Here is a 121,896-nt window from a genome sequence, read left to right as displayed (position 1 = left end):
ATGCAACTTGCCGGCGGTGATCCAGACTTTGGAGTTTACTACGAATCAATGAGGGATCGGCAATAATTCTGCAAGCTGGCCTTTCAATGGAGTCCAAAGCTCCAAGGTGAGATTTGGCGGAACCCGCCCAAAGATGGCTACAGTTAGTGTTAGTTAGTATATTCAACTAACTTAAAAAAGTGTGAGTGTTTTACAAAACCAATTTTTGGATTTGTATGCAATATCTAAGCTTTTTAAGAAATGTTATATATTATATATTAATTAATTTCTTTTTTAGGAAGTTAGGAATTTATTCGCAATTGCAAAACATTATTTCAAATCTCTCAACTACTTTGAAGACAACAATAGTAATAAAATTATAAATAATTTGAAATATAGGTAAAACTGCATGAATGTGAAAATAAAACTCTTAAATATATTGCATCATTTTATTTTAATAGAAAACTTATATTTACAATCTAGTCTATAAGAGAACATGAATATTTACAAATGAGAAAATTATTACAATTACATGGTATTATTTTTAAATAAATTACAATACATATGTAATCTAGATACATATTAGTATCCTGTTTTTATGAATAAGTTGTCGCAAGTAGGCAGCAATTTGTTACACTATTAAAGAAACAAGCTTATTTGAATATTTACCATATAGGTTAATTCGGCCTAATCATGTGTCATATCAATTTACAACTTGGTAACGTTGACACAAATTTCATTTCGTTATTACAAACATCAAGAGAATATAAGCAATTAATTTTCAAGGAAAATTAGTCCTTTTTCCCGGACGGAGCAGGCCGCTTCATGCCTCCATACAATTTATAGGCAATACAGAAAATATACTATTTACAAACGATACAAAATATAAAAAGAAAAATGTCACTGAACACAGAAAAACGATCAAATGTTTTTCTTATTGTTATCTTATTGTTTTTTTTATTATTTCCACAAATGAAAAAAAAAAAGATCGCTGAAGGATTTACATAGAACAAGGAAAAACATTGTGCGTACGATGTCAACGGTGTGTGCATAAAACATAACGTATAACTTTAAATTAACAGTAGGAGAACATTTAGATTTAAAATTCTGTCTGCGTAGATTACAATTAATTTTAATCCTTAAGTATAAAGCATTTAGGTCACTAATTGCTTGGACGCGATGGTCTGTTTCGCGTATTCGGTGTCAACGAGCCCGCGACACACGAGCGAGAATTCGTGCACCGACTCCAGTAATTTACGCTTGCTGGTTTTTTCCCTGCAATGAGAAAAGATTAATTTAACAAATAAACAAAAGGTATTATTACAGTAAAGTTATATTTATATTTTTATTGTTAATATAAAATGTACCACAATTAACCGTAACAAAAAGTGCCTGAACCCAAATTCCTGTTATAAGGAGGAATTTAAATTCCAACACGTTATAATTAGTTTAAGTTATGTTTTGTAGACCATTAATAAAAAAAGTATTGATTAGTTTCCTTCAAATGATCTATTAAATTTAGGGCTAATTTTTCAATTCGTGGTTAAAATTTATTCGTCGAATAACGTATTAAACTGCCATTTAAGGGCCGATTTTTCAATGCTTGGATAAAACTTATTCGTCGAATAATGTATAAAACTACCATTTTAAAAACGTATTCTAATTGCCCGTATTTGGCAGTTTACATGACATTTTAATATTATCGTGTAATACTTTATTGGACGGATAAGTTTTATCCAAGCATTGAAAAATCGGTCCTAAAAAATGTATTCTTATTGCCCGTATTTGACAGTTTACAGGTGACATTTTAATATTATCGTAATACTTTATTGGACGGGTAAGTTTTATCCAAGGATTGAAAAATCGGCCCTTAAGTAAAAAAAAATATCAAATGAAAGTATGTATGCACTTTTTATCTTGATGAGATATCCGACATCGATACGACAGGTATCCGACACCGCCACGACAGGTACACGACACCGATACGACAGGTAGACGACACCGATACGACAGGTACACGACACCGATACGACAGGTAGACGACACCGCCACGACAGGTACACGACACCGCCACGACAGGTAGACGACACTGATACGACAGGTACACGACACCGACACGACAGGTACACGACACCGCCACGACAGGTAGACGACACTGATACGACAGGTACACGACACCGATACGACAGGTAGACGACACCGCCACGACAGGTACAGGACCGGGCCGAGCTGGGGCTGTCGCCGACTTTTCGCGGGGGTTGTGCGATCACAAGCACTGTATGGGTGTCCAATATGGGCAGATAAGCTGCTGACGCGCAATACAGTCGTACTGCGGCGGTCACAACGAGTGGTGGCCATAAGAGTGGCTAGGGCGTATCGCACCGTCTCCTATGATGCGGTTTGCGTCATTGCCGGGACTGCACCTTGGCATCTTGAAGCCGCTGCCCTCTCACAAGTTTACTGGCGAAGAGCGGAGGCAAGAGCGAAGGACGAGGGCCTCACCTCCGAAATGCTGTTGGAATGGAAACGAGAAGCTCGCGACGCGGTGTTTCGCCGATGGCGTCGGGAACTGGACTCGTCTTGCGTGGGGGCATGGACATTGAACGCTGTCAGCCCGGTACTCAGGGAATGGGTGGACAGGCAGTGGGGTCCGCTCAGCTACCGACTGGTGCAGGTGTTGTCTGGCCACGGGTGCTTCGGCAACTACCTGCACAGGATAGGCCGTGAGCCGGCTCCCGCCTGCCATCATTGCAGCAGCCTACAAGATTCGGCTTCACACACCCTTGCAGACTGTCCAGCTTGGACAGACGAACGTGAGTCCCTCCGGAGCCTGCTGGGAGCAGACACCCAGCTGTCTCTGCAGACTCTTGTGGAGACCATGGTCTCCTCCGACGATGACCGCGCATGGAAGATCGTCGCCACTTTCTGTGCGACGGTAATGAAGAGAAAGGAGGACGCAGAGAGGGCCCGGGAAAACGACCCAGGGGCGGATCCTCTGCGTCGACGCAGACCCGGCAGGCGCAGGCGTCTATATGACCAGCGCCAGCCATAAAACAACCTAGAGAAAAAAACGCGCGGGAGGTTTCCGTAGATACGCGCATACTGTAGCTATGCCCGCGGCAAGGAAACCGGATCCCCCGCGACGTAAGGTGGATAGGCCCGGAATGGAACGGCGATATTGTTTAATATCGGCGCCCATTACACGCTCCCGGGCCTCGGAGGGTCGCCATGACGCGGCAGCCGCCACACAGACGGCGGGGGTACAAGGCCTGGCTGTTAACCCCCGTCGCTCAGGGTGATAGACGGCCACCGTTGGGTTTTAGTGGGTATGGCTTCGCAGCGAGTCCCACATACCCCCTTGGACAGTACAACTGCCGAGGGGGATGCGTAAAGGCATTTCCCAACGTTAAAAAAAAAAAAAAAAAAAAAAAAAGGTATCCGATACCGCCACAGTATTTACACACGTATGCGTCTTTTAAAATTTTCACCTATACGCTTTGCGTTAAGGCTTTTACAAAGTGTACAAATAGTTCACACACATTCCTGAGTAGTGGTAGTTTCATTCAGTGTACTGTCAAATGTCAATAAACTTTGCTTCAAGTGGGCCGCAATAGCTTCAAGAAAGTATCTAGAACATTCCCCACCTGAGCACGGCATCAATGAAGCGGTGCTTGTGCGCCGGCGTGGCGTGGTGCGTGGGGAAGTCGGGCGCCGTGAGCGCCGCGCGCAGCCACGTGCCCAGCTCGCCGGAGCCCCACGCGGCGCGGTTCAGTGCGAGCAGTAGTTCCGCTAGGGGCTCCATCTGGTTGCGGGGACTCGCACCGCCTGGGAAAAAATAATTTAGTTTATTTTAAAACACAATTCTGAAGAAATAAAGTAGAAAAAAACTGTATCTAAAACCTAATAAGACGCGATGTGGTGATTTAAACTGGCAATGTTTATTGAAGCAGTGTAACATACCGATACACCGCAGCGCAGCATACGTGAGCTCTGGGGCTGCGTCTCGTAACGCACGCGGTTTTCGCGCAGCCAGCGCGCTGAGAAACAGGCACGATGAGCGCGCTGCGTGTACTTCCCACACACGCACGCACCCGCAAGCTACGGACACATAAAATTTTAAGTGTAGTGTATACCAGAGGCGGCTCGTGACAACATTGTATGGGTGTTCACTTGAAATAAAACAACGAAAATACAATAGCGTTAGCAGGATAATTTATTACAAAAAAATGAGCACCATTACACCACCATTATAAATCCATACTAATATTATAAATGCGAAAGTAACTCTGTCTGTCTGTCTGTTACTCTACTGCGCCTAAACTACTGAACCAATTTGTTTTTTTTTATGTCAGAGCAAGCAAAGGAGCAGGTGAGCCACCTGATGTTAAGTGGTCACCACCGCCCATAAACACTTGTAACACTAGAAGTGTAACAGGTGCTTTGCCGGCCTTTTATGGACAAATAAAGGCCCCAATGTCGTAGTTGTTCGGGAACACCGCAGGTGGCAGATCGTTCCACAGTTTCACGGTACGCGGAAGGAAGTTGCGGGTTTACTTTAATCAGTCGTAAAAATTTCCAATTTTAGGAAGATAATGATTTTAACAATAGTTAGGGAAATTTCGATTGACAGAAAAATTATGATGTCAGGAAAAATTTCTATAAGTCAGGAAAATTTCCATAAGTCGGGAAAATTTCTATAAGCTGGGAAATTTCCATAAGAAAGGAAAATTCTATACGCCTGGAAATTTTCTATAAACAAGGAAAATTTCTATACGTCAGGAAAATTTCTATAAGTCAGGAAAATTTATATACATCGGGAAAATTTATATAGATGAGGAAAATTTGTATAAGTCAGGAAAATATTTATAAGCCACGAAAATTTCCATACGAAAGGAAAATTTATATACGTCAGAAAAAATTTATATAAGCCAGGAAAATTTCTATACGTTCGGAAAAACTCTATAAGCCTGGAAAATTTCTATACGTGAGGAAAATTTCTCTTTGTCGCAAAAATTTCAATAAGACAGGAAAAATCCATAAGTCCGGAAAATTTCTATACGCTAGGAAAATTTCTATACGTGAGGAAAATTTCTGTGCCGCAAAATTATATAGATATGGAAAATTTGTATAAGCCAGAAAGATAGTTTATAAGCCAGAAAAAATTCTATAAGCCAGGAAAATTTCCATAAGTCCGGAAAAATTTCTATACGTCAGGAAAATTTTTGTAAGCCAGGAAAATTTTTATAAGCCAGGAAAATTTCTATACGTCAGGAAAATACTACTGAAATTTCATATTAACACATAGGGTAGGTTTTTATCCCGGAAATCCCACGGGAACGGGATCTATGCGGGTTTTCCTTGGAAAACGCGGGCGAAGCCGCGGTCGGAAAACTTTTGTCTATATAAACACTAAAAATTATAAAGTATTTCAAGACGAATTCAATTATTATTTAGCAAAATTATATAGATATGAAAAATTTGTATAAGCCAGAAAAAATTCAATACGCCAGGAAAATTTCCATGAGAAAGGAAAATTTAAGACAGGAAAATTTCCATAAGTCCGGAAAATTTCTATACGTCAGGAAAATTTTTATAAGCCAGGAAAATTTCTATACGTCAGGAAAAATTCTATAAGCCAGGAAAATTTCTATACGTCAGGAAAATTTCTATGCGTCGGGAAAATTTCTATAAGCCAGCAACATTTCTTTAAGGCAGGAAAATTTCTATACGTCAGGTAAATTTCTATACGCCAGGAAAATTTCGATAAGATAGGAAAATTTCGATAAGCCACGAAAATTTCTATACGTCAGGAAAATACTACTGAACCGAATGAACACATATATTAAGTGTGCTAAATTTCATTGTAACAGGGTAGGTTTTATCCCGGAAATCCCACGGGAACGGGAACTATGCGGGTTTTCCTTTGAAAACGCGGGCGAAACCGCGGGCGGAAATCTAGTGTTTATTTATTTGGAGAATACACAGGTACAATTACAAAAATGATAGCATAGCATTATCGGAACATTAGGTAAAACGGTAGTGTCTATATAAACACTAAAAATTATAAAGTATTTCAAGACGAATTCAATTATTATTTAGCAAAATTAGAAAATCCCCGAATGAGAATTCGCGAGCGTATTCATAGTGTTTGTATATAATATAGGAGTGGCAACGTCGCGCGCAATGCTGCTGTCATGCGATGTGCAACGTCGCTTGAGAGCGGCGCTCCGAAAATGGCTATTTTTCCATAGTAAATCTTTTGTTGCACGCGCAGGACTGTGGCGAAATTTCTCATTCACTCTTATTGGATTTCGTATGTAGGGAGTGTACTGAATGTTGTTTCATAGGAGCGCAATCGAGAGCGCTCCGTAAGCTCCTTTTCGCGCGTTACTTATTAAATGATCAAGAGTGTAAGAGTGTAAGAGTATTTTATTTGTAATGTGTAAAGGTACTTATTTTATTGATATTAGTATTGGAGTTTTTTACGATAGATTTTAAATAATGAGCAGGTATAACTAAATTATTTATGGGAGTTCACTGCACCAGCGCTCCTGACGACGAGAACGACTCTGGTGTATACAAGGTAGAAGATTTAAATTTAAATATGTTATAAAAGTATTGCTAATGATTGTACCCAATTATATGATTGATACAATGTGCCACGTGTAACCCTCTTGTAAATATTTATCGTATTTAATCAAGTTTTATTGTAATAAATGAATACTTGAGATATCGTTATTTTATTTTGTCTTCTGATAATACAAATACAATTACTCTCACAGTAAATTCGCGTCTAATGCACTATAAAATAGATTCTATTACAACTGACGATATTCTCCATATAAAAAGAAAAGAATGAAAGTGAAAAATATCGAAATGAAAAACGTTGTAAAACAAGATGATGTAAAATAAGATGAGAGTGATGAGGCGAAGCCCAACTCACCAAGCTGAACGAGATCCGGCACAACAGTCTCTAACGCATCAATGAAATGCGGCTTCTTCCTCGTCATCATATGCAGCATTGTAAATAACGCTTCAACTAAATCCGGTTTCTGGAACTTGGGCGGTGTTGTGTTCGTCAATTGACTCTGTGCCAGTGAGCGAGCTGTCGCACAAACCGCGGATAGTAACACTTCCTTCACTTGCTCGCATTCCTCACCCACCATTAGAACTAGCTGGAAATAAAAAAAAATGTGTGCGTGTACTAGAGTACACACGTAAGAAGTGAAACTTCTCTATGACCTTAAAAATGTCGCGAGTATGGCGTAACGCAAAAATGTCACGCGTACGGCGTAACGCAAAAATGTCACGCGTACGGCGTAACGCAAAAATGTTTCACTTAAAAAATTTTTTTTTGTGTATTTATGCGTTTTTTTTTGTAATAAGTATTATTAATGCGAAAGTGTTGTTTGAGTGTCTTTATTTCATGTCGCAATGCGAATTAATAGTATTTTTTATTACTCTAGTACACGCATACATTTTTTTTTTGTATCTAGAGATAGTAATGAATTTAAAGGGAGTAAAAGGAAATTCATACATTCCCATGGTAACAATTTATTTTGTCAATACACATGTGTAGACATTTTTTTATAAGGACAATAATTTAAAAACAAAACAGACACCATTACATGATTACATATATAAAAGATACAAATAGATAGCCGAGTGTTGTTTTTATTACAAGTTGCCACGGCTTGTTATTTGTTTTGTATGCAGATGTAGTTTTTATTGTTATAAATTACATATAAAGAAATATTGAAATTGAAAACTTACAAGTTTTACAACATCCAAGCCAATAGGACAGGGCTTCGTGTTGAAGGCTGTGATAGTGAGCTGCGAGATCTGGTCTATAAAAGGCACACAGTCGCCCATCATTGTGGACACTGTTTGCTTCAGAACTAAAAACATCGGCTGAAAAAATAAAAACAAATAAATTTCAATGTATTGTACAATCCGCTTTTAGGTAAATCCTAGCAAGAGATATAGGTTCTTGACCTTGCCAAAAATTTATTCGTAATAACTGTCCAATTCGTTAACAGCTAACATATTTTTGTAACATTTTTGAACTAAGTTTGGCAAGAGACACACCATATTTTAATGGTATCATTGCATGTTCTTAAAACTCGCTATCTATTGCGTACGTTGTAGCGACATCTTCGCGCACGCAAAAAACGTGCAAAATCAGTAGATGACAGCGCAGTGGATGTAATTTTTTGTTCGAATCACACAGTTGCGCACACGTCTGTGTACACAAATGTAGTGTTATAATAAAGCAGGAAATTGGTCAATTTTTTGTGTAGAATTTTAAAGAGGGTTGTGTGTATGGTATCGAAAGTCCCACCATCTCCATTAGGTCGGCCGTACACGGCCTACTGGAGCAGTTAACGGCTGAACGACATACACGGACTGCTGGAGCGGTCGGTCGTTGACGGCTCGAAGCGGTCGCGACTGCTCGAGCAGGCCGTATACGGCAGTGAATGAATGTCTATAGTTCACCGCGCGGTCGCGGTCAAGCAGTCGACTGCTTGAAGCGGTCCGTGTACGGCCGCCCTTAATCACTAATAGTTGGACCGTATAGCTAGTGGCCCGCTCACCTCCACCAGGCGCGGCACGTGCGGCATGGCGGCGAGCGCGGGCAGCAGCGCGCGCAGCAGCTGCGCGGCGAGCGGCGGCTGGCAGCTCAGCCCCGCCATCAGCGCCGCGCCGCACTCCGCCGTATCTATACTACTAGTGGCCCGCTCACCTCCACCAGGCGCGGCACGTGCGGCATGGCGGCGAGCGCGGGCAGCAGCGCGCGCAGCAGCTGCGCGGCGAGCGGCGGCTGGCAGCTCAGCCCCGCCATCAGCGCCGCGCCGCACTCTGCCGCCACCGTGCCGCCGCTCTCCGTTTGGGACTGCAAATAAAGCATCGACGATTTTTTTTAATATTTTTTTTAATTTACCCATTTAACCTCGCTTTTAATAAAAAAAAATGCGTTTGTAATTTTGAAGGTTGCTGTCATTTTTGCTGTAATATTATGTACCTGCATGGCGATCTGCGTGGCGATGTGTTGCGCGAGGCGGGTGAGCAGCGGCAGGGCGGTGCGCGGGTCGCTGGCCGCCAGCGCCGCGCCGGCCGCGCTCGTCAGCTGCCGCCGCACCCACGCGTCCGACGTGCCCTCCGCGCTCTGACATACCATATTATTTTCATTTATTTAATGTTATTTAACGAAGGAAATATGTTACGATCGCACTGAGCATCGTTGTGTATTCTTGCGTTGTTAAAAATATTTTGTAATTATGCCTGTGATAGAAATATCCCACATATGACACAGAAAGATAGTAATAAATATAATTAATATAACAATCGAATTAATGCGTCCGTAACATATGCTCGCGCTAATGACATTATATTCCTCGCCTGCCTGTACCAAATAATATTTCTTTCTAATGTACAAAATTAACAAAGATGAATGATATTATAAATGCGAAAGTAACTCTGTCTGTCTGTTACTCAATCACGCCTTAACTACTGAACCAATTTGCATGAAATTTGGTATAGAGCACGTTCTAGCGAGATATACCTGAGAAAGGACATAGGCTACTTTTTACCCCGGGACATAGGATAGGTTTTATCCCGGTAATCCCCCGGGAACAGGAACTATGCGGGTTTTTCTTTGACTTTTCGGGCAAAGCCGCGAGTGGAAAGCTAGTTAATAATAATTCCATAATTCCAGGGCCCTGGTGAAAGCGCCCAACGACCGGGCGAGTTTATACGTTCGCTAGCTATGCAGATACTGAGCCATTCTGCGCACGCGCGGCCTGTGGATAGAGAGCATAGCGTACGGGATGTGGGTGGGAATAGGTGAGTGTTTTTTTTTTATGTCAGAGCAAGCAAAGGAGCAGTTGGGCCACCTGATGTTAAGTGGTCACCACCGCCCATAAACACTTGTAACACTAGAAGTGTTACAGGTGCTTTGCCGGCCTTTTATGGACAAATAAGCTCTTATCTTGAAGGCCCCAATGTCGCAGTTGTTCGGGAACACCGCAGGTTGCAGATCGTTCCACAGTTTCACCGTACGCGGAAGGAAGTTGCGGGTTTACTTTAATCAGTCGTAAAAATTTCCAATTTTAGGAAGATAATGATTTTAATAATAGTTAGGGAAATTTCGACTGACAGAAAAAATACGATGTCAGGAAAAATTTCTATAAGTCAGGAAAATTTCCATAAGTCGGGAAAATTTCTATAAGCTGGGAAATTTCCATAAGAAAGGAAAATTTCTATACGCCAGGAAATTTTCTATACACAAGGAAAATTTCTATACGTCAGGAAAATTTCTATAAGTCAGGAAAATTTCTATACGTCAGGAAAATGTCTATACGCCAGGAAAATTTCTATACGTCAAGAAAATTTATATAAGCCAGGAAAATTTCTATACGTGAGGAAAATTTCTCTTTGCCGCAAAAATTTCTATGTCAGGAAAAATCCATAAGTCCGAAAAATTTCTATACGCCAGGAAAATTTCTATAAACAAGGAAAATTTCTATACGTGAGGAAAATTTCTCTGCCGCAAAATTATATAGATATGGAAAATTTGTATAAGCCAGAAAAATGTTTATAAGCCATAAAAAATTCTATACGCCAGGAAAATTTCCATAAGTCCGGAAAATTTCTATACGTAAGGAAAATTTTTATAAGCCAGGAAAATTTCTATACGTCAGGAAAAACTCTATAAGCCAGGAAAATTTCTATACGTGAGGAAAAATTCTCTTTGCCGCAAAAATTTCTATAAGTCAGGAAAAATCCATAAGTCCGGAAAATTTCTATACGCCAGGAAAATTTCTATAAACAAGGAAAATTTCTATACGTGAGGAAAATTTCTCTGCCGCAAAATTATATAGATATGGAAAATTTGTATAAGCCCGAAAAATGTTTATAAGCCAGAAAAAATTCTATAGGCCAGGAAAATTTCCATTAATCCGGAAAATTTCTATACGTCAGGAAAATTTTTATAAGCCAGGAAAATTTCTATACGCCATGAAAAATTCTATAAGCCAGGAAAATTTCTATACGTCAGGAAAATTTCTATGCGTCGGGAAAATTTCTATAAGCCAGGAAAATTTCTATACGTTAGGAAAATACTACTGAAATTTCATTGTAACACATAGGTTTTATCCCGGAAATCCCACGGGAACGGGAACTATGCGGGTTTTGAAACACTAAAAATTATAAAGTATTTCAAAACGAATTCAATTATTATTTAGCAAAATTATACATATAGATATGAAAAATTTGTATAAGCCAGAAAAATGTTTATAAGCGAGGAAAAATTGTATACGCCAGGAAAATTTCAATGAGAAAGGAAAATTTAAGACAGGAAAATTTCCATAAGTCCGGAAAATTTCTATACGTCAGGAAAATTTTTATAAGGCAGGAAAATTTCTATACGTCAGGAAAAATTCTATAAGCCAGGAAAATTTCTATACGTCAGGAAAATTTCTATACGTCGGGAAAATTTCTATACGCCAGCAAAATTTTTATAAGGCAGGGAAATTTCTATACGTCAGGAAAATTTCTATACGCCAGGAAAATTTCGATAAGCCAGGAAAATTTTTATACGTCAGGAAAAATTCTATAAGCCAGGAAAATTTCTATACGTCAGGAAAATTTCTATGCGTCGGGAAAATTTCTATACGCCAGCAAAATTTCTATAAGGCAGGGAAATTTCCATACGTCAGGAAAATTTCTATACGCCAGGAAAATTTCGATAAGCCAGGAAAATTTCTATACGTCAGGAAAATACTACTGAACCGAATGAACACATATATTATGTGTGCTAAATTTCATTGTAACACATATAGGGTAGGTTTTATCTATATAGTTTTATCCCGGAAATCCCACGGGAACGGGAACTATGCGGGTTTTCCTTTGAAAACGCGGGCGAAGCCGCGGGCGGAAATCTAGTGTATAAAATAAAATGTCAACGCTTTTTAACACGTCTTTATTAGCTTCACTCGTATATTTCTAAGTTTGTATGTAACCGACATGTTTTTTTAACGATTTTCACTTATATTTTAAACGGACAGTTATTTCAAACTTTTTTATCAATATAATAATTTCTTGCGATTTTTTGAAGTCTTTGATTTTTTGAAGTGAAAACTTCTTTAGCGGCGTTGAGCACTTTTTCTGTAATGGGTATAAAATCTTAAACTCGCGTCAGGACACGTGACCTGATTGAAAGAGCGTAAGACGGATGGATATCAAACATGCTCAACGTTAATAATCAAGTTTTCACTTCTGCCGGCACTCCCGGAGTGCAACCCGTCTTTTTTAACTGCATTAATATTTATTACAGAATCTGATTAATATCTTCACATACAGTCATTATTATTACATAAATATAGATATTACAATCGCACATACCAGCGCGGCCTGCACGATATCATGCACGAGCGCCGCAGCGGGCGCGGCGCATTCGCACGCGAGGCGGCGCAGCGCGAGCGCGGCGGCCACCGGGCTGCGGGCCAGCGCCGCGCCCGCCGCGCGCACGCACTGCATGCCGAGCGGCTCCGAGCCCGCCACGCGATCCGCCGCTTCTGCTTCCAGCCAGCATATCCACGATGCGTATGTGCCTGTAGACAGATGTGGTGTGAACGGATTGAGACGTAAATAGCGCATTGTATAGTACGAATGGACAAATTATAGTGAGTGGCATATACAGGGTGTCCCAAAAAGTATGGATGAACTGAAGCCAGGAGGTAGAGGACCTAGAGGGCTATCCGAATCACCCCCATGTATGTTATGCGATTTTTCGTAGTTTCGGAGTTATGACTCTTTTTTCAATTTTTCACTTATCGCCGAGTACGATGAGATTTTGACTCATGGTGACGTCAATTATTGCGGTAGATGCTTGATTTTTTTGTGTGCTAAGCTGAAAGATAGGCCAATTCAGTATGGTAACATTTACTGTCGTAAGATCTTTGAATGGAATAAAAAAAAGAATTAAATGCCAAGAAAGATAAAATCACCCAGTAAGTTCACAACTTCAAGGGCCCGTAAAAAAATAAAATCACATAAAAAAAGTTTTCCGTTTGGCTTTTAAAAACTTGCTCTATCCATCAGGTAGCTATCCTAAAAATTTAATTTTATTATTCAGAAGGCTTCAATCGAAAAATTGAAATCTAAATGTGGTAAGTGCAAAAATTTAATTAACATGATGATTAATAAAAACAAATTAAAACCAATAACAAGGTGTTTAATTACCAGAAATTTTTAAAATAACCCCGCTGTTGGTCAATGCAAGTGCGACATCACCGTAAAAAGTGGTATTTTAAATGTCTGAATGCCCTTATATCATTTTTAATGGTTTCTTTTGCTACTATGAATTTCGGGGTTATTTCGTCCAAATTGTGGCTTTCTCTCGTTTTTGTAGTATTCCCTCGGAAAAAAATCAATGGGATTTATGTCTGGGGACCGTGTAGGCCAGGCTTTAAGGCAGGCGTCACCGACGCATGCGCAGGCTGCAACGACCAATCCATCTTTCAGGGTATCTTTGCTCTTTAGCCTGGCCTACACGGTCCCCAGACATAAATCCCATTGATTTTTTTCCGAGGGAATACTACCTACATAAACGAGAGAAAGCCACAATTTGGACGAAATAACCCCGAAATTCATAGTAGCAAAAGAAACCATTAAAAATGATAAAAGGGCATTCAGACATTTAAAATACCACTTTTTACGGTGATGTCGCACTTGCATTGACCAACAGCGGGGTTATTTTAAAAAATTCTGGTAATTAAACACCTTGTTATTGGTTTTAATTTGTTTTTATTAATCATCATGTTAATTAAATTTTTGCACTTACCACATTTAGATTTCAATTTTTCGATTGAAGCCTTCTGAATAATAAAATTAAATTTTTAGGGTAGCTACCTGATGGATAGAGCAAGTTTTTAAAAGCCAAACGGAAAACTTTTTTTATGTGATTTTATTTTTTTACGGGCCCTTGAAGTTGTGAACTTACTGGGTGATTTTATCTTTCTTGGCATTTAATTCTTTTTTTTATTCCATTCAAAGATCTTACGACAGTAAATGTTACCATACTGAATTGGCCTATCTTTCAGCTTAGCACACAAAAAAAATCAAGCATCTACCGCAATAATTGACGTCACCATGAGTCAAAATCTCATCGTACTCGGCGATAAGTGAAAAATTGAAAAAAGAATCATAACTCCGAAACTACGAAAAATCGCATAACATACATGGGGGTGATTTGGATAGCCCTCTAGGTCCTCTACCTCCTGGCTTCAGTTCATCCATACTTTTTGGGACACCCTGTATTATCCAGATTGGATAAGAACGTAAATGCCGCGTTATATAGACTGAATGGACAATTAAAAATGTAAGTAGTGGGGATCGAATGGGTATCTCGACAATTATTAAATTATTATTAATATCGAAACAAAAAATAAATTTAATAGACTACTATCAGCAAATTGTAGTAATTCTTTTAAACCTAATGACAAGTAGAAGAAAACGAAATGATGCAATAAAATTGGATAACTTACTCTAAAAACAATTCCATTGAAATCGTTCCAATTTTAACAAATTCCGTTCGATAGCACTGTTGATAAATAGTTAATACAGATAAATCATCTCTTCTCGTACGTACCGATACAATCCAACGCAGTATCGAGCGTGCGTTGGTCCGTCGTGTCGCCCACCAAGCGCACCGCATGCCGCAACATGGCGGGCAGCGAGGCGGGCGCGTTGACATGGCGCGCCACGTCAGCGAGCGCCGCGAAGGCGTGCAGCACGGCCTCGCGCCGCCCCTCCGTGTGCGCGCCCGTGAACGCGCGCTCCACCACCTCCCAGCACCACTCGCCGAGCACCGCGTAGCAGTACATCTAGTCACGAGATTCATACATTTTACTAAAAAAAGACGGGTTGCACTCCGGGAGTGCCGGCAGAAGTGAAAACTTGTTTATTAACGTTGAGCATGTTTGATATCCATCCGTCTTACGCTTTTTCGATCAGGTCACGTGTCCTGACGCGAGTTTAAGATTTTATACCCAACGCCGCTAAAAAAGTTTTCACTTCAAATTTTTTCTTTTTTTCATATTCGCTTATTAGCAAGCGAGATCGAGATAAAGCGTTTCCATATTTTTATAAAAAAGATGTAAAGTGTTTGATTGGTTGAAAACGCTAACAGGAAATGGTTCTTTGAATTGAAATATTATTTTTGTGTTGGCTAGTCCGTTTATGAAGGAGAGCTAAATAACAGCATACAACAGATAAGAGTAGAAAAGCCATGACAATTTTTCTTTTTAAACTATTGAGAGCAGAATAAATTGCATGAATTAGATAGTGCTAATTTATAAGTGTGCGGGTGAGAATTATCTATACTAATATTATAAAGCTGAAGAGTTTGTTTGTTTGTTTGTTTGAACGCGCTAATCTCGGGAACTACTGGTCCGATTTGAAAAAAAATTTCGGTGTTAGATAGCCCATTTATCGAGGAAGGCTATAGGCTGTATATCATCACGCTAAGACTAGCAGGAGTGGAGCCACGGGGGTGAAACCACGCGAAGCAGCTAGTAAGATCATAAATGTATTAATTAAAGGCATATCATACTTACAATTGCATCTCCAACATCCTGTCGATAGCACCTCATGAGTTCTAGATCATCCTGCGATAGGTCTGAGTCTGGTGGCATTTCAGACTTTGTTATTAAAGTCACAAGTAGCTGCGAAAAGACATCTCGCCATATCGGTTGCATTTTCTCTGTGCCATCTGTCACATTCAGTATTTCATCCTGTAAAAATTAATATGTACCTTTATGTATCAGAAGTATATTTTTATTAATAAATAAATCATTTTATCATAAATTTATCGCAAACGTGGTATAATAATAACTTTATAAGAAACAATATTATTTTTCATCAATCAATTTCTAAAACGGAACATAAAATGGTTTCTCCAAAAAAAATCGACTTTCAAATAAATCATAGTGGGACATCAACATTAATAAGTGCAATATTGAACCTGCAAAGTGTACCAGAAGCCAAACAGCAGGTTCGATCTTGTTTCATGCAGCGGGTAGTAGCCCGGCGACGCCTGCGCAGCGAGCAGCAGCTGCAGTAGGAGTTTGCCCCCCGCGCCGGCCTCCGCCCCCGCACTGCTGCCTTCGCCCCCAGCCTCGGTGCCCTCTTGCACCATTTGCACTAACGTCCCGGAGTGACATTCAGCTACGGCGACGCAACATGTGATCAAGGCGCACAGCAATTCCTATAAAAAAAAATATGCACTGAAAGAGACGAAAATATTATTGAAAATTTTTAATGCTGTTAAAATTATTTAGATCAAGTTACTTATTTTATATTCAATCACACCAGAGCGGCTATTCTATCATAAACTCATATTTAATTATTATTATCAATCAGTATGCAAATTCGAATATTAAACAAATATAAATCTACTAAATAAGAGCAGTGAGAGCGCGGCCTGCTGGTGGCGGTACGCGTCATCGAACATTCTAGAACGTTCCACACGCACCTCAATTACCGAAACAGCAATGCACGCGCGGCTCGTTGGTGGCGGTACGCGTCACTGAACCTTCTAGAACATTCCACACCCTCCACTCATAGAACCTTCTAGAACGCACACGTACCTCATTAACCGAGTCGGGCACGTTGTACTCCGCCATAACAGGCGCTACGAAGCTCGCTAGATCAGATAGCAATGCACGCGCAGCCCGCTGGTGGCGGTGCGCGTCTCCGTGCGTGCCCGCTACTCGTACCGCTGAAAGGCACGCTTCGCACGCTTCTAGAGCCGACCCGCTCACGACGCCGTTGCTCCTGTTGGTATAAAATAAAGCTATAACAAAGAAACTTAAAAAAAAACCTATCGAGTTTTGTTTTGGTAGTGTTTGGTAGAGTAAAGCGAACAACTTTTTTTAATCTAAATTCTATGAATACAATTTTTATATACTTGTAAAGTTGTAACAGTTTGATTTGTAAATTTTTGAATTCTAGTTTAAAACCTTCATAAGAATACTTGATAAATATTAATCTTAAGATTTTTTATTAAATCATCAAAATAAGTCTTTACATACATTATGAAATGTTACAAAATCTATACTTCCAAACTAATGCACATATAGATAACCCTTACACATAGGAAGTAATTAGGAAAGCCAATAACACCTGCGGTGTTCCCGAACAACTACGACATTGGGGCCTTCAAGAAAAGAGCTTATTTGTCCATAAAAGGCCGGCAAAGCACCTGTAACACTTAGAAGTGTTACAGGTGTTTATGGGTGGTGGTGACCACTTAACATCAGGTGGCCCACCTGCCCCTTTGCTTGCTCTGTCATAAAAAAAAAGAAAAAAAAAAGCCAATAACACTGAACAATTATGAAATTCAAAATGGTGACATGGAATAGACCAATAGACAGACATAGCATCACATTAAACCAAAGACATTACAGAAAGTTGAATAAATTGGGACACTATTCACTTACACATACAAAACATGAACAGCTGTTTGGAGAGCTCTTAACATAGGAGTTCTGTCTGTGAATGAGATTGGTGAATCCGTAGATTCATCGCTACCTAGCGAGAGCCAGCTAGCTGCACATGATGCTGCCAATGTCCATGAGTTTATAGTTTCTTCGCTCGGTGGACTGTTACTGTAATCACTGTAATTGAGAACATATAATAAATAAGCTGTTTTGATTGGTAGTCGTCACGTTTTATAAACACAAAAAGTTATATTTATTGAACATACAATTAAAATAAAAATAGGCAAATGTACCCCAATTCAATAAAAATCACATGTCAATGATAAGGCCTAAAATACGTATGATACCTGTGTACGGGGTTGTAGGTTATGTACGAAGATTTTACAACCTGTATACATTATAAAATTACTTTTGAACAAAAAAAAAACAGAATACTAACTTAAAGACTGTCTGCAGTATCCTCAACATATCATCCATCACCATAGAACAAGCTTGATGTAGTGCGGCACGATTTTTGCTCCTTAGTGATGTTCCCATTGTCATACTGTTGTACTAAAAACATTTAGATTATGTTTATTGTTTATACACTTTTATATAATACTATATTCATTTATGAAATATTTTTGAAGTGGCACGTGTTTTAGGCACGTTGAGAGTAAAATTTCAAGGTCACGTGATGGCAATACTGTCATGTCATGGAGTAAGGTGACGATTATGGTATCTTCGCATCTTACCAAAGAAGTTTCACTTCTGACACCTGCCCTTTTTATACTTTGACTGAATCAAATACACTATGTAATAAATTACATAATATTAATTAAATTATAAATCTAAAAGCAGCATTTTTATTCATTATTATAAAATATTATAAACTCACTTCTTCTGGTATTACAGTAAGAACTTCTAGAAGCAAGGAGGAATTCTGTGTGGATGATAACGGAACTAGTGTACTAGGAAGATCCTCCGAACCTCTCTGGAGAATGAAAGCTGCCAACTAAAATGGAAAATGTAACATTACAGATTAATAAATTGAAAAATAGCATACAGTCAATAGTCTACATTATGTCATATAGGTACTTACACTTATACATAAGCGATTTGTTACAATTTTTGGCCCATTAGCATAAGTAATAACAGATTGAAGTAATTTATTTTTCAACTCTTCATAGCTTTCAGATGGCAATTCATTCCAACAACGAAGAATCTTTGTATGCAATGTAGTAGCTGCAAAAAACTGAATCTCTGTTCCCTGTAATAAGCAGATGGAGTAGTTTTAGAATACTGGAAATAACTGTGGAAGTGGATAGACAGTTTAAGAACAGCCATAGCCTGAACTTAAACAGCCGTACAAATAAAAACTTGCTTATTCAAACCTTATGCAATGCATAGATATGATAAGAATAAATAAAGAATAAGGATGTCATAATTTCTTACAAATAAATTTGGAATAACGTCGATGTATCTATGCTCACGCTATGCAATAGGCGCGAAGCGGCAACGTCGCAATTCATTCACAAAATTATGAAAAACATTGAAATTGTCTACGGCTAAGTGACATATCACACTAGCGGATTGCGAGCGGTTTCAAAGCGGAGCGGGTGCGCAACGAATACGTTGCGGGCGCGCAACGAACACGCCGCGGTTGCGCAGCGAATTCGTTTCGGACGCGTGGCAGATGCGCAACGTTTACGTCGCAGTCATGTACACTCATTAACAAAATGGAATCCGTGCTGGTTGTTACTTAAAACTTGTGATAGTATAATGATTATGAGATCATTATTTTTTACGAGTTTCATAACATGTTAATGTTTAGGGTATTTTTTTATCCATTAAATCTTGGTCGAAATGCAATCAGATAACTTAATTGCTCATAAAGAAAGTTCATTAGTGAAATAAATGTTAAAGCTCCTTAACTAAAACAGGTCTATCTTATTATTAGGTAAATAGGTAGCAGTGAGTAGAAAATTTTATCAAGCAACCAGCAACTCACTAGTCCTAGTAATTCAATTTTATAGCACCTTTTTTAACAACTCCAGTTGTTACTATTACATCTTTAGTTAAGTAAGTGCATTTCCACAGTACGGTTAAAAAATTGAGTGCTACAGAAACGATGGAAATATTGAATGGAAGTTAGGCAAGGCGGAAGAGCTGGCTTTTGTGCGAGAGTATACAAAATGGCGTCGACGCTTCTATTCGCAGCGAAATCGTTGCGCGTCCGCGACGTGTTCGCTGCGCATCCGCGGCGTGTTCGTTGCGCGCCCGCAACGTATTCGTTGCGCACCCGCTCCGCTTTGAAACCGCTCGCAATCGATCGATATGTCACTAAGCCTTGGTGCTGTCATTTTGCTGACGCTCGTTTGACTTCGTCGAATTTGTTGTGAAGTTTCATCATACGATGTTCTGTTTATTTATTTTTTAAATATTTATTGGAAATAATTTAAATATATCATTAAATATGCAAGCAAATGATAGTTAACGCTATCCAATATCTGGAGAACAGAAGATAAACCCACCTTGAGATAGAGAGTTGCCAAATAACTGCTACTCAAAACATACAACTCCAGGCTTAGAAGATTTATATTTTCAACGAAAGTGTATATTATTGTGATAAGTTTAGAAATAAGTTTTATGTATGTATGGTTTGGCGCATGTTGTAAATAAATAAATCATTATAAATATCAAAAGGGTTTTTCATAATTTCGTATATTTTGACATTTCATACAAAATTTTCCATTTCAATAGGTACGTAATGAAATTATTAATTTGCTCAAGTTTTCCTACTTCTCGTATTACTCTCATTGCTATTATCTCAAATTGCTTCTTAACCCATTGACCACCGTAAGGCCCGATCGGGGCGCGACACAATAGATTTTCTATTGTGTCTGTGATTCCGAGGACTGATGGATTAAACTTGTAAAACACAGCACAATGTACTAAAAGATATGTTATAACTCGGTTATGTCAGACTTATACTAGGGTGGTAGCCGTAATAAGGACGGAATAGCATTAGTATGAATACTTATTACGAAGTTATACTAGGTTACATTTATTTCGTGTTTATTTGTATGATTTTTTCTTATTCTTAGTTTATTCTTTGCATAAAATGTTATAACTCGTTTATTTGTACGGCTGAAAGTGTTTAATCAAAAGAATTAAGTAGAAAAGATACATTAATAAAATAAGCAAGGAAACATCTCACTTTAATTATTGTCTTTGATGTAATCAATTACCTTGGTAGGTTGTAGGAGATCCCATACAAAATTCCAGGCTTCAGGAACCCTTTGCGCAGCAGTCAACCAAGTATGAGCTTTTGCTCGTTCTGCTTGCTCGCCGTTGTAAAATACGGACACCGCATATTCTAAATTCTGCGTTGTGTACTCCATCGCTACAACGACGAGTAAAATTTATCCACACAAGAACATAGCATTCAAGAATACAATTAATACCACCACGCTTTTGCTGTTCGGATAATCATGAATATATGGTGAACGGTGGTAAATAATTTAATAAATGATTTTAATTTTTTAAGTTGAAGAAATCTCAATATTATTGATAGGTAGGTACCCGCTGATTAACGTCAATTGTCAAAGACTTAAAAATGAAAATGACAGATAAATTAAATATGACAATGACGCGTGGTCGTGTTACCTTAATCCCATAATAATAAACCTAATTTCCTTGTTAATTTCTAAATATGTTATTAAAAAATATATATATTTAACTTTTATACGTACAAATATGGAGATTCATAATTGCATAAGATTATCCTTGTGGTGATTTTTATTAGAAGTGAACAAAATTAATTGAATAGATATACCGGTTTGTATACTGATATTTGATATTTCGGACGTATTATATTAATTAATGAAAGGGAAGAAGAGAAGTAATGCAGTACAAAGAGTAGTGAAATGCTACGTATGTAATTGTTACGCATTAATACTCGTAGACGAATGTTTTGCCAAATAAATCGTTGAGATGTGCGGTTTGTAAGTGGAGTGGCAACTCACAACTGGCAACTCGCTGCTCGGCGCTCGCATCTGGCAGCATTGTTATTTGATTTTTCGTTTCGCGTTGTTGTTGTAGCGGTGGTTTTTAAAAGTTTTCTCAGCTTAGATCATTAAATACTAACAATTTGGTAAAATGAAGATCGAAGAAGTGAAAAGCACTGCTAAAACTCAAAGAATATCAGCGCACAGCCATATAAAGGGACTTGGTTTAGATGAAAATGGTGTACCCATTCAGATGGCAGCCGGTCTCGTGGGCCAAGAATCAGCAAGAGAGGTATGAGGACGATGTTTTTAGTTAACTCTTATTCAATTTTACCAGAACATTATCCTGAATACCTAAGAATCTAGTATTATTTCTTTTTGAAATTAAATGTTATTGATCAAACTTTGAGGTTAGGTTATCGTTACTATGGTGCTGTTTATATCTATTTTTCTTTCATATCATTATCTTCGTCCATTTAAAAAAGAAAGCTACGGCGAGCAGCTAATGTATTGATATTTGGAACATAATATCCATGATCACCATATAAACATGAACATTGGTAACAACTGTCTTCGCCTTATTCCTTATTTTAAACAACTTCTAATTTTAATGGTTTTAGGCTGCTGGAATAGTAGTTGATATGATCAGGAGCAAGAAAATGGCTGGACGAGCATTACTGTTGGCTGGTCCACCGGGCACTGGTAAAACTGCTATAGCGCTAGCTATAGCACAGGAGCTAGGAAATAAGGTATATACATGAATGTATTTTATTCTGTTGAATATATTTAGCTGCTCAGGTATATAAAATGAAAATCAGTCTGAGTATGATTTTCATGCTTCAATCCATTGTAAATATTATAAAATTTTGACAAATAATGTTCTTTAGGTACCATTCTGTCCAATGGTTGGAAGTGAAGTATACAGCACAGAAATTAAAAAGACAGAGGTTCTGATGGAAAACTTCCGTAGAGCGATAGGTCTGCGTATCAGAGAAACTAAAGAAGTGTATGAAGGCGAAGTAACTGAACTTACACCTGTTGAAACAGAAAACCCTGCTGGAGGTATAATTCAAACATATTTATTACTAGCTTTCCGCCCGCGGCTTCGCCCGCTTTGTCTAAAACATAAATTATATACTAAAACCTTCCTCTTGAATCACTCTATCTATTAAAAAAAACCGCATCAAAATCCGTTGCGTAGTTTTAAAGATTTAAGCATACATAGGGACATAGGGGCAGAGAAAGCGACTTTGTTTTATACTATGTAGTGATTCTGTGAAGTTTTAGTAACCTTGCTATTTGGGGATATGATAAAATTATTGAATATTGTATCTGTAAATTATTGAGTATTGTATCTGTTAATTCTAATTAGCAAAAATCCTGAATTTATAACTTTTTTTGGACTTACACTTATTCCTTTATTTTTTTGTCTTGAAATATTGATATTGCACGCCTCATAAGCGAAGCGTTGAGGTGGGTACTACTGTCACTTTGCGCAAAACATCTGATTTTTCAAACTTAAAATGTTTATGTTTTATAGTAACTTGATCTTATAGTTATTATTTCTTTTTCCAGGTTATGGTAAAACAGTGTCCCATGTTATAATCGGTTTAAAAACTGCCAAAGGTACAAAACAGTTGAAACTGGATCCAACTATCTATGAATCGTTGCAAAAAGAAAAGGTTGAAGTAGGAGATGTTATCTATATAGAAGCAAACTCTGGGGCTGTGAAGCGACAAGGCAGGAGTGATACATTTGCTACTGAATTTGATTTGGAAGTAAGTTTTAAACATGATGGATCGAATTTGTGTTTTCTATTGTGTTCTGATAAAAGGGATTGAGATGTTGGGAAAAAATTGTGGACAATTTTACTTTTAATGAAAATATGAAAAAAGTCTGTAAGAATTCTGCAAATGTAATGTATTTCAAACAAAGATTTATTAATACAATTAGACTTCTTCTAAAAGCAATTTTGAATCAGAATTACAATGTCAACAAAACAATAACACACATGATTACCACTTTTTTTATATATTTATTTTGTATCTGAATATTTAGTATTGTACTTTTTAATATTTATAGGCAGAGGAATATGTGCCATTGCCTAAAGGTGATGTACACAAAAAGAAGGAAGTTGTACAAGATGTGACCTTACATGATTTGGATTGTGCCAATGCCAGGCCTCAAGGTGGACACGACATTATGTCTATGATGGGACAATTAATGAAACCGAAAAAGACAGAAATTACTGGTATGTATGAATTTAAGAAGGATAATGATTCGAATGTTTCATGCATCAACCCTTGAGACAAGTTATATAAATGAAAATATTTAAGATGAGAGCATGTTGAAGTGTTAAAGAATGATTTATATTTATCATATCATGTTATATTTTGGGTGAGGGAGCACGACTTTTAGCACTATAACCAAAACCTTCTCTTTTATAATCAACTTATTGACAGCAGAATTTAAAATATATTCTAATTTTATGTTTTCAGACAAGTTAAGAAAAGAAATAAATAAAGTAGTAAACAAATATATAGACCAAGGAATAGCAGAATTAGTACCTGGAGTGTTATTCATTGATGAGGTATGTATCAATTAGTTAGAACTTATAAACAATAATTTATCATTATAATTTTTTTTTCTAATCTTAAGACAACTAATTTATGATTCAATTTTCATTTTATTTATTTTTCTTGTCTAATATATGATTTAAATTATCTTCCAGGTCCATATGTTAGATATAGAAACATTCACCTACCTACATCGCGCGTTAGAATCCGCGATCGCACCTATAGTCATATTCGCTACTAATAGAGGGCGCTGCCAAATAAGGTTTGTTATTTTATGAAGACATATCCTATAATGAAGATTTTTGAAGTGAAACTTCTTTATCGGGGTTGGAAAAAAATTTAGTGAAACTTTTTTTCGTTACGCGTGATATTTTTCCGTTACGCGCCATCTTTTTCTTATCCCTACCACACGTGATTCGACGTATTTGTGTAAAGTTGCATATAGTAATTTTTTTTAAATCTAAGGTCATAAAGAAGTTTCACTTCTTACGTGTGTACACTAGTACACGCACACTTTTTTTGTATAACTTACTTTAAACTTTAAAGTTTAAACATTTAATAAAATAATATTTTATTTTGATTTTCAGAGGAACTGAAGATATAATCTCTCCACATGGAATACCATTAGATCTTTTAGATAGACTTCTAATTATTAGGACATTACCATACAATAAAGCTGAATTATTGCAGGTATGTGTGGCCGATATTAGTATGTCTAATTTATATATTTTTTCTATTTATATTGTATTAATTTTTATGTTCATTTCACAGATATTAAAACTAAGAGCAGCAACCGAAGGTATTGCAATTGATGATGACGCTCTAGCTGCATTATCAGAAATTGGCGCTAACAGCACGCTCAGGTAACACTGTCAAATTAATTACAGTTTCGCTTGTTTTTTTTATGAATGTTAATTCCTATTTATTTATTTATTTATTTATTTAGACATACCAACAGAGTACACATAAAAATTATAACAATTAGATCTTAACAACTAACGAATATTAATGTGATGTATACACCAATTACAGGTATGCACAAGAAAACTTATACATATAATTACGTTACTGTTATTTTAAGTGCTTAAATAAATTTAATTACAAAAATAAAAATAAATAAATCGTTAAACATTTTTTACTGAATTTTTGTACCAAACAAGAATTTAGTAATTTTTTTGCGAAAAACTACAAGTGAATCAAAATTTATGTCTAACCACCCAACGACTTACATAGGTCATTAAAAGTACTACATATACGAGTTATTGGAGAGTTTCTACCAACATTATTACGACAATTTGGAAGGTCAAAAACTTTAAAAACAGGATAACGTGGTAATTTATTTGGAACAGCAAACCTAACTAGACTTAAGATTTGCGGGCTATGATTTATATTTCTGAGGATTTTAAACAGGAACATAGTATCGCGCAACAATCTACGATTACGAAGTGAAATCATTTTGAAGAATGATAATCGATATTCATAAGGCGATCTGTGTGAAATTCCCGGTGAAAGGAAAGCTATATGTCTGGTAAATATACGCTGAATGTTTTCAATTCTTTGAGAGTGAACAGCATAGAACGGATTCCAAACTACACTTGCATATTCTAAATGGCTTCTAACTAATGAATTAAAGAGTAAAATTTTGGTCTTTGATTTAAAGCATTTCGTGTTTCTTTTAAGAAAACCTAACAATCTACTGGCCTTTTTAACGATAGCATCAATGTGTGAGCAAAAATTTAGTTTACTATCAACTAGGATTCCTAAATCGCGGATCTCATTACCAGTTTCTATATTCTGACCATTAATGACATAAGATGCTAGAATTGGTTTCTTTTTTCGGGAGAGTTGTAAGAAGAAACATTTTTTAGCATTAATTATCATACCGTTTTTATTACACCAATCTTCCAACCTATTAAGATCCATTTGTAAATCTGAGATATCATGTTGTGTTTTTATAGTTTTAAATAATTTTAAATCATCGGCAAAAACAGAATAATTACTTTTTTTGAAAACAGAACATAGATCATTAATAAAAATCGTAAATAATATTGGCCCCAGATGTGACCCTTGAGGTACACCTGAGTCAGATATGTAACAGTTGGACACATATCCTTTTACCGCCACACTCTGTATTCTATTTTTTAAGTAACTGGTTAGCCAAGCAAGCAATGATCCATGTATGCCGAGAGATTCAAGTTTCAATAGAAGGACATCATGCTGCACCACATCAAACGCACTAGAGAAGTCAGTATAAATTGTATGAACTTCATTGCCTTTGTCAACTTCGTTCGAAACAGTGGATATATAAGAAACCAGGTTTGTTTCAGTAGATCTACCTTTTTGAAAACCATGCTGGTTACTATCAATGAAACTGGAAGTATGACTTGCGATAACGGGACACAAAAGAGATTCAAATAATTTAGAAACACATGATAAAATTGAAATTGGACGGTAATTTTTAATGTTGGCTGAATCGCCTTTCTTATAGACGGGCACTATTCGGGCCTTCTTCCATTCAGAAGGGAAAGTACCACAATCCAAAGAGCGGTTGAAAATTAAATATAAGGGCAGCGTAATGACTGTACAACAGCGTTTAACAAATAACGGAGGAATTCCGTCTGGACCGCAACCCTTCGATATATCCAATTGTTTTATTTTTTTCATTACTTCACGTTCAGTAAAATACACCTTGCCTAAGGAGGGATGGTTACGATAGGTTATACTTGGTGTAGAAAACGTTTTGTTGGAACAATTATTATTTTTAAAGACGGATGAAAAGTTATTAGCGAATAGATTGGCAATATCAACACCATTTTCTGCATATTTATCACCGAGGTACATGCGAGAAGGTAATGAACATTCATTCCGACGCTTTGCGTTTATATATTTCCAAAAATGTTGAGGATTCTTATTGATACCGTCTTCCATATTTTGCTTATAACTGTTTAAGCATTTTTGGTGTAATTTATGACAACGATCCCTCAAAATGTCAAACTCAAGTTTATCGCGAGGATTTTTGAATTTACGAAATTTAATACGCAGCCGTTCTTTTTCTCTCAAGAGTCTAATGAGTGAATAGTTGTACCAGGGTGGGTATTTACCTTTTGTAGGGTTACGTTTAGGCACGAATTTACGTATAGCGTCGAATAATATATCATAAAATTTCAAAACCATTTCGTCTACATTATTGCACGCCTCGAGAACAGATGAAAAATTTATTAATTTTAAATAATTTATAATTTCTGAATAATTAGCCTTATGAAAATTAAATTCACAGCGGTTTTGACTACGCAAATATTTCGATTTAGCATTTGTAATTTCAATAAGCAGTTGGGGGTGATATGTATCCAATTTACTTAAAATGTCTAAAGGTTGCGATACGTGTACATTATTTAAATTAGTTAGGACAAGATCAAGAATTCTGCCGTCTTTATTTACAATATTATTGTACTGATTTAAATTATTCACCGCCATGAAGTCAACAAAACTGCTATCCAAAATACTATGGTAGTTAGATGGTTTGCAGAATATATCATCATTGTCCTTAATCCATTTAATTGAACCAAGATTAAAGTCACCTAATATGAGAATGTCATCAACATTATTCACAACAACATCATTTAAATTATCTAAAAATTTGTTGAGGGTTGATAGACTAACAGGTGGTGGTAAATACACGGAACATATACCTAGCAAGTTTTTTACTTATTTTGTGACCCTGATTCGAGTCATTACTAACATCAACCACAACCCACAAATCCTCTAAGGCACAGTTCTTGACCTCCCAATTACAAACGCGATAAGATTTCAATTTATTAGAAATGGCAATCATAACACCTCCTCCGTCCGTTTTATTACTATAGCTATTTCCGAAGGGGTCACGATCATTACGGTAAACATTATATCTATTGTCAATGAATTCACCATTACTTATTTTAGAGTTAAGCCACGTTTCTGTAAAAACAATAATGTCATACGAGCAAAGTAAAATATTATTAAACACATCATTCGTTTTTGTCCGTATACCTCTCACATTTTGATAATAAATATCAAGCATGGTCAACATTAAATTACTACATCACTCATATCGGTATCTGGTCGCAATTTATTCTAAAGACTGGAGTGCATCGTAATTTCGTACGGTCAAAACCGGACCAAACTCATTCTTACGAACAAAGATTTTAGCATTTCTGACCCAGACAAATTTAAATCCTCGTTCTTTTGCCTTGAGACGAGTGGCAGCATGGAGTTGCTTATTTGCAGAAGTCAAATGCTCGGAGACAAATACAGGCGATCTTCGGCCGCCGATTCCTAAATGATGTGACGAAAGTTTATCCTCAGGGTTGTTTTTATTATATTTAGCAACAGCGGCCAAGATTGTGTCGCGAATACGAGTACTTCGTAATTTTACAATAATCGATCGTGGACGGATGCTCTCCTTGTTAAATTTAGCAACTCTCGTAACATGCTGAACGTCACTTTCTTCAAGAGGAGCGCCTATAGTCTTCGAAAGCTGAATTATTGTATTAGACAATATTTCACCTTTATTTTCAGGAACTCCGTTAATCTCAAGGTTGTTCTCGCGGAGTTGTTGTTCAATTATGTGCAACCTAGATTCAAGATCCGAAACTGTCGATTTTAATTTTCCGTTTTCTGTTTTGAGTTCATCCACTATGTTATTCCGTTCTTCTAAGGAAGTCTTTAATGTTTCAAATTGAGTATTAAAAAAGCTCAGCGAATCATTAAAGCAGGATATTTCTTGATGTATATTTTTGAGTTGCTCTGATATAAGCTCCTTAATAGTATTCCGGAGACTTTTAGCTAATTCGTCTTTCAAAATATCCCTCAAGTTGGCAATCGTGACGGGCTCATTACAATCTCCCTCAGAAACAATAGTGTTAACGTGTTGGCTGCGCATACGCGTGTTAACATACGCATCACATAGATTGTCCTGTGTAGCCGTTTCGTTGCTCATAGAATCACTTTTCGTGCTTCTGAGAGGAGTATTACTATTATCGAGCTTCGGCTGTTTACAGATGCATTCTTGACATTTCCATTTATTTTTCTCATCAAGATTCATACTATTATGGAAGACTTTTGATGAAATATTCGCACAGTAAAGATCATATTTTTTCTTACATAATGAACAAGTTAGGTATTCTCTATTTGTAATTGCGTTACAACAACCGGTGCACTTGCCTCTTGCTGATGACATTATCAATTATTAGTATAAATAATAGTAAAAATAATGAGCCAGTAATAAATAATAATTAATTTGATAGACACGGCCGTGCGCAAAGCGTTAAAGCGCTGCAGCGGTGGTAGTGCAAGCGAGTTATCTATGCGTTGAAGCGACGACGCAACGTCTTTGCCGGTAGTCGTGTGTCAAGGTCACGGAGTGCAAAATAATATAGTTTCTTAATTACTCACGAGTACAAAGTTGCTTCGCCTTTATTTTATAACCACTTTTTCTGCTTAAATTACTCTTCCAAACAATGTGTAACACGTATCAAAATAGTGATTGTGATGGTGACAATTTAAAAAATAATACGGAGAACAAAACAGTACGTAATATCTATTTGACAGGGCAGTCACTTTTACGCAAGAATTCCTATACAAATGAACTTAGATCATTAAGTAATGGATGGAGCACGCTGGCAAATGTTCTAACTAAACTTTCTGCCGGTTTTGGTGCGGGGAGGGTAACTCACACTTTGAAACACAATCACACATTCACAAAAATAATTTGTGTCTTTACAAACTCAAACTATTACAAAATGGACAGACTAGCATGTTTTTGCACACATACATCGATTACACAGAAAAATCTCTGTACATATACGTAATAATACAATCGCTCTAAAGGGATGTAACCATATCGATATTACAAAAATAATAATTTTGTTGAAATTAGAAATAACATTAATATTATATTCATAAAAATACTACACAGGTCATTTGTAACGTTTTCATCATTATTATATGCATACGAAAAAACAATAAAACGACATTTTATTTGTATTTGAATATGTATTTATTCAACACATCACATATTATATTCAATAAAATAAATATCGGTCCAGAAATTTTTATTATTTCTGTACCGAGGTGTCCATTCTGATTTTCTCCCACAGCATTCAATCCACCTTAGCCTTAAAGCAGGATTTTTTGTAAATCTGAAATATACGCAATATTCGTACATACATATAAACAAAGTAGCTGCTCCGCGCGGTTTCACCCCCGTGGCTCCACTCCTGTTGGTCGTAGCGTGATGATATTATATACCTTCCTCGATAAATGGGCTATCTAACACCGAAAGAATTTTTCAAATCGGACCTGTAGTTCCCGTGAATAGCGCGTTCAAACAAAAAAACAAACAAACAAACTCTTCAGCTTTATAATATTAGTATAGATTACATAATAGAAAGGTTACAAGATTAACATTACAAAAAAACGGCTAAGTGCGAGTCGGACTCGCGCACGAAGGGTTCCGTATCATTAAAATGTTCTGCCAGTTAAAAGTAACCGAGCGTAAATTTTAATAAATATATACAAGACTTACAAAATAAACATTATACTCCTTTTTATGCAGTTGTGTAAAATTATAATATAATAAAGATTAATTCTCATCTCATTTCAAATTATACTTAGAAAAATATTTTTTTATCGACGTTCAAGTTAAAAGCAGTCCGTCACTAAGAAAGTCGTAAAAATTTACGACCTTTTAAGCGACGAGTTTTTAAATTCAACTCTATCACTAAGTTCATAAAGATTAAATTTGAATTTCTCTTCAAGATAGTCTCGCTACATCACTTTATAGTCTCGTGGGGAGTGCGGTTCAATATCGCGTTCTAAATTCAACTTTATCGCTTAGTTCATAAAGATTAAATTTGTATATTTTCTCTTCAAGATAGTCTCGCTACATCACTTTATAGTCTCGTGGGGAGTGCGGTTCAATATCGCGTTTTAAATTCAACTTTATCTCTTAGTTCATAAAGATTAAATTTGTATATTTTCTTTCCATGATAGTCTCGTGAGGCCGCATCAATGATCGAGTACACACATGACTCGATTATTTGTCTTGATCATATCGCTAAACGATACATCGACGATTATTAGAAATTGCATTTAATTAGAAATGTACGTTAAAAAAATAAAAAAAAATACACAAATGAAAGGTTATTCCATCTTTTTTAATATTCGACATGTTTGAATTGCTTCTGCAAGACTTGACAGTGCAAAACGGCATTTTTAGCGGAGCAATCGCAGACGTCCTTTCGATGTTTTACGAATACGCAGAGTGTTCGTAATCGATTACGCAAATAGTTTTTATGAAAGCATAAGATTTTTCGATTCGAATAATCTTATACCTCGGCAAAAGGGGAAACGCCTGCGTGTGTTATCCATTACTTAATGATCTAAGCAAATGAATCAGTGCTTGACTATCATAGTGGCTTTTTATCCGGTATTATAGAACAGACACTTGAGCACACCCCGGACACTCCATACAAAATTACCGTTTTGACAGTCATAAGACTGCAAATGTGTGTGTTATCGCTTTATGGTTGGCACATTTTTGACTAGCGTAAAAAAAAAATTCGCGTTTTTCTGATGAAATACATCCGTAAACAGCACAATACCTAACCATTTTCTACGAAAAACGATAATCACAAATCCAAAATAATAAAATTACCTTAAGTCAATTTGATTAATGTTGTCAATCTTCGTTACGTATCGTCCTTGCAGAAAAATGTAGACCATTTAAAGCCTGATCGTGCGGGGTGAGGTAAGTGTTTAATTTTGGCGGGAGGCGGAGAGTGTCCGTTCTGTAGCGTTTAGCTACTATTATGTATTCTATGACTTGAGCTTAAAGTCCAATTTAATTAAATAATTATTATATGTTCAGGTACGCGGCCCAACTGCTAACGCCAGCGGCTCTATCGTCCCGCGCGGACGGCTCCACGCGCATCACGCCCGCACACATCGAGGGCGTGCACACGCTGTTCCTCGACGCCAAGTCCTCCGCACGTATCCTCACGCAACATTCCGATAAATACATGAAGTAAACCGCTATAACAATTGTTAGGGTATAGGTCGCGTCATGTAAAAAGAACGCTGACGGTTAAGCTGCGCATTGGCGATTTATTGGTCTATTTGGTGTTATGAGGTGGTATAAGAATAACAAATATGTAGTTGCGAAGCCACGACTCGAGAGCCTACTTCAAAAATAAAATAAGCAGCAAATAACTTTCGTGCTAAACTCGATACATGCCAAAACACACCCCATCACTTTCATCCAGCGTTCTTTTTATATGATTCGCGTTATATTTTCACAGCGTGGAATCTTTAGTGCACAGCTTTGCGAAGCCGACTTTGCAAGGTAAGACAAATTGCCGGTGGAAAACAGATTTTATTTTGTACACATTTTTGTATCTAAGGCAATAAAATACTTTAACTGAAATAGCTTTATGTTCGAAAGCTTTATGCATAAGTGCAGTTTTGTTTACATTTAAGGAACTGTGATTTATTTTTATGTCATTTCATTTTATGTTAATCCAAATGTGTTATGTTAGACGACAATGAAACAGTTGTTTAATAAATAAGTTTAATTATATAAAAATTTCTCTTATTCTAATCTATGTACACATTCAATTCGGCTGATATATTGATCATTCTTTCCAATTCATACTTTTATACAAATAACTAACACATCTCGTTCAGCAAGTTGACGCAAACAAAATAATCTGTACAAGACTAAACTAAACTTCAATATACAGCTACTTATTCCTTTCGTCCGATTCATTAATGTTCAAGTTCTTAAGGAAAGGTATTGGTATGTATCGAGAATCCACCGATCTTTTAACCGGTGATACAGTACTTGGTGTTGTTGAAGTCGGTGGGGAGAACGTTGGTAGATCGACTCTCACTCCTGTCGGTTCCGCAGTATGTCGATATAAAGCTTCGAACTGCATCTCTTCCGGATATGAGTGGGATCGAATTTTCTTTTCCTCTCTTGCATTTGTCGGATATACTATAACGATCTTCTTGCCTTCGCTACGCAATGCTACCGGTGGTAACGCAGTGCTCGTCGATACTGACGGTCCTGCAACAACTTGCAACATTTCAGTTGGTGCTGCTCTTATTTTTTCTGTTGTGGTTGTGGTGGTTGTTGTTGTCGAAGAAGTCGTAGTTGTCGATATCACTACCGGTATGTCGGGATCTTCAGGCGTTTCAAATTCTCGTTTCTCTCCTGGTGGCCCCATCGAGTGTAGCATTTCAATTTTCATTTCTAACGTGGGTGTAGGTACAGGTACTGAACTGGTGACATTTATTTCTTCTGTAGGAATATACCGGGCGGTCGTCCTGGGTAATTCTCTAGAACCGAAAATTGGAAGTCGTGGCGCATAAGCCGATACTAAAGGCAGGAGAGTATCTCTGGCGTAGCGTTCTGCTCTTGATATAAAAGACGCCAGTCTCGCCGGAAGGAACTGTACTGCAAAGCCTTGTTCCTCCTTTTCGTCCTTAATGTCTATTTCATCATTTGTTGGAGTCGTGGAAACATCGTAATTTTTAGCTTTTCGCAGAGGAGGCGCGGTTGTCGATCTGGGGGCTTGTGTAGGCCTTAATAGCGGTTCAGATATTTCGTGAATTTCATCAGGGTTATCTGATCTTTGTCTTGGAGTTTTTCTGTTACGTGGTCTCAATACGGGTTCCGCTATTTCAACGAGACCACTAGGTGCTGTTTTAGTATTGGTCATACCGAAGGCTCGACCCGTGTCAGTTACTTCCTCCCATTCATAATTACTGTCAATAAGAGCAAATGGTTGCTGTGGAGATTCTTCTGGTAGTTCATTATCGTGGGGATCGTCGCCAATTATTTTCGTTACATTTTCCCTCAGAATCACGTCTTGTTCGATGTTTGTTTCGTTCGTTATTTCGTCAATCTGAAAAACCATTACATAATATTTTAGTATTACAATTAATCTGCCCCCCTAGTCAAGTGGCTTTCTGTTAGCGTAGCGTTCAATAGAATAGACTACGAATGTATGAGATTGACGTAACCTGTAGATACGTTTATCTACAGCCTACGTCAATCTCATACATTCGTAGTCTATTCCATTGAACGCTACGCTAACAGAAAGCCACTTGACTAGGGGGGCTGGTATTTATATTTAATTTTAGTAATTTTTTTATAACATAATGCATACCTCTTTTATTTCGCAATCTCCTGGATATAAGGGCAACTGAATCGATTCGTCCGTGACTAGCCAAAGTAGTTTACAAAATGAAGAACTGAAAAACAACAGAAAAAAAAAAATATAATTGAATCGCAAGGCTGATAAAAAATTTTAAATGTTACTATTGACACACTATTAATTCTTTCGATAAAAAAACTTGAAAAGCTTGTTGTGTTTTTAGCAATACTTATTAGTTTTTGATTGAAGGCTATCAACAATCATGCTTATCGTTAAAAGGTAGGTACTACATATTATTAATTTTTTATTCATATGTTAGTATGACTTTTAATGTACATAGCGAACACAGCAATGAGACTTTAACTTCCTGAAGAATCATTATAATTTAACATATAAGTACAGACATTATAGTTTTTATATATTTAACGAAACCTGATGCACCTCTCCATATGTAATAGTACCTACTACAAAGTATTTAAAAACGAAATCTTTCATCCATTCATCGTGTGTGCAAATTGAGAATTGAAATCAAACAAATTAACTCACGTCTTGCCAAAACTATCAGTAATGAGTAGCTTATCAAGGTGCACGCGTTTTGCGCCAGCGCTTAACCAGCCTCCATATGGTGCGTAGTGTAGTGTAGCGCGTAGGGGTACGCCGAGCGCGGGGTGTGGGACGAGCACGCGCGTCCAGCGGGATGCGCGCGAACCGGATTTTTCTTCGCGTCTGTTTGGAAAGTTATTATTATAACCAAATTATAACAAGTTTTAATAGGTGCGTTGCTGATTCTGGGCAGTGTATCTAACTACAAGAGTACATTGACCAAAATTCGATCGACTGCAGATTTCCGGTTAAAAAAAATCACTCGGAAATCTAACACAATGGAGCCATGATTTTATGATTGACAAGAAATAAAAGTAAATATAAAAATATTTATTGCTATATATACAAAAGTACATAGCTGACCTATTTAGGTGTTGGCAAGTAGGTAAACAACTTACGGATTAAATAGGGAAGGAAGGATAAAAAACGTTTCACAAACTTACTTTGTCATAGGGAAAGATTCATTCAATCCTGAATCACCATGTAGCGTCAGAGTGACTCGTCCGAAATTAGGTTTTTCATTTGCCTCTATTCCTCCCCATACTTCTACGTGATATTGGTGTGCTACAAAAATAAACATGTTTGAATTTCATGTATTTATTTTTGTTTTATGTATTTGTAGACTATCCAACTAGCGGACTTCTATGTGAAATAAATATTTTTATTTTAATGCATACCACAAAATGGTTCCTCTTCCCTCGTTAGTAAATATAATTGTCCTCTTCCAAGCGATCGGTCTGCATAATAGCCCATATTGCCACATCTTCGCTCGCTGTTACAGGGGAAACATCGACCCTGGAAACATTATTTACATTGCTAATAACAGCAACAAAAAAAAAAGCGAAAAATTCTAACAAGATCAATATAAACGTTGCTAAAAATAATGACTATGGTATTACCTCCAAAAATGTGTCGTAATTCGTACAAGGAAAAGCAGGGAAATGACATTTTGGTGAAACTGAATCCGTGAAGAATTTGTATGCTCTGCGATGGTTGCATAAAGATCTACCTTCAGCAGATGCAGCGGCCCAAGGCAGAACTAAGTCAGATACTGCACCAACAAACCTGGAATTAAAGAACGCTTTCAATTTATTTCCTGATAATGTTTTACAAATTTAAATGGCTTTTATAAGTCGTAAATGAGTCGACTGACCGGTAATATAAACATTTGCATTCAGAACTCGCAGAAAAAAAGTTTTCTGTGCCATGTTTCGGCGATAGAAAATTCTGTGAATTACACTGTGCATAAGAGCTCAAAAAAATGTAGCAGTATCTGTTATGTATTTTATTGTTAAGTATTAAACTTACAAATTAGAGCACCCATGTTGCACCCTTCCACCATTCGGATAGAAGTCGACATGACCCAACGGCTGAGCCGCTCCGAGACCTCCCAGGATTAAAGTTTCGCCATTAGAGTGTATAACATCTACGAACTTTGCGTCATTTTTGTCCAAACGTGCTCTAGGATCTTGGAACTCGAAGAGTGGACCGGCTGGGTCGAGGCCTTAAAGAAATAAAATAGTATGATTTATTTCCACTACCTATGTATAAAACAAGAACATAAATTTATTGAAAAAAAAATAATTTATTGTTTTGATAAGCATTGTTCAGACTAGTGTTGCCGCTCGATAGTCCACTATCGATAGTCTATCGATTAACTATCGATAGTTGGGGAAAAGCAATAGTATCGATAGCACTATCGATACTATCGATAGTGTCGATACTATCGATAGTATCGATAGTCCTATAAGCGTAAATACTATCGACACATAGCAATACCATCGATAGTATCGATACTATCGAAGCTCAATATCGAACGAACTATCGATACTATCGATAGTGTCGATACTATCGAAGCTCAATATCGAACGAACTATCGATACTATCGATAGTGTCGATACTATCGATAATATCGTCCCATCGATAGTGACCTTTTTCTCGATAGTATTGCTTTATCAATAATATTATAGTGGATGACAGAGAACTAGATGTTTGGTTATAATACTTTTCAAGTTATCTATTGGCGCTTTGTACAATCCATTTTTTTTAGTTCGTTAATTCGTAATCCAATAAGCCCATTGACTGACCCATTATACCAAGAAATCGTGAACAATACTATTGCACAATTTACTACTATCGATAGCTCAAAACTATCGATAGTATCAGTACTATCGATAGTATCGATTGTAGTTGCAATATTCAGTAGCAATAGTAGGTATCGATACTATCGACAGTATCGATAGTATAGCAACTATTGGCAATCAATACTATCGATTTTATCGATACTATTGCAGTTCATCAATAGTATTCCATGATTAACGCTATCGATAGTGCTATCGATATTCTGACTTATTTTCAAGGTCAACTATCGATAGTCAAACTATCGATAGTTCGGCAACACTAGTTCAGACACAACAAAAGCTTAAAAATAATATGATCTTACATAGAAGAGATACATTTTGGAAATCGTAGATCAGTTTTGTTTACCTGTAATTCTACTTATGTTCTTTAGCTCGGAACCAGCAAAACCCGCCACATGTGCTCCCAAACTAAAACCAATTAAATGGATGTCCTCGAATCTGACGTCTATATGTTCAGCTAAACCTGAAATATAACATACTTGTATTAAAGCATGTCGATTCGATAAATGTGGAATTAATAGGCGTAGATCAATAACGTCCCATATTTTTTTTGAAGTGAAAACTTCTTTAGCGGCGTTGAGCACTTTTTCTGTAATGGGTATAAAATCTTAAACTCGCGTCAGGACACGTGACCTGATCGAAAAAGCGTAAGAGCGAGCGCCCACGAGCAACTTAGTTGCCCGGCAACTATTTTGTCTCTGTCGCTGTCTCCTCGCAAAGTTTTGAACGATGCGCTCACGAAAGCGACAGCAACGCAAATTTTTCTTTAAAATTTTCTGCATTTATCAACATGGTTTTCGAAGAGACGGTTGTGGTCTGTGCTCTTGTCCCGCATAGTTCCCATTCCCGTGGGATTTCCGGGATAAAACCTATCCTATGTGTTAATCCAAGTTATCCTCTATATGTGTGCTAAATTTCATTGTAATCGGTTCAGTAGTTTATGCGTGAAAACTGAAAAACCTTTTTATAATATTAGTATAGATATGTAATTGTAATTGAAAAAAGTTCAGTAAATGTGCAGTTCCAACAAAACGAAATAACATATTTTTTATGGCGTCGTTACTAGATTACGTTGCTGAATTTTGTTGAACTGTCAATGTTGCCTATTAAAATGGCTCTACTATAGACAGAAAAACTAACTACTAATAATAACAATAACTTCATTAAAAACAATATTATTAATTATTATTAATTTATTACATAGGTTTGAAGTCGGTGCCAAGCACTAAGCACTTAGTAAAGCCCGTGCACCGACATCAAACCTTTGTAGTAAATAACACATCTAGGTAAATAATATGTAGTAATTAATAATATCAAATCTTTTTTATTTTTTACTTTTCCGTCTTTGAGGTCGGTTGTTTTTAACGAAGTTATTTTTATTTAATATTTTTTAGTCTATTTTTCAACACGAATCAAACGAGCCCAAACTCGATAAAGCTGAGACAATATATTATTACTAAGCCACCTTCCGATTCCATCATCATATCAGCTCTATGTCATAATAATGTTTCATCGCTATCCAATTTACATACGTATACAAAATTTCAGCTCAATCGGTTACTTGGAAATGAATCAAAGTTACTTGGTACATTTCAATTAAGTCATCGAGATCAGACAAAAATGCTCACAAAATAAAAACTACTGGGCTTATCCGAATAAAATTTATGGGACCAATTCCACACCATTCCGCATCAAACTAAAAAAGAATCACGTAAACCGGTTCAAAAACCTCCGAGTAATCGGTGTACATACATAAAAAAATATACCGGCAGAATTGATAACCTCCTCCTTTTTTTTGAAGTCGGTTAAAAACTACCGAGTATAAGAATAAATACGATGACACAAATACGTACTATCGCTACGCCGCGCCGGTTACGCGGCAACTGGCCGGCGGCCGCCGACAGGCAACATTTTTGTCGCCGTGCGCGCACTTGCATTGAAACCAATAGATAGGGCGACAGTTGCGTCGCGGGCTTGTCTCCGAACCCGCGGACAAAAAAGTCTCCCGGGAGTTGCGTCGCTACGTACGCGCACTTTCATACTAGCCCATGGGTGGAGAGACAAAATAGTTGCGGAGACAAAGTTGCTCGTGGGCGCTCGCTCTTAGACGGATACCATTCCAAAATATCAAACATTCTGCCGGCACTTCCGGAGTGCAACCCGTCTTTTTTTCTTTTATTCAAAGTTTATTTTGTAAGTTTTTGTGGATGTACCTTGCAGCAGCATTGCCAGCTGCTTTCCCACCAATCTAGTGTTAGCTGCAGCCCGTAAATAATTTGGCATTGAAGCTCCTCCTTCCCAATCTACGCAAATTACATTGCATTCTTCCTGTTGAAATAAAAACATGTTTCTGAAATAACAGTGAGTAGTTGAGTTGGGTTGATGTGTAGTAATAGTTTTGAGAAAACTTTCTGTATTTCTGACCTTAGTTTTTGTCACGGATCCTTTCCTTTTAGTTAACTATGCCTTGTCAGTTAGCACAATGATCGACGTTACAATAGTCTTAATCTACACTGACATTATCAGATAAATTTAAATAGCTACATGGTACTCACAACAGCCATCAAAGCAGATCGCATCTCGTACACCCATACATTATCGCAATTCGACCCAAAGCCGTGCACGATGACGCGCGTGGGGCGAGCCGCGTCGAACGCGCGGGTCGCCCAGCCCCACGCGGCGGACATGTTGCTGGCTGATACCGCAAGGAGTGGCTGGTCACCCCTAGAGTTTCAAGTTAATTAACTATAGAATTTATGTATTGCCTTGAACAGCAGGATGTCTGGAAGAGATGCTGCTGAAAGACATTTAATGTCTTTACGCTACATAAATGCTACATACACAGGGACATAAATGTTATGTCTATTAGTTATATCTTTATTCAGTTGGCCCCGCAATTTCATTAAACAGCGGTATTAAAACATAACCGTATATGTTCATTAAGTAAAAAGGAACAGTTTTGACGCTTAAGTTTTTACCAAAGGCCCCAAAGGGTAGTAAAGTAAATTAAAGTTCTGACCTCGATAAAAATTAATATTTACCGAATTTTGAAAAGTAAAATGATTACAGCATTCCGTGCGGTATGATTATTACTGATCATACCATGGAATTCTGTGTTGTCTTTAATAATGTTATTGCAGTCAAAATAAAATTCTTCTGATGTATGACTTATCTATTGTATGTTATGAATTATGATACATGTTACATAATCTTATGCTAATAATAAATATAATATGTACCTATTAAGAGTTGAGTATAAAAGAAATTGAGTCCCGACTTCTTGCGGCGGACTCGGCAGAGTCTCCAAGTACGCAAAAGGTCCGGCATCTTCGAAGCATCCAAATTCACCATAACAAACGCTGCCTTGAGATCGCTTTGTTCTGAAAAATTAATAACATTTTTCAAAACATGTTATTGCACATCTGCATTTGTATGTAATGGGAACGTTATAGGTAGGTATTCGAGTCTTAATAGGTAGATAATAAAATTTCTACTTCATAGAATTTTATAGTTACGATTAGAAATGAGCATTTGAGAGCACGCTATGAATAACAACTGATAAATATCACAACATTGATCAATGCGAGACATTTCGCGAGCTAATAATGCTTTCACATTATTAGTTTATCTGCACTCTTCTGTACCAAGGTTCGTGAGAATCGTGAGCTATTCATACAAAGGGAACTCGAATCACACTCCACTGCGAAATTAATTTTTCACAATAGAAAGTGGTGTGGGCGAAATTCAGTGAAAGCATGATTAACTTTTAGATAAAATGCATTCGTATGTCCCAAAGATGCTGTTGAAATATATACCACTTGCCTTTCTAATTACTGGGTTACGTAAGGTAACTAGAGGTTTCAGCACGTTACTTAGACTTTCAGTTAAATGTAGGCATAGCATGGTCTTACTCATACCGTAATTATTGAACAGCTTACAAGCACAGAAGGTTGAAATGTTTAACATCGTTTAACCATTTGGTAAAGTGTCGGTAGGTGCTTGTCTAAGAGAAAACACTTATAAGTTATAAAGTACTTTTGTAGACAACTGTTGTAGCTTTAACGATGTTTGCAATTACGACTATACGACAATAACAAAAAGGTGTCAGTTATGTGTATAGCCCATTGTTATTGTATTTATAAGTATGTGCTGAATTATTTTGTAATATTACCTAGTTCGCGACTTTTTTATTTCCCATTGCTTGATTGAGTTCCTGACAGCTGCCAGCATTTCCACATCACGTTTTTCATCTTCTGCCTCCTGGGCGGCCGACACCGGCGGCCCTGCTCCTCGCCATGCTTCTAATTCTGCATCTTTGTCCCGAATTTACAATAATTTGTTAATGAATATAGCGAGACCGCTTTGGATGTTTGTTACCTACTTCAAAGTTGTTAATAAAAATGCGTAAGAACCTTGTTAAATCCATTTATAGTATAAACTAAATCAAAGCATTCACTAAACTAATGGAATCGAGCTGTAGGTCAAGGATTTCGACTTCGAATAATAGAGCCACGTGTTGTGATCACAAGCAAGCGTCTGTCATTGAATTCAAATCAAGAACGGAGGACACTAGGTAACCTGAATTCCTTAAAGACTGTGACTTTTTGCCGGCCTTGATCCAATGTTGTAGGGCATTGTATGGTGTAAGTAACGTGTGGCCTACTCTGAACGAAAGTAAGCCACTCCCAGCCGGCGTAAATGGTGAGAAACTTTAGAGCTTTTTATTGCGATTTAGAAGTTGGTAACTACTTGGGTCTTGGATAGTTAATTTTTCTCGGTATTGTGGACGTAAACTAGATTGTAACCACTAACATACATTATTTGCTTGTAACATACTATTTGATAATTAGGTAATCCGGAAAATAATAGTATAGGACTAACTACTACACATTTTAATCTTCTCTTTTATATAAAAATGAATCGCAAAATGTGTTGGTAAGCGCATAACTCGAGAACGGCTGAACCGATTTCGATAATTCTTTTTTTATTATATTCCTTGAAGTACGAGGATGGTTCTTATGTAGAGAAAACGTAAACATGTACCACGGGCGAAGCCGGGGCGGACCGCTAGTGTACAATATTTATCTTACAAAGTATGTAATTGTTATCAACACAATAAAGTGTGAAATATACAAAAAAGTTACTTTCGTTTGTTTAAGAAATCAGCGAATTGGTAATTATTTGTTATTACAACAGTGGCACAATCATAAATAGCGTGAAAATATGTTATACAAATATTTGGAAACATATTACTTGTTTACATTTACATATTTTACGACTTCACATAGCTAATTTTGTTAGTAGGTATTTGATCAAGTTCCAGGTTCGAACATTCAACGCTGTAATTTCTATCCCTAAATAGTATATCTAGTAAGTAATATACTAATATTATTAGTCTGTGGTAGTAAGTACCTAATATTGTATCTTTAATTATACATCTCTAAAATATGGTATGTACTTGGTTTAAAATTGACGAAGACTTACATTTAGCTAATACTAGAGTTGTGAGAGCTAGTATTAAGGCGATCGAGCGCCATACGTGCGTCGCCATCCATGCGGCCCGGCATTCACGAACACCTATAATAAACAAATAATATGTATGATTATGTGAAATTCGTATGTACACATTTGGTCACAATTTAACACTAATCATTTTGAATTTGATTAAAACAGATTGAGTTGACTTCAACTTTCTCTATCTTGTTGCAAATTATGCTTTTTATTATAAGTCTGTGAAGAGCGAAATAACAATGTATGAAGATTGCTAGTTTGCCCATCTTTGGATATTCAATATTATTTAACGACAAAGACGCTTATTGTGATTTAATCAATTCGAAAACATCATTATATCTTCATTGAGGAAAGTAATTATTTTAAATACATATATCACACTCAAAAGATGTGTACCTACCTAAATAATCGAATTAAATATCAGTTATCTGTAATGTCATCACCAAAAATATTGTTATAATTTATAACTGAGATAACAAATGAAATAGTATAAGCATTGTGAAAATCTTGGAGAACTTTACAAGTATCTCTAATTAGGTTTTGTCAACCTTATTGGCACTTGTTAAATCTTGCCTAACAGTCATGTGACCAATTTTTTTCAATACACGCGAGAGGAAATGTGAACGTGGTCTACTTTTAATCCCTTTGTTAGAGTTTTTCACGTTTTCTATTGTGTCGGAAATATATTGTTGCTTAAATATTTTATTGCGTGAGACATGAGAGTATAGGTTTCGTTTGTACCTAATATCTCTTCTAGAGATTTTGAAACATTAACAGTTAATACAATCGCTTATAGGTTTTTGTTGAATTTCTCACGTGAACATACTATCTGTATATCTACCTATATAATGCTTGCACGTTCCATTACGTAGTTTTTAATTATAATTTGCAATTACGGAAACCTGACAAAGATTGCTGTAGATAAGTGAACTTAGTTTATTCAAAAATGGTGGGTCAAGCAGACTGCAGAATCTACAAATAACACAACTGTCGAAACTTTCTCTTTCCAAAATCTTAAGTGCATAAATGAGTTACACTTTTATAGAGAAATTTAAATGAATTGCACGCTAAATTGAATGGAAATGTCTCAAATTAATTAGTTTCTTATTATTTTTTCTTAGTCCAATCTTGTAAGATTTAAGGAATCGATTTGATTTTAACTGATATTCATAAAATTGTAATAACAGATTATAATAAATCTGTATAAACTACCCTTACTCTACATATCAGGGAAAATATACCCAAAATTAGTATAACCAAATTACCCATAGGTAATTACTCCATTATATTTAAATATATATATAACAAATTGATCTACCGAACACTAGCTGAATCATACATTTAAATGAATATGTGACAATAGGCTATTTTTAGATTATTTACGACAATTTAATAGATCTCCTTCTCCTTTATAGAGCCACTAAAATACTTGACACGTGCTTTGAATCACAGGATTATAAATATTTTACGTTACTTGAGACGAAGTAATTGTAGGTACATTACTCTGACTCAACAAGATAAGAAGGAAAATTAATTATTTTGCGACATTATAACTATTAAATTCTTTATTTGTTTTTGAATTTATTATGCAATTGAAAAACATTGACGACAATATAGTTTAGCAAAACGAAAGGCCGACGACGGTATTAAGGTTAACCTCGTCTGCAAGCAACCAGTCTGCTGCACTGCATAAGAATGTTAGCGAAAAAACTTGCACAATTATAACTAAGTATACAGTGCTGTAAAATTTATATTTTAGTGTGGAACTCTGTGTAGGAGTTTATCTTATTTTTATTCTTCTGAAAAGGCAAAAAATGAATGTTTTGTAATTTTAAATTCTTAATTTTATTTGTTAAAATGTCAATTGTCATTTAAAAATATAGTTATACCTACATTATTAATTATTTTGTAAAACGAATCTTTGTTTTTAATTCACGTCAATTATAAATTAATTAAATGTCACTCACCAGCAAGAACAAAAAACATATTATATTGCTCTACATCAGTACCAACTTATATGCAAACAGCATTTATAAGTTGGTAGGTACGATCAAAAAATTAACAGGTTTAACTGCTATTTTTTGTTTAATTGTATGTTTCTTGTGGCATTTCAATGGTCACACAATCAATTATTTATTGAAAGCGTTAGGTCTATATTTACAATCTTCCCTATTAATTAATTTAATAATTATTCACTAAACAGACGTCGTTTGAGTGGGAAATTACTGTGCGTAATGTCTAATTACCTGCAAGTAATTACTTACTCATTTACCTATATTGCTTAATAATTATAGCCTTAGATTCTTCTAATAATTGTAAATCGACTAACCGCTAAAGCATTAACTACATTAAGTATAGGCTGAACTAAACAGGAACAGAATCAATGGTAAATAAGAAATAATTTGGAAAATCCAAAAGTGCACGCCTCATAATTTTTTTTAATAAATATTTATTAATTATTATTTTTGTTTATTTAATAACAATTAAACCACATCGAATCAGACCCTGAAAAATGAAAGGGTTCTATTCCTGAGCATACTCAAGCGTAAGAGAAAAAAAAAAGACTCGATTAGTAAAGTATTTCGGTCGCTATTATATCGTGTTAACAAGAAAAAGGATCCGCACATACAGACACACGGACGTCCAAGACAGAACTTTTTTAAACTGTTTTTTAACTAGTTTAAATAACAAAAATGACATCAAAAATATCATGAACGTTAAAAATAGTGTTTTTTCTTAATATGTGTGTGTATGTATTATCTTACAAGTGCAATGTATGATACATAAAGACATTTTAAGTTTGAAAAATCAGATGTTTTGCGCGAAGTGACAGTAGTACCCACCTCAACGCTTCGCTTATGAGGCGTGCAATAGTCTGAAGTTGATACGAAACACAAAGTTTTATATCTATATCAATTCCCTTGTTAGATTAGATGATTGTTTCAATTACCTAGACTACCGTTTAATAATAAATAATCAGACCGACCATTGAAAGATAAACAAGTGTATAACAATTTTCAATTTGCATGGTTTTATTGTTATGTCATTATAACATGTTGCCAAAGTTTGTAAAACCACAATTATTACCTACTAGCACAGACTAATAATAATATACTACGTATACAACTACTAGCTTTCCACCCGCAGCTTCGCCCGCGCAGTCAAAGAAAAACCCGCATAGTTCCCGTTCCCGTGGGATTTCCGGGATAAAACCTATCCTATTTCCCGGGATAAAAAGTAGCCTATGTCCTTTCTCGGGTATCAAAATATCTCTATACCAAACTTCATGCAAATTGGTTCAGTAGTTAAGGCGTGATTGAGTAACAGACAGACAGACAGAGTTACTTTCGCATTTATAATATTAGTATGGAATTTACCTATAGGTCTTTTATAATAATTTATTTTAAATCAACGATGCAACATCGTGTAATTTCACAAAGAACGTAAACATTTTCTTAGAGCAGGCTCCAAGGAGATGTTCGTTTGCAAAAATCGCGGACCTAAATCTGACTTCTGATATATATTGTATAGATCCCAGACATCCTATAGACAGATGTTGCCAACCAGTTTTGTGGTCCCCCTGCCCGCACCCCGGTAATTAAATATGGCATACAAAGAAAAAAATAAAAATTTCCAAAACATGCCGTGTGGGGTATCAAATGAAAGAGCTTATTGAGTAGATCACGAATATATAGCATACTATATACATTTCTTACACTTTCTCTAAGATTTTTTAGAAAATTTACGAAAATGGTCCATTTTTGAGTTAACTTTAAACCACTATAGATTGAAAACTCATGAATATATTTTTTAAATTATTATTTTAAATAATTAACAACAGTCCATTGTTTATGATTCAATAGTTCGTAATATAATATAAGTGAGCTATGTGGTGGATTTGATGAAAATAACTATATACTATATGAACTTGAAAATATACTCGCCATCTTTGAATGCTCCCTCCACTCCCCCATGCAACTATTTCACTGTACGAAATATTGAATCGTAAACAATGGACTATTGTTAATTATTTAAAATAATAATTTAAAAAATATATTCATGAGTTTTCAATCTACAGTGGTTTAAAGTTAACTCAAAAATGGACCATTTTCGTAAATTTTCTAAAAAATCTTAGAGAAAGTGTAAGAAATGTATATAGTATGCTATATATTCGTGATCTACTCAATAAGCTCTTTCATTTGATACCCCACACGGCATGTTTTGGAAATTTTTATTTTTTTCTTTGTATGCCATATTTAATTACCGGGGTGCGGGCAGGGGGACCACAAAACTGGTTGGCAACATCTGTCTATAGGATGTCTGGGATCTATACAATATATATCAGAAGTCAGATTTAGGTCCGCGATTTTTGCAAACGAAACTCCACTGAGAGTCCGGTCTATCTCTCTAATCCGATTGTTACAGATAAAGTTTTCAATAACAATTAGTTTGGAGAGAGTCTGGTCGATAGAGAAAATAGTTTCTAATAACAATAAATTTTATATGAGGGTATTATTATGATTGGTTACGGATTATTTGCAATCCAACATGTCGGCCATGTCGATCGTATTCACTGACCCGAACAGCAGTGGAGGTAAAACGACCTTAATTTCATGGCTCGTCGGCTTTTCGGATTCTAACAATATTGAATTTGATATTATATCTAGTGAACTTCCTACGGAATAGATGGTTGACACAGAAACTGATATTTCGGGTCAACTGCAATATAATATTTTATGTCCGAGTATTGGTTACATTGAGTGCTAATTGTAAAAAATCGAATGTCTACGATTTTTTAAATTGCTATGAAGAAATATTAGGAGCATTACAAAATATGATGATTCCACATTATAAAATTTATTATGACTGTATTTCATTACAACAATAATGTTAATACCTAACATTACTTAACACGTTCACTGCGGCACCTAAAATGCCAAACTTACCGTTGTTGCGGCATGTCTTCCATACTTCACATCGGCAAGTTCACCACTGTGCGTCATGAGCCATTTTTATCACATCGCACCTTCTGACTTTGAAGGTTAATAATTTCATGAAATTTCAAGATATTTCAAAAAAATTTTTTTCAGATAATCTATACTATCTATACTAATATTATAAAGAGGAAAAGTTTGTAAGTATGTATGTATGTATGTATGTATGGTTTTCACGCATAAACTACTGGACCGATTTCAAAAATTCTTTCACCATTAGAAAGCTGCATCTTTACTGAGCAACATAGGCTATATTGCATTTTCAAAAAAATTAGAGATCCTTACCAAAAATGCAATAATGTAACCCAAGGTGTAAAAAAATCCTCAATAAAACTTCTGTCATCGCGTGCGCTGCGGAATCTATTGAAGATAGAACAAAAAAATGTTCTACGGTATTATAGAATGGATCAATATCTACAAGAAAGTCCGCGATACCATATGTCCATCTTCAGTAGTTATGTTACTACAACAACTTTTATACGTTTTCAAAGTAAATAGAAGTGCCGACAGTAATCAAACCATGTTATCCATACACATATATTAATCCTTATCCCATTAAATGATGTTTTATTGTAGACTGTTTCAATACCAGCAAAATACTTTTTAAATTAAAAAAATTGGATATTCCATTCAAAAGATATAACGAATTTTTAAAAGTGTCAATCTACAGAAAATAGTAGGTTTACTGTTTAATACAATGAGCAGGCGTAGTTCGGGACGGGGTGAAGGTGAGGAGGGAAGGGATATTGAGTTCTGCGAGATAGGTAGCCGCGCGGCTCACTCGCGCGGTCGGCTCCCTACGCAGTGGACGCAACCGAAATCGAATATTTTGAGTTTTCAAAGCGTTAAAAAGTTCTTTTCAGAACTACTTACAAATTATTTTAATCATCTTATTGTTTCTTCACAACACATATTATTTATTTTCATAGAAAGATAGTTATTTCGATAACATTCTTAGGTATTTATTTAGTATATTACAGTATTTATCAATTTCAAAGCGTTAAAAAGTTCTTTTCAGAACTACTTACAAATTATTTTAATCATCTTATTGTTTCTTCACAACACATATTATTTATTTTCATAGAAAGATAGTTATTTCGATAACATTCTTAGGTATTTATTTAGTATATTACAGTATTTATCAATTTCAAAGCGTTAAAAAGTTCTTTTCAGAACTACTTACAAATTATTTTATTCATCTTATTGTTTCTTCACAACACATTTTCCGGTTTCACTAACTTTTACTATTATTAACATTATTTATTTTTCATAGAAAGATAGTTATTTCGATAACATTCTTAGGTATTTATTTAGTATATTACAGTATTTTATCAAATTTATCCATTAGGTATTTATTAACTAGGTACGTTATTAACTTTGACACATAATACATCTTTTCCAAAATAATAATGCCACGAAAAAGAAATTCACAACTATCTGCACGTAGTTCTCAAGCGAGAATAGCTAAAATACGTCGTATTGGAGAGTCTTCTTCTGAAAATTCAGCTCGACTTACGAGTATGAGAGAGTACGCGTTGCAATCGCGTGCTCGCGAATCTAGCGCTGATCGTTCGCAGCGTCTTTCTGAAAATAGAGCTAGGGTTTCACAGACACGGGCTCGCGAATCTAGCGCTGATCGTTCGCAGCGTCTTTCTGAAAATAGAGCTAGGGTTTCACAGACACGGGCTCGCGAATCTAGCGCTGATCGTTCGCAGCGTCTTTCTGAAAATAGAGCTAGGGTTTCACAGACACGGGCTCGCGAATCTAGCGCTGAACGTTCTCAGCGTCTTGCTGAAAATAGAGCTATGGTTTCACAGACACGGGCTTGCGAATCTAGCGCTGAACGTTCGCAGCGTCTTGCTGAAAATAGAGATAGGGTTTCACAGTCACGAGCTCGCGAATCTAGCGCTGAACGTTCGCAGCGTCTTGCTGAAAATAGAGCTAGGATTTCACATTCACGGGCTCGCGATTCTAGCGCTGAACGTTCACAGCGTCTTGCTGAAAATAGCGCTAGGGTTTCACATACACGGGCTCGCGAATCTAGCGCTGAACGCTCACAACGGCTTATGGAACAGAGACAAAGGCAACGGTCCGTAAGAACAACGACGCGTTACAGAGTTTTGGCACACAGTAACAGATCGGCATTTAATTATGATCCCCAAATCGATTATGCTAACCAGAACTCTGTTCAAATAGGAGCAATGAATAAGATATGTCCTAAATGTTTTGCAAGAAAATGGTCCGATGAAACAAATGGTATGTGTTGCGCGTCTGGTAAAGTTATTCTTCCTGATATTGAAGAACCACCAGAACCAATAAAAAGCCTTTTAACAAATAATCATACATTGTCGGCGCATTTTTTGAATAACGTACGTAGATACAATAGCCTCTTTCAAATGACTTCGTTTGGGGCAAAAGAAATTCGCGAGGGTAGTTTTATGCCCACCTTTAAGGTTGAAGGACAAGTGTATCATCTGATAGGTAGTCTTTTACCGCCATCTGGCCAAAGCCCAAAATTTTTGCAGATATATTTTATTTCTGATGCTGACCAATTATCTCTGCGATCGAACATTGCCCCCACGCTAAAACCAGATTTGATAAACGAATTGCAGATCATGTTGAATAGTCACAATATATACATACAAAGTTTTAAACAAAACTTAGAACTCAACTCATCGGAAAATTTAAAACTCATTATTCATTCAGATCGCACACCACAGACAGCACACAGAGGTAGATTTAATGCTCCTAATGTAAACGAGGTAGCCGTTCTTTTGGTCGATGAAGAAAAGGGCCCCCGAGATATAGTTTTGCACAGTAAAGATGGACAGTTAAGAAGAGTTTCAGAATTACACCGCTCATATGACCCCCTACAATATCCTATAATGTTTATAAGAGGAGAAGATGGTTATTATCTAACCATCCCACAACAAGGTACAGCGCGGAACAAAAATGTTACATGTATGCAATTTTACGCATATAGATTGATGTTAAGAGAAAATTCTTTAAATATATTACATTATTATAGAGATTTATTTAGCCAATACTGTGTGGATATGATGGCCAAAATGATTTCCGAAAGATTAAATTTTATTTCTCGGAATCAACAACAACTCAGAGCTGACGATTACATCCATCTTAGAGATGCTTTAAACCAAGACGCGAATGTTGACCCATCAAATATTGGTCAACATATAATATTACCGTCATCTTTTACAGGTTCTCCCCGTTATTTACATGAAAAAACACAGGACGCTATGACCTACGTCAGAAATTACGGGAGACCTGACTTATTCGTCACATTTACTTGCAACCCGGAATGGGATGAAATTAAAGCGTTGCTGTTACCAGGTCAACGGTCCTTCGACCGACATGATATTATAGCGAGAGTGTTTCATTTAAAGATGAAAAAATTCATCAAACTTTTCACCAAAACCGAAATATTCGGTAAAGTAAGATGCCATATGGCAAGTGTAGAGTGGCAAAAGCGCGGCCTACCACATTGCCATTTGTTGTTCTGGCTGGAAAGAAAAATACAGCCAGACGAAATTGATAATATTATAGTTGCCGAGGTACCTGACCCACAAATTGATCCCGGATTGTTCGATGTTGTAACGAAAAATATGGTGCATGGACCGTGCGGAGAGCAGAACTTAACGGCTCCATGTATGAGGAACGGTATCTGCACTAAAAAATACCCACGACGTTTCGTTATGGATACCCAGACGGGAGAAGATGGTTATCCAGTATATCGTCGCCGTGACACGGAAAATGGAGGTCGGAGCGCTACATTGAACATTAGGGGAAGTAGGGTCACCATAGATAATAGGTGGATTGTCCCTTATTCCCCACTGTTATGTAAAAGTTTCAACGCTCATATCAATGTTGAATATTGCCATTCGGTCCAAGCTATAAAATATATTTGCAAATATATTAATAAAGGATCAGATCAAGCTACGTTCAGCGTTAGAAATCCAAACAATGAAGTAGAAAACTATTTAAATGGCCGCTATATTAGTACATCTGAAGCTGTATGGAGACTTTTAGAATTTCCAATTCACGACCGGTACCCTACTGTCGTGCATTTAGTTGTTCATCTAGAGAATGGTCAGAGGGTCTACTTTACACCAGGGACAGCTCAACAAGTAGCTCAAAACCCACGTAAAACGACTTTGCTGGCGTTTTTTGATCTGTGTCTTGAAGATGAATTCGCTAAAACCCTACTTTACCACGAAGTCCCTCAATACTATACTTGGGCTAATAATAAATTTACAAGAAGGAGGCGTGGTGAAGATGTAGTTGGCCATCCGGGGATAAAAAAAGATGCCGCTTTAGGTAGAGTTTACGCGGTACATCCCTCTCAATCAGAATGTTTTTATCTCCGAATTCTGCTACATCACGTACGCGGTCCGACCTCCTTCGAATATCTCAAAACTATAAATGGTATTGTCAAGGAGACGTTTCAAGCAGTTTGCCGCGATTTAGGTTTACTTGAAAATGATGACCACTGGAACTATGCCCTAAGGGAAGCTTCGTTTTCTGATAGTCCTAAAAATCTGAGAGAGCTGTTTGTAATCATTCTTTTGTTTTGTCACCCATCGGAACCATTGCAGTTGTGGGATAGTTTTAAAAATCATTTATGCGAAGATATTAGACATAGAGTCAGGCAGGAAAACCAAGATTTTACTTTACCTTTCAGTGACGATATTTATAATAAAGGTTTAATAGAAATAGAAAACAAACTGTTGCAATTAAATGATAAAAGTTTGAGTGATGTTGGATTACCTCCCTCAGTTCGTTCCCACCATAATACAGACATTACGTTAACACGTTATAATACAAATGAATTAACAGCATTTATCAATGACAATGTCTTAAAATTAGTTCCTGATCAAAAACATGCTTTTGACACAATAATAGACAGCGTAGACAACAATCGGGGGAATTTATTTTTTTTAGACGCTCCAGGAGGTACAGGCAAAACATTTCTTGCTAATTTGATTCTTGCTAAGATAAGACAGTCAGGCAAAATAGCAATAGCAGTAGCTTCGTCAGGGATTGCTGCCACTCTTTTGTGTGAAGGTAAGACTGCACATTCCACATTTAAACTCCCACTGTCCGTCTCTTTGGAACAACAATCAACATGTTCTATCCGCAAGAATGGACCTCTTGGCAAACTATTACAAGATGCGTCATTAATAATTTGGGACGAATGCACTATGAGCCACAGAGCTCATGTGGAGGCTGTGGACCGATCTTTAAAAGACCTAAGAAACTCTGCTGCTGTTATGGGTGGTATTACTTTTGTGTTTGCCGGAGACTTCAGACAGACCCTTCCAGTAATTAACAGAGGCACGCGGGCAGATATTATCAAAGCTTGCTTGAAATCGTCTCCACTTTGGGCATCGATTCAACATTTGAATTTGCGGACTAACATGAGAGCTCACCTCCGTGGAAACACTCAAAGCAATTTTCCACAAAAATTGTTAAAACTTGGTGAAGGCATTTTCCCGTCTCCGAATTTAAACACTTTTGAAGTTCTTTTAGATGAGTCTCTGGGCAAAATAGTTTATAGTTTAGAAAATTTGATAGATGCTGTTTACCCTGACATTGAAAATTTACTTGAAAAAGACTTTCATTGGCTGTGTTCTAGAGCAATAGTGTCTCCTCGGAATGAGACGGTCGATGAAATAAATAACATCATCACACAAAAAGTTCCCGGCCAGGTTAAACATTACAAATCGATAGATACAGTTTCTAATACAGAGGATGCCGTTCATTACCCACAGGAATTTTTAAATTCACTTAATCCTTCAGGACTACCGCCTCACAATTTATCATTAAAAGTTGGGACGCCAATCATGCTTTTGAGAAATTTAAGCCCACCAAACATGTGTAACGGGACGAGACTACTCATAAAAGAACTGAAAGACAACTTAATTGTAGCGACTATTATAACTGGGCCTGCAACTGGTGAGATAGCTTATATTCCAAGGATACCAATGATACCCACGGATATACCTATACCTTTTAAAAGAATACAATTTCCGGTAAAAACTTCCTTTGCCTTGACCATTAATAAGTCTCAGGGCCAAACATTCAATTTAGTAGGGATTGACTTGCGTAAAGAATGTTTTACTCATGGACAATTGTATGTTGGCCTATCCCGAGTCGGAACTCCAGAACATCAAGTAATTTTGCTGCCACAAAACAAAACTACGACAAATGTTGTATATAGGGAAGTACTGAGACACTGAAGTTCTACAAATAAAACTTTTTCAAATGTTACTTATAGGTACAAGAATTTTTATCAAAAATATTGAATCTCTGTTTTTTAACAATTTATACTGATCAGGTTCAAATCAACTGGACCGACTAAAGAAACCAAACTACTTGATGTCAATAATTTTTCAAAACCTGTAGAGTATTTTTAAATTTACTAATATAACATTTTACATAAATGGTGTTATGAATATAAATTAAAATCTGCATTGATTATTGATTAAATGACGCTGTGTATCTAATAATCTGAAAGGAATTCATCAAAAAATAAGAAAACTAGGTAAACTAAAATTTTCATGTGATTAAAAATTAAACCTATAGTCCGACCTTAGACTTTTCACTGTCACGATATCGCTATCTATGCGGGTGAAACCGCAGGGCATTGCTAGTAGTATATATAGTCTAGTAGTTATATACCGCATGAATAGCTTTTAGTTTGACCGAATAGTTTAAAAGATATGAGGGAAAATGTAAACCCCTGATTTTGAGAAAAATTATTTGCCATCCCGCACTGCGTTGATACGGCATGTTTACAGTAATAGCGATGGGAAACACTGTAAAATAAAACATCGATATCGATATAAATCAATTTTATATATTTCAGTCTGTTTGTTAACAGATAACGAGATCGTCGATACAAAAAAAAACACATATAAAACACGGTACTTGATAGAGTACTATCAGGAAATTGTTCAGTAACTTTTGTTTTAATTTGTTCAGTAACTTTTGTTTTAATGTTTTATATTATTTTCACAACTGTCATCACATTTTTGCATTTATGCTACGAAATAAAAGAAAGTAAAAAAACTAAAGCCTTTAAGGTATCATTGTCATTTAAAAAAACTCAAAAGAAAAGTGCTTCGGTCCTGGTGCATCACTATGCGAGACTGACACGCGGCGCGCTCGCAGTACAGTGCGGCATGAGGTGCTTGTCCATGGCAAAATATTTGACATGCCGCACACAAAAGAAACGGTTTCTTTTCTATGCGTTGGTCCAATATTTTGCCATACGATTTTTAAACGAAATTGAGTCCTACTTCAAACTGTGATCACAAAAATATATTTGTCTCTTTTCTAGTCATTGATTAACATATAAAAAACCTCGCCGCACCACGGTGAAAACTGCGATTTTGGGCGCCGCACTGTGGTGTAGTCGCTGATGGCCCGATACTGGACATGCCGCAGTGAACGTGTTAAAATGTTATCGTGCAATTAATTTAAGGACGTAATGGATTTAAACACGACACAATTACATACATCCTTATAAAAGATATCCCGACAATTTGCAAAGAGACTTCATAATAATATAATATGTGGTGATCTCATGGACCACGATTAGGTACTTAAATCTTGGACGTAATCCGCTGATAACGTTACATCCACCGTTTAAATGTTTTTGTATTCTTATTTCTCAGTAAGAATTAAGGTACATCAGTCATCAACTATACTAAAAATCTTACAGAAAACATTGTACAGAAAACGCTTTTATATTATATTAGCGGTCCGCCCCGGCTTCGCCCGTGGTACATATGAAAAATAGATGTTGGCCGATTCTCAGACTTACCCGATATGCACAGAAAATTTCATGAGAATCGGTCCACCCGTTTCGGAGGAGTATGCAGACTAACATTGTGACACGAGAATTTTATATATAAGAGATTAAAGATATGCATGTAGATACATAATGAACAAAACAGTGGTCAGTTATAATGTTAAAAAAATTGAAAAATACGCGTGCGTGCTTGTCTATTTACATAAAATGCACTTCAATGTGTCGAATTATACAATACTAGCTTACCGCCCGCGGCTTCGCCCGCTTTGTCTAAAACCTAATAAATTACCTATATATACTAAAACCATCCTCTTGAATCACTCTATCTATTAAAAAAACCGCATCAAAATCCGTTGCGTAGTTTTAAAGATTTAAGCATACAAAGGGACATAGGGACAGAGAAAGCGACTTTGTTTTATACAATGTAGTGATACAGGTATGTTGAAGATGGTAAAAAAAATTGAACATAGGTACCATATAGATGACCAAAACTTGACATTTTCATGTAAATGAAATATGCACAGAATCACATATTATTTTTGTCTACAGTTGTTAAAGTTTAGGTAAAATTACTAATGATTTTTTAACTGAAAAAAGTTTATTTATTTATTTATAAATACTTTATTGCACTTAAAGATAACAAAACAATAAATACAAACACTTAAATATAACTTACACTAAGTACAATTGGCGGTCTTATCGCTTAGAGCGATTTCTTCCAGACAACTTTTGGTACAATAGAGGAATAAATACCAAAATACATAAATGTTTAAAAAGTAAAAAGTAAAGTGTAAAGTGTGTATTATAGAGAACAATTTTCAAATGCGGTAGATAATCCGCACTTTACTAACTATTACCACCTATTACTAACAATAGCATCTTATTGTTTCTACTTCAAATGTCTCTAATGAAGCTAATTATTCAGAGAAAGTGTTGCTGGACGCTGGTGGAAAGCGAAAATATAAAATATAAACCTAATATGTATTTAAATACGGTATGTGGCCTGTATTTTATATATAGATAGATATTGATTTAAATACGGATATTTCATTTTGGGTAGAATTGAATATCCGATGTTAAGAAAAATACTCACGTGAAATTCTTCTAACTACACACTGAAGAGTAGGTATTATAATTAAATGGTGGAAGAATTTGCTACGGTGGCTTACTAACCAACCGAAGATCGGGGTAGGAGGATCGGATAACTACACTACTACTAAAGAAGATGAAGTATGAGCTCGATATAACTCGATTTGTTTTGCGATTTTATGTAATTTTTTAAGACTATAATAATTGTTCTGTATCCAACTCATAATAATTTAATAACCAACACGATTACGTGTGACGGTGATCGCGATGGTCTAGGTAAGTCTAAAACCGCAGGACTTTCACTCAGCTTTGCTTAACTTGCATTTGAAAGTTCAAAGCTGTGTTCGGAAGGTCGGAGATTACTTGTGAAATACTGCATAGTAATATTTGTATTGTTCGGATCAAGATATAGGGTCAATGACGGTCTCACTTTGAATATTTCCAATGCTTTTTGACTTTAACTATATTAAAATGGCTAAAATTAGGTTGTCAAGGTAATCACCTTGTATGGAAAATGCAATATGTTTGTTTATTTCTACACAGTCCATTTTCGTTACGACATTGTTTATTAATGATAAGTAATAAGTTTATTGCCTGTTAATTAACACTCGTATAAAATATGTTTTTGTAAAACATTTTTTTCCTATTTTGCAATATTGAACATATAGGCTACCTACTTGTATCTAATCCGAAAGCGAATGTTTTTATATCCAAGTTTAGTTGGATTGATAGAAGAGAAATTGTTATCATGTAATATGCGTAATTAATTCAATTTAAATGTTTTGACCCTAACTTCATAGTCGGCGCGTCGTCCACCACGACTCGTGAGTGAAAGCAGTGAATGCATCAGTCAAATAATAATATCATATAATTTATAAATTACGAAACTGTTTATCATATCTAATTGATATACATAATACATATTTTGCTATAAAACAATAGAAATCGCAATTAATTATGTATTATTTGTATTGAAAGAACATTGTCACGATATCTTGAATGTTTATCGACTCTAGTTTATATTAACATTGTATCGAAATGCAACATTGGTTTCGGTCGCACCGAAACTAATTATGCCAAAAGGAAAATTAAGGGTGTATTACTTAATACTTAGCTGCATTCAGTCGTAAAGTGAAAGCAGATTAAGTATACCGTTATTGATCCGAGTGGTGCGTTTTACGGTGCCCGTGTTACATCATTGCTTGAGGTCATAACAACTTTTTATTGATTGGGTATATAGGTACTATAATTTTACGGAATATTGGGATATATTTTATTGTCCTTTGTGTCCAATTAAGTTTTTAAACCTAACTAATTATCGAATAAATTTGACTTACATATATTAATTGAATGAGAATTAACGAAAACAATTTATTTACATAAAATAATCAAACTTTATTGAATTTTTTTACATGACATACTCCTACGTCATGTAAATAAGGAAAGAACACAAAACAAAAAACATTACACATATTGCGCAATTGACGTAAGATATATAAACCCATTGTGTTGCGATTTAAAGTAAAACTTGTGATTGCTGAGGCTACAATGATACTGTATGTAAAAAATAAAGAGGAAGTGTTTATTCAACAATTGAGATTAGATATCGTCACACTTATAATGCAGGAATGGAAAGCACAGCGGTGCAGACAGGCTTTTGTTTGCACAGATGAATCATTGTTAAGAAGTACAAGACTCAAATATAAATTATCATATTGATAGAACTTTTTTTCTTTACGTTAGTAATATTTTTTTTTTACATTTCTTGTTTTTTTTTATAAAACACTTCAATTTTATAAAATGAATCAAATTCATCGTCGTAGTCTTCACCTATCCTTTAAAGGTCGAAAATTTCATTTAGTTGTAAAATTATGTAAAACTCAAACATACAAAAAAATATTTAGTGCGTAAGGCCAAATTTATTTAACTCACGCTTTCAAAATACGAAGGTTCTCATTGGTAGAATATTTTATCATTGACATGGCACATTTCAATAATACGAAATAATAAATAGCACACATACTCCCATACGGGGAGTCGTAACGCATAAAAATTAATATTAATTAATTATCTATTGTTAAAGGAGCATGCAAGAACAATAATTTATAAATAAATTGGACGTTAATGACCTATAATTATAAGTAGCAATAGAATATTGTCCGCTTGCAACACACATTGGAACCCAGGCGCATATTTCCCGGGTTCCGAGCATCCAGCTTCCTTCATACAATAGGTGAGTTGCTGCAATGTTAGTAGCACAAAAAAGGCTGTATGTACGCAACTCGAGGCAATTGTTAGCACTTGGTGAATGCCGATAGCTGTGACGAAACAATGCGTGTAGCACTGTATTAATTAGGTTCGATTTACGAAAGTACGTGTACGGTTTAAAGTGCATTTGATTTAAGTAGCTGTCCATTTGTGAGAGAATAAAAAATAAGTTATTAAATAAACATTTGGTTTTTGGTTACATTAATTATGGATTAAGCATTTTGATAATATTTTTTTTTTAATAATAATCAACAAAACAGACTCGCGCGTTCTGCATTGCAACACAGTGTTACGAAAATCAGTAAGATCCCTCAAAGTTGGGGTTTTTTGTTTCGAATTGGTGATGCAGATACGAAATATCGTGCAGTAGAGAAAATAATAATCGAAATCAATAATAAATATCGATATATATACAGGGTGTCCCACTATTGGTATACTAAGCGCGAAGGGACTTGTAGTTTTGCATACACTGATCACGTAAAAAATACTTAAACAACAAAATTACGTCAAAATTTTTTTGCTAAATTTTTCCTGAAAATCCATGTTTTCTTCTCTAGCTTCGCGCAGCCGGCATATACCGCTTCTCTAATGTGAGCATTTTGTCTATGAAAACATAATCTTAAACGATATCTCACATGCGGGTGGCAAATTTGGGCGTGTTGCTTGTTAGGGGTGTACACATAGAGTTTTAAGAATTCATCTATCCGAAAAAAAAATGCGTCTGGAATTTTATAAGTATTTTTTACGTACTCAGCGTATGCAAAACTATAACCTCCTTTGAGCTTAGTATACCAAAAGTGGGACACCCTGTATATATATTTGAGTTGTGTGTTGTCCCTAGAAATTAATTATAGATATACGATATACTATTAAATACATTTTATTTAGATCAGGGATTTCGCTACCATTACTTATAACTTATTATATGGCCAAGTTATCATGATTGAATGTAATGGAATGCCATTACATTCATTAATAAATGTATTACCTACATTTTAAATAGCGCGTTGAATTCTAATGTATGGATCGAAGGTCTACAAGCTTATATAAATTAAAATTTACCTATATAAATTTGCGACTGTCCTTCATTAAATTAACAACATTACTATTGCTGTTTTAATTGTATCTTGATTATTAAAAAACTTCATTAGAATTAAATATATAAATCGTAACGAAGGTATAACTTCTTTTACCATACATTTTTATATTCTAAAATCAATTTACTATAACAATGAAAATATTAAGTAATATTTAAAAAGGTTCTGCAGGTGTTTCTTATTGTAAAATACTCTCCTGTTCTAACGAATCAAGAGAAGACAGATCTAAACAGCTTATCATTGACATCACATCCGCATATCGGTAGTGTTGTCATGTACCAGATAAGGTACACTCTTTTTACTGTAAACATTAATTGGTACTTCCATATGCGTTTGCTCACCGGAGGAGAAAATAAGAAAGATGGCAAATAAAGATATAACAAGCCACTAAAGTGCATTTGAAATTTAGATTTGCATCGTTATGCAGCTATATATCCTCTTAGCATGAATGTGTTTTATGCTTGGCTTTGTATTGGCAGTTTTCGTTCTTTGTATTTTATATTTTTTAATGAAACTTAACTTGGCTATTTATTGTACCTATTATAGGCATACCTAAACCTAATCATTAAATTATTTGAATCATCTCTACATCAAGCTAAATGCAGAATAAAGACCGGTAAATTACGGTCATTACGTAATTATCTTAAAGTTATTCTATACTATACTTATATATCTTATCAGTCCCCGGCTATGTCCGTGATAAATATATAGCTATTCCATTCCGAAATCACGTACGTAGATATGAAAGAAATGAAATCGATCCAATAGTTTCTAAGATTTAGGTATATCGAATAGGTATAGTTAGGGCTGTTCACTTTTCCCAGTTTTTTTCTTCTTTCTTCAGTATTTTACAGTACTGACTCCTTCCATACGACATTGTTTATAGGACTTATAGAAAGTAATTATGAACCGACACATGTTTCTTTTTTTTTACAATGCAACAAAAGTAAGTACCTATATGCAATTTTCCACTTTGCAGATACCGCAAAGATTACATTCTTGCTCTTCTAGATTTACAGGTTGAGACCCGGGTTGATAGATCTTATCTAATAATCTAAGTATTTATTTTCAGATGTGTTTATGAAAATTACATTTAAAAACTTATAGTTTAGAAGTCAAGATTAATTTATCAATATTACAACTACTTAACTAACATATACAGTTGTGGTCATATAATTAAGAACAATTTGAAGTACTAGAAATTTTTATTTAAATAATGTCATACACAGAGATGTGCACCTTCTGAGAAGCAACTAGTTATGTCATAAAATAGCCACATTAATAGAGCAACTAAGTTTAAGAATAAATAATAAAATCGCCAACAATTTCTTTTCAAAAATAGTTTATTTTAAACGCAACACATTCAAATAATAGTGAAGCTGGACAAATAATTAAGAACGATTAATTTATCTGCTCGGGAATTGTTTTGTATGACACTTTCATTTAAAAAAATTAGAATAATACGTAGCGCGAAAAATTTATAAAGCAAGTTAATACATTTTTAACTAAAATTAATATTTAATAGCATGTCCACGGCTTTTAATTACTGCTTTACACCGGCGAGGCATTGCCTCTATTAATTTTTGACATTTTGCTAGAGAAATAGAGTTCCATTCTTCTAAGAAAACGTCGTACAGCTCCCTTAAATTTCGACACTGTGTATTGGGTTAAGGTCAGGGCTGTTAGCTGGCCAGTGCAATACAGAAACTGACTGCGCTGTTAGAAATTCCTTTACAGTGTGTGCAGTGTGCTTTGGATCATTGTCATGCTGGAATGTCAAAATAACCGGTAGAACTTCTTCAGCATAAAGTAACATTGTTTCTTCCAGTATATTTTTGTATTGGAATTGATCCATGTTACCTTCTATCAACTTTACAGGTCCAACACCATGTCCAGAAAAGCACCCCCAAATTTTCACATTTCCACCACCGCGCACCGTGCTTTAATGTAACTTTCGTGTACTCAGGGTCGAATTCTGTATTCGGAGGACGTCGAACATAACGTTTTCCATCGGAACATAACTCTGTTTATTTTCATTTCGTCAGAGAAAAGTACATTTTTCCACTGTCGCACAGTCCAGTTTTCATATTTTCTTGCAAATCTAAGCCAGGCTTGCCTGTGTCAAAGTTTCAACATGGGTACTTTTCTTGCTATCCGACCATGCAATTTTTCTTCTACCAAACGTCTTCGAATAGTGCGTGCTGAGATTGCTGAAGGGTTATTTTCCCCGAAATATTCTTTTCTCAGCTCATTGGACCCTTTAAAAGGATTTTGTTTCGCCATACGGACGATGTTTCGGTCATCTCGAGGAGTGGTTTTTCTCTGTCTTGGCATACGTGGGACATCCGAAGTTGTTTGATAGATACGTATCAAAATGCCTTATGGCGTGTTAAACCATAGTTTTTTGAACATTGCATCGGCTATCTTTTTATAAGACCAATTCTTCCCGCGAAGTTTTATTATAACTTCCCTAGTAGATTTATCACAACTTTTATTTCTTCCCATTTTTTTAATAAGAAGTAATCACTTTTAATCTTTTGCAACACTTAATGGCGCCAAAATTATACAAACAGTTACCTACAACCACAAATCGAGTCGAGTGTTCTCTATTCAAATTTGAATAAAAGTATAAAGTATAAACTATTTAGCGTTCTTAATTACCTACGTGACCAGCCAGTAAATAGGAATACTATCTATGTTTAGAAGTAGTGTAAAAAGTTTGTCTATTAATATTTAGGCTAATCACATGTATTAATGAATACAGTGATTTGTTGGAAAAGTATTTCTATATCGAGAAAAATAAAAATAATTACATGAAATTATTTATGCATCTTAGTCTGAAAAAAATCTTCCCTTTATATCAGCGTTCTTAATTATATGACCACCACTATATTTTGGTAATTTGCAATTATAATGAAAATATTCGCAAAATGTGAAGTGAATTCCCGCTTGATATACGGTATATGCAAATAGTGAAAATAGTAAAGTTTCAAGATATAGAACAGTGGTAACTATCGTCAACAGTAAAATGTTGTTGACTACGCAAAGTTCGCTCAAAGAATATTAATTAAACAAAACAAACCTCACAGTTATTCCGATACGGTTGGGCGACTCGAGAACTGCAGTACCGTACACTGTACACCAATCGATGTATTCAACAATATTTAATCACAACTACACAAATATATTTATCACAACAACACCGTATTATTTCGATTGTATCGGAACAAATTTAGCTTCAGTGAGGATACGTACGGTGTGACGTTGCGAGTTGGACTGCGCGCGCGCCGCTTGGAGAAACTCAAGAGTCAAGAGAAAAGTGGTTTCCCCCTACACTTTGGCGGTTACATCAGTGATCTGGTTGCTGCGTTGCTGGTATTGTTTAGTTTGGCTTTTAGTTTGGGCTGATGTTATTCGGTATACTTCCTCTTTCCGCTTCATCCACGTAACGGCTATTAAATTACTGGAACCTTATGCAAATGTGTCTAACAGTCTAACACCAGCACTTTTTTTTTCAAAAGCAAACACGTAATAAATACTAACGTAACTGCAAAGTGATTTGTAATAAATAACATTATAATAACTCAATGCTTATGAGCGGTTATAAGTTATTGTACAACCTTTATTACCAGTCTTATGCCTTGTAATTACCAGTGGTTCCGAATTCCGATGTAACATCATAATGATTGCTGCTTCTATTTCCAATTTATTTTACTGATTAGCTATATATATATATATATATATATATATATAAATTGTTTATTACTTTTCTCTCGAAGAAAGGGATATCCTGTAATAAAAATTTGGTACATTGATGGGTCATTAGAACAAGTATTTAATTTAACGACTCTTTTGATAGCTTTCAAATAACAGTAATTAAGTCTCACCTTCATTATAAGATTATTGATTACTAGCTGCCTCAGCCCTCAGCAGACGTTAGCCCTGTCTCCATGAGAACCTTGGCTTAACAAAAACGTTAAAAAAATAGCCAAATTGGTCGAGCCGTTGCCGCGTTGTTGAGTTTTACGCTTAGAAACATTTGCCGATTAATTTTGATTACATAGATATTTCTAGTTAAATAACAAATTCTCATTCGTGTTCACATTTTGCATTGCATGCATTGCATTGCTTTTCGACCATTTAATTCTATCCTACATTCAAAAAAACAACTTTATCCCATCTGCAATAACTAGCCAACGCTCATGTTATGGTAGTAACCTTCATAGGTCGTGCCTGAGGTTCCTTCCTCTGAACCAAAAACGCACTTAGTTCTGTGAGGAAATATGAAATATTGTGAGATCGTTTATGCCTTTGTAGCCGGCGTTGTTTGCATCATTGCACAAGCACTTTCTCCAACCGCTAACAGGAGGCGTAAACGTGTGACGCATTTGTTACGTATTGGCCGCTGACCAGACGGATATTTAATATTATTATGTGGCTAAATATCCAGAATAATAAATGTCATAATTTTTAAGATATGGTCGTGAAATGCTGCTGCAGTTTGCAAAATACAATTTTAATGAAGTTCCACGTAATTCGATTGCGAGACTCAATTTTTCAATTTTTAAGGATATTACGATAAGAATTACAATGGTAGTACCTATTCAATGGATAATGAAATTTTTTTGTGCTTAAATATCGAAAAAATTGAGGGATCTTTTTAACTATTTATCAAGGTGACATGGCAGAATGAAGATCAATAACACAGATGGAATACAGTAGAGACTAGAATTCCAACTGAGTATATTAGTAAATATGTACTATTAAACATTCTGTGGCTTGGGAAGGATGTGTCAGAAGTGGCGGGCTGAAGCTGGTGTATAGGTAGTAAAGTAAATGTTGTATGCAAAGAGCAATAAACAGTATGTGCAGCGCTCTTCAAAGACAATAAAATTAAAGATAATTATAGTTAACTAAAACTAAATAATTATTTTAAATACTTACAACAACTTATAACTTCCAGATTCTTAAATAAAAATACAAAATAGTACTCGGACGTCATACTCCCTCGAAAACATGTTGTTTCGACTTAATTTTTTTATGCATTATTAGCTTGAACCATGCTTAACATACAATCACTATTATGGGAATGAGGAAGAACGTGTAGCCTTGAAATTATTTTTTTCAGATTGTCCGGCTTAAAAGGTTGACTTTTATTGCTTACATATACCCACTTATCCTTTCACGTAATTGTTTTCCTTCTTTTTAATACTTAATTTTAATCATTTTTATTATGAAATGTTAATGTATATACAGTGGTGGACGTTTAATTAGAAACAGGTAACACGATGAAGTAGTCATCAAGTTTATTTAACATTTGTGTATAGAAGTATTAGAGATTAAGCATTATTTCATATTATGTAATAGAACACCCGTTTATCTAGTTTTATAATAAATTGCTTAATTTTAATCAAACGTTAGCTTAAATTAATAAAATCAAACAACTTTAGGTGAAGTCTGATTTCCGCGTATTTTCAGTCTGGACAACAAATTAGAAACAGCATGTTTCGAGTGTTCTAAAGTCAAAACCTATTAAAATGCCGTCAATATTTTTTTCATCTATAAATATTTGCACCGTTTTTTAAACATTCTATCTAAAAGTTTCTGAAAATCAATTTACTTTGCAGCAAAAATGGGTAAAAGTAAGATTCGTGATCCATCAACAAGAAAAATAATTTTAAGTTTACATTTTGACAAAAACTGGAGTTACAGGAAAATTGCAAATCATTAAGAGTGTTCGATAAAAATATATTCAATGTTACAGTCTATTTCAATAAGCATGGTAGTTCTGATCAAGTGTCTAGAAAAGCTGGACCATGAAAAATCACTGCTCGCGAGGATAGGCAAATGATTCTTTTGGCAAAATTGGATCCATTTAAACGCTCAAATTCTATTATAAAATTAGTTTTTTCCGAAGATGAACCACGCCATGTGTCGATGAGATCGGTTTTCGGGTGGTAAGTCGAGGCAAAATTGTTTGTGAGAGACGCCAGGAAAGTACAGCTTCTTATTAGGCAGGGAACGACGATTTGCATTTACTAAGAAATATTGTTTGAGAACAGTCCGCCAGTGAAAAAGTTTTATTTTGGGACGAAACAAATTAATTTAATCAATTCTGATGGCAAAAGATACGCGCGTCGTCCAGTTAACCATACCTTAGATAATAAATTAAAAACAGTTAAGCAAGGCGGAGGAAACATTATAGTATGGGGTTGTTTTTAGATTGTTATAATCTTTATAGACAACAACGGCTTTACAACGTCGTGGCTCAGATTGTAAGAGATTTTCACACGTTTGCAAAAACATATTTCCTAATAGAATTGGAACCTTTAAATGGATCTATCTTTGCGAAAAGAATAATTTACCTATCCTCGCGAGCAGTAGTTTTTCATGGTCAAGCTTTTCTAGGCACTTAATCAGAAGTACCATGCTCTTTGAAATAAACTATAGCATTGAATATCTTTTTATCGAACACTCTAAATGATTTGCAATTTTCCTGTAACTCCAGTTTTTGTCAAAATGTAAACTTAAAATTATTTATCTTGTTGATGGGTCACGAATCTTACTTTTACCCATTTTTGCTGCAAAGTAAATTAATTTTCAGAAACTTTTAGATAGAATGTTTAAAAAACGGTGCAAATATTTATAGATGAAAAAAATATTGACGGCATTTTAATAGGTTTTGACTTTAGACCACTCGAAACATGCTGTTTCTAATTTGTTGTCCAGACTGAAAATACGCGGAAATCAGACTTCACCTAAAGTTGTTTGATTTTATTAATTTAAGCTAACGTTTGATTAAAATTAAGCAATTTGTTATAAAACTAGATAAACGGGTGTTCTATTACATATGAAATAATGCTTAATCTCTAATACTTTAATACACAAATGTTAAATAAACTTGATGACTACTTCATCGTGTTACCTGTTTCTAATTAAACGTCCACCACTGTATATTGACCATATCCATGAAAATTCACAATGTCGACAACGGACTAAGTATAATCATTTACACCATGCCACAGAACCCATTTTTTTAAAATGGCATAGCTGATAGCATACCTATACTTGTGACCTACTTTATTGTTTAAATAATCGAGCATAATTTAAAGGATTTTTTTGTAGAATATTTTCATAGAAGTAACCGTAATGCTAGTTGCAGGTTGCAATGCAGGTTTTAGACTTATGCAAAAATCTAAAAAATGGTCCTTTTGAACCCGCCTACACCCTTAGCTCACGCTTAAAAGGACTCTCAATATAATCTGGACTGGACGATGTCTAGGAATAACTGTAACGATTTTCAAAACTACACGAATTATTTCAGCTGATGGCCCATTTTTGGCTAAATTTTCTCTGGCTAGTGGCTACCAGGTAAATAATAAATACATGTTGTACGTGTACACCCCGTAAAACGTATTGATTATATCCTCTTTGACTAATGCTTCATACACGGCACGTTGCGCCATCTATGGAGCATTATTAAAAGTTCCTTTTTTAGCGTAAGCGACATCTATAAACTTTTAATTAAATTAAAGTTTTTAATACAGATGTCGCTATTGAGCGAAGGAGGAAGGCGTCTTTTTATTTTCTAAAAATAACACTAGAGTTCGTATGAAGCGCTATATTTAGTTTTTAGACATTTGACAAAAAAGATGGCAGCGATTGCCGACTGCTGTCCTTCGGATTTATTGCGAAAATGGCGCATTATGTGATATTTTCACATTATTTATTAATTATAAGTGAAAATTTGTTCAGTGCTGCTTTGTGATGGTGTGTAAAAGTTACATGAATGACAGTGATAATCGTGTGTAAATAGGAGGACTACTTTCTTTGGGATATTGGATTACACATAAAATAAAGGTATTTATTGCCTCCTACGCTTAAAATTGTATTCGTAGGCAATCATTTATTGTTCTGTTAATTATTATTGTTTTATGAGTGAAGATATCATTTAAAAAAAATATTAATGTCGATGTCTAGTTTACGAAGTTAATAAATGGTTAATAACTGAATCTTTTAGAAAATTCTTTACTTTATTTTATACTATTGCACTCAAAAATAATTCGCAGCTGTGTGGTTAGCCGTGGCTTTCATTATTAGGTACCCATCTGATTCTTCATGACATCAGCGAAGAATACCAACGGCTCTAAACATTTAGCACAGTGATTCATCTCACCATACAGCATACCAAAAGAGCGTGCAGTTTTTACAAACGTATGTTTTTATTCAACCGATAATAATATTTTACATGCGTTGAATAAAAAATAAAAAGACCTAATACCTAATTTATAATTTATTAATGTCAATTATACAAAATTATTTACCATAATAATTGTTATTTTACCAATTAAAATGCACTGAAATCACAAAATAATATTAGGGAAATAAACAATAGTCTTAGTGTCTTATCAGAATATTATGACTGATTGTAGTAATAATTATTAATTGAATATGAATAATAAGATGATAATAAATTGTAGGTATGTACTTACATACATAATAACTAATAGGGAAAAATTTTAATATCATCAAAATAGGCATAATGATTATCACAATCAATGAATAATTTCCTATTAAAAAAAAAGCTGTTGTTAAATTATAACAAATAATTAAGTTCCTTTTTTTAATTATATTGGGATAACTCAAAACAATTCCAATGCTGTCCTTGGTTAATTGGGATAGGCACATTCTAATAATATCATGAAACTAGGTCTTCAGTTTTTCTCTGTAGCTTCTAAATTTGTGATTTAACATACTTGTACCCATCTTGTACCATTATCCCCAATGTTTGATTTGTAAACACTATTTTACATCAATAGATTTCTACACATCTTATTGAACCCTATCCAGTTTTGTCACCTGAATAAGGATGAAAATTGCAAGCTAAAATAAATATTGAGATTATTCAGCATAATATTGAAATAAACAAATAATGACTGGAATGTTATTTTTTTTCCTTTATTTCACTTATTAACCCATTGACCACCGAGCGGCCCGATCGGGCCGAGACACAATAGATTTTCTATTGTGTCTGTGATCCGAGGACTGACGGATTAAATTATAAATTTACTAGTATTATTTCCTTCACTATCTCCAGACACATAAGCATGTCATAAAATCACTCCGTTGCAATGTGAAAAAACAAATAAACACATTTGTTATATGTATTAGTAAAGATGAATTAATTTTAAATGCTTGTACCTACTTGTAAACATGAATAATATATAAGCTCATATTGAAGATAAGATTAAACTCATAATATTTCACTAACTATTAAATAATAAATATAATTAATGATAAAATATAATGATAAGTGTCATCAGACCAGCACTTGGCACAGCACTCAACGTCTGTCATCTGTAGAGCTTGCTCGGTGAAAATTATTATGATAGGGAAATTGTTATAAATACTTAACTGAAATATTAATGGCAGTTATATAAAAGACCCTCACATACCAGCACTCAGTTGTTATTAACATACAACAGATATGTTTGCGTTGAAAATACTACATTTGGTAAGATTCTACATGATTGAAATTCTCTTGGAACAACATGTGGACTTTACTTCATTAGGCAATATACATATGCATTGCAAATAGTTTTTTGCTTACAAATAAAGTGGGTATGACTTCACAGAACATTTTAGCTGAATATCCACTTTAATAACAATAGGAAAATAATTTGAAATTCCGTCAACTTTGAACAAAAAACTTTTGACACTATACATTTGAATTGAGTATGAATTATCATAAAATAAAATATTTTATAGTTTTGTAAAACAAAAACATTTAATGCAAATTGAACTCTATAAAAACTTATGTTTAAGTTTACATTCATATGCAATGCACAAACCTACTTCTTATTGGATATAGGTCAATGTTGACATTTTTCAAATAAATGGATCAATAGCACCGGTTCGGCATCTGTAGTATTTTCATTAAATATGAACTTGTTGACCTGGCCCACTTCCAATGTAAACTATTTCTTCATGAAATTGATGAGCGGGATTCCAATACATCACAGTACTTTAACAATAAGAAAATCGTATTTTTACTTGTAATCGCTTTGTACTACATTCTCAAAGATTCCAAGAAAATCATTTTTTGTTGAAAGGTTGTAAAATAATAATATTAAATTAATGTAAAAAATCAGACGTTCATATAGTCCAACTACTCGATTTTTAGTAGTGAGTAGTGACATTCGCAAAATTTAATTTATAACCGTGTTTAAACAGAAAGTGCAGGATTAAGACTATTGAGTCAGCGTCATGGAATTATACTCTATTTTTGTTACATTCATCGGCCCCAAGTTCTATACTCTGCCAAATTATAAAGTTTTACGACAAAACATGCATACGACTGCGTCAGCCGTGTAGTCGGGACTCGGGAGTCGGGACTCTCGTGTTTACTGTATGTGCGTGACCGGTTTAGGCGTTACATTTGTATGTAAAATGGTTTATGCATAATAACTACTAATCGCGAGTTAATCGCGGAAATAATTAATAAGCAACATTCACTTTTGTGTTTATCGGATTATTCTTCTTTATAATTCTATTGGTACATATGTAATGCCGTTGTAAAATTATGTTGTAGTTACTAAAGCCGCTTTATAGCGGTTTAAAATAGGATTTTAGTTAATTTCAAAACACTGCTTTACGTAACATAATGTGCGTATTAATCCTAGTCATGTAATGGGCTGATTTGCGTCAGCAGTTTCTTCAATAAAGTTAAATATGTATGTAGTTCTATTCGTTGATTTATGAATAGAAATATCGGAAACCACTGATATTTTGTTATAAATTTTAATATTAGTGGATATTAGTACAAAAAGGTCCATGACACGAAACAATGCTATTATTTTTAGTTTCTTTTTTGATATAAAATCGCTCATATTGTCATTGAACTTTAAGATTAATTTGGTCACTGATTGCTTTGGATCTCAACAGTTGTCTTCCATAATTAATTTGCGGATTTTATTGGTAAACTAGCATTCTGTCAATGCCTCCGCCCGCATCGTCAATGAAATTCTCATGGGAATGAGATGTTTTACCGCAGTAAAAATCCTATCCTATGCTCCATCTGAAGACACAACAATGTACTAAAACAGAAGCGATCCTTTCCGACGTGAAAGAAAGACAAAAAACATACAAACTCATTTTTGCATTTTTAATATTATAACTAAGGAATGGCATTATTTGTACGTGGTATTGGTATATTGCAATGTGGTTGTACAATGTACCCACCTATTTATAATTTCCTTTATCGACTCTGAGTAATAACTATTGCTCTTCATGCAGTATTTTCTAGCTGCCCAGACTTTTTTCAGTTTGAAGAATAGATAACGATAAGCATTTAATAAATGTATCTTGGATGATTTTTTGTTCCTTTATAGGTATGCTCGTGATTTTTACAGACTACGTTTTGTACCTTTGCCAAAAAAATTGACAATTTCCAAACAATATTTCATAATAGTTGATCGCACCTATATCAAATTAACAGGAACGTAAACAACCTTAGATTCTTCTCATTCCCAGACATTCACAAGATATTCCTGCGATATTATACTTTTGTTAATACGTACCTACGTACATATTAAAATTCCATTCGCAAGACACCTAACTCGGCTTCAATTTAAATGAAGAGTCCTTTCGTTCTAAGTAGGACGTCGATAATTTTCACCTCTATTGGGAGCAGATAAACAAATCATGTCATTTCTATAGCCTCATTTGATTGTCCTCAATTTAACATGTAGGTATCCCTGATGTCGTCTTCCAAAAGCTCCTGTGCTCAAAATTCCATTACAATCAAGGTTATCTTTTCTTAAATCGGAATATTGACTACAATATTGTAGTAGTTATTTGTGCCAAGTTAAATGTGGTAATTTCTAATAATGCTGTACATTAAGAACACGTTTTAAAAGTTATGTAGGGGCTATCGTAGGCGAACTAAGTGCGAATAGCTGATTGGAGGTTATTCAACTGGTGACTAGACAGAAATAGCGCGATCACTCGTGGCATCTCGCACACCTCTGTTGACGTCGCACCTCCCCACTGTATACGCATTTCCGGGATACGGCCCCACTCACTCTAAACGACATGATGATGGCAAGATAGCTTTTTTGTGTCTATCGTCATATTTTAAACAGCTGCCTGCAGCTTACTCCTCGCGTGAGGGAAACTGAAATTTTGTACATGCCCCAAATTTACTAACTAACGTAGGGTAAACTGGCCAAAAGTCGACACTTTATACCATATTCCAGTTTTGATTGCTAGTCAATTTTGTGCTTTAGTGTCTAGTTTTGAGGGTACTGTATTATTTGATAAAGAGATTCAATAGCTATATGATAGCATTCAAAAATAAGCCTTGTTACTATTGGTTTTTCAGTAAAATGAATTTTAGTTGACAGACACCATTTTGCCTTAAAGTCGACAGGTCCTGCCCTATTCTCGATATTCAATTGCCCTAAGGTCGTTATGTTTATTGTAAAGCAAATGTGTGTACAGGATGATCATTGTATTCATTGATTTTAAATTAAAACAACTATTATAATCATATTTTTAATAAAAATGAATTAAATAATTAAATGAAAATGGATTATAAAATTATTATAAGGAATAGGAACACAATTTTTGATCGATTTCTAATCAATCAGTCACTTTGGGTCTTAATTAACAGTTTAAAATAAAAATAAAAATTTTCAAAAACCTATACTACCCCAAAATTGTGGTAGGAAAATAAGAAGACTAATATCAATTAACTATTATTAAATTATAGCCTTTAAAGCCAATAAAACTTAACTACTATTTATTCCTTAACACTAATTTTTAATCACAAGTTTTGATTAATATAAATCTCTGATAAATAGTCTCATTGAAACTTACTAAGACATTAGGAATCATACAAGTATACCTACATTATGATATAATATTATAAACTATAAATTAAGATTTTGAATAAACAATGAAATTAGTAGCATTTATACTATGCAGAAGAAAGGTAAGTTTGATATATGAATAGCTATAACTATTTTAATTATAATAAGATTAGTATTCAACTACTCATGTATCTCTTAATAATTAAGAAGAATTTTCGATTAATATAAATCAGTCTATCTGAAAATAAATTAGGTAAATGCTTACATATTAATATAATGGTAATGGTATTAGGGACGTACTTGAGATAAATTAATGTAAGTAAATGCACAAAAACCTAGGGAAAGAAATTACAAGTGTATAAGGCAATGGTGACAAATAAACTCTTCATTGGCCACATCTTTATAGGGTTTGTTGCGCTTGACGGTACATTCTAAATGGAACCACTTAGGACAAATGTCACAGCCAATATTTTTCAAGTTATCATCCTCCACGTCACTTATTATCTCTTCATCACAACCACCACATTGAATTGCATTACGATTTTCATTATTTTGACTACCTCTACTCATTTTTCTTTGAGTTCTACTCTTTGCTGTCGTTCGTTTTTTCTTAGTGATTTGTTTTCTTTGAGAAGCTTCTAACCTTCGTTTAGCTATTTCTTCTTTTTTAATTGCCATCTTCATCTTCCGTTCTTCACGATTTTTAATAACTTTTTCTTTTTCGTCATCTTTTTCTTTTATATATTTTCGCCAGGCATCTGAAGAAATAGCCAGAGGCATTTTCTCTTTACTGTGTCTTGATTTATTTGTAAAATTTAGAGTTCTTGGCGCAAATAAATGATTTCTAAAAGAAGGTGATATAGTAGAACTTTTTATTTTACTTGACTTTGGTGTTACATTACGGGAGGATGGTGTCAATAATTTTTCAGATGTTATGCTATTAGTTGGAGATGCTGGCAAAGAGAAATCGAAATCTGAAGCAATATCTAATCTGTTTAAAATATTTTCGTTAATGGGCCTAAAGGGCGTATGATTTTCGTTTATTGTAGTAGTAAGATCAAAGTCTTGTTGGGTCGAGAGGCTTAATTTTGGTTCAATTTTATCATTTGACTGTGTTTTGACACATTTTTCCAAATTAGGATGAATTTCAGGTTCCAAAACACCTTCACCGTTAACAGTATAGTTTTCGACTTCACAAGTCAAGGAACTATTGATATCTTTCATGTTTAGTATACTTAAAGATAAATCAGATCCGGTTTTATTACTATCGAGCTCTTCTTGATCCGAAATCGTACATTTATTTTGAATCGCAATATCAGAACTATCTTTTTTGATAATTTTCTTTATTTTATTTATATCAATGCCTTCATTATGCAAATCTTTTTCGTAATATTCCAAAACTTTAAAAGTTATATTTATATGTATATCTTCCGGTAAGCCTTCTTTTTCTCTGTACAAATTTTCTTGAATATTTTTTACGCACTTAGTATAGTCTACGGCGTTTGGATTGAAGGGGTATAATCCACACTTCCTGAATCCGTTTTTGATTGTGTTTGTAATATCCATTTGTAAAACTGTGTGTAGCAAAGGACAGAAGGTAACTTTGGTAATTTTTTTGTTTGGGTTGGCATCTTGCCACTCTTTCACTGTGCTCTTCCATTGGTGTTTAATCGGTCTGAATACACTAACGTCGGCAGGCTGCATTATGTGCGTCGTGTTAGGTGGAAGTGCAAAAAGAATTATGCCATTATCATCGCAAAACTTACTCAAATCTTTGGTTAAATGTGACTTATGCCCATCTACTAAAAGAAGAACAGGCCTTTCGACGTTTTTCTCGTTCAACCACTGGTGAACTCCGTTTGCGATGTATTCAAAAAAGACGTCGCTTTTCATCCACCCACTCTCAGAAATTCCAATAAACCAATTTGATGGCGCACTTTCTATAATATCTTTCGGTGGTTTTCTAGAATATGGAAATACAACCATTGGTGTAGCAGTCTCACCGGCTGCTGAAAAAACCAGTAAAACGGTAATTGTTTCTTTTTCACTGCCCCTTTTTATATCGTATATATTTTTCCAGCCTTTTGGACCAATCACCTTACCTGTTTGAGGGCAAAGTCTAAAACTGGTTTCATCACCATTAAGGATTCGGCTGGGATTCAAAAGTATATTTTCATTACCAGTTTCAGTCAAATAAGTTTTTAAATCTGTAAACCATTTTCTGATGTACTCTTCGGTAACAACTGCTCGAGCTGCAGTGATACTTTCAGCCGTCCTCTCGCTGAGCTCCGAGTGTCTTTTTAAAAACAATTTATACCATTTATCTCCGGGGCGTCCATCCTTAAAATTATTAGATCTACCATCATCTTTTATAATTTTTTGAACAGTATTTAATAAATCGCTTTTCTTTCTTGGAAATCCACTCTTCGCTAATTGAGTTAACCATTTCACAAGTTCTTTTTCTTCAAGTTCATTCAAAACGGTGTCTCTTCCCATTTTAAGTGTATTCTCTTCGACCCGGCCATGTAACCTATCTATAAGGGTGCTCCTTGGAATATTATACTCTCTTGAAGCACGCTGAATACTCAGGGTTTTACTTTTGATGGCTTCAATAGCATCTTTGATTTTTGTTCTGTCATAGTCCATTAATTTTCTTTTTAGAGGTTTCTTTGGTGTCTTTTTTATAGTTTTTTTTTACAGGTGCCATTGTTGCTGATTTATATCTGTGTAACAAATTACAAATTATAGTTAGCAAATTGAATCAAGCTTATGGGTGTCTTACCACAAATTGATAAATAAGCAAGGCAAAACAGGGTAGTACCTATGTTACATGAAAATGACAACACTCCGTTTTTATTCGACTGCGCGACGCAAAGAATTGTATGAGCCAATGGTAAAAATAGTACCATGCTGTATATATTCGTGTTAATAAAAACTCAACAGAAGGTTTAAAAGCATGTCGACATTGGGTTCCCTATTTAGAGAAATTTCTTAAAGTCGACTACTGGTGTCGACCTTAAGATATATCATTAAAAATCGGTCCCTAAGTCCAACACCCGCTCTATTTAACTAAATTAATAGTTTTAATTGCGAAATCAATGTGAAATAATGTACTTCGATCTAATTATTAAATGTTAAAAGTAAAAACAATACACAGAACGTGCTCAAATATAATAAAAACACTTACCTCAATATGAGCTCGTAAAGTGAATTTTAACTAAAAATCGTTGTTTTTTTGACACGGCCGCACCTTGAAACGTTCCGAGTGTAACTGAGCTCAGGAGCATATATATACCTTTCGGTTTGGTAGATATGTTACGCAACAGGGAATATACTAAAGAGAATTTTACCATCAAAATCTTTCTCATTCATACAAAGTAAAATATGTTTTTGAGCATTTAAACGGAAAAGTAACGGCTTTAGGCCGATGACGACTTTAGGACGGTTTACCCTACACTAGTCATGAATTGCGTTCGATCGATACGTCTAGCGAATAAAACAATTTGCCATAAAATGGTCGATAATAAATTGTGACCCGATGTATCAACGTGTGATGTCACCGTTCGGAGACGGAGATTTATGTCTTCCCTCAATTTTACATCGTCGATCGGTGGCAGGCGGCGTCGCGGCTATGGCAGTCTTCTGGTGGTTATTTATAGAGGCGCCGAGACGCCGGCCTCACACTATCTCGCATGTTAATTGGCTACTTGCTCCGCATTTTTCCTGACGTGACCGTTCACGCGACGCCAATGCCATCGATGAGGCCGGTGGTGGCCGATAAACATTGACACCTTTAACGCTCTTCCTGATGCGGTTAGCCGGAGGAGGGCTTCTGTTACATGATCCACGGTATTGCTTTACACAAACATGACAGATTGTGGCATTATATGCAGCACGGAGAAAAAATAAAATATTTAGTCTGTATTTATTGACTAGATTTTATCGCTCTTAGGTCAATGGTACGACTCCGTAACGTAATACTGAATAATGATCTTATAACACGAATATTGTTAGAGAACCATGTTATACCGTGAACCTTGAATTTAATATCATCAAATTGTCTAAGTACATACATACAGTATTATATTTTTTGTTATGAAAAGTATACACGAAGAGCTTTTCAAAATGAATCGGAAAAGTATGTCTGAGAATTCAGCAGAAAATTATGAATTAAATGTGTATATTTATGTGCATGCAAAACGCGCATTGCGTCGACCCCATTTGCTCTCAATAATAATTTTATAAAAGAACATTTTAATTGGTATTAAATAATGATTAGATAGATTATGACTAAAGAAGTAGATAAAAGAATTTTGTTCATTAAAACATGAAAACTTTTGCGCATTGTACTATTCATGTATGTACATATGTACCTAGTAAATGCATGCATAGTAGAGCCATTTTTGACAGTTCAACAAAATTCAACAACGTAACCTAATAACGACGACATAGAATGCACAACTGCACATTTGCTTAACTTTTTTCATTTACGATTACATATTTATAATAATTATAATGACCGATACAAGTAATTTTAAGATTTGTTTTTACTGATAAACCATTCTAAACATAATAAACAATTTCTAATTTAAAGAACTGACGTCGCTACAATTTTGTGTCAATAAACCTTTTTTATTTTTAAATACCAGAGACGTTACTCTAAAAATCGAAATCTGACATCTAGAATCGAATGCATTGATTACTTGTGAATAAAAATCATCATAAATTAATAAATGCGTTGTGTTTTTTTAATTATGTAGATACTTGTCTCATTTTGCTCCTTAAATTTACGAAAGAAAGTATATTACTGGGACAGGGATTCGCCTGATGAATTTTAAAATTGACATGTGTTTCAAGTTCGATTGACATATGTTTCAAGTCCGTATCGATTAATTCACTTTAATCGATGTTTTTAAGCAGGTTATCTCTCTTCGAATATAAAATTAATAGACGTCAAATGTTGCCTATTAAATTTGCTAGACTATAGTACATGTTACTTACAAAGTAATCAAAATATATCATTATGTTCTAAATATATTAAGAAACAATTTATCAAAAGATATATTAATTAAATTCTATAAGCGTCTAAAATGTAATTCCAAGGGAGCCAAAAGTACGACTTACGACCAGGTTAAGGGGGCGCATAAAGCAAAATAACCAATCTTCTATTAGATGATACGGGTAATATGCAAGACCAAATCTAAAAAATAAAATATATATCAAACTAGATGATATGTTCAACGATTCTGTTTAATCAAAAACATAAAATATTAAAATTTACTCGATAACTCGATAAATAAACTTGAAAATATACTCGCCATCTTTGAATGCTCCCCCCACTCCCCCATGCAACTATTTAACTGTACGAACTATTGAATCGTAAACAATGGACTATTGTTAATTATTTAGAATAATAATTTAAAAAATATATTCATGAGTTTTCAATCTTTAGTGGTTTAAAGTTAACTCAAAAATGGACCATTTTCGTAAATTTTCTAAAAAATCTTAGAGAAAGTGTAAGAAATGTTATAGTATGCTATATATTCGTGATCTACTCAATAAGCTCTTTCATTTGATACCCCACGCGGCATGTTTTGGGAATGTTTATTTTTTTCTTTGTATGCCATATTTAATTACCGGGGTGCGGGCAGGGGGACCACAAAACTGTTTGGCAACATCTGTCTATAGGATGTCTGGGATCTATACAATATATATCAGAAGTCAGATTTAGGTCCGTTATTTATGCAAACGAACATCTCCTTGGAGCCTGCTCTAGTAGCTTTGCAGCTTTCTGCATAATGATATTACTGCTCAAAGTGTTTTTATTTTTTTGTGGTTTCGCGCTCTGTATGTAATTATTAAAGGTAACAAAAATAAAAGTCTGAAGGTATTAGAAAGAGTTCAAACATTTTTAAAATAAGAGCATTTTGATGAAAAATAAAAGTACCACCTATAGAAGATAGACGGAAGGGAACAAAGGATGAAAACAGATGCGAAAGTAGCTTTGTTTGTCTATCCACGTGTAAACGGATCAACTTATCTGAACGAGGTTTAATAATATATGGATGAAGCCTTAGAAAAGGTTACTTGTTTTGCAAAAATGAAAAACCCGTAAGAGGTGAACTATCGCGCGCTGCAGGTCGCAGACGGGGCAAATAATATTTGCTTTGTTCATTTAAACGAGACTATGCAAATAATCAATATGTATATCCAAAATGGTATTATACATACCTACTACCGTATTGTTTTGTCAGTGGGAATCCACAGAAATATTAATTATTATTATGTTATGTGGTTTTTAATCTATACCTAGTAACAATATTTAAGCAATAATTCAATTGTTTTTCCTGTAATAAGTATATGGTTGGCTGGAGTGTTTTGTTAACGAATGTTTTTTATGTTTGGTATGACATATTTTACAGTTTGATATAATTTTATGCACCGAAAGCCCAAATCTTTGCTACCTTGTGTTAACAAATATTACCTCTTTAATTGTAGTAATTTTTTGTGCATCACATTAATTGTGAACAAGAATTCCAACATTTTTCTTAACACCGAAAGGGGGGAAAACAGCGTAAATAATGTGTGAGTTCATAATTTATATATGATATTGTATGTAAGTTGTAACTTATTTAGGGACAAAGGAAATGCCTAAGCTGCATGCGGTTAATCTTCTAAATATGAATTTTGAAATGACTATAAGGGCCAAGTTACATACATACTTGTACAGAGGTATACCATTGATATGTGTTATGTCAAATATTATGTGTAAATATTTACGCATCAAATTAGTCTAGCAATGATATATTGAGTGCTAGACCGCGTCTTCCGGTTTCGATGTTAATGTGCCTTGGACATTACCACGCAGCTATAACCGTGAACAGTGCCGTCCAACATAATGTAAACAAGACAGTTAAACCACTGACTCTCACGTAAGGATTTAATTGAAGTTTCGTGTAAAGTGACACGACGGTCATTCATATTTGTCATATTTGCGTATACACATGGATGGGGTTCGTTTAGTGAGTGACAACAAGAAGCGCAAGTTTTTGTTTAGGGTGCTTTTGTTCTCCAAAATTGTATGAGATGTTACACATTTTTATTTGGAATCGGTTATAAACGAATTTTTATGCATATTTTAGTATAATGCACTCGTACCCACAAGGGTACATTTAATTTAAACAACACTAAAATTACTTAATAAATTAATACCAAAAACTTAAACAATACTGAACATACAATGAATAAATAAAATCATAGGTAATATTCTTTGATGTATTTAACGATTTTTCGACGATTACTCAAAAAACATTTAGCTATTGTTTGTCGTTGTATCGTATTATTCTAGTGGCCCGTTGTGATTGTCGAGTGGGCGGGAGTGAACGACTGTCTCAAATTCAATTCTGTTCTATTTCTGTTACTATGTATTTACACAGGCATATACATTACAATGTAATACACGCACGTTGTGAACTTAAGTGATCACGTACATTCTGTTTTCCGAATATTATAGATGTTAGAATTATTTAGATCTTCAAACGAAATGGTTGAGCAGGCGTTTTAGGTTGCGTCCGCGTCGCTACAAACAATATTTTTTGTTGTAAGTAATTATTTTTTATTGGAATCTGAAATATTTTTTTGAAATACATAAGGTTACATTAAACGTGAATTAATGGAAACACTCAAAGAAAATGTCGCTATTGCCACAAAAACTACGACTTCACTGAAGAAGTCTATATCGTTACAGGAATACAATATGTTACTTCTCACAAATCATATTATGTGTACCTAGTACTGAAATAACTTTCTATTTTTATTTGATTGTTTTTCTCTATCTTTATCTTTCCAATTTAATCACTTGAATTATGAGGAAAAGCAGTAAAAACCGTGATACCTCGGTGTATTAGTTTTGTATCGCCCGCAATAAAATTTCTTCACTTTTATGCCGCCAAAGATCAAGTAGAGCGTAATAGTAGGACTAACTGCGTCTATTTAGATAAATTATTAATCAGTGTTCGAAACATGTTTTACACTCTTTTTGTAATTCGCTGCTTCTACAATACTCTCTTTGGCTACTTAAAAATAAAAACTTCTTAAAATGTCAGTTAAGTATAATAAGATTATAATTACATCAAAAGAATACTTGCAATGGAGTTCCTCGTCAGAAACTAAGGAATATTTAATAGTTATGGTTTTAAAAATGTTTATGATTATGAATCCATGATGATCTGCGTTTTTATATGTAGAGGTGTGAAATAAAATTAGGAACACTCTATTTCATTTCTATATGTTAATTAGGTACCCCACCCAATGACCCACATAAAATAAATTAATAATACAATTACAATTTTTCCTTTCGTGTCAGCGCTTGGGGAATAAACAAGTACCTACTCGTAGAATAACATGACTTGATGAATGGTCATATAAATACATATGTCAACGTTAAATACATACTCGTACAGTACGATATAAGGTTAATGAGGTCCCCAGTGAATTAAAAATGATATAATAAGCATAAACATATTGCCCACACCTCTATTTTTCACCAAGTTAGTAAAAATTTTATGACCTTACGTTCTTAATGATGTTTGTCTGTCTCTTCTTCACGCTTCAACTACTGAACCGATTTGGATAAAATTTGCTACAGCGATAGCTTGCGCTCTGAGTTATACATAGGTAGGTTTTAGGGAACGGGGAATATAGTACGGGAGCCAGGAACAGATTTTATGACCAAGTTCCTCTCAAGCGGTAATTAGTAAAATGCATCAAAGTATAGTATTATGAAGCCTCGTGAACGTCAGCTGGAGCTCGGTTGGGGGGAAGAGCGGTTGTAGCCTCCCGTATCAGCTGACGGTTTTTCCACCAAGATACAGCCAGCTGACATATATATTTATCCACAGTTACATATAAGCTATCATCAGGTAAATTTTTGTTTGAGAGGAAATAACGGAAAATAAATTTTTCCTTAAATTTAACTTTCATGTTCGAGACACCAGCTGACGTATAATACACCATGTTGTAACCAGCTGACTATTTTTTTTCGTTGAGATATTGGGTTAGCTACAATTTGACAAATTTTTAGCTGAGAGGAAATGAATGAATGAATGTATTTTTTTTCCTATGTGCGTGGGAGGCTACAACCGCTCACCCCCCCAACCGAGCGCCAGCTGACGTTCACGAGGCTTTATAATACTATACTCTGATGCTTCTGACGAATTATCTCTTGAGAGGAAATAATGAACCCAATTTGCACCTGGCTCCCTAACCAATATGCGAGTTTTTCCACTTATACTAATATTACAAAGAGGAAAAGTTTGTATGTATGAATGGTTTTCACGCATAAACTACTGGACCGATTTTCATGAAATTTGGCAAAGACAATCTTTTCAAAATATGTACCACGGACGAAGCCGGGGCGGACCGCTAGTATATTATAAAGGTAGCAAAAACTTTGTACATCTTAACTATAAAATTTGGCACGCTTACAGCTTGACCGCAAGTCAAAGTTGTGTGTTTTTTATTTATTATATCACAGAAAATCTATTATGAATCTATGCCAAATTGTGCTCCAACAAAACATAGGTTACATCTTGTGCCTTAAAAGAAGTAAGACAGGAAACAGTTTACCATTAGCTTAGAGAGACGATATTCTCAACTACCTACTATAGCCTCGATTACATTACATCAATGATGAATAGATACCCCCTCATGATTATTTTTGTTTGAAAATATCATTGTTTTAACTGGGACGAAATTTGATGCATGATTAAATTTCACATATCGAAGTTCTTAGAACAGAGTCTCAGAATTATTTCTAAGTAAAGCGAGATGTTTGCATCATTGGGAAAGTGTGCTTACGTGTCCGTGTATTTTTGTGAATCGTAAAATCGCGGCTTTATATACCTATGGTTCTTTTATTCAGCTTTACGACTGGATAATAAGACTTTTAATCATAAAAGTCTTATTCTTGATATCAATCAATATTGAAAGCCAGACACTTTAATTTATGGTATGTGTTGGGACGAGTCTTTTTTTCCACTTTTAAGGTACATATTCATAAAGCAAGGTAGGTACTTTATAAAATTGGGAAAATTTTGGAACAAAAAATTTATACGAATCTGTAATATACCCCTCGATTATTACTTTCGCAGAAGACAAATTAGATTAGTACGCACACGTGAGATTAGCTTCGCCCGTGGGAACTATGCGGGTTTTTAAAAAAGACCCGCATAGTTTTTAAAAAAAACCCGCATAGTTCCCGTTCCTGTGGGATTTCCAAGATAAAAAGTAGCCTATGTCTTATTCATACTGGGTCTTCAGCTACCTACATACCAAATTTCATTGTAATCGGTTCAGTCGTATTTGCGTGAAAGAGTAACAAACATCCATCCATACTTACAAACTTTCGCGTTTAAAATATTAGTAGGATACTTTGATAATGATAATACAAGCACAGCAAAGCTTACACAGACTTCAATTTAAATATATTTGAAACTTTCTTCGACGACTGTATTCAGCGAAGTGTTGAACAGAAAGCATTAGCATACGTGAACAGACTACAGAATAATAAATCTCCAGCGTATCCTACACGATCTCATTACGATTCCTCGTACGTCCTCTACGTCACACCGCACGCCGGCTGTTGGCTCTGATCAATATACGCTCAAGGAGAAATTGTTAACTCAATAAACTGTTTTAAATACGAGCGTTTCTAATTTTTTGTAGCGATTTTTTTTCTTATTTGTAATGACTGCATTCGTTGAAATTTGAATCTCTGCAACTATTTTATTTTTGTCTATTATGGTGTAATAATACCAAAACGAAAGCTTTCGACTATTGTGATGATATGATTCTGCGTTATGTAATTCAGAACTTGTATTTATTGAGCTCTTGTTGAAATTTGTAGCAGAATATCACCAAATAGAGCTAAGAATTCCAAATGGTGCACATAATTATGATGTTTCAGTAGTATGTTCTTCTATAGGTACTACGCTTATTTTCTATTTACTCTTCGCTCAAAATTCAATTAATACTCAATAATTCTTATAATATGTATTTAGATGAATGCATTTATAAGCGTAAACCGTATATCTTTTCAGACAAAATGGTGGTCGGCGAGAACAAGCGTACGGCCAACATCATGGACGGTATTGAGAATACCGGCGATGTGCGGCTGCACGATCATCGGTTACGACTGAAACAAAGGTAAGAAACCTTGCTTATATACAGGGTGTCCCAAAAAGTAGTGATGAACGATAGCTGGGAGGTAGAGGACCAAGAGGGCTATCCGAATCACCCCCATGTGTGTTATGCGATTTTTTGTATTTTCGGAGTTATTACATTTTTTTCAATTTTTCATCTATCGCCAAGTACGATGAGATTTTTATTTATGGTGACGTGAATTATTGCGCTAGATGCTTGATTTTTTTTGTGTGCTAAGCTGAAAGGTAGGTCAATTCAGTATGGTAACATTTACTATCGTTAGATCTTCGAATGGAATAAAAAAAAAGAATTAAATGCCAAGGAAGATAAAATTACCCAGTATGTTCATAACTTCAAGGGCCCATAAAAAAATAAAATCACATGAAAAAGGTTTTCCATTTGGCTTTTAAAAACTTGCTCTATCGATCAGGTAGCTACCCTAAAAATTTCATTTTATTATTCTGAAGGCTTCAATCGAAAAATTGAAATCTAAATGTGGTAAGTGGAAAATTTTTATTAACATGATGATCATTAAAACCAATAAATAGGTGTTAAATTACCAGAATTTTTTTAAAATAGCCCCGCTGTTGCTCAATGCAAGTGCGACATCACCGTAAAAAGTTGTCTTTTTAAAGTCTGAATGCTCTTTTATCATTTTTAATGGTTTCTTCTGCAACTATGAATTTCCGGGTTATTTCGTCCAAATTGTGGCATTCTCTCAAGTGGCCGAGGTCTTTTTAGTATCCCCATTAAAACAAATCAATGGGGTTAAGGTCGAGGGACTGTGGAGGCCAGGCTTTAAAGCAGGCATCACCGACGCATGCGCAGGCTGCAACGACCAATCCATCTTTCAGAGTATTTTTGCCCTTTAGCCTGGCCTCCACGGTCTCCGGACATAAACCCTATTGAATTTTTTCCGTGGGAATACTACAAAGACGAGAGACTTCCACAATTTGGACGAAATAACCCGGAAATTCATAGTTGCAGAAGAAACCATTTAAAATGATAAAAGAGCATTCAGACATTAAAAAGACAACTTTTTACGGTGATGTTGCACTTGCATTGAGCAACAGCGGGGCTATTTTAAAAAAATTCTGGTAATTTAACACCTTTTTATTGGTTTTAATGATCATCATGTTAATAAAAATTTTCCACTTACCACATTTAGATTTCAATTTTTCGATTGAAGCCTTCAGAATAATAAAATGAAATTTTTAGGGTAGCTACCTGATTGATAGAGCAAGTTTTTAAAAGCCAAATGGAAAACCTTTTTTATGTGATTTTATTTTTTTATGGGCCCTTGAAGTTATGAACATACTGGGTAATTTTATCTTCCTTGGCATTTAATTCTTTTTTTTATTCCTTTCGAAGATCTAACGATAGTAAATGTTACCATACTGAATTGGCCTATCTTTCAGCTTAGCACACAAAATAAATCAAGCATCTAGCGCAATAATTCACGTCACCATAAATAAATATCTCATCGTACTCGGCGATAGATGAAAAATTGAAAAAAATGTAATAACTCCGAAAATACGAAAAATCGCATAACACACATGGGGGTGATTCGGATAGCCCTCTTGGTCCTCTACCTCCCAGCTATCGTTCATCACTACTTTTTGGGACACCCTGTATGTCGGAAATTTTTTAATCTACCCTACAAAATACTGCTGGAATAGTTGTACGCAATGGCTTTTTAAAAAAGATAACTAGGTAAGTACGATGATCATTGCCAGCGTGATAAAATTTTCTGTGCTATAAACATTTCATTTTTCAAAACTTGTACCGGATTTGAAAAAATGCAACAAATTGAAAAGTATAAAAGGAAATGGGTCAGCAAAAACAGTTGTCAAACATTTACCAATTTTAGCAGCAACAAGCTTTTTGTAGCGTGTCTACATTTTACTCAACAAGTCAAATTATAATATTATTAGCACATCATATAAAAATGTCTCGTTATTTAAAATAAATAAGCCCCTACTTGAGTAAATAGCATCATGCTCTAAAGTCATATTAAACGTCTGATTAAATAAGTAACATAATATGTGAAACACTGCCATTTGTTTATAGACATGCATATTTCTAGTAATTCGCTGTAGGTGAGCATGTGTTTATTCATTCCTTTGTGAAGATAGTGAAATAGTCGGTATGACTTATCGCTCTACAACTTCCAAACATTCTATTTGTTGAAAAAATAAATCAATTTCACAAGAACAAAATATTCAATTCTCCAAAGCTAAGGTTTTTTGGTCGGTGGACGACATTTCTTCATCGACATTTCTCACTTGTCGTGATTATTCTACAATAATTACAATAAAATGTAAAGTCGTGACACCGTTGCATAGCGCTAATGTCCTCGATATACCTATTAAAATATTAATAGAAAATAATATACCTATTGAAAGTAATAGTGGGAGACGTGGAAAGGCGCAGTCGGTGACCGCATTTTAGGGTATAGATTTATGCACCCACGCTCGCGGATCGGAAATAGTGGGCGTAAAGGTTGTAGGTGACGTCACACTATTTTTGAAATAAAAATTTAAATAATTATCTGTATAATATAGAAACATACTATGCTCTACTTTTTACAAACTTTTTATTACGGAAAATCGAAACAATGTCTCAAGATTTACATCGACTCTGCTCTATATGGCCTTGAGGCTTGGACACTGTCCAGTGACAGCATTAGATATTTCAAGGTAAAAAAATTTAAAAGTTGATTGCATTGACTAACGTAATTTTATTGAAAATTATTCTACACTCTGAAATTGTAATTGTTATTTAAAGTTTAAACCATGTGATAATATGTAGTTGAGAAAAGTATTTGTATAAATAATTCGTACCAATGCCTACCGTACTATTACGTTGAATGTTACTGTTTAGTGTTTACATAATATTATGCATACACATTTGGATGCTGTATGTCTAATAAAGCATACTTCCTTTTATAAATATTATATTAAATACCTACGATGAAATGGACAACACAAAAATAAAAAATGCATGTCTAGGATTTAGGATTAAGGACCCAAGGACTTCTATGATAAAATAAATTATTGCGAGTTGCCATGTTACAAAGTTGGTACAAAATATAACATGTAAAAATCTCTGTAAAAATATTAATCACATGATTGATGATATCTGATGTTATGCTGACCAACGATACGCCGCGGCCGCTTTGGTTCCCGTCTTCATTTCATTGTTTGTAGGCTAAGTACCTCCTATATATTCCCGCTATATGCAGTGACCAAAAACATAAGCGTCAGATAAAGTGCAATTGATACTCACCAACGTGACATTGTTAAAAACAAACAGAATTTTATCAACAACATGAGTTCAGTGGCCGTGTAATGCGCTTTTTATCCGTTATAACTTACAAAGGTTTATTGATTGCTCTTAGCCTCAGGCAAAAATTTTAAAGCATCGTAAAAATTAAGAAAGGTTATACAAAATGTTTAAATAAAGTAAGAGGAATTTTTGCAGCTTGTAAATTTGTTTCATCCCACAATCATAGTGATAAATTGATATTTTCACTAAATTCAAAAAAATATTTTCACAAAAACAATTTTCAAATATTTGCTATACTTCTGCTGTTAATGTCGGCTCGGTTTTATTATTAAAAACGAGTCCCACTCACGTTATGAGAGTTCGTTCACAGTTGCCTACTTTCTGCACCCAATTTTATGGCTGAGCCATAATTTTCAAGAAGTTAAAATATATAACTGTACAGCAAATAAAAAGTTACAGGACGTAGGTGCATATATTACCGCTAGTCTATCTAAAATAAAGCAAGATAATCATGTAATTATTGGCGTAAATAAACTGTAAAGCAATATAATAATTAAAGTTTTGAAACTTTTCTGTTTCAGATTCGATATAGTAAGGAAATTAGGTCAAGGTACATACGGAAAAGTGCAATTGGGAATTAATAAGAAGACTGGACAAGAGGTGGCAATTAAGACGATAAAGAAATGTAAAATTGAAACAGAAGCTGACTTGGTACGCATTCGACGAGAAGTGCAGATTATGTCTTCGGTTAGGCACCCGAATATTGTACATATATACGAAGGTATATAGTTTAATCATGATTAATTAAGAATAAAAGAATTGAAGGGGTAGATAACCGGCCAGCAATAGTGTCGATTTTCATTTTCATTGTAAAGCTTAACCCCAAACTCGAATCTATTGTTCTTCTATTCACATACTTCTTGATATGTTGTTTTGCTCAAACCTTGAGCCAATGTTAGACAATTGAACAATGAACACATTGGTTTGTTTCAGTATTTGAAAATAGTGAAAAGATGATTTTGGTAATGGAATATTGTTCCGGTGGTGAATTGTACGATTATCTTAGTCAGAAAAAGGTATTAGAAGAAGATGAAGCAAGAAGGTTAGAATACAATTCCAAACATACCTGATTTTTTAATGCTGAATTAGTTAATTTATATAATTCCTCTCTTTAAGGTTATTTCGTCAAATTGCAACAGCTGTATATTATTGCCATATACATAAAATCTGCCATAGAGATTTAAAGTTAGAAAATGTGTTACTCGATGACACGGGCAGTGCCAAGGTAAGTTATCCATAAGCATGTCTTTAACCTTCAAATACTATTGAGAAAATTATTTTCTTTGCTTATATTTATTAGTAATAATTAATATGAATATGTTTGAACAGATAGCGGACTTCGGTCTCTCCAATGTGTTCAAAGAGACGTCATTATTGTCAACGTTCTGCGGCTCCCCGCTTTACGCGTCGCCGGAAATCGTTAAAGGAACTCCTTATATTGGTCCTGAAGTGAGTCCATTATCCAATTCAAATGAAATTTGTTTATCAAACTCACCTGCAGGTCGTTTATCATCGCGCTACAATGTATTTCTTCCCTTAGTATATTAAGGCTGGGTTTGTTTGGTATAATTGCGTAGAGAGATCCTACACAAAAAACAGTTTATTCTTTACATTTTATAATTTAATTAAAATAGTTTTTTTTATCTTTATTTCAATTATTGATTTAAGCTTGTGGGTTAATGGATGAAAAGACAATAGTTTATTATTATGTATGTAAACTAAGTTATGTGATCGTGAGGTGAGAGGAAAAATGTAGAAATGATTTTTATGTATTTATATTTTATTTTATTTTAATTCTTCATTAATTTTCAGGTAGACTGTTGGTCATTAGGAGTGCTCCTGTACACATTGGTGTATGGTGCCATGCCGTTCGACGGCTCAAACTTTAAGCGTCTTGTTCGACAAATTAGCAACGGAGATTATTATGAACCTAAAAATCCATCTAGTAAGTATGCACTTTTTTATTAATCTACCCTTAAATTGAAGAAAGACAGTAGATTAAAATTAGGTTATATTTGGCAAACTATATATACCTCTTGAATTTTGAATTGTTCTTAGTTTTTTGTATTGAGTTTAAGTATGTCTATTACTCGGAGAAGTATTTCCTCCAACCCTTTTTTATACTTTAATGAAATTAATCGAATACAGGATCGTAATACGGTCACGCAGCAACCACTACCAAGAAGGCGATCAGTTGCCACATAGCTACCCGCTAATTACTTAGATAATCGCATAAACCAGAATCCATAACAATTAAAAGTGATTAATTACAGCCGCGTCGCCGCTAATTCGTGACATGCTCACGGTGGACCCGTTGAAGCGTGCCGACATCGTGTACATTTGTGACCATCCGTAAGGTTTTTTCGTAATTATTGCATGTTTTTTAAATTTCTCTTTAATTTGCCGATATATAAGAATCCTAATTCAATTAAAGACAGAATGGATTTTAGCCGAAGAATTTGTTCGCATAAATGCAGTTAATAGGATGTGGATCATCTTAGGTATTTGATAGTTATTGTAAAGAATGTATAGAGTTCTATACGAGAACATTTTGAAGAAACTTATTTATTTATTCAAATAATAAAAAACATGGCTACCCAAACAATAAATTAATTAGCATCCTTTTTAATTCTTATAAATAAATAATACTATTTCTCATAAACCTTTCAGCCTATCCTTTTTTATGCAAAAATCACTGATCCGAGACAATACTCGGATGTGTAGCTTATGCATCAAAATAGAATAAGCTATAGAAATTCTTGCTTTTGCGGGTTCACCCGTCACAGCTACTGATTACCTATTTATAACAATCGAGTATAATTAAAAAAAAATACCCTTCAGGTGGGTGAACACGGGCTGCGAGACATCATGTCTCGAGATGGCTGAAGCTCTAGCGGCGCAGACGCCGGTACGACTCGACTTGCTGCTGTCGCTCGCGCCCGCCGCGCCCTCACACTCGAACAGTGTTGTTGTGCCGAATGAGGTATGTATACATAAACTATACACATCTTAATTCTTAATACTATTATAAAGGCGAAAGTTTGTAAGTATGGATGTATGGATGTTTGTTACTCTTTCACGTAAAAACTACTGAACCGATTACAATGAAATTTAGAGGGTAACTTGGATTAACACATAGGATAGGTTTTATCCCGGAAATCCCACGGGAACGGGAACTATGCGGGTTTTCCTTTGAAAACGCGGGCGAAGCCGCGGGCGGAAATCTAGTTATACATATATTCTACATGCATATGCAAGCTCTAGGATGCGTACACATATGCACACACGCAAGCGTAACAGCGCGAACGACGTCACATACGCGTACAGCGATACGGGAACGTACACAAAACTATAAATGTATTAACAAATGAATAGTAGACACGCATACATGCACGCTCTTACATATTATGCGCTTTTATACGCAAATGCGTACGCTCCACAAACAAACACTGAGTATGCACACACATAATACAAACGTATTAATCTACAAGCATTCTTACATACATTTGGACGCATAATGATGATGAAAATCGTTAAATTTTCTATTGAATTGTTTAAATTCCTCTTACTCACAGACCTGTAATAATAAATTTTACATGTAAACCTATTATAAATATGTGTTGTTATTTTTTGTTTCTATAGCAGACAGAACTAGGCGGACCGGATGAGAGCTGTACAGATTTGACGAGCTCCACTTCGATGGCAGTGGAGCCTAGCAACTCGGCAGAGAAACGAATTTTGGAACTTGTAGCAGGTAATGTTACAATGAAGCTATTTAAGGGGTTCTTATTATTTTTCTTTCTTAGTTTTAGAAGATACTAGCAAACCCGCGAACTCCGTTTCGCCACCAGAGACACCTTTTTCTTTGCTATAAACCTCACGGAGCCCGAGACCTTGCCAACGAATGCAAAACCGTGGAAATCGGTTCATGCGTTCTGGAGTTATGGCGTCAGGAAGGAAAACCCGACTTATTTTTATATAGTAGATATTCATATAGCTTTACATATTTAAATATTTATATAAACTATAATTTTATAAGTTCTGATTTATATAAACACTGCAATATAATATATAAATGAAATATTTTAAATTTCTAGAGGGTGGCGAGGACGCTATAAAACCATCGCCGACGCGCACCATTGTTTCCGCGAGTGACAACAAGAGGAAGCTGGAACTTGCCATGTCCGCGAGCGGCTTGCAAAGGAAGAAGGAGAGGGTTGCCAGGTGAATATAATTATACAATTTTAATTAATTATTTGTTAACAGATTTAAGATTCCATATAGAAATATTCAGAAGACAATCATGGCTAAGATAAGTAATATACATACATGTTAATTTTTAACATTAAGTAAAACAGACTCGATCATTGAAAAACTAAAATCATGAAAAAGTGCCTATCTTTGAATTAAAAAAAAAACATTCCAAATCCATATAATATATTATAATGTCTATATTAAAACACGTGCGGGTCAGTCAGTGACACGTGGGTCAGTGACACGCGTAGGTCTGCTATACGTGTTGGTCAGCTATACGTTTTGTAGTAAAACGTTGCTTTTTAAGTATAAATAAACAAGTCAATTATTAATTTCTCCTCACAATTCACTATGTACTAAATACAATAAAGCGCTATTCAAAGAATTAATAAAATAAAATACTTGTATTGTACAGTTGCGCGAGTATCGCCGGCGCTCCGCCCGCACTGCCGGAGGAGGCCAGTGTGCCTGACGACGAGCAGTATTATAATGATGAGGTAAATACCGGGAAATGATTGGAAACTTCTAGAAACATGTTTAAAGTGCGATAATTTAGTTTAGCCATCTACTTTTAGTACTGCTGAAATTGCTTTTACCTTAGGAGTAAAATTAGCCCAAGAATGTGTATTAATTTTTATGGCGTATTTTAAAGTGTAATGTGTCAAAATAATGTTATCAAAATGTACCAATTTCATATACTTATTGCAACGAGAAATATAAGTAACATACTAATATGGTAAATTTATGAAAATACAGGCCCCACAACCATCCCTAAAATCGTCGGCTACTATGACAATAACGCCTGCGCCAGCCACAGTAGAACTTAGCAAAGCGCCAACCGTTGAAATCAAAGATGTGCCCAAAGATGAGGAGAAACCGAAGGTTGTGTCGCCAAAGAAACCCGTTAAAATTGACACGGCTCCAGAAAAACCGGAAGAAACAAAGGTTATTATCGAGAAATATTTTAAGGCTTTTTCAATTTGGTTATTCAAAAGATTTATAAAATATACGCATTCTAAATGTGCCCCGCGGTTTCACCCGCGGGAAAATTCAAGTTCTTTAGATCTTGTGTTATTCTGATCTATAACTTATGTTATTATAAAGTATAATCTAAATTTGTCCAGTAGGTTTTGAGCCCATTTGTTACAAACATACATACAAATTTTCCTCCTTATATTATTATTATATTAGTATAGGAGTATAGATAAATAACATCAACTTATAAAGTCTATGTCAAAATAAAATTTCATCCATCTTTTACCAAACCATCATTTAATATAAAATTGTAAACATTATTGTTTTAACAGGTGGAAGACAATAAAACAACGGTATCAGCGGCCGCAGATAAACTCACATCTCTATCGCTAGCTCAGCCCGCACAGCCAGCTACTCCGCCAGCGCCCGCACCAGTTAAACCAAAGAAATTGTCTATAGGTACATGATTTATTTACTTCACTAGATTTTTGCCCGCGTCAAATGAAAACCCCGCATACCCGTTCCCGTTCCCGTGGGGTTTTCGTGATAAAAGTTACCCTCTATGCGTGTAATTTTATGAAAATCGGTTTAGCAGTTTTTGCCTGTAGGAGTAACAAACAAACATACAAACGTTCGCATTTGTAATATCAGTAGGATTTAAACAATTTTCTTTTAAAGGATCAGTAATTGGTCTGTGATTGTTAAAACAACGTAAGAGCGATGCTTAGATTTAGTCTTTTCTCGCTTGCTTTTGTTACTCTGCACTTTTTGATCGAATGCCAAACTTTTTAAATATTTTGTTCAAGTTCCTTTGATATTTATATCGTTAGTTATAACAATAATTGAGGAAGGATAATTTGAATCATATATCATTTAATATCTGGTTTAATCTACTTGTAGGAGGTCACGTCGGTAGCTTCAAGGAACAATTCGAAAGAAGAGCGTCTCTTACCACATCGCCAGAAATCAAACGAAATGTTTCTAAACCAGGTAGAGATTGTCTAATCTAAAAATGAACGCCCCTCCACTAAACTTAATTGTTTCAATGTGTGAGGACAAATAATTATTGAACCACTTTATATGTGTGCGCGCGTCGATTCTACTGCAAACTTTGACACTCGCGCACTGATTTATTAACTAATCGGGCGATCAGTTCAGGTGCCTAGCATTGTATGGCGGGAAGAGCGCGCTATGTACGGAATGACACGTCCGTTCTGTCGTGCATCGCGTCATTTATGCACTAGTTGGCCAACTGTCGTTCGGGCATGGACTGGACTGGAGGACTGAACGACCAATGAGGCAGACCAATTTGTGTGTATTGCGTCTATACACGTACTTTGAATGTGAGCGTAAACACAGTGGAGGGGCGTTCATTTTTAGATTAGACAATCTATACGTAAATTACATAGAGAAAATATATTAATAAATACTTCTTATTAATACAATCTAATTACAACCTTATTACCGTTGCAGTTGTGTCGAAAATCGCGAAGCCCAAAGCTCAAAGTGAAGATCGCGAGTTATCAAGCAAACCACTTGATAATGGAACAGTGCGTTTGCAACAAATCGGCATCGAACCACCTAAGGTAACAATTAACATAATTAAAAATATAAAATAATATAATAATTGTAATATTTAACTAATAATAAGGGCCTGGATCTTAGCCAAATATGCCATATTTACGTTACATATTTAGTATCAGTCATATTTTCCACATTACTCACTTATCTTCTTTTGTATTCATTTCTATTATTTTGAGTCTAACACAAGTGAAACATCGATCGTATTTGACCGTTTACTATTAATAGAAAATATGATTAGTTTGTTTCTATTTATAGTTTTTGATATATAGTTTTATAATTATATTTTCAGTCGCCAGTTGAAAGCAACGAGAAACAAACGCAAATGAACAAAGGCGGTGTTAAGAAAACTGAGAGCGAGCCCGCAAACGCGTCCACTGCGGTCGACCCGGCTGTACTGTTGCAGGATGCTAGAAGGTTCTTAATTTTTTTATATTTTTAATTAAATCAACGAATAAGGTCTAGAATTTAAAATTATAAAAATTTTCTAGCTTTGATCTAGATTTGGTGTGTTAATTTAATCTTGATTAACGACAAAATAGGTATTGGATAAATCAATATTTAAAAAAGTGAGGTTAGGTGAAGATGAAAAAATACCTGTATGGACTTATAATAATAATTATAATGTATGAATATATTAAAACATTTTATATTTTGTACAGGAGCCTGCAAAGTTCAATGGCGAAATTAGTGGAGGAGCGTGCTGGAGAGGAAAGCCGCCGTCGCGCCGCTAGAGACATCATTTCTACTGCTATTCGAACTGGTGAGCTTTTTTATAAATCTATGAATGTTAATTTGGTATACTTCTTATGTATTCTAAACTTTTTCATATATGCATTGAATTTATGAACAATATAGATTTAAGTTTATCGTCTACGTCTGCAATGTCATAGACATGTATGTTTTTCCCGTAAAGCACTATTTTAAAGGTTATACGTCTTAACACGTTAAACAATAGTTTTAATAAATACGTATTTTTATGTCCAGGCAAACCGCCAGTACCATACGGGCGTTCATCATCAGCGGGTGTGACGTCACTCGCGTCACCACCATCAACACCGCCCGCTTCCGCACCGCCGCGCAATGAGGGCAAGCTGTTCAGAACGGAGGCGCATCATCGTGTTGAGGACCATCGCAATAGGTGAGTTTGGTGACGTGATTGTTGAAATATAGTCAGTGGGCGTGACGTCACTAGCTTCGCCGCTGTCTTCCACGCGCGCTGGTCTTATAAAGTGTACCTTGTTTCTGAAATAAATTAAGAAAGGTTTTATTTTTATTAACTTTCACAAATATTGAATATATTACAAGTGTTTAATGTGATCGCTATTTAAACTTCCCTGTTCTATAGCTAGATTATTTAACTATATCTAAAGTAAATATAACCATGCCCAACCATTTAATTTTTACTACGTATAATAATTTATATTTGTATGTAATTTAACAGGGGCGTATCAGTGGAGCGCATCATACCAATCAGCATGGCGCCAGAAGACGCTACGTCCCCGCCCGCTGGCCCCGCGCCCGCGCCAGTCCCCTCACCGCCTGCGCCCGCGCCCGCTGCGCATAAGCCCGCACCGCGCTTGCATACACCGCTAAGGTACTTTAATTAATTACTGTCCTTATATTGTTTGAGGTTTTTTTAGGTTTTTTTATATATTTATGCAATAGTATTTTTTGAAGATAGTAAAAAACGATGTTATAATTTTTACATTCTTGTAAAAAATTAAACATCGTCATGTCGTTAAAACATTTTTAATTCAACGTGTTCCAATTAATTAATCATCATTCTTTAATCGTTTTTTATTTACTATATTATAATTCTAAATCATTTTGTAAATAATTGTATTGATATTTAAAAAATACCAACTCGTTACTAACAGGCGTCTAGCGTCCACTGAATCTACCGGAACAAGCGAGGCCAGCCCTAGCAGCGGCGAGCCAATAAAGAAGTCAGCCCGCGAGTTCATAATCCCAATAGCGGTGGAGGGCAAGGGCTACGTAACTCCGCGCCAGCGCAGTCTCGAGCCGGAGTCAGCACCGCGATCGCCACTCGCGCATACTGCGAGGATAACACCACGACGTATTAGGTATGTGCCTATAAGAGAAGTAGGGGGAGGGGAGCAAAGGGTAATGAGAATTGAGCTATGCTAGCTCTGGAGTTCATAATCTCCATCGCTGTGGAGGGCAAGGGCTACGTGACTCCGCGCCAGCGCAGCCTCGAGCCAGAGTCAGCACCGCGATCACCACTCGCGCATACTGCGAGGATAACACCGCGACGTACTAGGTATGTGCCTAATTGCCTATAAGAGAAGTAGGGGGAGGGGAGCAAAGCGAGCTATGCTAGCTCTGGAGTTCATAATCTCCATCGCTGTGGAAGGTAAGTGCTACGAAACACTGCGAAATTCGCGCGCTTTCGTAATATGTATTACATAAAAAGATAAAAAAACATTCCTGTAAAATGACAAATTTAACTTTTAAATGAAAATATGTTGTGATATGGTATATTTGAACAAAGCATGGAAAAACGGATTTGGTCATGGCAAGATAGTGAAACGCAATTTGTGTGGTAACGTTGCGAGCACAGAAATGAAATTGCGACTACGAAAGAATGATTTCTATTTTCCATTTGTGCTTCTGTCCGTATGCTTCTAGTGATTTTTTCAAGCTATTTGATGCTTTTTAATTAAAATTGAGCTATGTTCATGAAAAAGAAAGATAATAAATTGAACTATACAATTTTTACTTTACAGTAGCCTTGTTAGCGGTGGTGAATCTGAAGAAGAAGATGATACCCATATGCATAGATTGAGGTAAGCACTGACATATAATTGGAAATGTAATATGTATCAAAATATCGCTTTAGAAAACTAAACTTTTTCAAATAGGATTTTAAAAGTTTTTATTCACACGGAATATCATAGGATGTGGTTGCGAATAAAATAAATGGTTCACATCAATGAATGTAAATTATAAATGTTCCAGATCGAGTCGTTTGGCTCGCGCGGAGTCTGTGAGCTCAGGCGAGGAGGACGAAGAGGACGAGGGCTTCCACTTGCTCACCGCTGAGAATCTGTTCTCCACTCTATTGCACAGGGTAAATATTAGTTTACAACTGTAGTGTCAAACTTTTATTTATTTTTTTACTTATACACAACTTGGCCTTTATAGAAATTATTGTTATATAAAGTACTTATTTAAAATAAAGTTTCTGTGGAAATCTTACCATATCCTCCACGTGTCACACGTTTTATATTTGCGACTGAACGTACCCTAAGTCTGTTTCTAAAGTTCTATTATTATCAAAATACATTGCCCGGTTCTAATATCACATAGAATTGAGTTATTCAGTATTGACTAGCAAACATTTTTTAGGTTAACTTTGCAAAGGTTCCCAATCTCTTCTGTCAGTTTTTATTCAACATCATCATTTATTATTTAAGTGTGCTGTCTCATGTTATAATGTGAAAATATTTATTCTTAACAAATGATTTGTAGGTGCGTGCGCTAACTCAGCGTTTAAACGGCGAAGAGGGCACGGGTTTCCAGCATCCGCACTCACTTTTCAACAACTTGCATACACCGTTCTTTAACAGGTAAATATTATTTTTGTAGCATAACATGAATTAATTAATTTTTATTTTATTTGAACTTTCATTTACCTCAATTTTTATACATTTGGGGCTATTAATATGACATACGTCATTGTTTTAATATGATATGTGGGATTTTATATTTTTGTTTTATCTTAACTATATTGTATTTGATTTTTTTCAAACATTTTAATTGATTTCATAAAATCTAGTTTAAAATAATCACTTACGGTACTAATAGTTTTTACTTTTTACCCTTACAACATACTAATCACATTTTTCATGAATTAATTTATTAATGTGTTTTTTGGGACAATTTCAGTTTGATATTTGCTTGCTAAATCCACTGTTTTTTTTTTCTAATATAATTAATTAATGACATTTGTTTTTCGCATGCAGCCCTCACTTATCACGGAGGCATTTCATGTAAGTATATGTCATCCCAATAACTATTTATTATGGTTTCGTTCAATGTTTTATTATTAACTATCATTTCATGCAGCACACATAGGTATACGGAAAATAAGAGAAGCATTTCAGAGACGTAAGTATTTATTATTAGGAAATATTAATTGATAGTGATATAAAGGTCTTCGAAATAGTGGAAAAGGAAATATATGTAAAATAACAATGTACCGTCTTTGTATTTAAATATGAAGTAAATGAAAATGTGTAAATTTTAAGAGAGATTCAATTATTTATTTTGTGTATTCAATATTGGTACAGAGACAAGATCTGTATCGCTTTATGAAATAAATATTAAGATCTATGTAACTGATCGATTTATTAATTTTATATCAAGTATTTAATATCGAAAAAAAATTAGTAGATAAAATTAGTAGGCATTGTCAGACCGATCGCGATATTTTCTATCGATAATCAAAATCTGGTCCTCTTGCTATAAAGTTTTCATATAGCATATAATTCTCATAAATGTGTGTAATATTGATGATATTATCATGTGGTCAATATATATTATCCTTTTTAAGTTGCATCTAAAAGTGTGCGGAACCATGCTACAGCAATATAACCCTTATGTTGTAGGCGCGAAGGTTGGTCGTCCCGCGACATGCAGTCCCCGTTCGACTCGATGTTCAGCAAGTCGCGCGCGCCCGTGCCGCGAGGTGAGTGCGCCCGCACACTGCATCCGCTTGTAGCACGGGAAAACGTTGCCGATATACCGCATAATATGCAGTAGCGACCGGTCTCGCACGCTTGCGTCATTATAGTGTACAGACATTACATTGCACACGGCACACGCTTGAGCTCAAAATTTTTTCATTGGAACTTTTTTTATAGATTTTACAATGTTTGAGAATGTTTCGAAATTTTTAAATTTGATTTTTTTTTTCGATGATAATTTGTGTAAATTTGAGTATCTGAACTTAGCATGAATAAATTTTGATTATCAGTAAAAGTTAGCGCATCACAAGTAGCTAGGTGGCACGGCTACCACTCACAAGACAGCTAGCTTATACTTAATCAATTAACGATCGACATCATCCATTCATACGGAACGATTAAAACGAGACCGCAATATATCGGATATTAGTAGCGTTTTCCACGTTTTGGTTTTCTATTAATGTTCAATTTACATGATATAATAGACTATTATACAAATTAATTAATTACATTAATTGTAGAACAGTCTGTTATATTTTATGTGTTGTTTTACTTAAATTATTAATAACATTTTGATTTTAACGTTTTGCACTGTAGTGTTTTGATGTATTACAATTTGCATTCTTTGTGCAGGTTTTTTCTCCTACCCGCTAACAATAGCAGGAAAATGTTGCGTTTCTCTAGATTATCGTGTACTTTTGTAGTTACAATTTGCATGAAATGCATCGATTACATTCTATACGGGTCGTCCGACCCGCTACAGTCAAACAAGGGAATCATCGCATAGACAAAATTTTATAATGTGTTGCAAACAGCGACGATTAAAACTGACTGACACTGATTCATATGTTCTTCTTTGTTATCACGCCATATATGTGTAGATAGTGGATGTGGTAGCACTTGATGTTTCGACTTGAGAGCCTTTGGGGGTGGGACGAGCGGGGGTCGCGGGGAGGGGAGGGGGGGGGCACTTGGCCGCCGGCAGACACGCGGTAGTGAGGTTGTGTTGGTGTGGTTGCAGTTGGGTTGCGCGTTACACTGCATGCTCCGACCAAATCTACACTCCACAGCGGCACCAGCGCCAACCACAAACCCGCCACAAACGACACGCAGGAATAGGTACTAAATTATGTTTATTTTTTTCATTTATGTGTTTTGTGTTGCGCATCGCGCGCTGCGGCTGTTCACCGAATTAGACGCATTCGACGTTTGAAGTAAATCGCTGCTGATGGCACAATAATAATTTAGAACGCATTTTTTATATCGAACTCTAAAGCAACATTTTAATGCATATATTCGTGTTTTGGTTTGCATCGGCTTTCAGTTTGATCTAACACTAACGTTTGAATCAAAATTTTTCATTAACCTCTAACCAGTTTCGATGCGTCCGCATCGGTAACCCGCCTCTCACATGATAAAAATTTAAATAAATAATCGCGAAAGGACTCAGCCCTCGCACTGTACATAAACATACCGCCCCGAGCGTTATGCATGATCGAAATCGTGTGTTTTCCTGTTGAATTTCAGGTAGTAAGAAGGGCAAGTCGCGCGCGAGCACCGAGCGGGACGACAGCGCGCTCGACCTGTCGGATCTGGACTTGAGCTCGATACAGTTCTCGGAGCGCGAGATGCGCGCGCTGTCGGGGCTCACGCCGGCGCTGTCGCGGCGCCTGCAGCGCGAGCTGCTCGCGCACCTGCCGCCCCGCGCCGCGCGGGAGCTGCGCCGCACGCTGTCGCTGTCCGCCCCGCCCCCCGCCGCGCCCCCCGCCGCACCGCACCCGCGCGCCGCCCGCACGCACTCCGCCAACGACGCGCCCGACCGCGACTCTCCTACCGACCAGCCCGCCACGGAACAAACCACCGCAGAACCGACCACCGACACCGAACCCAAACGGGAACCGCAACCGGAAAGCGTAGATAACGACGTGCCCGAAGTTACCGCTTGCCATTTCTGCACGCTCCCCCGGCTGCGGCGCCGCTCGTCCGCCACGCGGGACGTCACGTCGCCCACCTCGGATGCGAGCGGAGATTACGCCAATAAAGTGGACTCGTCTCTGCGGGAGTCGAGCCGGTCGCGGCCGGGTGCGCGCGACACGCCCGACCGCCCCCTGCTGCGTAAATATCTGACCGACCGCACGAGCTCATTGGATGAAACTTACACTACGGACGGTGGCAGCATCCTCACGGACCCGAGCTACATTGCGGCGTACGGCTCGCCCGCTTTAGGAAACTCCTCGTCGTTAGGCTTTAGGCGTCACTCTATGAGGCTGTCTGGCGACCAACCTAGAAAACGAATATCTAGATTCCTCAGGTCGGATTTCTTCGAATCTCCCCCGGAAGAGAGTCTATACGCTAAACATAAAAAAGAGAAAGAGTTGGAGACGCAAAAGATACTCAAAGAGATAAGAGAAAAGAAAAACAAATGTGCGGAAAACGTCGCCAACGGTTCGACCGATGTGAAAGAATCTCAAAATAACTCTCTCGAAAATGATTCGTTTCGAAAGTGTTTGTCGCCCACCGGAATATTGTTGGGGAAAGATCGCAGCCGGTCGAATACTCCTTTCTTTCCTATTTTAGATAACATTAAAGAGAACATCGGTGACTCTTCATTACTATCGAATAAACGACTAACGAAAAAGGAACTCGATGACCCACAAACTACGGGACAAGATGGTGATGCCGTTAACAACAAAGATACAAAGTTGGTCAGACCAAAGAGCTATCCCGCGAAAAATGTAAGCGCATTCGATAATACGACCAAAAACATTGTAGACGAAAAAGATCATAAAGATATTGACGCTATTGACAATAAACAAGCCCCGCGTGAATCTAAGCTATTGAGGCCTAAAAGCTATCCTAATAGCACTATAACGCAAGAGAAAAGTTTCCTTAAAGACACCAAAAAGGAAGAATCAAAGAATATTGCTTCGAAAGAAAATTCTGCAAGTCCAGAAATGAAGAGTGATATCGAAGTTAGTTTTAATATTACATTACCAAGAAAATCTAAAATTTCACTTACATCAAATGTTGAATCTGAAAAAATTCAAGAAGGCGTGAACGATAAAGACAAATCGAAAGATAGAGAGATTATAAAAAAGAATGGTGCAACTGATGGTACATCATCGAGTCTAGTTTTAAAGAAGTATCAAATAGTTAATTCTATAGACAAGGAAAAGTCACAAAATGCCGAACAAAAGATAATTAGTAATGGATCGGAAACCAGCAATAATAATTCAACAATAATTAAAGATTCTGAAATTATTAAAAACAGTAAAATTACAAATAATTCCATTAAAAAAGATGATTCAAAAATTAAAAACGCTGATAGTGAACAAAGCGAGAAAAAAGTAACCGTGAAAAAGAAAATAATTAAAAAAGTTTCATCAAAATCAAAGACTGACTTAGGAAATAACCAAGATGTAAATGATACTAAATCCACTTCTGAAAAAAAGAAGGTCGTGAAAAAACAAAAAGATAAAACTCCCGAAGATAGTTCCAAAACAACAACTGCTACAAAAAAGAAATCAATGCTGCAATCTATAGGTCATAAACTAGAGAAATTTACTTCTTCAAAATCCAACTCGCCAGAAAAAAGTCAAAACACTTCAACAAATAGTGAAAATAAGAAAGAAACTTCCAAATTAAGTAGGACCCAAAGAGAACATTCTGTACCAGTAGAGCCTCCAACTGAATCAAACTTAATAAAGCGAGCCGTTACGATAACTGATGTTGCAGCTCTCGAGAATCAAAATAATACCCAGAATAAAACAACTGTGTCTAAAGTTTTAGGACTATTTAAAAAATTTGATGCAAAAGATAAATCTACAAAAGCAATAATATCCGAAAATCCATCAATAGAAAAGTTAACGATAAACGAATGCGATGTACAGAATAAAGATACTGATTATTTAGAAAATGATAATGAAAAAGCAAGAAGGCCGTCGTCCCTGTTATTGAATGGATTAAATCGAAAAAATAAATATAGTAAAGCAAACAATGACAACGTTAATGACATTTTATTAGAAATTGATGAAAAACCGGTAAAAAATGAAATCGAAAACGAATCGAGTCGAAAGAATATTAGAAATTCATTAAAATTAGATTTTTCAAAACTACCTAGAGTTAAAAAAATTGTTCCTACAAATCCTGTGATAGAACCTCAAATAATGGACACCTCTTTAGACAAGGAAAGCGATAGAAAATTTCACGAAGAAGAGAAAAATGGAGTGATATCAGACGGAACGGGAAAGTTGGACTTGAGTGACACTATCAGTAGAAGTAGATCTAGAAGTAGATCAGTATATTCTAATTCTGATGTTAAATCAGACCAAAGTGCTGAAATTAAAGACAAAAATCCTCTGTCTCCTAGCAGTCTACGGCCTTTACGTAGCCACGATTCCACGACCCCTGAAAAAGAGGATATTGTGGACAGAATACGAAGGAAAAGTTTTTATTCTAGATTTAACGAAAAGAAACAAAGAAGAAAAAGTAATTTAGTCGGTCCAGGTGCAACTGAGTATGATCCCGTAGCGAAACTCTACTCGCAACCTACGGAAACGAAATATGATGTTTCTCCCACCTCTCCCAGTACATACGACTTATCGCCTGGATATTCCGTCGCATCCGACCTCTCGCCGTCGACAGATCGCTATAGATCTCTCCTTGCCGACTTGCCCGTCAATACTAGAAGTAATTTACGATACGATGGAATAAATGATAAAGTGGACACGTACAGATCTCTCGATAGGAATGACCTTCGAAAATATTCAGGGGGACGCAGCTACCTCGACTACGATCAGCCTTTGTCCTATAGTCAGAATAGATATTCGAGAACTAAGTCCCTTATGGACAGTTCAGACGGCACAGAAAATCTTAGTCTTAGTTTACTTAGAGAACCGCAAAAATATAACAGAACAAATTCCATGTATTCACCCGGAAACTACGCCACATATCGGCCTAAGCGTACCCGCAACCCTGCAATAATACTCAAAGAGAGCGAAAAAGAACCGAGCCCAGAAAATATTCTTGAAAAAATTAGACAAAGAAAATATTCGATCAGTGTCACGAGAAAGCCCGAACCAGAAAAGGACTCGCTGTCAAGGTGTGTATATTGTAATCTATTTATGTACCGTAAATAATCTCGAATAACTCTTCCAATAAAAAGATTTTACTCTTGTGCACGCTTCATGCTTTTGTATTAAATTTTTATAGCACTAATGCTTCAAGATTGACAGTTATGTTTATAAATATTTTGAAACTCGAATCGTCTCATGTAGATAAATTTAATATACATATCATTCGAGCACTACTTTTCTATTACTTTATAAATGAGTCTGTATGTAATTTCATATTAACGCAAGAAAATTAAGTAGAATTAAAAAGAATAGAGTATTATTTTCACATAGGGCACACCATTTATAATATCACAATAATAATATATGAACACGCGTCGTCTGGTGTGATAAAGATTTTGGTGTAATTAATTTCAGATCCACTGGCTCACCTAAAAGCGAAGGCGACGGTACAGAACGCTCTGCGAAAGGCGACTGAGAGGCGCTACTAGCGATGTATTTACACCGCACTTGTTACTTTTCTCTTTACATAAGCATTTTCACTCATTTTTATTTGTTCGAATCTACTGAAATCTAGATATTTGAAACGAATCTCCGTTATGTTTTCTTGCTAATGTACTGTTGTTGAGCGTAGAGATATCTTGCCAATCGAGTAGTCTGCTTGCATTTGCATAGTTTGTACTTAGACTAATGCACATAAAATCTCATTAGTGGCAAATTAGGAGTAAAATTTCGGTAGGTGTTATCGTCATCGATCATCTTAGCTGTGATGTTGTCATTTTTGCTTTTTAATATATTATATTACGAACGATATGCGATAAAATAATAATCAAAATCAAACGCCAAATGTACTTTTTGTATATTTATTAAAATTTTATATGAATATATAATGCCAAATATTGTTGAACCATAATATGAATTGAAATCCGTTTAATTGTGAATTGAATCTTATGTGCCTTTATAAACCGAAAGCGACTGGATTTGTCCATTTTATTGAGAGACATGAAATGACACGATTTACTGTGTGTTTGCACAAATATATTTATTACTCAATATATTTTAATAATTAAGTTACTATTAATTGACTTATAACTATGCGCTTCCCTGAGTCAATCTTAAGTTAAAATGTTGATAATTTATCAGATAGTATTGTTTGCTAAGTCATGTAACAGTTATCGAATAGAATGGTGCTTAGTTAAAAAGTTTTCTTAGACATAAATTGTATTAATAAACATAGTCTCTTACAACGTAAAAGTATTACAGGTATTTAAAGTTCTCGAATGTTATTAAATCTACATAATATTATTTGTTGACAGATCAGAAGTATTTTGAATGATAATATAGGTTTTAACTTCATTTGTTGCCATTTCATTGTTTTACTATATCATTTTAAGCCCAAGTTTTATAAGCAATACCTAATGATTTCATCTTTTTTATTCGTATTAAAATTATTTATTAATTTAATCATTAGTATCGAGCTATTTATTTGTGTGTAGTGATTAATAATATTGTTCGGTGTCATAGTTAATGTGAACTCAGAATGTGATTGAATAATATTGTAATTGCTATCACGCGCGTTTTGTATTGAATGTGAATAAATTATAGTTAAAAATAATGGTTTTTCATTTATCTAACAACCCGAAAAACTTCCATGTTTTTTCTTAAGACGAGGAAAATGCCCTGGCCCTTTATTTATATTTTTTTACATACCTTTGAGACCATGTTCGCCTCATATAATTTAAATATATCGCATAAGTATCCTTGATGAATCTAAATTACAGAAGAAAGATGAATTTGTTACCAAGTTGTGATTTAACTCAAAGGTTACTTTTATTTATTACTAGCTGTGCCCGCGACTTCGTCCGCGTGGAATAGTGACTGCATAGTAGTTACTACTTAACACACAATTATTGAGTAAACACGTCTTGAAACACGTACTATCATATACAACTAAATTATAAGTAGGTACTTACACATTATTATAAAGTTAAGAAATAAAATAAATAATAACACAAAAGAACTGTTAGTAAAATTTATTACTAAACTGAGCTAGGTATAAAACTTAGGTACAGAAGAGTTCAAAATTTCCAGGATGTGGTTATTCTCCCGCTCCCATATTCCTTCTACTTTCACAGACGTTCAACTTTTCCCTTTCACCCCTAGTAAATGGCAGAACCGATTTTGATCTAAACCATGTCTATTGTCTAATCATACCTATATATTATGTACATGTCATATCCTTTCGTTTGGTACTCCATTTGGATTATTTATCCCCACTATCACCCCTAAGGTGCCCTATATGTAATAAACAGATTAACCAATTTTGATAAAACATGACTAATTGTAATTCACACGTCATTTGATATGCCGCTTGATTATATTATTTGACCACATTCGATTATTCATTCCCACTTTTACCGCTATAAATCAATAAATAGATGAACCGATTTATATGCCTCATCATACTTCTCACGTCAGGTCATGCCCTTTCATTTGATATGCCACTTGGGTATATTATTTGACAACCTTTATTCCCACTTTTATACCTATATCCAATAAATGGATGAACAAATTTTGATAAAATATGTCTTATTGTACTTTACACGTCATGTCTTTCATTAGATACGTCACTTGAGTATATTTGATAAAATTCATTTATTTATTCCCACTTTTACCCCTATATCAAATAAATGGATGAACCGATTTTGATAAAATTTGACTAATTGTTTCTGACATGTCGTCTATTTTCATTTGATATATCCCTTGGGTATAACCTACATTAACAACCTACATTAACAACTAACATTCGTTTTTTTCATTCCCACTTACCCCTATATAATATAATAAACAACTAATGAAACCAAAAAACGCATCTAATTGGTATTACCCGTTAGCGAGCTACGGTGGCACAGACAGACACGCAATACACACATAGCGGACATAACACCCCTCTTTTTGCGTCGGGGGTTAAAAATAATACCTACGACATAATTTCAAAGACCTTTTATATAGAAAATTTACCTAGAAGTAACCATAATGCTACATATTTGTGCAGGTTTTAGACTTATGAGCAAAAATCTAAATAAAGGTCCTTTGACCCCCCCTACTACCCTCTCAGCATAACCACCCCCTCCCCCAAGCTTGGGGACTTTCGATATGATCATCTGGACATGTCAAGGAATAACTTTAGCGTATAATTTACGTAATAAAGTAATTCATGTATTAGAATGCCTTAGCAAATGTTCGCTGTGATTACTTAAATGGTCTAACTTTTTTATTTATGAACCGATTGACATGAAATAAACACTAAATGTTAAATGAAGCTTACCACAATATATTAGTGAAAACCGCATCTAAATCGGATAAGCCGTTTCTGAGATTAGCGTGTTCAAACATACAGACAAACCGACAAACAGACAAAAATTTTTTTAACAACAGTTTTGGGTTTGGGATCGATTTAGTAATAACCCCTGCTAATTTTTTTTTACATATTTTCATTGTACAGACACCACTTTTCTAGAATTTTATTATATGTATTGATGATGATGATGATGATTTTTTATATTATTTATATTATTTTTTTATACATTTACGACCTAACTAGTCGTGTAGACTTTTTATGCGTAATCACTCACTTAAATGTAATGATGCAACACATGCATTTGAATAGTTATAAGTAAATTATGAATGAGATATTTTTTAAAACTGCATTATCAGTGGTACATATTTTACCACTATATATACATATATACATAGTGCGAAATAAGCCCTGAGGATACAGAAAGAAATAGATAATATTATATGACCGTAACTTTAGACTGGTACCTTAATCTAGCCTAGTATCTGATAGGCAGATAAAAGTCTATTTCCTGTGGGTCGTTACTCGTTATATTATTAGTTTAGTTACAGTTTATGATAATATAAGCCCGTACGTATGCGCCTTCCGTTAATAGGAAGCATTATATACCTACTCTTAGAGAATTACTGAATCCAAAAATGAATTGCGTTAAAATTGGAATACATTTTTAATTCTTGGATACTTTTTCTGATATTAAATGAGTTCTAAGTAGAAATTATATAAAGATTCTGGTATTCTTGATAAGACGTTGGTCAAATGTAGACTACTATATTCCTTGCTCTGTGATGAAGACCTCCCTAGCTAGCCAAACTTCAAAGTTAGTTCGCCACTGAGGCATACAATGACGGGTCCTTGATAAGCTTAACCTCCAATATAACCTAATTTATACGCATAAAAAAATTAGATATAATATGGACGGATCACAAAACCATCCAAAACATTTTGAGTATTATCTAGCTCTCAGCCAGCTGCTTCGCCCGCGTAGTCAAAGAAAAACCCGCATAGTTCCATTTCCCGTGGGGTTTGTGTGATTTCCGGGATAATAAGTTGCCTACGTGTTATTCTGGGTCTTCAAAAACCTGCATATAAAATTTCATTATAATCGGTTCAGAAGTATTTGTGTGAGAGTAACAAACTTCCATACATACAAACTTTCGCATTTATAATATTAGTAGAATAAACATGTATTGGAAAGGTTTGTCAACTTGATTCATTTAAAATATGTGGAAAATAGAAATACCATGATTAATTTATTTCATTTCAACTTCTTGGTATCTGATCGCTTGCTCAAGCGACTATTCATCGATTATTCGTTTGAATAGACCTTAATTGTGTGAAGGCGTGTGAATGCATCAAATACAATGCCAATACTATGAAATCTGATTGGCAAGCTCTGTTTTTTAATTGTATTATAGAGTTTAAGGTTACAATAAAACACAAGTGACTTTCTAAATATTTTATTGGCCACAAATACATATGTAGCAATAGACATTCAGATTGTAAAATGAATAAAATACACATACATATAGTGCCACAAACTTATCTGACCCGGTGACAGTGTCACTGATGTCGCTTTCTTTTTATATAAACAAAATATTCCTATGAAAAGTCTGTGAAAATGTGACATTTCAAAATGGCGGCACGTAGTTCCAGTTTTTGTCACCGGGTCAGATAAGTTTGTGGCACTGTAGACATTTCAAGTTTTAAGAACTTCTTGCTGCTTTTTCACAATAGAATACCAGAAACAGTAAAAATATTGCTTTGAGACACTTTATTCAAAAAAAATGTGTGCGTGTACTAGAGTACACACGTAAGAAGTGAAACTTCTTTATGACCTTATTTTATATCTTGTTAAAACGATATGCTATCCCTACTCCGCTGGAGAAAGTATACGTCGAATCACGCGTGGTAGGGATAAGAAAAATATGGCGCGTAACGAAAAAATGTTACACTAAATTTTTTTCCAACCCCGATAAAGAAGTTTCACTTCAATAAAATTACTGCAATTGGTAAATTAATTTCAAATTCATATACGGCAGTTTCTTAACATCTATTAATTATATTGATTATTTAGGCAATTATGCCGCAAGTTTTTCCAGTTCCTCGAAGTATTTGCTGTCGTCTTCAGCTAGTTTCTCTAGAATGTCGTCAGGTTTGGTTGTGGGGAAGCGTTGTACCCACGACGCTATCATACCCTCTGCGGTGGCTGGGTAACGTTTTAGCTCGACTTCATCACCTGGAAATATTTGATTTTTTATATTAGTACCGATATATTTTTACATTTCAATTTACATAGATTTCGCGACCTTATTGCAACTACTGCAATTTTATCTATTGATAATAGTTATAGGAAATTCTAACATTGTGTTAGCCAGAATTTTTTTTTAACTATTGCATAGCTTCTATCGCAGGCCTTGAGCGCGGGGAAAACAAAACAAAAACCTCACGCTTTCCACTCCGACGGGCGCGGAGGTGTGGCTTGAAGTCATAGAATGCAATAGCTTTACCGCGGCAGTCCCCGAGTGCCACACGTCTTTTTTTACAAAATTTCTACCTTTAGCCATAGTATTCGGCTGCACGAAGATATTCCGTGGCTGCTTATGCATGAGCACTATATCCCGCCACTTGCCCCAGCGGCCCGCCAGCCGGCTGTACTCGCCGAACAGCTGCTCACCCGCCGAAGCGTCACCCGTTGCTTTTATCGTTTGCAGTTTTACTAGGAACTCGCCTGTGAGAGAAAAAAAACAAAAAAAAAATTAGAAAATTTAGTTCTTAAGAGAATGGGCGCAAACGGGCCATCGACCAGACACATTTTTCTGAGTTTCGTCTGTACAAAACGCGTTCTCAAAACAGGTGGGTATATAAACGCGCCTATTCTACTGCGCGGGTAACTTTCTAAGCAATGCGTTCAAAATGACAACATAATATTATGAGCCTTAAGCTTCCCGAGGCTGCACCGCCTTATGCAATACGTTTAAAATATTGCGCATCGGCAACATATTTAAAACATTTAAACTTTAACGTTTCTTTTGACGAAATTGCATATCGTTTGCTGTCTCGTTTCTTAGGACACGTGTTGTGAATTAAAAAAATACCTACAATAGATTTTGATTTTAAAAGACACTATTAAACTTCAATACTCATTTAAAATAACAATAACACTCACCAATAATTCTCTTTCCATCAGTGGGAAGGCGAGTTCTATCAAGGGTCATCAGCAGATCCTTGCCAGGTTCCGTCTCAGTGATTGTGAGCATACCGTCGCCTTCCAATTCGAGGAGTCGCATCAAAACGAAGCGAGCTCTGGCGTGCGCCTAAATTGGTGTAATAAAAAAAATATATTTAACAGGAAATGGTTGTTTTATTCCGTTATTTCATGTGAAAATTAGGAAGGCTTAGATTTAAGTTATTTTTAAGATGGTGAAGTATTTAATTTGAACAACAAAGAAAACAACATTAGGCTGATATGTCTCAAAGCAAACTGATGTTTTTATTAGTACAATAAATTTCTAGTAAGATTTTGAAACTTGAAAGCATATTAGTAATTAAATTAGATTGCTTTGAAGAGTGCTTCGAGAGTGCTTTGAGAGTTGCAAAAAGTTCTGTGCTACTTGAAATATTCTTGCGTGTATTGTACTTATCTCGCATTATTTTGTAATGTGCCACAGAGAAGTAAGTACGCAGCTAGTTAATTACATAAAAAAAGACGGGTTGCACTCCGGGAGTGCCGGCAGAAGTGAAAACTTGATTATTAACTTTGAGTATGTTTGATATTTTGGAATGGTATCCGTCTTACGCTCTTTCGATCAGGTCACGTGTCCTGACGCGAGTTTAAGATTTTATACCCATTACACAAAAAGTGCTCAACGCCGCTAAAGAAGTTTTCACTTCAATATAAATTAACACAAACCTGAAGCCAAGTAGAAGTAGATGGTTGGTACATTTCCGTGGCTTTGGCCGCGCCGTTCCACAGCAGGCTGAGCCAGTTCACATACATCACATCTTGCGCCTCTTGCCCTTCATACCCGAATATTCTTGAAAAACAATGTTTTTTTTACAATAAATAAATATAAATAAATAAATGTTATAGGACATTATTACACAAATCGACCTAGTCCCACAGTAAGCTCAATTAAGGCTTGTGTTGTGGGTACTAGGCGACGATAAATATAATATTTAATAAATACATATATAGATAACTAGCGGTCCGCCCCGGCTTCGCCCGTGGTACATATTTCACAATAAAAAGTAGCCTATGTCCTTTCTCGGGTATCAAAATATCTCCATACCAAATTTCATGCAAATTGGATCAGTAGTTTAGGCGTGATTGAGTAACAGACAGACAGACAGAGTTACTTTCGCATTTATGATATTAGTATGGATAACACCCAGACCCAGGAACAAATAATTGAGTTCATCACACAAATATTTGCCCTGACCGGGGATCGAACCCGGGACCGTCGGCTCAGTAGGCAGTTACTTTACCACTGCGCCAACCGCGTCGTCAATGAGTGAACAATTATGATTCTCTTAATAATTTTTATTAGGATTTATGATCTTCTATCTATTGTCTGTCTGTCTATCTATTGTCTGTCTAGTGCGTATTTGACTCATTAATTTGCAACAGTGATTTATTTATGAAATCAAAATATGTGGCCTATGTCGTGCATAACATTGCAAATGTATTTAAAAAAAAATAGTATGTATGGATTGCCAGACCTACAAAGAATATTTATCAAAGATTGTTCTTTGACATTGTCTGGCATGATTTTGACTAAAATTAAAACTAATACAATTAGTGAACAGGCTTATAACCTTACCTTAACCATCAGGTGAGATGGCGGTCAAAGGCCGGAGCAGTGTGTTTTAAAAAAATTAGATCTAAAAAATCTACAATCCTAGCCAGGAACCACTACACAATTCAACCTGTATATGTTTTACTAGATTTCCGCCCGCGGCTTCGCCCGCGTTTTCAAAGGAAAACCCGCATAGTTCCCGTTCCCGTGGGATTTCCGGGATAAAACCTATCCTATGTGTTAATCCAAGTTACCCTCTATATGTGTGCTAAATTTCATTATAATCGGTTCAGTAGTTTTTACGTGAAAGAGTAACAAACATCCATACATCCATACTTACAAACTTTCGCCTTTATAATACTTAGTATTAAGATTAACTCACTTCAATATCTCGGTATCCAACGATAGGTAAAGTCCGACGGCTTCAGCGCGACACTCTTCGAAAGCGGAGCCGAGCGTTGTGAATTTGCTGTCGTATGTTTCACCTTCCGTGTACCAAGATTCGATTGGTTTGCCTGTTGAAATAATAATATGTATAATAAATAAATGAAATAGATGAGTGTGGCACTCGGGGACTGCCGCGGTAAAGCTATTGCATGCTATGCCTTCAAGCCACACCTCCGAGCCCGTCGGAGTGGGGAGCGTGAGGTTTTTCGTTACGCAATTTCTGGATTCGGTCCCCGCGCTTAAGGCCCGCGATAGAAGCTATGCAATAGCTTAATAACATAAGGGCATTTGTGGCACAGTTTTGTATAAAATTTATAAAATAACAAATTTATTAATTCTAATACTTTAAAAAAAAAATTGATCATAAATTTAATGAAATTATGGGGTTGAATATAAACTTATGCCTCAATCTCAACTTCTAAAACGGCACTTTTTATACAACTTACCGAGACTACAAAAAAAATTATGTATATTACAAATAATAAATTACCTGTAAGAGGGTTCTTAACTTTCTCCTTATCGAAGTTGAATGTGCCGTCAGCGTTTTGTCGCAATAACTTCCCGCTGCCGTGACCGAGGAGTTCATGTAGACCGACTTGGACCTAGCATTTACAAATACAAACATAAATATTAAATATAATTATGAAGATATGTAATCCGGTCAAATTAAGCTTGAAAATAGTATTGAAATAAGGATAATTCCGGGAAAGCCAAATTTTGGTGAGGAGCTGGAGTGTACCATAAAAAATAAAAATTGAAAAGTCCCCACTTATCCCATGCGTGCTTCAAAAGTTATTTGGGGTCAAAGGTCTAATGTATTTAAAGTGAAAATATTGGGAATATTTCCGTTTTTTAATTTAATTATTAGACACTTTGATGAATATGAAAGTTTAAATTCTATGATTTGAGTAAAAAGTAGAGTTCAATCGCAAAATATCTATCTATTTTTTTTAAATAGCATACATAGCAATTGTAACATAATATTATGTCTATGTTAACCTCAAAAGCAGCAACTCGGTATTTTTCTAAAAGCTGTTTATCGTCATCAGAAAGGAACGGTATGACGGACTCCTTGTACGCGGCCGGGATCACGTTACCGAGAGATACGTTTTTGAAACCCTCGTTTTGGCGGATTTCGTCGTCTGTAATAAAAAATAATTTTGTTTTTGTTTTTATTTATATGTGAAGAAAGGAAAATGATATTGATATTTAAAATAAAATTAACTACTTAAAAAGAGTTAAATCATTATTATTTAATAAATGCAATCTTTAACAAATAATAATTTGTTTGAAATAATCTTATTTTCTGCGCAAAATATTTTCAAATAGAAAGTAATATCTACCTAGTTAAATAAATATTGTTAAAACTTCTTTCACATTAATGATAACCTTGAGTTTTATCTTTTAATTACTCACTATAAATACTAAATTAAGACAATGATAAACGACGGAAAACCTACAATATATAACAAAAAGGTCTCTTACAATTAGGAATGTTAATGCCAGCAGGAATGCCACTTCCCGAGAAGGTCAGAACATCTAAGCTGGTGAAATCCGGTTTGAGGAAGGTGTCCTTCTCTAGGTCTTCACCCCAGGGCAACAACTTGATGAACCTCTCAGCACCATCGACAAGGGTTCCAAACTTTTTGGACATTTCCTTGTTAACCATCGCCACGAAACCTTCGAATTCTCCACGCTGGCCGCTCGGATCGCGATATGTTTCGATGAATCCTTGATATCTGTAATTTAGGGGATGTTATGTAGGTAGAATGTATCGTTAATTGTAATCTTAATATTTGAAGCAATAGAGAATGTAGTGTGATGTATTTTTTATTACATTTTAAATGATGTTAATATAATTTAAAATGTAATAAAAAATACATCATAATGTTATAGTTCTGAATATTTTCAATTTTTCAGGTACAATACATTTCTAACTGCTTATGAATTTCTACCGATTTCTATAAGTTACTGTGGGTACAAAAATAATCCATAGGACAGACATCTTGAAAGGCTGAAATGACAAAGATAAATTTTATCAATTTCGGAATTAATTTACAAGATACTCACGTTTCAATTATTGGTCCTTTATCCTTGATCCAATATCTGCTTCCCTCTTTATGTTCACTCAAGTCACCCTCGTTGAAACTGTTCACATAATGTTTGAGCATATTCTTTTCATTGTCATTAGCTGCATATTCTATGGCCTTGGTGAGATTATCTGACACAAGTTTGAGGAGTGGAGAATAGTCCCCTCGAGTGACTTGGAAATAGGCCCCTTTGTATTTTTCTTTGTCCATAGTGATAGGAGCTTTGGATGATTTCTCAACACTCGCCAGGTGTATTGTGTATAATGGCACTAGAAACGAAAATAGGAATAGTGTTATTATTATTAATTTGTGTAATTTATCTACAGATTGAAGTTATATTTAAATTAACCTAAAGATATATTTATTATATTAATGTAAGATTAATTAAAGAATTAGCATCATTTTAACTAGATTTGAATATCTTTTTTGCACTGTGGTTTTAATAATATGTACTTTCAATTTATATATTACCACATTAATGTAATTAATTATTACCAATTTATTTATATGAATAAATTAAGATTTATTGAACGATAAATAGCTAAAGACTCCAAAGTAAATTTTAAATAAACAAATCTTACATCCATCATCAGCTGTAGTTTTAAATGTTCGACAGATGTAAGCCTCAATGCGTTTTGTTTTCATCCAATCATTCACTAAATTAGAATCCTCCTCAGTGCAGTTGCTTGAAAAATATGTTGTCACACCCTAAAAAAAGAATAATTTAATTCTCTAACTAGTAGCACTATTAGTAGCACATTTCATGTCATAGCGATTGGTTAGTAAAAAAAATAATTCAATTTTTTGTTTATTCTAATAATTTCCTGACAAAATTATCAACTACACAAATTTTACAAAGAAAAAAAAGTAATAACCTTATCAGCTAGACCCAAACTGGTTAACCTTGGAGCAATACTGTAAATTGCATGGTGCGTGTTTTGCCAAAGTTTTGTGATATGGGTTGTATCATTTTCATAGGCTTTAGAAGATTTCACAATCAATTCGAATGTGGAATCAGGCAGATTAGGAATGAATTTAGTGTCGCCAAATCCCTTGTAGTTACCACTGTTGGCAAATACTCCACCTGCATAGACCAAAAATGCCTGAAAAAAAAAAATACAGAAACTAGTTTTATCATCTTTTATTTTTATCAACTATTTCGATTGGTTATGTATTTGTAAAACCACATAAAAATGTTATACAGGATGTGGTTATCTATTGTTTTCTATGAAATAGAAAAATGATATATGATAAGTTTATTACAATAAAAAAATTTATGAGGAAAAAAAGATTTTTTACATGTTGTTAATTCTGGTATAAATCTGGTACAAAAATTTAAATAATAAAATAAATTTAAATTTAAATACTGTAAAAGTATAAAGTATAATAGCATATCCTTAATTTTGTACTGTATGTAATCCAGATATATGTACCTAACAAGTAGCAACCTTGTATTTCTAAGATATGTCATACACAATGTATATTGTGACAAATACTTTAATGCCTAACTTATTGAATGGATTAGGATAATGTAGATTGTGTACCAAAATACAGTATAACGCAGTTCATTAAATAAACGAATCTTCAATGGCGGCGCTTATCATTCCCTCTTGCTTACACACGGCCATACGGCATGCAAAAAAAATATGGAAAAAGACAATCACTAAAATGTATTTGATTTTCCCTATAATAGTTTGTTCATTTTTACGTATTTATATCATGTACTGTATAAAACGTGTATATATTTTATTGTGTTCTCTTATTATTTCTACCCTATTCTAAAAATATGTTTTTATTTTGTCCGACAACTTTTTGCGTTTCTTTGCCTTTCTCCCCGTGGTTGCCTGGCAGAGATCACTGCATAGTGATAAGGCCGCCCTTTGTGCTTTCTAATCTTATTTTTGTAACCTTTATGTATATTTTGTTTTTTGCACAATAAAGTGTTAAATAAATAAATAAATAGTTTTTATCATAAATTTACAATGACAATTATGCATTTGCGAAAGTAAATAATGTTTTATAGGAATTTGACAAAATATGTTCTTTGGGAAAAGTTGTTCAGTTTTATGGGCTCATTACAAATATTATGGGGATTTTGTTACATTCTGTATATGTAAATATGATAATTCATATAAATACACAAATACCATAACAAAAAAGTTTGTCAACAAACAATTAGAAATAATTAATAAAATAATTATCCATTTACGTTATTTTTATTTTCTTCTTTTCTGACCCTACCATACGTCAGTGTCAGCTTTGGCCACCATTGAAGATTTGTTTCTTTAATGAAACGCAATATACACAATACACATCCACACATGAGCCGTAGAAGTACTTGCTTTTACCAGCAGGGTTGTACACAGGTGAAACCATGTAGTACAGTTGTAGTTACCTCTTCTCTTTGGTAATATAAGATTGAATAAATACAATATCAAATTATACAATCAATTAAAAATTTAATTATTTTACCTGAAAGTCATCTTCAGAAACTCCAGCTTTCCTACACGAGTCTTTCAATTCTTCTATTGGTTCTTCCAAAAATATTCTATGCAACAAAGAAAAGATCTTTGGAGATTCAGGGCTAGTTTGCATTAGTACAATAAGGCCTCCATTCCATGCAGCCTAAAAAATAAATAAATATTATATTTATAATTTTTATTACATTATATTTATAATTATATTTATAATAAGTATAAGATATTACAAACTCAGTAAAGAGGAATTAATGAAAAAATATTTAAGACCAAATCTAAAGGCAATACAAATTAATATATTTTCATTGTAGAAATAACAAAAATGATTACCTGACTTAAATAATGTGCGTAAAGTTTTTCCTGTTTTGTTAAATTCTCGAAAGCTTGTGAACTGTCTAATTCAACAAATCTTTGATTGTTGGGAAGTAAGAAATTAGATTTATCCATTGCTAAAAAATAAATGGATTTAGTAGGTATATAATTGACAAATACAAATAGACCATGTCTTACAATCGAATTTTTATTACGAAAATTACGAAAAAGTCCAATTCAATTTACAGAAGCTTATTTTTGAATAGACGCGGTAGTCACTATTATATTTGATTATTGCCAACACTCCAGATGTTTACATTACTGTTAGAAATACAAAAACGAAGAAATAAGTTTTGGTACTGACCCTTGGTTAATTTTAACGGCTGATTTATATTTAATTGTGTAGATTTTACGGAGAAACGATTAAATCTATTAAAAACCAATGAATCAGCACAAATGAGCCGGCTTTTGTATAGGTTAATAACAGATCGAAACATTTTCCTTGAAATAATTGAAAGTATACATACAATATATCAATAAAATTTCTATCATGTACTTACTACGATTTAGTTATTCAATTAGGATATAATACAAATTGCCAAAACTTAGTGGCTGATACAAGAAATACTGAAAATAATAAAATTTATATTGTTATCTGAAGCTAAATCAATGAATCAGTAATTGTCAATGAATATCGACAGGGCACAGATCACAGATTAAGTATTAGTTACTAAAGCGTCTTATTCACGGTCAATCCCCGACGTACGTCGGCTCAAGGCCGCCGTGCTGGATGTATCCTACTGACGATCGTGCGCGCATCAAGCATGGCTAGGGTTGCCAACTTTTATTTGAAGAAATAGAGTATATCTGATTTTAAAGGAGGTAAATAAAGAGTAAATAAATATTTTTAAAAATGTATTTTTTTGTACTTTTTGCAGTAACTAAGAATTTTTCATTATTTTTAAATGAATTATATGAATCCAAACATTCCAAATCTAAATTTATATATTTCAAGAGCTCATTTTTAATTAATTTTTAATGAAGCTCGGTTTCTCTCTTCCCGCCACTTCACATTCATGACCGAAAAGACTCTTTCAGTAAATGCTAAAGTGGCGGGAACAGAGAGTATATATAGCTAATCATTTTTTTTAAACAAACAAATTCGTCAAGATATTTTTTTTTAAATAAATTGCCATTTTTCTGCAGTGGACTTTTGCATAAAATCTGTGTTATTCAACAATTCGCCTTGGAGTTCTTTTAAAATAATAACTTCTGAATATAAACTGTCCATGTGTGGGATGATGTGATCCAAAAGTAATTGGGATTTCCTGTGTACATAAAAATCAAAAATAACCGTTTCTTGCTTGCTCATGTACTCACTAAGTTATCACAAAAAAATCATATCAATAGGCCACGTTTCCAAGTATTTACATTAATTTCTGTTGGCAACACTAATCTGCTGTACGTCCGCGCTATTCACTGTCCATCTGCACGACGTTCGCGGTGGTGGGGGTGCTTGCTGGATGAAAAGTTGGTCGTGCACATCCAGCAAGATAATAATAATAATTATTGACGTACGTCAACGCTATTCACTGTCGTTTTGCATCGTGCATCGTGTATGACCTTGGCTGGACGTACGTCAAGATGGACCGTAAATAAGACGCTTAAGATGACTGAAATATTGTATGATGGTGGCAGTACACATGGGCCCAACGTGTTGGGCCAACGGGTTGGGCCAACTTGTAGAGAGCTACTTGGCGGTATGTTGGCTTCATTAGCCTAGTTGGCGCCAATATTGGCAGGCCAACCGAATGTTGTCGGTTTTTTGTGCACACATCAAAGGATCTTGGCGCGCTCCGCAAACAGCGTTCACACGTTGGTGTCTTGTTCAGTTTGTTGATACTCGTCAGCGGAGACAGTATCGTTGCGCGGCAATGAAATTTACGTTTAACCATGTTCCGATAGCGATGGCGGCGCCGATGTGGACAATCATTGAGGTTTTACAATTCGTAGAATTGTATCCACATGAAGGAATAATTTGGAATCCACGGCATGAACTACTTACACAAAAATAAAAACCATATGACTCAATAAATTAGATGTTAGATGTTTTTCTTATCTCACTTTCATACAATGAGATAAAAAAATGAATATATTTATAAAATGAGTAAAATAGTATTAATAAGTTACTTGTTCTTAAAAATTAAATAACAATATTCAATGAGCATAATTTTGATCAAATTGTGCTTTATTACATAAATAATAATATTATCATTTAATATAATAATATTATATTATAATCTTTAAAGTTTCGTTTTATAGGTAATTAAAATTAAATTAAGTGTAAAATGTACACATTTTAAACATTTGAAAAAATCTAAACATAATAATGTTATATTTATACAGAAATAAAAAAGGACAATAGAGTATCATCGCAGACGGCAGAGTACATTCATTGTTATTGATGCACATGTACGTAATAATTAAACGCACTGTATAAATAAATTGCCGCGGCTGCAAGAACTTCTACGGACTACGTCCATCCTTGAAGCGCCAATGCAGAATGATCTGTACGCCAATGTGTGAACAGGAAACTTCATTTTTTCCCAACACGTTGGCCCAACGCCTTGGCCCCATGTGTACTGCCGCTATTACAAGTCGTATTGTCCAGAACAAACAAAATGTGTCAAGTCATAATTTTTGCACTCTGTGGTATAATGGTAGGTATACACGAAAGACACGCTACGAAAGCAGTCCCGTAGATGATGCGATGTCAGCCTTATGTCAGCGCATAAAATTCTATTAAATTTAAAAATCTCGTGTCACTGTTTGTCCTCAATGGACTATTAAACCACTTAACCGATTATAATAAAATTCGCACACCATGTGCACTGTGCAGTTCGATCCAACTTGAGAGATAGGATACGGGCGAAGCCGGGGCGGACCACTGGTATTAATATAATTCAAATGCTCCCAGTGGTGGGGAAAATACATATGATTTAAGGTTTCTGCATGGTTTCTGAGTTTCGCATCATTGTTTGTGATGAGTATAATTTTTTTTATTTATTTATCAAGAGAATCGTAAAGATGAAGCTGGTACAACCAGTTACTTTAATATACACACATAAACACTGATTGTGGATATTTTGTATTGTAACCGTATGCCGCTCAGCCATATTATCCCTGGAGCTGCACTGAGTCATTGTCCGCCAACATAATTATAGATCAACCACGATATCAACACATAAAAAGAACCAAAGGGTAACCTTATAGTACCTATATTATGTAAAAAAGAACGAACCTCATAGGTACCGCCACAGGGTACCGCAACATTGGTACTTATTCAATTTCAAGTAAGAACAAGGGATTTCGTTGGTAAATTAAGGTAAATGGTGCAGCACTGAAGTGATTATATTTAATAATTAAATTTAATTTAATATCTCTTTTGCCATTTTTAGTCAAAATTTATAGTTTTCTAACAAGAAATGAAGATCTTTATTTTCTACTAGATTTCCACCCGCGATTTCACCCACAAAGATTGTAATCGGCTCGGTAGTTTTTACGTGAAAAAATAAACATCCATCCATCCATTTATCCATAATATTAGTAGGATAGTAGGAAGTTTCCCCATTTGAGAGAAAAATTAACAAAAAAAAAATAGTAAATATAGAGAACGATTTTGAAAGAACATTGACATGAAATATTTTGAAGTGAAACTTCTGCACGTTGATAGTTAAATTTCAAGGTCACATCATGCCAATACCGTCACGTCATGGAGTATAGTGATGATTTTGGTATACAGAATCTTGCCAAGAAGCTTACAGTGCGACACAAAAGAGATGAAAATAAATGAGGGCGCCACCGTCGCTCATATAGCAACACTGATACTGCGACGCAAGCGATCTTGATACTATAGAATAAAAATCCAAAAATCTATATAATATAATCTACCGCGATTTAAACCGTTATAATTGTTTCATTGTAGCAATAGTGTAAATTTAAGACAAAAATACATTAGTATTTTAATTGACCTACCTAGGTCAAATTTTACTTATTAATGTATTTGGAATTAGTTATTTTATAAAAATCGGTCAAGTGTTTAGACTGCAGAGGCGCACATAGAATCAAACATACAAACAAACAAGCATACATGCAGCTCAAACACATTACCCTCTTTCTGGGTCCGTCGGGTAGAAAAAAACAAGGCGATTTGAAAACCACATATTTTTATTTTTTTTGTAGATAAATTTTGTACATTAATATAATTCATCAAAATCTAAATATTCTACTCCTTCAAAGGACTGATCATCACTCTGTTTCGAAGTACTGGCAAGAGGGTACGGGGGCCGGGGCATCTTCAGTATCTGTAAATATGATACAGTAAATATGATTTTTTTCTTATGTTTTGATTGATTAATAGATTACAGTTATCACTATACTTTGTAGTAAAATCTAAACTAGGTACTTTATTTGAGGCTGGTTGGATTGGATATAACTTCTTGACTCAAATTGTGCTGGTCGCACTATAAAAACTAGTTTTTGTTTACATACAAATAACCTCAAATTAAATTGCGAAAACGTAATAATCGCCATACATACATACATTAAACACTCGTCACTAA

General features: G+C 35.1%; 7 protein-coding genes across 10 annotated transcripts; 3 read left to right on the top strand and 4 right to left on the bottom strand.

Moving 5' to 3' along the window:
* Positions 1–414: 414 nt before the first annotated feature.
* On the bottom strand, positions 415–21,056 carry cdm (importin-13-like protein cdm). Its single transcript, XM_090107177.1, has 17 exons — positions 20,711–21,056; positions 18,562–18,729; positions 18,358–18,474; positions 17,920–18,032; positions 17,481–17,657; positions 16,629–16,815; positions 16,004–16,246; positions 15,597–15,773; positions 14,630–14,864; positions 12,382–12,590; positions 9,002–9,145; positions 8,723–8,872; positions 7,753–7,890; positions 6,923–7,154; positions 3,940–4,077; positions 3,624–3,804; positions 415–1,254 (listed from the first exon to the last, which is right to left on the bottom strand). The coding sequence occupies exons 1-17, from the start codon at positions 20,861–20,863 to the stop codon at positions 1,134–1,136; spliced, it is 2,883 nt and encodes a 960-aa protein (XP_089963303.1). The 5' UTR covers positions 20,864–21,056; the 3' UTR covers positions 415–1,133.
* A 445-nt stretch (positions 21,057–21,501) lies between these two features.
* Positions 21,502–32,510, top strand: pont (RuvB-like helicase pontin). Its single transcript, XM_090107422.1, has 10 exons — positions 21,502–21,761; positions 22,090–22,218; positions 22,357–22,531; positions 23,045–23,247; positions 23,552–23,720; positions 23,968–24,059; positions 24,201–24,307; positions 24,633–24,735; positions 24,817–24,908; positions 31,952–32,510. The coding sequence occupies exons 1-10, from the start codon at positions 21,621–21,623 to the stop codon at positions 32,109–32,111; spliced, it is 1,371 nt and encodes a 456-aa protein (XP_089963548.1). The 5' UTR covers positions 21,502–21,620; the 3' UTR covers positions 32,112–32,510.
* A 123-nt stretch (positions 32,511–32,633) lies between these two features.
* On the bottom strand, positions 32,634–63,079 carry LOC149904746 (uncharacterized). Of its 2 annotated transcripts, none has more exons than XM_090107420.1 (14): positions 62,861–63,079; positions 42,470–42,562; positions 41,157–41,298; positions 40,225–40,365; positions 39,541–39,709; positions 39,199–39,313; positions 37,332–37,448; positions 36,153–36,348; positions 35,744–35,909; positions 35,522–35,639; positions 35,288–35,408; positions 34,788–34,967; positions 34,254–34,338; positions 32,634–33,989 (listed from the first exon to the last, which is right to left on the bottom strand). In XM_090107420.1, the coding sequence occupies exons 2-14, from the start codon at positions 42,534–42,536 to the stop codon at positions 32,823–32,825; spliced, it is 2,784 nt and encodes a 927-aa protein (XP_089963546.1). In that variant the 5' UTR covers positions 42,537–42,562; positions 62,861–63,079; the 3' UTR covers positions 32,634–32,822. The 2 variants fall into 2 exon arrangements, with proteins under 2 accessions (XP_089963546.1, XP_089963547.1); XM_090107421.1 differs by having other exon boundaries at positions 62,866–63,079.
* LOC149904747 (uncharacterized) lies at positions 48,900–61,724 on the top strand. Its single transcript, XM_090107091.1, has 4 exons — positions 48,900–49,746; positions 50,197–50,424; positions 50,710–53,463; positions 61,657–61,724. The coding sequence occupies exons 1-4, from the start codon at positions 48,900–48,902 to the stop codon at positions 61,722–61,724; spliced, it is 3,897 nt and encodes a 1,298-aa protein (XP_089963217.1).
* A 4,322-nt stretch (positions 63,080–67,401) lies between the features above and the next one.
* Positions 67,402–105,409, top strand: Nuak (Nuak family kinase 1). 2 transcript variants are annotated; one of them, XM_090107443.1, is made up of 28 exons: positions 67,402–67,638; positions 83,750–83,855; positions 87,722–87,921; positions 88,134–88,242; positions 88,317–88,425; positions 88,530–88,649; positions 89,013–89,145; positions 89,474–89,552; positions 90,042–90,183; positions 90,843–90,954; positions 91,298–91,424; positions 91,870–91,951; positions 92,211–92,399; positions 92,762–92,888; positions 93,330–93,419; positions 93,903–94,015; positions 94,303–94,427; positions 94,673–94,773; positions 94,998–95,151; positions 95,455–95,607; positions 95,891–96,097; positions 96,761–96,820; positions 96,993–97,104; positions 97,506–97,603; positions 98,000–98,026; positions 98,645–98,724; positions 100,250–103,823; positions 104,212–105,409. In XM_090107443.1, exons 2-28 carry the CDS (start codon positions 83,755–83,757, stop codon positions 104,270–104,272), a joined length of 6,585 nt encoding a protein of 2,194 aa, XP_089963569.1. In that variant the 5' UTR covers positions 67,402–67,638; positions 83,750–83,754; the 3' UTR covers positions 104,273–105,409. The 2 variants fall into 2 exon arrangements, with proteins under 2 accessions (XP_089963569.1, XP_089963570.1); XM_090107444.1 differs by lacking the exon at positions 98,000–98,026.
* On the bottom strand, positions 72,001–76,098 carry LOC149904745 (uncharacterized). Its single transcript, XM_090107394.1, has 2 exons — positions 75,838–76,098; positions 72,001–75,373 (listed from the first exon to the last, which is right to left on the bottom strand). Exon 2 carries the CDS (start codon positions 75,294–75,296, stop codon positions 72,999–73,001), a length of 2,298 nt encoding a protein of 765 aa, XP_089963520.1. The 5' UTR covers positions 75,297–75,373; positions 75,838–76,098; the 3' UTR covers positions 72,001–72,998.
* A 3,437-nt stretch (positions 105,410–108,846) lies between the features above and the next one.
* DppIII (dipeptidyl peptidase 3) lies at positions 108,847–117,986 on the bottom strand. Of its 2 annotated transcripts, none has more exons than XM_090107246.1 (14): positions 117,835–117,986; positions 117,293–117,411; positions 116,958–117,110; positions 115,361–115,588; positions 115,067–115,193; positions 114,466–114,754; positions 113,881–114,134; positions 113,395–113,537; positions 112,886–112,997; positions 112,331–112,463; positions 111,063–111,186; positions 110,319–110,466; positions 109,707–109,880; positions 108,847–109,388 (listed from the first exon to the last, which is right to left on the bottom strand). In XM_090107246.1, exons 2-14 carry the CDS (start codon positions 117,407–117,409, stop codon positions 109,231–109,233), a joined length of 2,160 nt encoding a protein of 719 aa, XP_089963372.1. In that variant the 5' UTR covers positions 117,410–117,411; positions 117,835–117,986; the 3' UTR covers positions 108,847–109,230. The 2 variants fall into 2 exon arrangements, with proteins under 2 accessions (XP_089963372.1, XP_089963371.1); XM_090107245.1 differs by lacking the exon at positions 117,835–117,986 and adding an exon at positions 117,639–117,786.
* Positions 117,987–121,896: the final 3,910 nt, after the last annotated feature.

Source organism: Colias eurytheme, chromosome 11 (genome assembly GCF_061535395.1).
Source record: "Colias eurytheme isolate Ceu_HAF_F1 chromosome 11, ilColEury1 Martin Lab GWU primary, whole genome shotgun sequence".
In the NCBI taxonomy this organism is placed as follows: domain Eukaryota; kingdom Metazoa; phylum Arthropoda; class Insecta; order Lepidoptera; family Pieridae; genus Colias; species Colias eurytheme.
Note: the sequence above shows the minus strand (reverse complement) of the source record. Positions and strands in the feature narration are given on the sequence as shown.

Bases quoted from the DNA above. Each gene is read 5' to 3' on its own strand.
- cdm (XM_090107177.1), bottom strand. From the start codon at position 20,863: ATGGAGTACACAACGCAGAATTTAGAATATGCGGTGTCCGTATTTTAC. The intron at 8,873-9,001 runs GTACATAATATT...CTTTATTTGCAG, and splicing joins CCACGCAGATCGCCATGCAG to TCCCAAACGGAGAGCGGCGG. The intron at 7,155-7,752 runs GTAAGTTTTCAA...TTTTATTTCCAG, and splicing joins GCTTGGATGTTGTAAAACTT to CTAGTTCTAATGGTGGGTGA.
- pont (XM_090107422.1), top strand. From the start codon at position 21,621: ATGAAGATCGAAGAAGTGAAAAGCACTGCTAAAACTCAAAGAATATCA. The intron at 22,219-22,356 runs GTATATACATGA...AATGTTCTTTAG, and splicing joins CACAGGAGCTAGGAAATAAG to GTACCATTCTGTCCAATGGT. The intron at 24,909-31,951 runs GTAACACTGTCA...TTATATGTTCAG, and splicing joins GGCGCTAACAGCACGCTCAG to GTACGCGGCCCAACTGCTAA.
- LOC149904746 (XM_090107420.1), bottom strand. From the start codon at position 42,536: ATGGCGACGCACGTATGGCGCTCGATCGCCTTAATACTAGCTCTCACA. The intron at 35,910-36,152 runs GTAAGTTTAATA...CTTTAATTCCAG, and splicing joins CAACATGGGTGCTCTAATTT to GTTTGTTGGTGCAGTATCTG. The intron at 35,409-35,521 runs GTATGCATTAAA...TTATTTTTGTAG, and splicing joins GGAAGAGGAACCATTTTGTG to CACACCAATATCACGTAGAA.
- LOC149904747 (XM_090107091.1), top strand. From the start codon at position 48,900: ATGCCACGAAAAAGAAATTCACAACTATCTGCACGTAGTTCTCAAGCG. The intron at 49,747-50,196 runs GTATGTGTTGCG...TTATTCATTCAG, and splicing joins ATGGTCCGATGAAACAAATG to ATCGCACACCACAGACAGCA. The intron at 53,464-61,656 runs GTGAGATAGCTT...TCAACTTTACAG, and splicing joins TATAACTGGGCCTGCAACTG to GTCCAACACCATGTCCAGAA.
- LOC149904745 (XM_090107394.1), bottom strand. From the start codon at position 75,296: ATGGACTATGACAGAACAAAAATCAAAGATGCTATTGAAGCCATCAAA.
- Nuak (XM_090107443.1), top strand. From the start codon at position 83,755: ATGGTGGTCGGCGAGAACAAGCGTACGGCCAACATCATGGACGGTATT. The intron at 96,098-96,760 runs GTATGTGCCTAT...TTTACTTTACAG, and splicing joins ATAACACCACGACGTATTAG to TAGCCTTGTTAGCGGTGGTG. The intron at 98,027-98,644 runs GTAAGTATATGT...CTTATGTTGTAG, and splicing joins TTATCACGGAGGCATTTCAT to GCGCGAAGGTTGGTCGTCCC.
- DppIII (XM_090107245.1), bottom strand. From the start codon at position 117,771: ATGTTTCGATCTGTTATTAACCTATACAAAAGCCGGCTCATTTGTGCT. The intron at 115,194-115,360 runs GTTATTACTTTT...TTCTTTTTTTAG, and splicing joins GTTTGGGTCTAGCTGATAAG to GGTGTGACAACATATTTTTC. The intron at 110,467-111,062 runs GTTTGTGTTAAT...ACACCAATTTAG, and splicing joins CTACTTCTACTTGGCTTCAG to GCGCACGCCAGAGCTCGCTT.